This window comes from Moschus berezovskii, chromosome 10 (assembly GCF_049115385.1).
Source record: "Moschus berezovskii isolate FMDL1 chromosome 10, NW_MosBer_1.0, whole genome shotgun sequence".
NCBI classification, from domain to species: Eukaryota; Metazoa; Chordata; class Mammalia; order Artiodactyla; family Moschidae; genus Moschus; species Moschus berezovskii.
In genome coordinates this window covers 56,150,636-56,276,099 of record NC_142469.1, presented here as the reverse complement: position 1 = coordinate 56,276,099, position 125,464 = coordinate 56,150,636, and the positions used below count along the sequence as shown (strand labels likewise).

Below are 125,464 nucleotides of genomic sequence, written 5' to 3'. Positions count from 1 at the left end.
CGCGCCCCCTTCCGGGGGACACCTGCTTAGCTCTGCCTCACTCGGTTAGTCCCGATGTTTCCTTCCTTACCCCGGACCATTAGGGAAAAGCGGCAGCGAAGTCCAGTTTCCGTCCCGCTGCTCCTTTATTTCAACCACAAGATGGCCTCCCGAAAGGACTTATGCAATGCGATTCTTCGAATGGAATACTTTGATTCCATGATGTTTTTAATAGGAATTACGTTCAGGTATCAAAAATATCCATTTCTAGACTAGGAACTAGAAAGAAAACAAAAATGTTCCGAAGATAAGATACAGTATTTCTCAACTAAACGTTGGAAAGTGTCTTTCTAGAGAGTAACATTAAACTTTTGCGTGACTGAACAGAGTGCACCAAGTATCTAAGTTGTTTCATTGGGAATTGTGCAAAAGAAATAGCAATTAACAGTAAAATACAATGTTAAGAATACACCTACAAGGTTAAAAAAAATGATAAAGATCAGACAGATGAATAGATGCCGTTAGCATGAAATCAACCTTCTTGTGAAAATACTTGACACACAGATGTTTCTCAATCAGTGTTAGAACAAAGTCCTCAATAAGGAAAGATCTGCTTGGTCCTCAAATCAAAACCACCCACAAAATACAACTTCATCCTGGGAAAAACATTCACTAAGTACACCTACCAAAACCATGAAGTGAGTACATAATATTACTGGAGGCAAAAGGAAAATTTGGTTCCTTTGATCCTTGCCCTAATTTCACAGAAAAAAGACTACACAACAGCCTAGTGTGATTTTTATATTTTATGATGTTTTGGTTGTGTCCTGTGGGATCTTAGTTCCCTCACCAGGGCTTGAACTCCGGCCCTGGGCTGGGAAAGCACAGAATCCTAGTCACTGGACTGCCCTGAAGTCTCCCTGGTGTGATTTTTTAAGAGAATTAAAAAATACATATTTTATTTTAAAAAATATTATTTTTGCCTGTGCTGGGTCTTCTTTGTGGTGAACAGCTTGTCATTGCAGTGGCTTCTCCTCTTGAGGGGAGCACAGGCTTTAGGTGCATGGGCTTCAGTAGTTGCCGCACTGAAGGTTCACTAATCGCAGTGCACAGACTGTTGTTCCACAGGCATGTGGAATCTTCTTGGACCAAGGATCCAACGCATGGTCCCTGTGTTGGCAGGCGAATTCTTATCCACTGAACCACAGGGCAAGTCCTCTTAGTGTGATTTTTTAAAACCACTTTATGAAATAAAAACTAGAAGCACATTTACCACATATTATCAGTGGTTGTCTCTGATTTTGCTCTCTGATCGTTTTCCAAGTTTTTTGCCTAGGCCCTGATTTTCAAGTTTATTTCTCTGAGAAATATTCTAATCAGAGAAACTTTCATAAGTTCCTACTTTCTGTAATTATATTTGTTTGGTTGTTTCCTGTAATGTTGAAACAGTTTTCTGGTAGGTTTTTGTTGTTTCCTTTGACTTCTGTTTGCCAATTGGCCAACATACTGCTTAGCATACAGAAAGTTTTCCACTTGTCCAATGAGAGAATTATTAAATACCTCATGTTTGTGCCTTCTGCCAGTTTAATGAATCACCCTCTACAACCAGTTTGCCACACCAGGAAATGAGTTTTACATTTCCCTCATCACTTTCATCGAGGATTTCTCTGTCTCTTTATGATCTGAAGAAGACATCAGTTCAGTTCAGTCGCTCAGTCGTGTCCGACTCTTTGCGACCCCATGAATCACAGTACGCCAGGCCTCCCTGTCCATCACCAACTCCCAGAGTTCACTCAAACTCACGTCCATCGAGTCGGTGATGCCATCCAGCCATCTCATTCTCTGTCGTCCCCTTCTCCTCCCGCCCCCAATCCCCAGCATCAGAGTCTTTTCCAATGAGTCAACTCTTCCCATGAGGTGGCCAAAGTATTGCAGTTTCAGCTTTAGCATCAGTCCTTCCAACGAACACCCAGGACTGATCTCCTTTAGAATGGACTGGTTGGATCTCCTTGCAGTCCAAGGGACTCTCAAGAGTCTTCTCCAACACCACAGTTCAAAATCATCAATTCTTCAGTGATCAGCTTTCTTCACAGTCCAACTCTCACATCCATACGTGACCACTGGAAAAACCATAGCCTTGACTAGACGGACCTTTGTTGGCAAAGTAATGTCTCTGCTTTTTAATATACTATCTAGGTTGGTCATAACTTTCCTTCCAAGGAGTAAGCGTCTTTTAATTTCATGGCTGCAATCAGCATCTGGAGTGATTTTGGAGCCCCAAAAAATAAAGTCTGACACTGTTTCCACTGTTTCCCCATCTATTTCCCATGAAGTGATGGGACCAGATGCCATGATCTTTGTTTTCTGAATGTTGAGCTTCAAGCCAACCTTTTCACTCTCCTCTTTCACTTTCATCAAGAGGCTTTTGAGTTCCTCTTCACTTTCTGCCATAAGGGTGGTGTCATCTGCATATCTGAGGTGATTGATATTTCTCCTGGAAATCTTGATTCCAGCTTGTGCTTCTTCCAGCCCAGCATTCCTCATGATGTACTTTGCATATAAGTTAAATAAGCAGGGTGACAATATACAACCTTGACGTACTCCTTTTCCTATTTGGAACCAGTCTGTTGTTCCATGTACAGTTCTGACTATTGCTTCCTGACCTGCATACAGGTTTCTCAAGAGGCAGGTCAGGTGGTCTGGGATTCCCATCTCTTTCAGAATTTTCCACAGTTTATTGTGATCCACACAGTCAAAGGCTTTGGCATAGTCAATGAAGCAGAAATGGATGGTTTTCTGGAACTCTCTTGATTTCTCCATAATCCAGCGGATGTTGGCAATTTGATCTCTGGTGCCCCTGCCTTTTCTAAAACCTACTTGAACATCTGGGAGTTCATGGTTTACATACTGCTGAAGCCTGGCTTGGAGAATTTTGAGCATGACTTTACTAGCGTGTGAGATGAGTGCAATTGTGCGGTAGTTTGAGCATTCTTTGGCATTGCCTTTCTTTGGGATTGGAATGAAGACTGACCTTTTCCAGTCCTGTGGCCACTGCTGAGGTTTCCAAATTTGCTGGCATATTGAGTGCAGCACTTTCACAGCATCATCTTTCAGGATTTGAAATAGCTCAATTGGAATTCCATCACCTCCACTAGCTTTGTTCGTAGTGATGCTTTCTAAGGCCCACTTGACTTCACATTCCAAGATGTCTGGCTCTAGGTCAGTGATCACATTATCATGATTATGTTGGTCATGAAGATCTTTTTTATACAGTTTTCTGTGTATTCTTGCTACCTCTTCTTAATATCTTCTGCTTCTGTTAGGTCCATACAATTTCTGTCCTTTATCGAGCCCATCTTTGCATGAAATGTTCCCTTGGCATCTCTAATTTTCTTGAAGAGATCTCTTGTTTTTCCTATTCTGTTGTTTTCCTCTATTTCTTTGCATTGACCACTGAGGAAGACTTTCTTATCTCTCCTTGCTATTCTTTGGAATTTTGCATTCAGATGCTTATATCTTTCCTTTTCTCCTTTGCTTTTCGCTTCTCTTCTTTTCACAGCTATTTGTAAGGCCTCCTCAGACAGCCATTTTGCTTTTTTGCATTTCTTTCCCATGGGGATGGTCTTGGTCCCTGTCTCCTGTACAATGTCATGAACCTCCATCCAGAATTCATCAGGGACTCTATCAGATCTAGTCCCTTAAATCTATTTCTCACTTCTCACTTCCCTTAATCATAAGGGATTTGATTTAGGTCATATCTGAATGGTCTAGTGGTTTTCCCTACTTTCTTCGATTTAAGGCTGAATTTGGCAATAAGGAGCTCATGATCTGAGCCACAGTCAGCTCCTGGTCTTGTTTTTGCTAACTCTATAGAGCTTCTCCATCTTTGGCTGCAAAGAATATAGTCAATCTGATTTCGGTGTTGACCATCTGGTGATGTCCATGTGTAGAGTCTTCTCTTGTGTTGAGGGTGTTTGCTATGACCAGTGCATACTCTTGGCAAAACTCTATTAGCCTTTGCCCTGCTTCATTCCATGCTCCAAGGCCAAATTTGTCTGTTACTCCAGGGGTTTCTTGACTTCCTACTTTTGCATCCCCTATAATGAAAAGGACATCTTTTTTGGGTGTTAGTTCCAAAAGGTCTTGTAGGTCTTCATAGAACCATTCAACTTCGGCTTCTTCAGCATTACTGGTTGGGGCATAGGCTTGGATTACTGTAATATTGAATGATTTGCCTTGGAAACAAACAGAGATAATTCTGTCGTTTTTAAGATTGCATCCAAGTACTGCATTTTGGACTCTTTTGTTGACCATGATGGCTACTTCATTTCTTCTAAGGGATTCCTGCCCACAGTAGTAGATATAATGGTCATCTGAGTTAAATTCCCCCATTCCAGTCCATTTTAGTTCACTGATTCCTAGAATGTCGACGTTCACTCTTACCATCTCCTGTTTGACCACTTCTAATTTGCCTTGATTCATGGACCTAACATTCCAGGTTCCTATGCAATATTGCTCTTTACAGCATCGGACCTTGCTTCTATCACCAGTCACATCCACAACTGGGGTTGGTTTTGCTTTGGCTCCATCCCTTTATTCCTTCTAGAGTTATTTCTCCACTGAGCTCCAGTAGCATATTGGGCACCTACCGACCTGGGGAATTCCTCATTCAGTATCCTATCATTTTGCCTTTTGATACTGTTCATGGGGTTCTCAAGGCAAGTACACTGAAGTGGTTTGCCATTCCCTTCTCCAGTGGACCACATTCGGCTGTGGTCCATATGATCAGATCGACTAGTTTTCTGTGATTATGATTTCAGTGTGTCTGCCCCCTGATGCCTCCTCGTAATACCTACTGTCTTATTTGGGTTTCTCTTACATAGGAAACTAATATTGGAGACTAGAAACATGGAATTTTTATGCAATGGTAAAACGTTTAATGTAATTATCACACACAATAACCTGGGTGTTAGAAAATATACTTACTGAAATTTGAGCAGGATAAGAAGCTGAAAAATAAGTGTGTGTTGGGTACTACTGGATGCATTTGGCAAGCTGTTATTAAAAACGAGTGGAGTTCAGAGAGCAATGCTTAATTTGTAAAGCTGAAATGAGGGAATAGAGGCAACCAGAATTTGAGCCTCATATGTTTGTGATTTTCAGCTCCAAGCAGTAGGAGATAAAACTTTAGAAAGCCTGTTAAATGACAAAGGATCATTAAAACTCAGCCTTGCAGCAAAGATCATACCTAAGGGTGTAAACATCATAGTTATTTTGGAAATTTTCAATGGGTTAATTAGGGTAATCTAATTTTTTTTCTCACTTGGGAAAAAAAAATAAGGATCAAAATGTGGTTAAGAGGATGGCTCCCCCATCAAAGCTTATAGACAGAAGGTACCTGCCATTACGTCAGGAGATGTATGGAGGTAGGAAATCAAAGAAATACACCCAATCCAAGAACTACTTGTCTAAAAAAATAAAAAATAAAAAAGTGGTATTGGCATATTAATCTGACCAGGAACGAAGAGGTTTACTAAGCTTTTAAGAGTTGTAGTGAAAAAAGAAACCAAAGCCTTAGCTAACAGAACTTGTGACTATTCCAAACTTTAAAACAAAACTTCAGCTCCCAATTATCTAGGAAAAGACTAGGAAAAATAGCTGTGCAACTTCCAGGGATGTCATATTCAATAGCCATTCAAATGTAGCCAAACAGTGACGTCTGAGTCACAGAGAACAATGGAGAAGGGAATTCTTAAGAGGATAGAGCAAAGGGCTGATAATGAACATTTCCCATGCCCAGGGTAATGACAAGGTCTCCATTCTTCTTCCCCTTTCTGAACGAGGATGTAATAGTTATTGTAATAGTTCCACTGGTTTCACCACTGTACAGTAAGTGTGTGGAAAACAGAACATACTCGTTTCCTGGATCTCCAGCCTGACCAGTGGGAACAGCATTCAGACCTGACACAGCACTTCCAAAGAGCCTGGTTTTGGAAAGGTAGATGGTACTCTGGGGCTTATCTCTTGAAAAGACAGTCACTGTGCTCCACATGCAGAAAGAAGAGCTGAGTATTTGGTGACCAGAGGGCGGATTCTGAGAGACTTTTAGTGCACTCACAATCCCATTCTCCTTTTCTTCAGAGCCCTGGAGACTTAACTCTTTTCTACCCATTCTTCCTTGCAATCAGACAGGGCTATGTGACTATTTCTGGTCACCGGGATGTGCAAAACACATCTAAAGTGAAGAATTTAATTGCTGGTGCAAGAGCTTTGGTGTTCTCTTTCCCTGCCACAGTGAAGAGGCCAGGTGTTCAAATGACAGAGCCAGAACACAGTGAGTGAGGATGACAGTCACCAGTTGGCAAACAGTTGCTTCTGCAGATGGTCCAGACTCTCAGAGAACTTTGGATGAGAAAGAAATAAACTATTTTTTTTTCCTCAGTGCACCTGGATTTATTAAGTTAGAAATAAACTTTTATTGTGGTAAGTCATTGTTACTACAGCATAACCCAGCCTATTCTAATACATATGGGGATGCAGACGTTTTAGATATTTCTGCTTGAGTACTACTTCAAAAATGTATGAAAATGGCTTCAGGGAATTCCCTGGTGGTGCCATGGTGAGGACTCTACACTTTCACTGCTGAGGATGTGGGTTCAATCCCTGGGGACTAAGATCCCACAAGCCGTGTGGCACAGCCAATGTTTAATTAAATATCTCATATAAAATAATGGTTTTAAAATGGCCTCATGGGGTCCATGAATCTCTGAAATTATGTACAAAAATCTGGGGCATATATTTTTCTAAGAAAATATAAATGTCAATATTTCCCTTCCTAGCCCCTCTATTGCCATCAGCAGGAGTGCAGAAACGGCCCCAGAATTAAAGCCTTCCACTTCCTCCAACACTCACAGCTTCTCTTTGGGACTATCAGGACTAATATCATCCATCTTTTATCCCTAGAACATCCTTCATCCCATGGAACTTAATTCTCATATGGCTCTGTGGGTGATGGTGCTTGATTTTTCTCTGTATCACTTAACATTTGAAATATCTTTTCCTTAATTTTCACTCCTTAGAATGTCTATTTCCTCACTTTTTGGAGAGACTTCTATCTCCTGTGGTCAGTACTGTATCCCCAATGCCTACCACACAGCAGATATTTAATACTTATGAAGGATGGTCTATAACATTCAATATAATCTCAGAGAGCTTCATGTCCTAAAAACAGTTAAATGAAAAAAGGTAGACAAAATATTTCCTAATGAATTATTCTGCCTAAATAAACAGTTTGAGAAACACTTGAAAGGATGAAGACTTACCCTTGTTACATACTGCAGTCAAAATCAAAGAGGCCCATGAGATGTTTTATTTTGAAATAATAAATTTCTGAAATATGAAGGATATTTTAAATATAGCTAAGTAAGCTGATGCTGGGAGGGATTGGGGGCAAGAGGAGAAGGGGACGACAGAGAATGAGATGGCTGGATGGCATCACCGACTCGATGGACATGAGTTTGAGTGAACTGCAGGAGTTGGTGATGGACAGGGAGGCCTGGCGTGCTGTGATTCATGGGGTTGCAAAGAGTGGGATACGACTGAACGACTGAACTGAACTGCAGTAAGCTGATACAGTGTTGATACACAAAATATTCTGTCAATAATGTGCACTGAAAAGACACCAGGACCAGTCTTGAAACATAAATATGAATTTAATATTTATTTTGCATGTTCATATAGTAACATCAAAATAATGTTCCATAAAGTTACACAGCTATTTTCCAAAAACACTGTGGAAAAAGATAAAATAGTAAGAATGATATATAATCATTATTACTCAAAAATATAGTTATCTATCTTTTAAATAGATTTGAATTGATGCATTTCTACATGAACCAGAACATTTTAAATATCTAAAAATAATCTTTCTTAATGCAATAGATAATAAAGAATCACATTTATTGTACACATCTGGCTTAGCCTTATTTCTTCAGGTAACATGCAGACAAATTATGAGGATAAATTTAATAAAAGTAGGCAAAATACAATTTTATACCTCAAAAATAAGATGAAGTTGATACATTTCACAGCTTAATCCTCAGGAAATTTTATTCAGATGCCATATAAAATCATTGACTAAAGTCACACATGCGAACTAAGAGCTCTTAAATATATCATAGTAAATAGCTTTGTTGGCATATTTACAGTAAGAAAACAGGTATCACCTACTCTTAGAACTGACACCACTCTCCATGGCCATTCAAAACGGTGGCCTTTACATCAGTTTTAAAAACATTACATGACAAAATCTTAAATATAAACATACTTTGGTTATGTCAAAAATATTCACATAATTTATATACAGTCAAAAATTTATCATTTTAAATATGGACTAACGAGGGAAAACCGAGGTTATATATACACTGTAAGCCAGTTTCTAAATAAAGCTGAACTCTTGTCTTACTTCTTAAATTCATCTGGCCAAACACTACGGTAGTTGTTTTGAGGATTTGTAAACATTCTCACTGATTTGTACTATTTCCTGAGGTCATCTGGAAGCTACTGGTACTAAATTAGCTTCACAATTTAATACCCCTGCAAATGTGCTTTGGAAATACTCAAAATAAAAGCAAAAATTAAATAAAAAAAAATTTAAATGTAGATCCATGTGTAACTTAACATAATTTCTCTATTACAAAAGCTATTTTTAGTCAATTCTTAGATCTCAAAATTAAATTTATTCCATTACTAGCAGACCTGGAAAAGCAAAGCATTCATAAACTTCAGGCCATTAAAAAGAAAAAAAAAATCAGAATTAACTCATTTAACACTGTGGAAATGAAAATAAAAGTATATTATTACTTCTGGAATAATGTCTAAAATTTACACAGGCCTCATTTTAAAACATGTTATAATAGTGCCAGTCCAGTGCCTGACTCCTGGATGATGTTAAATAAAATATATACTTAATGAATAAACATAAAGTTAAGCATAAAAACTACTGTAGTACTTGAGTACTGAGTTAATATTCTAAAGGTACAATTTATCACTCAATGAAAAGTCACTCTTAACTGGTATTCAGAATAAAGTTTAATAGATCTCCTAATTAACAAATATAGCCACAGTTCATGAAAAATGAACTAGGCACTATCAATGAAAAAAGGAACTAGGCACTTTCCTTGATGCTTGTCCTCAGGGATTATTCACCATCTCTACTTAACTGTGTAATGGATAAGCCAAGAGGAAACAGAAAAGAATGCTCGTTTCTTCCCCTTCTTTCTTCTTTTCTTTCCTTTCTCTGTTTCTTTCCTTCTCTTTTTCATCTATCCATTTACCTATCAATGAAATAAGAAGCAGGTGACATCCAGTGAAATGTGCGTGCCTCTTAATGGTATCTTTTCTAGGAGAAAAATGGGGCAACTTAACATTTACATTTGGGCGAGTGACAATTACATCTTGGTAATTCTCATTACCAAGATGGCTGACTTGAATAAAGAGGTTTAACTAATAGTTTTCAAAAAAATTTCACTGCTCTGGTGCTGAACTCTTCAATGTTAATGGATTAAAGCTAAAGAGAAAACCTTTAAACACTGTTTACCTTTTACAGGATACAACCTGAGTTTACAGGTTAACTTATATAAAAATACATTTTTCCATCATTTCACTGTTAAAAATCAAGGAAGTCAATACTACCGAAATTTTGACAGCTTAAAAATAGAGTTTATGCAATGACTTTTTAAAGCTCTGAATTTCATATATTATCATCTTTAACACTAATCACAATTCCATTCATCCATATAGCAAAAGGCAGCACTAATAACCTTGATAATATTATATATACTTAAATATTAAGAAGGGTCAGCATCTTGGTTAAATATTTCCACACATTATCTATAGCCACTTCCTTAACAAGAGGAGAATGAGCTAGGACCAGGCACTTATCCAGCACCTGCCTGTACTATCATTTGTGAGCATGAATGATGAGGACGCTTAAACCATGCAGTTATGTGTTTTGATTTAATAACGTAACACCAAAGTAGTCATTTTTTAAACATTTAAGCCTAAGGAATAGTAACATTTTCATGGCAAGTTTTGAAAGCTTAATAATTTATTTTCTAGGAGTAAGGGGAAATACCATCCTTTTGCTATTAATTATTTTAAAAGAAAATCAGAGATGCCAACTTAATGGTCCATAAAATAAAACTGAAGACAAAAAGTGATCTCAAAACCTCAAAATCATGATTAATATTTATTGCTCTACAGAACTAGAAAATGCATTATATTTTCCTGTTAAGTATAAGAATATAATTCTCTATTATTTACAAATATGATTTGGTAATTTACATTTCAAAAGTATCCTATGGTTCCATATGAATTAACAACTTCTATTTACCAATTCTGCATGTAACAGTTATCTATAAATACATTTTGATCTTGGTTAATCACCTGTAAATTATTCTCAACTCCATCATGAATAGGCTGAAAACAATATGTTGATAAAATATTTTAGTATTTTTCTAGTTCTCAAAACCTCAAAGCAATAAGCTAATCAATGTTATTTGTAAATCCATATTACTGAAGTTACAGTGATACTTTTTTATATGGTTGAGTCATATAAAAAATGATAAAGTCACTATGCCAATTGTGTAAGTATTATATTACAAAAAGGGCTTCTTTCCCTGATAGCTCAGCTGGTAAAGAATCCCTTGCAATGCAGGAGACCCTGGTTCAATTCCTGGGTCAGGGAGATCCCCTAGAGAAGGGTTAGGCTACCCACTCTGGTATTCTTGGGCTTCCCTGGTGGCTCAGACAGTAAATAAATCTACCTGCAATGCGAGAGACCTGGGTCCGATCCCTGGGTTGGGAAGATCCTCTGGAGAAGGGTATGGCAACCCACTCTAGTATTCTTGCCTGGAGAATACCTATGGACCGAGGGGCCTGGTGGGCTACAGTTCATGGGGTTCACAGAGAGTTAGACTCAACTGAGTGACTAAGCACAGCACAGCACATGTTATAGCAATGTTTCCCACACAGCTGGGTAAAATACCACTGAATAACCCTGAGATGATTTTAAGCGGAGTGCTACATGAGTGAACAATCTTTCTTTAATAGTTATACATTTATTTTAATACTTATTAGAAAAAACATAACTAGCTCATAAAATGTGGAATATGATCAAAATAAGACTATGGTTTAAAAAGGCTAAAAAATAAGGTTAAGGATAATAAACAATGGCATAGGAGATATATATACATACACACACATATATGTGTATATATATACATACATATATAGACACACACACACACACACACATGAAAACAGAAAAGTGGTATGTGACTCACATTTAGGAAACACTGTCTAAGGAATGATTTGACTTAGCCAGCATCATTTCTGAATGCCTGCAATAAGTCACATTATAAAGGAGTTGACTATTGTGAATTCTGTTATTTTTATCCAGAACAAATAAGTTTTTAAAAACATGTGTTTATGTTTATTTTAAGGATGTAAGTTTGAAAGCATTTAGTTTTTTTTACTTTGTTTCATTTTTGGCTGCACCCCACAAGGTATGCAGAATCTTAAGTTCCTTTACCCAGGGACCCAACCCTGCAGTGGAAGCTGAGTCTTAACCACTGAACCACTGGGGAAGTCCCTGAAACCATTTAGTAAATTTACTTTAAAAGGATTCACCAAAATGGTAACAATGTTCAGGAACATTTGCTGCTGCTGCTGCTAAGTCGCTTCAGTCGTGTCCGACTCTGTGCGACCCCATAGACGGCAGCCCACCAGGCTCCCCTGTCCCTGGGATTCTCCAGGCAAGAATACTGGAGTGGGTTGCCATTTCCTTCTCCAATGCATGCAAGTGAAAAGTGAAAGTGAAGTCGCTCAGTCGTGTCCTACTCTTCGCGACCCCATGGACTGCAGCCTACCAGACTCCTCCGTCCATGGGATTTTCCAGGCAACATTTGAGGGACATGCTATTCCTACAGAAAAGACTACAAAGGCACATTGCATATTGTGGTTAACACTGCAGCATTTAAATAAAAGTGACCTAAATAATCATCATCACTGCTAATTAACAAAGAGTTATAATATTCTTTCATAAAAAAGAAGGTATGCTTGTGCACTAAGTGCTCTTGATTCTGGAACCACCTGCACATAAGTGTCACTAACATGGACCCATTGGCTTGCTGCTTCGCTGTCAGGTTCTTTCAAACCTAACAAAACAAAAAGAAGTATAATTTTACAATAAGTATGTTCTGACTTTACATGAAAGTTATCGTTAACTATATGTATCTAACGTTAGACTTTATTGCGTAAGGCTGTTTGGGGTTAAACATCTTCTAAAATGAACTCTTTCAAAGCATTAATATTAAGAGCATTTAAATATCTAATAAAATACTAGATAGCCTTATTTAAGGAAAAGTGCATTTACACTAAGAGAGAAAGAAAGAAATACACAGATGACTGAAGCAAATTTTTAACTCCAGCTCTACTCTGAGGACCTGGTATATCTTCAAAAACTACTGATACTGTTAAATAAAATGCTATTCCACTGCAATACACGATGACTTAACACCTTGAAAAACTGGGTGCCATTTCACATGATGTGAAGGATACAGTTTTATGATATTTAAGATTATCTAGGTACTCTTTAAGGTATTTCTCACTTAAAGTGAATCCACATGAAGTATCCATTAAAAAACTTACTTCTTCCAGAAAAAGAATAAATTAATTTGTTTTTAAGATTAAAATAAACTTAGGGTGGCATACCAGGGACATTTTTCTTTCCAGTGATGTGTTCCAATAATTTCCTGGAGGGTGTTCTCACTTTCACATAAGCAGTGTAGTGACCTCCTCTCATTGAGCCGCTATGTTCCACTACGCCATAGAGACCATAGAGAACTTTACTTCCCACACTTACATTCTTTTAGACAAAGAAAAAAAAAAACACCTCAAATTAATTAGTAATATTTAGTAAAATCTTATTATAAGGAAAATTAAATCAAATGCACATACTACTTAAAATAAAAGCAATTAATACTACACTGGGGTACTAGACCATCTGTACTAGACTAGCAAAATGCAAAAACTTGACCTTTTCTGTTGCCTGAGCTGTCGGGAAAAAAGTGCTCACATGTGGGAATGCAAAAGGGTAGCTCTATTCAGACAAATTTCATGTTATTTAGCTAAGCTACACATGCATTACTCTTGGATTTATCAATCCCTTTTCTAGGACTCTATCTCATAGGTACCATGAGCAATATGTAAAAACACATGCACCAGACAAGTGATGGCAGGATTATTTGTAATACCAGAAAACTGTAGACTCAAAAGTGCATAAACTGAGGATGGCTTGAATAAACTATAATGCATCCATAGCATAAAGTATTATGCTGCCTGAAAAACGGAGTGCAGATTATCTCTAAACACTGCTATGAAATACTCTCTGGAATACAATGTTAATATGGTAAGAAAAAAAGGATACATCTTGTAAGCTATAATTATTAAAGAGGTGAGATATTATTTATATATAATAGATATATACTTGTTTATATTTTTTAAAATTATAGATGAATAAATAATAATTTGAAAACATGGTTATCTCTAAAAGAAGGAAAGAAACAGGTAGAACAGACATGGAGAAAACCTACACTTGTTTGAATTTACCTTGATTTATACATTTGACTCTAGAACTACATAAATACTTTATGTAATTATTAAACAACAACAACAACAAAATTTAAGTAACAATCCCTAAAAAAGAAAATTTAAAAATAAGCAAAGAACATCCAGTTGGTGGCATAATCACTCTGTGAGCAACCACAGGGGTCATGTCAAAAGAACCCAGGAGCCAACCTGAAGAGGCTCTCAGTGACCAACAATGGACCCACTAGACGTACTAGACTATGAATTAAAAGAAGACTGCAGTAAATTCAAACATATTCACTGTGTTAAAATCCATGAATTCATAATGATAAATTTACTGATCACAGTTTGAGAATGATAGTAAATTCATTATTCTGAAAACTGGCTTAAAAGGGGAATGGGGAAAGAACTGAGCATTTATCCTGCCTTTTCTAAAAGAACTATAATGTAAAATAACTAAAGAGATGAAAGGAATTTCCCTTTATATAAAATTATTCCAGTAATTAAATGAAGAAAGAGTAACAGGATACCCTATTCTGTAACTGTTCATGAACTCATTGAGCAACACTGGTTGCTAACATCACAGAAAAGCAACTGGCATTATGTGCCACCTGATGAAAGAACAGAACGCTCCCTATGAAACAGCCTTATCAGGGGTTGGGGTGGGAGTGGGGGCGTGGGGTGAGGATCTATTCAAGCTTCTCTTGATCCAACTACCTATGTAGGAAATCAAGAGGATAAAGGAATAATCATCAAAATCTAAACTCTACGTAACTACCAGAAAGATGATCCAGTTTCTTCAACAAATAAATTGCAAGGAGCAGAGATGGGAGAGGGAAACCATATATTGAGAGGTATTTTTCAATCATGACATGTAGTCCTTACTTGGATATTAATTCATTTCAAGAATTTATTAGACAATTGGAAATATGTATGCTAGAAGATAGAAAGTGGAAGTGAAGTCCCTCAGTCATATCCGACTCTTTGCAACCCCATGGACTGTAGGCTGCCTCTGTCTATGGGATTTTCCAGGCAAGCATACTGGAGTGGATTGCCATTTCGTTCTCCAGGAGTCTTCCAGACCCAGGGATTGAACCTGGGTCTCCTGCACTGCAGGCAGACACTTTACCATCTGAGCCACTAGGGAAGCCCAGAAGATATAAAAAGTAATGTTAATTCTTTTAGCGTGAAAGTGGTATTGTGGTTATGTTTAAAAGGGGGGGCGGTAATTCTTATCTTTTAGAGACACACAGAGGCAAAGATTTATGAATGAAAGGATACCTGATACTTGCTTCAAAATAATGTGAGAAAAAAATTAATATAAAAGGAAGAGGTAGGTGAGTATGTGGATGGGGCGGGACTGGTCATATATGTAGGGTCTGGGGGCGAGAGGTTCATTTGTACTGTTCTCTTTGGTGTTGGAAATTCTCCAAAATAGGTACTTTTAAAAAATATGTTTTTGTAGGGTTAATACACTGCTTGCTAGACATTTTGTTTGCGCCATTATCAAATTCTATGAATATATCAGACTCTATGAATACTGAATGTAAACAACTGGCAGAAAGTGATGGTATTCCACAGCAGATGAACTGGATTCACTGAAAAACTGCATTTAAGATATTTTTGTCTTGATTGATCAATGTATTGAAATTATTAAGTTCAATAAGTTTATGTACCACAAAACCTAGACTGCTAACCAGAAATGGCGAGCAGGACAATATGTGAGTTACCCCAAAACTGTGAGGTTTCCACACGGAAAGCAAAGTCATCAATTTCACCTACAGTTAGTTCTCATATATAAGCACAAGCAATTATAAACCAGCTTGCTTTCTATGTCTGATTATTAAAGTATTAGTAATTTTAAGTTTGTACTCAGTTGACAAGTATACTAGTCTCAGTTACGTACATGAAATGGCATGAAAGACAATGCACTAGTACATTGGTTTACAAAAGAAAACTCTTCAAATGCTAAAACTACTGCCAATTAAGGGCTTCCCTGGTGGCTCAGAGGTTAAAGCGTCTGCCTCCAATGCGGGAGACCCAGGTTCAATCTCTTGGTCGGGAAGATCCCCTGGAGAAGGAAACGGTAACCCACTCCAGTATTCTTGCCTGGAGAATCCCATGGACGGAGAAGCCTGGTAGGCTACAGTCCACGGGGTCGCATAGAGTTGGACACGACTGAGTGACGGAACGGAACAGAACTGCCAATTAAGCACATCATTCACAAGGAACAGGAGAGGGCACAAAATCTGCTTATTTCTCTCAGCAACTATCTGACTCTAGCAGCATTTATAAGCAGCTTTGATTATGAACATCATGCCTCACTTATGCTTTATGCATCTTTTCAACTTATTCTGTTTCCCAAAGGACAAAAGTCATATTCAGTGTGTTAAATGTTGGATGGAAGAAGAAAGGGAGGAAGGGGACAAGAAAGACAGAGGGTAGGAGGAAGGGAGAAAGACATGGTCTAATAAACAATACATAGGACATTCTAAAGCATATTATTTGTAAGACAATTAAATATCTTAATAATATACTATACCTTACAAGTAGCAGAACAGAATGGTGCTAAGTCAAGCATAAGTGGAAAATCTACATGTCTGTTTACTTTGCGAAGACTCAAACCAGCCTCAAAAAAAAAAAAAAATTTATAACAAACTTAACTTATAGATCATTGGGTTTGTTAATTTTAATTAAAACCAAAAGAGAAATCCAAAAAGTTTGTTTCTTCATAGTTATTAAAACATCAACAATTCAAAACTGATATATAACTAAGTTCTCAATTAGGTTTCATAAACTTATTGCAAAGATCATTCATTTACATGAGTATTTTTACCCCAGACAACATGAAAATAATTACTTTCACTGTGCATTTCAACACTGAAAAATAAACTCAATGTGATTAAAGCTAAGCTATTGACACATATGCTACCTAAAAATGTACTCAACTGAAGAGTCAGGAGCCTGGTGTTACAGGCCTGACTCAATAACTGGTTAACAGTTAACTTGACTCTAGACAACCTTATCTAGATCAAGGCAGAAAATGGGTATAAATGGGTTAGATTAGGTCATTTTCAGTTCTAAAATTCAGTGATATTCATTCATTAAAAAGAAAGAAGCCTAAACACTCAAATCATTTTATCAATAAAAGTAAACATTACATACTATATAAATCAAAATGAATCTTCATGTTGATTAAGAAACTCTACTTCTTTCTCTATTTTTAGTATCCAAAGGCAGGCCTTGAAAAATAGATATTTGCATTAAGTAATAATAAAAATTTCCTGACAGACCATCAAATACGTTGGCTAGGAAACTAAAATATAAAAATAGACTCTTTTTAGAATAAGAAGATACTTGAATCTGAGATGTTTGGGTAGACAAAATAAATACAGATGCAACCTTTCATGAAAAGCTTTCATGACTTACTTCAATAACTGGTCTTTTTATTTGCATAATCACATAACACTATTTGTTAATCACATAACACTTACTACAGATCTTTGCCTATTTCTTGTCTTTCTTTAAAGAAAAAAAACCAACTTATTTTTTGACCAAAATATTGCCAGTGATTTGTATTTTCAAGTAGTCTTTAGGAGTCTTAACCTGATATCAGACATGAAATTATGAAGTCATATATCAGTAAAAATTAATCTGTATTCAATTTGTTTGCCTCCTTTTTTTCTTATCAGGTGACATCTATAAAGCAGCTGATAGCAGCAATGTCTGAGATCATGTCAGGCTTATGTGTCCTCCCCAAACAGTACTTTGCTCTTGAAAAATTACCCCTTAACAAGAAGAGACTTTTAGCAACACTGTTATAATCTTTGCCATTTTGGACAGGCTAAAAGAGGAATCTCACTGTCATTGTATTTTACATTTGTTTTGCTAGAAAGAATGGAACTTCCTTTCACATTTTCTTGGAATTTTTTACTTCTTCTATGAACTGTCAATTCATGTTCCTTACCATTTTACTATTGGAGTCTTGATCTTTTTCTTATTGATCTTTAAGAGCTCTTTATTTATTTTCAATATTAATCACTTACAATATTTATGACAAAGAGCTCTATCTTGTTGACAGATCTCAGGTACTGTGGATTTATCTAATAGAACTCTAAAATTAGTATGGGGAAATAGGTTTTCAGGGACACAGGAAAGCTAGAAGCAGAGACACTGCTTAGAGATTCTGATCCCTCTATTTCACAGTTCCAGGGAATGAGAATGTGGCTTTGCAGACATTACATCTAGCCTGAGATCAAGAAGGGACCTAGATGTCTATAAAAATTTCCCTGTAAGGGCATGAATTCTTTCTGTAGGTTGTTCCTTAAAGGGATGCAAGTACCAAATATAAAATAACCGTGGTATATCATTCTCAAATCCGGCATGACCCTAGCAAGTTCACACCAAGTCCCTGCAGATATACACCTTCCATTTAGCATTCTGATGTACTCTAATGAGACACAATACATCTGCTTCTGCTTTCCATAGCCATTTCCACAGAGTTTCTGTAATGTTGGCTATAGAAAATCAAGAACTTCATCTAATTTACATGGGTAGGGGTGGAGATACAAAGAAAAATCTCTTCCAGTCCATCTGTGGCCCACCTGAAATGTTGCAGATATATCATCAAAGCTTTCCATCTCTTGAGATTTATTTCAAAGGTTTTATATTTAGAAAATTGTTCACGCAAGGATCAGGTTAGTAATTTTCCTGAAGTTTTCTTCTAGTCTTTCAATAATGTTTCATACAATTTAAAAAATCTGTCTGAAAATAGTACTGATATCAACATAAATGGTCTAGAAGGAAGCTCTACATTTTTATTTCAAATACCTTTCTTAAGTCCTTTAGAGAATAACCTAGCCTCCTTCCCAACTGATTTGAGATTCATCCTGTATATAACAACAGACTTTAAATTGTACTCAAATTTACTGACAATTCTGACCACAGTATTTAATTACTAAAGTTTCTTCTGGAGAAACTTTAAAATCATTTTATCAAATGCAAAAAAAAAAAAAATAGAGCTAGGACATTAAAGTATAACCAACTGGAGAAAAACTTTTAAAAATAGGTTCTCTCCCACTAGAGTCTCAGAAAAATGAGGCCTGCCTTGTAGCCCTTTTTGTAATTAGTCCCAGCCAACCACACTCAGCCCAAGCACTCCTCTCCATTGGGATAAGACCTCAGAAAGCTATGTGTACCTAGTTATTTCCCTGCTTCTAAGGGTTCCTTAAAAATTCTATTTTCCACTGACACAAACCTACACACACATTCTCTCTCACAGACATACACCACTGAGGTTCCTACCATATCAGCTAAATCTTCAAATACTGTGAATTAGACAATCTTATTTAGAAAAGTCTTATAAGCTATCATGGCTGAAAGAGCAGTAAATCTCACAAGAAAATTTTTAAATTCAATAAATTATTGTCTAGTCCTTGACAGTACAAGACTTGTGTGTGTATGCTTAGTTCTCAGTTGTGTCCAGCTCTTTGCAACCCATGAACTGTAAACCTGCCAGACTCCTCTGTCTATGGAATTTTCTAGGCAAGAATACTGGAGGGGGCTGCCATTTCTTCCTCCAGGGATCTTCTTGACCCAAGGATCAAACCTGTGTCTCTTGCATCTCCTGCATTAGCAGGTGGATACCTTACCACTGCACCACCTGGGAAGCCTTACAAGACTACGGGCTCTGCAAAACATATGATGAAAATATGTAGAGTGCTACTAAAGAGAATTTACCTGATGAAATCTTTTAAGATGGAGAATCAGGATAGCTGGAACAGCAGAAATGAGCAATTGCTTCCTGGCATTAGTATAAACCCCTTCTGCTTTCTTTTCTGCATAAGATACAATATAATAAATTTATTGATAAATTACATCTTATACATTATTGCCCATATAGTATAGTAAACATTTAAATAGAAGCATTATACCACATTTTAAAATGTTAGAGAAGAAATTAGACTTCTGATTACTGGGAGCCTCAACTCAATCCTAAAACTCCAATAATATGAAAGGGATTTTTTTTTAAGGCACACACTTATAAGGACAAAGAATAGGGGAGGTAACACTTGCAACACAACTCTGGAAGCTAGAAAGCTGATAGACCAGAAGTGACTTACGTCAATGCCTTCCAAACACCACCAGAAACATACCTGTAGTTGAAAAAACTGGGTCATTACTCACTGCAGTGAGAGGAGATCACGTATCATGGGAACGATGGGATATTTCCATACAAGGTTGTTACATATGTAAAATAGATAGCCAATGGGAATTTGCTCTATGAAGCAGGGAATTCAACTTGGGGTTCTGTGACAATGTAGAGGGGTGGGATGGGGTGGGAGGGAGGTTTAAGAGGGAAGGGACATATGTATATCTATGTCTGATTCATGCTGATGTATGGCAGAAACCAATACAACATTATAAAGCAATTATCTTCTGATTAAAAATAAATTAATATAAAAATAAGAGGTTATTAGAAAAGACTTGTGATAGGATTTGAATATGGCCAATTGCATATTTAACTTGGATTAGTATAAGCTGGCATTTCTTCCTCTCCCATCTAGACATTCATTTTAATGTATTAATCATATTTTCATTCTGATACTTTGACATCTGGGACCTTGCAGACACTGGAATTAGCTTTTCCAGAGCTAGCTAATTCCTAGATGGTAAACAAATTAAGTGTGCCTTTCATATGTATTTCCAAAGCCCTTACCCAACCACCTCCTTTACTGGGCTCTGATACTCTAGGTCACTATTCACCTGCCCTACTCACACCAGAGACAGGTACCAGACCACTAGAGACAGCCCCTACAACTCAGAGCCCACAGCAATTATTCACTTCTAAACCTTCCTGCCTTGCTTCATCTATTCCTTCCCTCGGCAACCACAATAAAGGCGCTTGACTGCACTTTCCCTCTTGCTCCCTCTGTCTCCTGCCCAACCCTGGTGCTTCCCCTGGTGGTCCTGGGTGGCATGTCTTTGTGTGTCCCCTCCTCTTGGGAACTACACTTAAGTAATAAACTACCTTTTCAGTGGCAATCATCTCATCTGTTAGGCTCATTATACCTGAATAATAAAACCTACATTTTAAAACAGTCATTAAGAATCAGAATTTTTTCTTCATTTAATCAAGGCTAGAGGTACACCAAAAATTTCCTACTTGACAAATCAACCTTTTCTACTTTTCTCTTGTCAATAAAACATAGTATATAGCTAGCTTTATAATATACAATTACTTAAAATCTTCAAATTTTTATCTCATGATATGACTTTTGTGAAGGATATTAACCTCACTGGTGTTACAATTAAGTTTTACAGAAATTATTTCTGGAAAGACTTCAGATAGCCACTTCCCTGAAATAAGGTTATGTGGATTTGCATTTTCAAGGCAGAGATGGATACTTCCTGTTCTTCAATTTATTTGGACAAAATTCTATTGAAAATTTCCCCTGCCCAGTCAGTATCTTCAGGGCTAAGGTACAAACATGAATAAGACAATCCCTGACTCCAAGCAGCTAATGTATACTGACAGGTTCTTAGGTTGCTCCATGTGGGATCTATAACCCACTAGTCACTGATTATCAGATAATCCATGAATACTTAAAAAAAAAATTAAGCTAAATATTTACCTGCAGAAGTGGTTTCCTTTTGGTACTTCCGTTTCTTCTCAGTACAGTTCTCACACAGAAGCTTGTTATTCCCCATAAGCAATTCCATAGATGTAAACTGATAGAGACAAGACTGAACTGAACATTCTTTAGAAGTGGTTACATAGCTCTGAGAAAGGGTTTGAAAAGCATTTTGGGGACTCTGAGACATCATATGCTTGTCCTCTGAAAAACATAAATTGTTTGAAACACTTAGTGGCTGATTTTCTCTGTCAAAATCTCTAGCTCGAATTATAGTACTGCTCAAATGAAGTTCAGAAATAGCTCCAGCCACTCCCTCATCACCATGGTCGCCCTCCCTAGTGAGTGGTTCACTCTTGGACGGGTAGTGAGGGTGTCCATTTGTGTGCGTGTAGTGTCCGCTTCTGGATCTCAACAACAAAGTCTGTTTCGGAGCACTCTCAGACTCTGAAGCCTCGCTGTCAGCATCGACGCTACTTTCAGAAAGGCTGTCTTCTTTCTCACTGCCATCGGTGGGGCTTTCAGTCAGAGTCGACTCAGTGTTCATGATGCTTGCAAACAATGAAGCGTCTCTATTCACCTCAAGGCTTTCATTTTTCTGGTATATGACAGCAGCTTTATCTTCTCCAGACGATGATTTTCTTATACATTTTCTGCCATGAATTAGTTGATTCTGTAAGTTGATAGTGTTTTCAGAGAAAAGAATCTTGTGACCTTACTGAAAATAAATGCTAATAAGTCTTATTTAAACATTTCATAATTATTAAAATACTATTTCTAGTACCTCTGAAATGCATTTCCTAAATCTACCCAAACTACAATGAACAGTATGCTAACAAAAAGCTCTAATTTAAAAATAAACTTTTACACAAGGAACCAACTTAATGATAAAGGGGGAACAGGACTTTTGTGGAACAGTGCTATGTTGGAGGCTTTTAAAGTGTAAACCTCAGCACAATCTCTGTAGTTTTGCCCCTTAAAGGACTTTTGAACATAGTAAGTTAAATCTGGTAATACATCAATTTGCCAAGTTAGTATAAGTCATATCATGTAAAAAAGTTTTTTTTTTTTAACAAGGTGCAAATTCGAATGGATGTCTTTAAATTTATATGGCTTTATTCATCAATCACGTATGTCCCTGGTGAAACAGTGGGTCAGATAATGGTCATCAATTACTGATAACATCACAGGAAAAGAAATATCAAACATGATATGCACCTCCTCATGGAAATACATACCATCACTTGAAAAAGTTTTCTTGCAAAAATTAAACAATCAAACTTAAACCTATTTAGGCCTTTAGTTCTAACTGCCTTAGAGAGGAAACAAAGGGAACAGAGGCATCTCTTAAGAACATGTAGATGAATTACTGCATGCAAAACGAACTACCACAATATGCAAAATGAATTACTATTGACGTAGGAAGGTGAGACTGCTGAAAAAAAATGATCTCATGTCTTCAACAAATAAATTGCAAAGAAAAAAAAAAGGTGGAATCTGTGGATTAAAAGACATTTAAGAGATGTGGGAATCTATAGATCTTTTTAAGATCCTAAATTCAAATATGCTTGAAAAAGCAAAAACAAATACTTTATGAGACAATTACAGAAATTAAAATTATGACTAGACGTTTGTCCTATTAAGTTTTAAATATTTTTAGGTACAATAATGATACAATGGTTATTTCTTTAAAAAGCATCTTTTAGAGAAATACATTTAGATATATGTTGGGATTTATTTCAAAATAATCTAGGATGAGGAGGAGGAAAATGCGGGACACACAGATAAAACATGACTAGCTGTGAGATGACGACTGAGAAATGGGTACATGGGGGTTATTATACCTTTTTCTCTATTTTTGTATACTTTAAAAAATTTTTCTTACTAAAATGTTTCAAAAAGCAGGATGTTCCACAAATGCACATATCTTACCATATCTTTAGGTGAAGAATGCTTCCTGATGGCTCTGGGTTGATGAGTATTTTCTACAATAACAGTGCCACTGTATTGACCATTATCTGTCTCTTGTAAACTTCCATATTTACTTATTCGTCCCAAAAGTACAGGTTTTGAAACCTATATAGATAGCACGTACATAATACAAAATTTCTTTAGGAAATAAATTCTGAATATCATCTACTTTTTAATATTTGTAACACTTGAAATATAATTTCCTAAATGTTAATTCTCAAAATATAAAGCATAAGGGCTTAAATTCCTTGAGATTAGGAACTATATCATTCTTCACTCATACATATATAAACTCCAATATCAAATACACTGCATAAACTCAATTACTCTATATAAAGAGTAATGAATCTCAGATACCTGATAATATACTCAAAAATCTCTATGTTATGAATTTATAAATGTCCTTCACAAAAAGACTTTAAGGTTTTTCTCCTTACCCTTTCTTCTATTATAGGAAGTGAAATATCAATAAAAGGATCTTTCACTGTGGAGATCTTAAAAAGAAAACACATTGAGAACTTCAGTTAGAATTCTAATGCAGACAATGTAGTTTTGTAAAGTCTTAAAGAAATCAAACTTCCCAGGAAACTTAAAATCTTACGTTAAAAAGCATTCCTGGCAGAAATAGTAATTTAATTGGGTATAGCAACACATTTGTTGTTCAGTCACTCAGTCATATCCAACTCTTTGTGACCCCATGGCAACAAATATATGGTTAATCAAAATAAGATATTCCAAAGTTTCGTAAATGCAACACAGTTGAATTTTATAATACTGTTAATATGACTAATGTGGAATATTTAAAGTAACTTTTAAAATAAACTGTGTTTAATAAAACTGATTAACTGAGGATATAAGCATATTTTTGGTGAAATTGGGGCTATAACATAAATATGAAATGTTAAGAAAAAGCCAAGAGAAAAGCCAGAGAACTTGACTGTGTTTTGAAGACTCCTCAGGATAATTCTATTTTAAAAGATACTCTATAGTTTTGTGAAAAAATAAATCAACTTCTATGTTGAATACATTAGAAACCTAAGTGGAATTCACTATTGAACAATGTGGGGGTTAAGAATGCTGACCCCCATCCCACTGAACAGTCAAAAATTAGAGCATAACTTCACAGTTGGCGCTTTGTATCTGGGATTCTGCTACCTCAGATTCAACCAAATGTAGTCTGTGTAGGACTTTAGCAGTACTTATTGAAAAAATGTGTGTATAAGCGCGCCCTTGCAGTTCAAACCCATGCCATTCAAACCCATGCTGTTCAAGGTCAACCATAATATCATGATGACACATTCTGTGCTTCACTATGACAAGATTGAAGGAGAGATGATATATAATCCTGATTTTATAAGATTAGAGAGGAAAGGTACTCTACAATTTGGGATAGGAAGACAGATATAAAGACTCTCTCTTTCATGATAAAAATCTGACAGAAGTTTAAACCTATTATATGCCATACAGTTCCAGAAATGTTCCTTACCAAGCAATTGAAAAACTTGTAAAAATTTATACAGTCCTTAAGAAGCTGTTACAGTACAGATGACATTCAAAATGAAATTATCACTAAATTCAAAGATGAGTCAAGTCTGCTTTTTAAAAAAAAAATTCAACAAGTCATATAAACTTTTAAAGATCAGACTAAATTATGTTACTACACTGAATTATTTCTATTGGGATTACAATTTAGAGCAATGCATAATGATATTAATGGAGTTACTCTCTTCACAGAAGTTTCTTTTATTTTCAATCTAAATGAGTAGCTAGCACATAGGATCATACTAAAATAGGCTAAATGAACTTCACAGGTGTGTCAAGAGGAAAATTTAGATAACATTTACCTTAAAAAATTATACATTATGTTTATTTTCTAGCAGTGAAGGATATATTTTTAAAAGACTTTCAAAAACTACTATGTAGTCATCTGTCACAAATAAAAATGACTGCTGATGATTACATGTGAAAGAAAACAATAAAAACAATGTGACTATAATCTAGTCCGTGTTCAAGTAAATTCCAAAGTACCTACATTTGCACATTCTTCACACATGACCGTGCTAGTTAATTCACCAATAAAGATACGATCTATGAAGTTCATTTTCACACCTTCTCTTCCATATGCTGTAAAAATAATACTTTTAATGCAAACAACATATCAACCGTCAACCTAACAATGTAGAAGACATTTTTTTCTGTTGAATCAAAAGAAATCTGAATAATCTGGGACCATATATAATAATATATTTTACTATATGATGTTATAATTTTCTTTACAATTCTATAGAGAAAATGTGACTATCAACTACTGTAGTCTCAAATAAATAACAAACTGATTGTTCTTAAACTTTAAGAAGTAAAATAAGTAATCACCACTATTCATACCACACTCAACTGCTCCCACTAAACCCTTTAAAAAGCCTCTGTGCCTAACCTAGAGGTAGACACAGGGATGGGAAAAGAGATTATGATTTAGGGCTATAAATGCCAGGACCATAACTATGGAAACAACAGAGTAGTAAAAGACAAGTAAACACTGCAAAGCATAAAGAACTAACATGGAAATTAATAACTTAGCTATATATTTAACTCCTGTTACATAAAAATGTTAAAATTATTCTATTTATATTTATATATTACATATTTATATATTTATAAATAAAAGAAAATGATGCCTATGCTTTGATTAAAAATAATATGGAGTTGGCAGAGAACAGATGAAACATGAATCAAGTGTAATTTAAGCATGATTATGGGCACACAGGCACATGGGCTTCACACTATTCTAATGAAAGTTTGAAATTTCTCACAGTAAACCACGGGGGGAAATATATTTTAAAAAAATTTTAAAAACCTATTCACTCCCCTTTCAAATTTCTCTTCCATCCTTTTTGGATCTCCTGCCTCAAATTTCATGCAAACAATTGAAATCATTTTAAAACATTACTTGAAGCACTGACTGACAGAGCAGATTTTTATCTGGACATATGAAGAAATACCTATTAATTATAATGGTAACTATTTAGAAGTTATGTTTAACTAAATGTACAAGGGATTGAAAATAAGTAAGATTACAAAACTGAAAAGGAGTGAAAGAAAAAATGAACAGTTGTTCTAAACATGCACTAGATGGCACTATCTCAAAACAAAAGAACAGAGCATACTTATTGTTTAAAATCTTGAACCTTCAACTGCACATAAAGTTTTGTTATATACAAGCTTAATGTATTCATATTTGTTTATATAGACATGCTTTATATATAATGCTATAAAAAGTAGAATTATAAAAGAGAATAAATAAAATAATAAATAATACTTTTAAACATTTTCTAAAAATGAGTTACTACCTCAAGGAAGAATATATGTATAGGACACAGTAAATTGTTAATAACGTGGGATATAAACCTACATTTAAATACTGATCATTATAAACGATCAGCTTTGATCAGTTAGTTAATCATTGTTTCTGCCTCATATTTTGGCTGATGAAGAGTCAACACTAGGAGTAGACATGTATGCTTAACAGTATCCTCTTAAATAATGATTTTCTTGAAGGAATCTCTGGAACACTGAAGCATTTTATCTAGCTAAGACTAGACAATATCCATAAATCCACTATCTAATAAGCACACTTCAAATGAAAAATGACACAGTATGATAAAAGTGAACTTCCAAGTGAGGCTGCTACTTTCAACAACCTTTCAAATCTCCCACAGGATACTTCTCTTAAGTGCATCAGTCAAACTATATTGATATTAGTTTTTTTTTTAATTCACATGGATTCTAACATTTTCTTTCTATGACCCATTAGACTATCTTGCCACCACAGGAATAAGTAAACTCTCATTACTTCAGAGAATTAGTTCACATAATGTTCAGTTCCTCTCCCACTTCCCCGCTAAAAAGAAACATAATATTTTCTTCTAGAAAAAACTTTTAACAGTGAAACTGTCAACATACCTTTGACTTTTTTTCTAGTTTCATCATCAGCAGTTTTAGTAGTTGGGTTGTTGAATGCTTTTAGAATGCCAGCTTGTATTCGCTATAAAACAAAAAAATAAGAATTTCTTAAGAATCTATACTAGAATGTATTCTTTCAAAGCATTATTCTGTGTTCTGTGACTAGAATCTGGTTTCAGTGACAATCGACTCAAGCTTCATCCTCTTAACAAGAGGATTTTCAAACAGCAACATACACTGGATCTCAGTTCCCTAGTCTATAGATTAAAATGACTGAATTTTTAGAAAGTTAAATGTGTCCTTTACTCCAGTTCTAAAATTCCATGCATGAATAATTCTCTGTTGCCAGAGTCTCCCCCAAATAAGTCAAGGTTCCTACATACAGGTTCTCTTGTGTTTATTTTTCTCAGTCAACAAAAAGCAAGCAGCCTCGTCCCATTTTTTTTTACAGGTTTAGAATAAGTTTTCCTTTTTTCTTCTATCCCCCATCTCTCCCCATCTCTTGCTTCCTCCCTCCCTCTCCCCCACTCTGTCCCTAAGATGATTTACTCCTTAATCAGGACAAAAAGTAACAAGTAGACCATATGAAATTTCTTATCTAAGAAGAAAGTCGTAACACATAAGAAGCTATTAAACTGGTCACTATGACCTCCATATAGATTATTTTACATATATATATAGACACACACATGTATAAACACATATATATACATGACTCAAGTCCAGAATATTGTCCACAACAAGAAGACAACTCCAGAACTTAATTATTTTATTTGAATTTAGTTGTCAATGAAAATCATGTGTTCAAGTCATTAGCAGCTCTTAGTAAATGATAAGACTTAAGGTTCTACACCTCTTACATATGGTTTAGAAAAGACCTAAACTCACGAAAAACTCTCAGACTAAAATTACATATATTCCAAAAATAAAAATTTATTTAAGCTAATAAATTATCATCTTTTACACTAATTGTGGCCCTCTTAGTGGATAAATTTAATCTTCTCTAATTCACATTTTAACAGTGGGGTGAGGGGAAAGGTAGTAAGCAAAGTCATAATTACAGGTTTTCATATATGTGAAACCACTGTTTGACTTAGATTTCTTGATATGAAAATGATACATAAATCTTTTGTTAAAAAATTATCATGTCAAAGAGAAATTAAACCGAATTGGAATCTTCTCAGAGAGTAAGAAAACTATACGTCAGAATCCAAGATACTTTCCACTCTTCAGAAGAGCTTTATATATGTAAATCAATTGAAAAGAATTAAAAACAAATTAAGCAGCTAACATATATTTAGAAAAGGACATCAAACTGAACACAAGTATAAGGAAAGAGTTAAGAGGATAAAAGTAGAAATTGAAGAGAATAAATAAATGAATCAAAAGCTGATTTTCTGGGCAGCAGGGATAAATAAACCCACCAACTAATCTAAATCAAGACAAGCATGAAAAAAAAAGATAAGCATGAAAAGCATAACATCACATATAACAAAGATGGAGAATCACTACCTAAATGAAACATACTGCAAATAATCATGAGAGACCACTTTGTTCAACTCTTAGATAATTATATTTGAAACTTCAGGAAAAAAAAAACCAGATAATTTTCCAAAAAATTAGAAAAATTTCCAGATTTCAAGGAAGAAAAGAAATATCATTAAAGTCACTGAATTACATATTCCCTACACAAACCTCCAGGACCAAATAATTTCACAGAAGACTCCAGTAAACCTATGTCCCAGGGCACAGAAAAAGGTAAGCTATCAAATTATCTTCATGAAGCATAATACTGGTACCAAAAGCTGACAAGAGTGTACACACAGATATAATATCACCTAAAAAAATTCTCAATAAAACATCATCAACATAATAAAGCTGCACAATAAAAAAAACCAACAAAGACCAAGAGGCTTTTATTCTAGTAATACAGGGATATTAGGGAAATCTAATAACATTAATTAATATAAGCCATCATATACACTGAGAAAAAAATAAGATCAAATCCCTCGATATCCCATTCACTACTACTATTTACCACTGTATTAAAGTATATTTACTGATGTATTTGACAAAAAATAAATCTCAGAGACATAAAAGTATAAAAGAGAGAAAATTATTTGCAGATGACATGACTTTTTACTTCGAAAAGCCAGAGGAACTAAATGAAATAAAAAACTACTATAATAATGAGAATTTAATAGGGAGTATATAAACATAATGAAGTCAATCGCCTTCACACAAACAGAACTGTTATAAGATATAAAAGAAAATAAACTATAATAGCAACTGAAAATATAAAATAACTAGGAATAAACTAAACAAATGTGTAATATCTAAATGAGGAACACTACTGAAAGATACAAAAGAAAATTTGATCAAATGGAAAAGACACAGCATGTTCTTGGATAAGTCCTATCATTATGAACATTTCAATTCACCTTCCACCCAATTTATTTATTTAACGTAATTCCAGTGAAAATGGCAATAGTATATAGATTTTAGAGTATTCCTTTTCTTTTTTTTAATGTGAGAGGTTGAAGGGAGACAGGTTCTACCCAGATATGGATAAATAAATAAGAATAGCAATGAAAACTTGGGGGCAAGAGAGGAAAGTGTAGTAAGAGATGACTGACTAAATGCATTAAAATCTTCGTAACTGAAAGGTTAAATCTAGTACTTAAACATATAAGAAAACACAAACAAGGGCAAGTTGAGAAAAAACCCAAATAATATGAAAAATTAATATAATTAGAGTGCTACCAATTTAGTGGGGAAAACATACTATATAGTCTGGGTAACTATAGGATAGCCAAATGGGAAAAATGAAATATCACGGAACAGGGTAAATTTCAATAGATCAAGATTTAGATAAAAGTCAATCATAAAAGTACCAGAAGAAAACATGGGGAAATTCTTTTATAACCTTGAAGTAAAAAAGCCTTTTCAACTAAGACTCAATATGCAGAAGCCATAAAAAAATTAAAATTTTAAGATTTTTAAATTAAAAAACAAAAAATGTTTAACATTACATTAAAAAAATCTATTGCCACATTATAGGCAAAATCGTATCACAAATGATAAACTTGGTAACATATTTCCTCTCTAGTACACAAAAAGCTTTTAGAAATCAGCAAAGGATCAAAACCCAGTAGAAAAATGGGCAAAAAATTAAGAACAAATGAAAAGATATTGGGCTTTATTCAAAAAGAGAAAAACACACACTAAAATTACCCTGAGATACCATTTTATACCTATCAGATTGGCAAAAATTTGAAAGTTTGGTACAACAGTCTTTTGGTGAGGCTATGGAAAAACACTCTCCACATATGCTATGCTGCTGACAGAGTCAAAACTGTACGCCTGTGGAGGACCATTTGGTAACAGCTATCAAAATTACACATGCATGTATCATTTGACCCAGAAAGCGCACTTCTGTATTTATACAGACACACTTATAGACATGTGAAATAACACACATACATTATTCATCAGAGCACTGTTCATGAAGCCAAAAACACTGGAAACAACATATAAGAGACAATCAATAAGGAAATGGTTAGAATTGGTTATAAAGGAACAGGTTTTTTTTTTTTTAAAAAGGAAACTTTTTATCTTCTGATATGGAAAGTTGCTACAATATGTTACCTCAAAAAGACAGGGTCATGTATTAGCATATGCCACTTTTTGAAAAATCTAGAGGAAAAATATACATATGTATACACACACACCACCAAATGAGAACATAAAGAAAGATAACAAAGTGGTTTACGGGTAACAGCAGGGGCATCATGTAAGAGAGTCAAAGGGAATTCCCAGGAGGACAGTTAGGAAGAATTTCAGAATGATGCTTACACATCTAATGTGGGAGGCAACCAATCTACACTGGGGCAGTGAGACTTACAGGTTGGACATATTGTTGACACCAAGATCCCTTCTGCCATTCTACCATGTTTTTCTCTGAGAACAGAGTGTACAGGGAATGAGCTGCTAATGTTACATCTCCCCTCCTTGCTCTGCTAGCTTGATCAGGACAGGATACAAGTTCAGTTCAGTTCAGTTCAAGAATTGTTCTGCTTGGGCCTATTCCTGAGAATCATGAAGTGGGCCATGATGAACTCAGAAGCAGAAAACACGGAGCAGTCTCCAACCTTTTGGAATGAGAACTAGTACCTGGTCTCTTCTAATCTCTGTCAATTGATCTTGACTTTGACAGGTGTGACTCAGAACACATTCAGGACCTTGCCTACCGACTTCCCCAGAAAGAGGCCTTGTAAATTGGGAAGCCAAAGCCAGACCATGTTCCAGAGATTCTCTCAACTCATCTTTTGGGAACCATCCAATAAAGGCAGTTAAGTTTGTGCTTGCTACCTAGTTTTATAAAACTAAACAATATATTGTTTAAGCATACAAAAGTAGCTCTCAAAACTATGGAATGGTTTCTGTAAAAGTAAAAATAGTGGTTACCTGTGCTGAGGAAGAAGTATTTGAAAAAAAGAAACAGGTAGCTTTTATGGTACTAATAATCTATTTTTTAACTCTGGGGGTAGTGGTAGGGTGGAGTACTAATAGTATTTATAGTATGCTTTAAACTATAGTTTTTAAACTATATTTGTACATGTTCTTTTACATGTACGATATGTTTTATAATTAGTTTTTAATATTCCTCCCCCAGTAATTATGAAAGTAAGTTCTATTTAACTAGCCTATGATCAGCACATTATATTTCCTAGAACTGCTCACTATTTTCTTTAAGTGTAGTTTGAAAGTTAATGCAAGATTCAAAAATTTAAATATATACAAAGTAGGATATAAAAGTAAACATACAACAATCCACACCATGTTACTCACTCCTAAAATATACTTACATGTGAAGGAAATTGAAATATGTGTCCCAGAAACTATTAAATTTTGAAATAATCTCCAATTCAGACCCAATGAACTTGAAAATTGATATAATTTTGATACTGTCTGAGGTAAACTTGATTTTTATACCTTGAAAAGAGAACACTGAACTAAAAGAAGCAAATTAGAATGGTGCAAATTCCATGCAAGAGAAATATTCAATGGACATAAATGAAAGATGCCAATAAATACCCATGTTCACCTATAAATATCATCTATAAATATACCTGTAAAAGTCTCTCCAGCAACTAAAGACCTCTAATTCAACTTACAAGTCTATAAATTTATTCTACAATTTGAACATTTTACTAATTCAGACATGACTTTTAATGAGCCTTTACCATACTCTGAAACATAAACTGTAATACCACTCTTTTTTAAAAGAGTAAAAAACTGTTAAAATTAGTTAAAAGGTAGTTCATCAAGTTGAATAAAATAAATGGGTTTAGATCTATCTACAACCTTCATTGTTTGTGCTTTGAACCATTTAGATTTAAAAAAAAAGACTGGTCAGAGAGCTACTAACAACTGCAGCACATTAATCAATTCACAGTATCAAGGTTCAACCAGTTCAAACCTCCTTGTTAAACTCTTTTTAAAAATAAGAATGCAAAACACATAATTTAAGTTAGCAGAGCTATTCTACCTTTAAAATCATATCATCTAATAATGGATTAAAGTGATAAATGTTTGATAATAAAAATGTAATAATACCATTAATTTAGTGATAGCTCAAACTAAAAGGAAAAAAAAGTCAAGCAGCATATATTTCTAAGCTGAAAAGACTGCCTATAAAAGAAGCCCTTATTGTGAATGGCTTTTTTTCACATATAAAAATTTACAATTTTTCCACAAATGGTTCCTTTTATCTCTCTACTCAGCAAGAGCAAGTTATATTCCTTAACTTCATAGTCATAAGAAAAAGACCTTAGTGAAACAATACGAAAGGAGGTCAGCCGTTTTTTAATCATCACTGGAAGAGTCTGGTGGCAGACATACCACTGTAGCCTTCCTTCAATCAAAAAACACATGGCGGTGACAAACTACAACAGCAGTCCGGTTAACAGCTGTTGAGTTCCCAGGCCAGACAATGCAGCTCCTGCCTGGGTACTCACTGTACCCAACCAGCATGACTGTCCTTTCTTACGAGACAGAATAGATCCAAGATTTGACATTTTAATTCTGCCAGTCCATCTAAAAGCTTCAAGAAGAGGAAGAAAGATAAGAGCTTTCAAAAATCAATGTTTCCTGCTGTACTGCCTGAGTTTTCAAGATACTGTGAATCCCAACACACCATTACGACAAAAGAATAATTATAACAAAGAATGTCATCAATGAAAGTAAAATAGAAAAAAGAAATTACAAGGATAGATTTTATTGTTTTATTTGTAATATCAACAGAGAAAAACATTGTAAAAAGGTGACTTTTATTCCATTTATGATTATACATGACCACCATGTAGTAAACATAGTCCTGTAAATCCCAGGGGAAAAGAAAAAAAATCATTCTAGCAACTGATGGCTTGAATTAATCATCAGTAACTACTGTGTCATCTGTAGGCTCAGAAGGTCAAAATGCATTCACTGTTTCTAACACAGAGCATCTCTTTCTACTTTGCTACCTTGTATCAACCCCTTCAATAATAATATCAATTACTAAATCAGATTCAATACTTTTTCAAATAGTGAAATAATTATGGTTATATTTTAAATAGCAAGCTTAAATATGTATATTTATACTAGTCACTGATGATAAAGCATTAACATTAAACTTTTTTGGGGGGCCACACTGTGCAGCCTGTGGGATCTTAGTCCCCCAACTAGGGATCAAACTCTTATCCCTTGCAATGGAACCGCAGGGGAAGTCCCTAAAATTAAAGCTTAATCAGCAGTATTGTATAGAATTAGATCATTAGTTTGGTAGTCTGAAACACTTAAGTTTGTATCTTCATTCTTGGTATCAGTTTCTAGATCTAAGAAAATGTAATGAATTATTAGCTCAGGGGGACTGTGCTAATGTTCCCAAAAGTTACTCTCAACTGATTTCTTCAAAACAAATTACAGATAAAACATAATGCAGAACTACCCTTCCATTTAACAGTTTATTCAAATTATAACATATTCAAAATAAGTGCAAATGCCCCCCAAAACTAGCTAGTATAATTCATTTAAGAAGCTGTTTTCTTCCCAATTCAATACATAAATGAAATTGCCCCTTTAAAGAGTAAACACAGACAACATTTTGAACAAACATTAAATGAGCACCTACTAAGAGAAAGACACATAGAATACCATTCCTTGAGGAGATCACAATCTAACAGAGATGACAGACCTGACTTTAAACAATAGGTGAGTAAAAAGTAAAGTCGCTCAGTCGTATCCGACTCTGAGACCCCATGGACTGTAGCCTACCAGACTCCTCTGTTCATGGGATTCTCCAGGCACGAATATTGGAGTAGGTTGCCATTTCCTTCTCCAGGGGATCTTCCCGACCCAGGGATTGAACCCAGGTCTCCAGCATCGCAGACAGACGTTTTACCATCTGAGTCACCAGGGAAGCCCCATTAAAATGAAGTGGAAATTCAATTCATTTACTATGATAGCCTATAAACAGCCAATTAAGGATAGAACTACAATATACACTGTTTGGTAACTAACTCATTCTTTAAGATAATTTATGAGAAATTATTAGAACCATTATTGTCTCTTCACTGAAAACTGGCCATTCAGAATGAAGAAACACTACAATGTCATGTACAATTCAAACAAAGCAGAATTAAACAAGAAGAGATACCACCCTTCCTCGTAACAAAAGAAACACCTACCACAAGCACATCAGCACTTTACTTGCACCTGGTTGTTCTACTGCATATTAACATATAAATTAAGAAATATATTCACCTTGAACAGGAAACAGGGTTTTCACCTGTTTCGACAATGAGGATTGGCAGGGGCTGTCCAGAGTGCTATGTCGAGAACGATTCTGAGACTGAATCCTGACTCAGCCCAATGGCAATGAATGATTAGCAGGGTCTGCTCCAAGTGAGAAATGAGGAAGTGGGGGATATGTGCTGCATACTGGACATCTTTAGTGTCTGACATTTTCTCTGAAAAACTGTATCCCATTTGCATAGGACCCCACCAAAAAGGTGAAAATAACTAATTTAATATTACAGTCAACCAACAGCCACTAAATTAAGGGACAGGATTACAGTAAATACTGTTTGGGAAATCTATCTAGATCTTCTTTACTCAACAGACCCTGACTCAGGTGGCTGGGACCCCAATCCTCTAGTCCCTGAGTGAATTCTAATACAACATGGGACAATGAGGTTTCTTTCTTTTGGGAATTTAAAATTAGAATTCACAAGCAGCCAGTTCATCTTTATACATGTGGAACTGCACCATGCAAGCCATGGCAGTTAGGAGCTACCATTCAGACAGGGAAGCAAAGAAGCTACTCAGACTGAAGAGACATGCATAAAGAAAATCTACAGAGCCAGAGAAACCAGGGGGAAAAGGAGACTACTTTCTGGATTTCTGAAAACCTTCCTGTCCTATATCCCCATTTATCTGGAATATTAGATTCCCTTTTCTTTATTTAAGCTAGTTTTAATTTCTGTTATTTATAGTCAAAGTATATAAACTAATAAAGGATAATAGAGCGGTAAAATGATAAAAAAAATAATCTTGTGGTAGGCAGGGCAAAAACGGGGAGGAGGATAAACAGCATAGTTTAAAAAAAGTCAAATTACTTTCAATTGTACATTAAAATTTTGGTAAAATTCCTTCAATTTTGTACCTTCTTCTTAAAGAGTATATGTGATAAACATTGAGAAATCTGACCTTTGTTTCTTCTGTCCTCACTGCATCCAGCAAATAATGAAGAAGTTCCTGACTGTCCTGTTGTTGAAAACTTTTAAATGCAGGGGCCCTATGATTTAAAAACAAAACAGCAAAGAAAAATAAATAAATAAAGTCATTTTATCAATAATATATTACTATTATTTAAAATTACCTTGAAATAACATATATTCAATATTCATATATTCAAAGGTTCAATTTACTCCTTTTTCTATAAGTAGAAGCACAAAATACGGTCACTGTTCCCATGAGGATGAGATCTTCAGGACACTGAAAACAATATAGCTAACATTTATTAAGCAATGACTACACATCAAGTACCGTACATGTGTCAAGCTTCCCAGTACAGTATACTGAACTTTTATCTTGAGAATTTGGGGACACCCTTAAGATACATGACACACCACAGAATATCATAAAACTAGGAATATATATATACACACACACACACATTTTTTTCTCAAATTTCTATGAAAGAATAAATGAATGCTTTAAAGTTAAGCCAGGTCCTTCAGGAAATGTTTATTTCTAGGTACACAAGGGTTTTGTTTTTAACCATACTGGCAATATCTTGGAAAATTTACTTGAACACTGCATGCCTCAAAACTCATCTTAAAAAATAAGAAAACTAAGCTAGATGATCTATAACAGCACTTTTAGATTTTATAATTCTATAATTTTCTTACTTTATTGTATTACATCATGGGCTTCTGAGTCAGGACAGACGTCTATTTAAACCCTGCCTTGTTCTCATGAAAGAAGGGAAGCTACTCAACTTCTGGCAGTCTCAGTTTTCTTATACATAAAATGGGGGAAAACAATCACGTCTTCAGAGCATTCAGTTCAGTTCAGTTCAGTCGCTCAGTCGTAAGCACACAGCTGCAACTAAACAAATGTTAGTTCCTTCTCGGCATGTGTGCTAAGTAGCTTTCAGTTGTGTCCAACTCTTCACTGACCCTATGGACTGTAGCCCACCAGGCTCCTCTTGTCCATGGGATTCTCCAGGCAAGAATACTGGCGAGGGTTGCCATTCCCTTCTCCAGGGGATCTTCCCAACCCAGGGATCAAACCTGCGTCTCTTATGTCTCCTGCATTGGCAGGTGGATTCTTTACCACTAGTGCCACCTGGAAAGTCCCTTTCTCTTTGTAGTCCAAGACATAATGGCAATGTCACAGTACGTGTCAAACTACTCATATTAATCTCTAGGAGATCTTCCCTACCCAGGGATCGAACCAGGTCTCCTGCATCACAGGCAGACTCTTAACTGTCGGAGTCACCAGGGAAGCCCAGATAAGCATATTAGTGCTTCGTAATTCATGATCATTCAAATTAAGACGGTAGATATACCCACTTCTGACAAAGCTGATTAAAAAGAACTTTGGGAGAAAGTGGTCCTCTTTCAGTCTCCTTCATGCTGTGAAGAAACAGGAACAAGGCTGAGGTCAATGGTCCAGGGCTTGAAAGTTCCACCACTAACGGGTCCTTTAAAAATAGGATCAATTCTTTGTCAGAAATAAACAATTTTATTTTATTTTATTTTTTTATAGGACTGCTTTATTTTTTTTAATTATTTATATATTTGCATTACAATAGTTTAATATGAACAATCAGAACTAATGAACACTATAACAATATTTTACAACTGAAATAATTAAAATAAACTATAAAATTACTACATAAAACAGGTCTGATCTAGCTTATTTACTTTCTATAATCTCTTCAGTGCTGCAAAACCATTTAAAAAATAAACAATTTTAAAATAAAATGTCATTAAAAAATCTAAGAGAGAGCTATACAGTTTAAATGATGACTAAACCACCTCAAGTGTATTGAAAAGCTTTATTCCCTCATATACAAGATAACTATATAAAAAATGAAATTAAATGCCTTACCTTGAAAAATGTAGGTATTCTCATATCCCCTGCCCTTTACTTTATATAACTATTAGCTTAAGAGTGAAAAACCAATCATTCATTGCTTTTAACTGTCCCTTCATGTGCTCTCCTAAAATTACTCATTGACTTGCTATTTGTACATATTCACAAATAATCATCAACATTTATTAGCAAAACCCCATACTCTTTTTCCCAAATATTTTACTAACAAAATAAGGAATGGGAATTATGTCACAAAATACATAACCTTGTACTTATTTTATGCCTACTCTTAATAATAATGAAGTACTGAGTGTTTTCTCCCTAATTCAGGGACCAAGACATTTATCACTTCTGTTCAACATATTACTGGTCATTTGAGCCACAATAAGGTACGGAAAAGAAAGAAAAAGCATACAGATAACAAAGGCCCAAAGAAAACAGGTGGTGAAAGAGCACTGATCTATACTGATAGTCCCACAACTCAGGTCAACTATTATGACCTAAAACTAAAACCTAAGTTTGAAAATTTCCCTCTTCAGTTCAGTTCAGTTCAGTCGCTCAGTCGTGTCCGACTCTTTGCGACGCCATGAATCACAGCACGCCAGGCCTCCCTGTCCATCACCAACTCCCGGAGTTCACTCAAACTCATGTCCATCGAGTCGGTGATGCCATCCAGCCATCTCATTCTCTGTCGTCCCTGTCTCCTCCCGCCCCCAATCCCCCCAGCATTAGACTCTTTTCCAGTGAGTCAACTCGTCGCATGAGGTGGCCAAAGTATTGGAGTTTCAGCTTTAGCAGCAGTCCTTCCAATGAACACCCAGGATTGATCTCCTTTAGAATGGACTGGTTGGATCTCCTTGCAGTCCAAGGGACTCTCAAGAGTCTTCTCCAGCACCACAATTCAAAAGCATCAATTCTTCGGTGATCAGCTTTCTTCACAGTGAAAATGTCCCTCTTAGAATGACACAAACCTACAGTGATCAGCTATAATATCTGATTGCCATATAATAATTTCACAGCTTCAAGTGTGAAATACTTAAATCTAACATCAGATCACAGTTAGTCAGAAATCTTTTCAAACACCTATCATTATTTAGTAAAGCAGTCTTCACTAGCTCCCAAGATGGCAACTGGGCTCCACCATAAAAATCTCAAGAGAATGAAAGGGCAGTGAGTTTACAGACTGACTTTTCAACAAAAAAATACAACCATAGTGTCTTTCAAAACTGCTTCCTTGGAAGAAAAATCTAAGGTTAATACATTGGGCTAAGAAGTTTCAGAATTCCTCTTTTTTTTTAAAGAATTTCAACAGCCAGATTATGAGCTATACCTTCACTCTTTGTTCCTCTAAAACACACATAGACAAATCAATTTCTAACTGGAATCCTAATTATTAGTATAATACCCTCCAAGACCACCAGGAACACACTTGGAGCAGAAGAAGATGGGTTCATTACTTGTTGTTTTGAGGGGGAACACACACAACGGGGAACCATGGAGTGTCTCAATCAGAGGTATTCAAAAGAACCAGTGGAGGATTTGGGTTTCAGTTGGGTGGTTTAGGGAAGAAATTAATCTAAGGAAAATAATTTAAGAAAAGGTCTGCTCTCAGTTGGATGCTGTAAGAAAGTGGGGGTATTTCTAGGATGAAATACCTCAATAAAAGGAGACTAGAAAGAAGATAAAGCTGTAACAAGTGAAAAAAAAAAGTCACAGTGACTCATTTTGGCCAAGAGAAGGTGACTGGGATTTTCTCAGTGGAAGAGTAATCTTGGTTTAGACAAAAGTATTAAGTGGACTTGTTTTGTCTCATTTTAACAGTCTTGGAGTAACCTTGCTTGAGGCTGGTATTGTGTGAGGTTCACGTGAACAACATGGCCTAACTGTGGCTATCAGGCTAGCTTACGAGTGTCAGAGGCTGCCTTTTTCCCTTTCCCACTAGTTTAAAAACCCAATATCAAACTAGGCTCCAAAAAACCTTTAGATGATCACTATTAAAATTAAATCTACCTTTAAAGGATAAAAATGCTGTATTTAAGCAAATGTCACCGATAACTATAAATTTTATAATATAAAACAAGAATCCTAGACGTTTCATTCAACAAAAATCAAACGCTTTAGTCTTTTCTAGTATGTCTACTCAAAAGCTGCCTCAGTATTTTTTGTGTTGTTTGACTTATGAGATGTTTGAAGCATAACATATCTTAAAGCTCTGATTTTAGAAGTTTTAAGTCTTATTATTTATTTTCACAGAATGCTTTTGAATTATTTTTTTAAATTCTCTGACTACCATCTCAATGGATAGCTTTGAGAAGTAAGAAAAATAGATTTTGGCAACATCACCGGCTTATCTAAAAAGATCTATTATCCAGATAATTATACTTCTTACCAGTTGAGAGTCAGAGGAAGGAACAATCTTGAGTTTTGTACCATGTTCTTTGATTTCATTCATCAATTCAGTAAGAATGTAAGACTGTGCCAAATTCTGAAAGAAAATAAAACTATTATCTTCTGATTCAGTTATAATATGCCTCCAATTTCACAGAATAAATACTCTGTCCAAGTTTCAAATATCATCTGATATAGCAAAAATGTCTTTAGGTTTTAAGAAAATTTAACTAAATACATTTTACATTTAATAAATATCACTATTACTGACAGAGCCATGGTAAAATACAGAGGTCTTTCAGAATCACTGTGGAAAAAGAAGGCATATGTACTGTACGACAATGGCTAAAGTGAAAATGAAAGTCACTCAGTCACGTCTGACTCTTTGTGACCCCATGGCCTATACAGTCCACGGAATTCTCCAGGCCAGAATACTGGAGTGGGTAGCCTTTCCCTTCTCCAGGGGATCTTCCCAACCCAGGGATCGAACCCAGGTCTCCCACATGGCAGGTAGATTCTTTACCAGCTGAGCCCCAGGGGAAGCCCAATGGCTAAAGACAGCCTAAAACAATCAAAAAGAAAACAGACAAACTTCTAGACAAACATTTAGCAGTCCAAGGTGTGCCAAAAAACACAAATTAATTAAAACAAACTTTTACATTTTACAAAGCTTTCTCATGGCTCTTACCTGCATGACTGCATTAAAGAAGCAAGTATTTCCTAAATTTGTAATTCCCTTTACAGATGTTACACTGCCACCTTTTCTTCCCTTATTTTTTTCACCTGTTTCACATTTTTCTTCATAAACTTTTATGATTCTAGAAAATACACCTAAGTTAGAGAAAACACAATGGATATGAGATTTTAAATATATACCATTTGATACAATTTAAATATATTATTTAAAATTAAATAAGATTTTCCTCTGAATCAGTGTTTCTGAGGGGTAAGAACACAAATGGAAATAAGTAGCTCTTGTTTTGTATCTTACTGCTAAAGCAATACATTTTAATTCATCTTAATATATACACATCCATTCTTCAAACCTCCCTGTAGAATTCCAGATGAATTTAAAAATAAAGTAGTTTAAAATGAATTTTAAATAAGCAAGTAGAAAAGATCTTGGTTTCTAAATACCATTGTCCATTAAAACAAATGAACAGTCTTTGAGGAAAAGGCTGATTCTAAACCTGGGGCAGCAAAAGAGGCAAAATGAGCCTATACCATTTTTGTTATGCCAGAAAATAAGTGCTACAAAGAAGAAAAAGAGATGAGTATGTCAAAATACACAGGCATCATTTTGAACAGGTTTCCAGTGGTCCAATTTGGAACAATTTGAATATCAAAATAAAGAAGAATGCTGATAAGGGTATTACTCACTGAACAAAACGAGAATGAGTCGAATAGACTTTTTAAATGAGGATAAAAGATAAAAAGTTTCCTTACAAAAGAATGCCAATTAATAAACAGAAGAAATGTAACAGAATTTAAAAAGCACCATACAGTAGTAATTTGGGGATGGTATAGTTCTTACTTTCTATCAACTAGAAACTGTCAAAATAAAATCCATGGATGCTCAAGTCTTTTATATAAAATGGCACAGTATTTGCATGTAACATACACACATCCACCCATGTACTTGAAATCATCTCTAGATCACTTATAATACCTAATACAATAAAAATGCTATGTAAAGAAACAGTTGCCAGTGAACAGCAAATTCAGGTTTTGCTTTTAGGAACTATCTGGAATTTTGAGGGGAATATTTCTGATCTGTGGTTGGCTGAATCCAAGGATGCAGAACCTGGGGCTGGGGAGTGGGGAACCCCACAGTATAATATAAAAAGTAAAATACCTAATACTTAAGGGTATGGTAAAGTGCATGTTTTGGGCTTACTGACTTGCATAATTAACACTGATTTGCAAATTATATCAATTCATCATGTTTAATAACTATGAAAATGAAGAAAATTTTCTAACATTTATGAACTGACATTATTATTATCTATTTAACAGATTTCCAAACCATTATAATTTGAAGTTTGACAGAAAACTGCCAAGTTCTCAAATCTTCTGATTTTAAAGGGATTTATATTCCTTTCAACTCTCAGATTTTAGAGTATTTACAATTATATTTTTATTTACCTAATACTGACATCGGAGAAGGAAATGGCAACCAACCCCTTCCAGTATTCTTGCCTGGAGAATCCCATGGACAGAGGAGCCTGGCAGGCTGCGGTCCATTGGGTTTCAAAGAGTTGGATACAGCTGAAATGACTTAGCATGCACACACACAATACTGACATGCTGTCCTGCATTGCTAATTAACTTTTAAGTGGCTGTCTGCTTCTCCAACCAGATTCATGGAGGTGAGAGAATGTCTCTTATGACTGCTCTATCCTCCACAGGGGTGTGATGTTGAAGAGAACATATATATTTTAAAAGCATATTTTATAAATGAAAACCGACAACATTAAACAGCAAATACAGTCAAATTTTAGCTTTATATGCTTCCAATGACTTCTTAAGAGGAAATAAATTAAGACATCTCCTCCCTGGCCTTCTGTACAAAAGCATTATGGGAGATATAAAGGAGCTGAGGCGGCCCTTTTCTCAGGGACAGGAGCGGGAAACAAACACCACCAAGAGAAACTTCAGTCTCAGGCACTGGCAGACTGACATCATGCACACTTTGTCGGTCAAATTAGGCTTGACTTGGAACCTGTGACTTCTGCCAAAGAAAAGGCTTCCAGCTATAGGGCTCCAGTATCAATCAAATGGGATGATTTACATATTTTCTTATATGGTTTTTATAAGGATTAAATGAGCTAAACTTGCTTTGCAAAGTATCCGGCATGCTAAGCACTATGCAAGTATGTGAAAAACAGCCCAGAGAGCCCCCCGAAAGGGCTATTCATGCCAACATCCACATCTTCATGAGCTATTTGTCATGTTCATTGTTTGCTCTCACTTTCTTCTCTTTAATCATTTCCTGTATTTTCCGGGGATTTTCTCCTCAAGTTTATCTCATTTCTAATTGGATTTCCTAAATTGCTAATATGAGTTTTGCCTTTTACACTGACTTCGTGGTTTTTGTGATCCTGCTTTTATTCCTAATGTGGAAACATCTTAGTGAGAAAAATAGATCTGTGGGTTCTCAGATGTTTCTTTCACTGACTAAATCTATTACAAAGAAAAGATTTTTCTTTCAACTCAACTTTTACCCTGTGACACAACATTTTATCATAAACTCTATTACCTGTTTTTCCCCCTTTATTCCTGTTTTCCCTTATATTCCTATGTTAAACACTATTGGTTGTTACTGGATATTTGTTATCCAGATAACGAAGAGTCGTTTTTAAATCCTAACCTTAGAATTCTGAATTAACACAAAAAAGAACTAGTAAAATAGATCTCTCCTCCTGTCCTCCAGATATTAAAATAAATGATAAGAATTATACCCCATACTAGAGCCTGGGGACAAAGCTTGGTACAATCAATGGAGAGGGTCACTGAAGTACAGAGGCTAGGCGCAGAGAAAAGGAAAAGTGGGAAAAGGCCAGACAGTTTTCAAACTTGCAAGGAAATGTAAAAGCAAATGAAACAAGCCAGTCAGTGCTTAAGAAGCACTGCACAAACAAGAGGAAGCCCCATGCCGATCCTGGCTTGCAAACGGGAGCAGTCCATCTCTTAATTACATCTGATATTCTAACTAAAGTCCAGAATTGGCAGATTTCAGGCTCTCATTGTAGCTGTTGCCACTGGATGGCTTCACAGTTATTTTTAAGAGATTTAGGATGAAAGGATAGTTAAATCCAAGCAGTGTCCCGTCTTTTGGGGCAAGGCTGTTGCTGTGATTTTACAAAACTCATTCTCCAACTGGTTAAGTGATTTGCCCTGAATTAAAAATGATAATCTTTTGATTATAAATCCATTGTCATTTTGCCAGGTAATTTTTCTTCAGTGATTTATGCACAATGAGAAGAATTACAAAAAAATAGCAGGCAAGATTCATACAGATTTGACTGTTCTCAATCCCTAACAAATATGACTTCTCACAAATATTCCCTTTAGTTAACGTTCTTAATAAATGTTGCCACGTTTTAGCTTATTATGAAAACAGAGTGGCTGAGGGAAATAAACTATATAGTTATTAACTCTATATAAATATATACTATATACCTATAAATTATATTTATTATTCACTCAGGAAAATACTTCCAGAACTAAATTATATTTTAATCTTATAAGGCCAAATAATATTTGTTAAACCATAAAGTGCAAATGATTTATGTATCTGTATACCACATTTACCCATCAGTTTTCAAAACATCTGGGATAGCATCTTAAAGTAAACAATGTTCATAAGACCATCTGGTCAAAACTGCAGGCAAAAAAAAGCATAAGCATATGGAAAACCAGATTTTACCCTTCCCTTCAGCAGTAAGGGATGACAAATGTCAAACCTAGATATATCCACGCTTCACTGTGCGATGCTTTTCAGCACCACCTGGCTCTCCATGCAGAGCCACCAAATATGGACAGCACTGCCAGGAAGAACATATCCACGGGGCAATGGCAATAAAAACAGTTTATTTCATGGTTAAATAGCTACTTCGCACAAGTGGCAAGAGTCTGTTTTGTTGACTTTTACATGTAACTCTGTGAGAACATGTTCAAAATTAATTATGTTATTTGGCTTGAATATTAAACAGATCCAATAATAGGACTAGAAAACGGACTGACATTTTCTAAGAACTATTTATATGTATCTTATTTTTTTTTTCAACTGCAAAAAGAAAAAAAAACCCGATGCCATACCTAAGTTATCCCTCTCTCAAAATAATGCCATTTATGTTATAAACCATGAGCACCCCATCAAAAGACGGGAACAGCTTTTGTTAATTCATATATATATATATATAACTGTATCACTTTGCTATACACCTGAAACAAACACAACACTGTTAAATAAAATATAGTACAATATAAAATAAAAATAAGTAACAGACCTTTGGGGCTTTACACAGAGTTAGAGTTCCTATCAGAGGGATAACAGCACCACAGCTGTACTGAATCCTCATGAAGGAGGCACACGAATGACTGGATTATAAGAGTTACAAGAATGAGAGCTGCTCAATTCCAGAAACTACAGCTCACAGAAAACCAACAAAGGCACGAGATACAGACCATTTACTTATGAATGTGTAAAACTCAAGAAAGTCCACATTATTCCTACAACATGTTGAAAGTGCTTCAGAATTCACAAAATACTAATTTTCTTATGGTTCTGGTTAAATTATATATACCGGTTTATAACAAATGAGAAATCAAACAAAATGAGACACCAGAACTAGAAAGGTGGCATAGAAATACAAGAAACTATTCTTAAGTAATCTTTTAAAACTTTGAACAGAGTTACAGATTTTACCATTTGTTATATGTATCTTATTTAAAGTGCATGTTTTTCATTTTACTAAGCAGCATGCTTACAATGAAACAGTTATATATGAAAGGTTATATAAATGTATGTAAACTATAAATGTAAAATGTAACAGTTCAAATAAAATTGCTTTATTAAAGGTCCACTGTGCACCAGGTACTGTATGTACCACTATCTGAAATTATTTATAATTAATTGCCTATGATTTATGACTAGAGTATAAGGAATTGACACACAGTGAATAGCATAGAGAAATTTAGCCTGAAATTCATGATTCCGTTCCATTCTGTCGCTCAGTCGTGTCCGACTCTTTGTTACCCCGTGGACTGTAGCCTACCAGGCTTCTCCGTCCATGGGATTCTCCAGGCAAGAATACTGGAGTGGGTTACCATTTCCTTCTCTGATTACATCATGGTAAAACTTTTAGAAACTAAGTATTCATGTACATTTGCTTACTGAAACTGTCAGCTGCCAGTTTAAGGTTCCAGTTGAAAACAAGGGTGTTTGAATCAGTCTCACAATTATCTGACATACAGACAGGTATGCATTTTAATAAAGTGCAATTTGTTACTTCCAACGTAGAATAATTACTGATCATTTTGCTTTTAGAGACAACAAAGGTTTCTCAATCTGGCAGCAATTTTAGATCATATTCACTTTAAGAACTCTTCCTTTATGAACACAGAATGAATGCACCAAGGGCTGAACTTCAAGACGTTTTGAAGGATGGTATAATTAAAAGAACAAAGCTGCTACAACAATAACAAAAAAATAAACTAGACAAAGTCTTCATCATTTTCTGGCTGAAGCACCAACAGAGCTAAAAGAAAGAGAAAAAAAAAAGTTTTCAAAATTTTGCTGCTGCTGCTGCTAAGTCACTTCAGTCGTGTCCGACTCTGTGTGACCCCATAGACAGAAGCCCACCAGGCTCCCCTGTCCCTGGGATTCTCCAGGCAAGAACACTGGAGTGGGTTTCCATTTCCTTCTCCAATGTGTGAAAGTGAAAAGTGAAAGTGAAGTTGCTCAGTCGTGTCCTACTCTTAGCGACCCCACGGACTGCAGCCTACCAGACTCCTCTATCCATGGGATTTTCTAGGCAAGAGTACTGGAGTGGCTTGCCATTGCCTTACCTCAAATTTTGCTACCATAAAAATGAGTCCAACACAAAGATTCCCTACCTTTTAAACCAACTCTAGATATTAAATTATAAACTTTAAAAAATCCTTAATGTACCAGAAAATTGTAAGTGAATATCTTTATAATCTTATAATACAAAAGACTTTCAAAGCACGACCTCAAAGGGTAAAAAACCGTTACAGAAAAGACTGGTGGACTTAGTAACAAGACTCTAAAAACTTCCATTACTGCTCCCTCCAAGCCCCCAAAAACAAAACCAAAAAAATCACTAAAAACTATAAAGAAAGTTAGATACAGAAAAATGCTTTGCATAGTCTTTCCAGAGGGCAACTTAACAACAGTAATCAAAATTCAAGATGTGCTTATAAACTGGCCAGAAATTCCAAAAAATTTAACCTACAGAAATAAAGAAGCAAATACACAGAGATGCAGTTTTGCTTATCATAGGAGAAAATTGAAAACAACCAACAGTGGATTTGTTGCCAAATAATATCAAATGTCACTCTTCTCGCAAAGGCATAAATATTTGTGAACTGTCTTGGTTAAACCAGAGCTGGAACACTAGCGCATCCTGAGTGTCCCAAAGGCATGAGGAAAGCAAACTTATTTTGCAGTTTGCTTATTTAAAGAAAGAATCTGAAAGCATCATCTCCTCTGATAACTTTCCTCATTGTAAAGATCATGATCAAACAAAGGCACACAGCTAACTGTACAGAGTAGATTCAAACCTGGGAAATCTGGGTCAGAATCCACACATCCAATATGATCTGCTATCTGTCTGTCTAACAACGGATGATAAGGTTACTAAGTGTAACAACTTAAGACACTGATAAAATGCTAGTGGCGATAGAAAAGACTACTGCTTTCAAGCAAAAGTTGGATATAATCAATTGCTGGATGTCTTTGGTGTATGAATTTATAGCTTTATTAAAGTTTACAGCAGCCCTTCTCAAAGGGTTCATCAGAAAATATTAAGCCCTAATGCTCTACATACCCACTGTATGCAATTTAACATCTTACTCTATACCCAGAAGGGTACAAGTTAGCACCATTTTGGGGAGAACTGAGTAAATTCATTCAAGTGGTTTTCTGTGTTCTATAGTTCGGAAGAGGAACTCAAGATTTAAATCCCTACAGGTAACAAGTTGTTTTTTTAAATGTTCAACTTTTTTTATTGTCCCTAACCCCTTTCATATATGGTAATAACTATTTTTAGTACTTATTTATTTATTTTTTTTTGAGACAGGGTCTCGCTATGTTGCCCAGGCTGGAGTACAGTGGCTATTCACAGGCGCGATCCCACTACTGATCAGCACGGGAGTTTTGACCTGCTCCGTTTCCGACCTGGGCCGGTTCACCCCTCCTTAGGCAACCCGGTGGTCCCCCGCTCCTGGGAGGTCACCATATTGATGCCGAACTTAGTGCGGACAACCGACTGGCATAGTGCACTGCAGCCCAGAACTCCTGGGCTCAAGCGATCCTCCAGCCTCAGCCTCCCAAGTAGCTGGGATTACAGGCACGCACCACCGCGCCCGGCAGTACTTATTTTTTGAAAAAGGAAATTTTAGGCATACAACTGTCACTTTATAGCAGAACTGTATTATTTATTTTAAAAAGTTAAAGTATTACATTACACATTGTTACTGTAAAAGGGTACAATATTATTTATACTCATATATTATTTCAGATTCCAAATGTATATACTTTCTTATTTCAAAAAAAGGTACAACAAACTTAATAAAACCAAAGACCCAACATGTCTTTTTACATCAGGAGCATAAGCTTGATGAATTGAACAGAATATAATATTTTATGCTCTCTTTAAGCTCTTTGACAGAGAAGGCAATGGCAACCCACTCCAGTACTCTTGTCTGGAAAATCCCATGGGCAGAGGAGCCTGGTGGGCTGCAGTCCATGGGGTTGCTAAGAGTCAGACACGACTGAGCAACTTCACTTTCACTTTTCACTTTCATGCATTGGAGAAGGAAATGGCAGCCCACTCCAGTGTTCTTGCCTGGAGAATCTCAGGGACGGGGGAGCCTGGTGGGCTGCCGTCTATAGGGTCGCACAGAGTCGGACACGACTGAAGTGACTTAGCATGCATGCATGCATGCATAAGTTAAAATGGCATCCCATCAGTATTACTCAAATTTGCTGGTTTAGAAAACAATGTGGGATTCTCTATCATCTGCCTAGTTCACATATATGCAATGACACAATTTCGACAGGAATTCCTATGTTTGTAGAATACTTCTGTGACATTTAAAAGACTATTAAAATGAGCAATAAGCCCTCTGAGAAATTTGACTCACTTTTAACAATCATATTTCTGGTTTTCTGGGTGGGTCTCACAAGAAAGTTTTCTTGCTCTTTTTCCAATCTTGTGTTATATATGATCTTTTCATTATAAGGAGATTTTATTTGTTGTTTTTAGTTTTCTGACATGTGTTTGAGATAGAGATTGTGGAGAGTTTTTTTTTTTTTTTTTAAAGCAAATCCTAGCATCAGATGTGAGATCTACACAGCTGTAAGCATTCTTCTGGGAACCAGCACTGGGGTTCCCTCAACTGCTTAATGCAATTACCTAAACCAGTCATGTAGTATTAATGTAATTTGCCCATTTCTACAGCTGAAAAGAAGTTTAATCTTTAAAGAGTAAAAAGGAAAAACTTGCTATCCCACTATTCCAATACCTTGGAATCAAATAACAATGACTTCACCTGGTTGTTCTCCAAATTCCTCTACCTCCTGGTTAACCATTGTCCTTAGAAGTCTGGATTGAGTAATATAATAAAATGACCCTGCCGTAGGGCAGGGATACATACAAGGGCATTCTTAATCTATCTCCACTGCACAGTAAGTGGTCTTTCTAAAATACATAACTGATCATCCACGTCCCTGCTTAAAACCTATAAGTGGCTCAATACTGCCTGCAAGATAAACTCTAAACTTATAAGGCCCTTCAATAGGTATTTCCACATACCTCCAGATTCTCACCTCTCACCACGGCCATCATCACAAAACTCAATCTTGCAGCTATACAATCCCCTGAACAGATCCTTCATCAATAAGCAATCTCCCCTTCCCTTTCTGCTTAGCTAATATTTAGCTGTCCTTCAGCTCCCTGCTTAGCTAATATTTAGCTGTCCTTCAGCTTCCAGCTTAGAAATCTCTTACTCTAAATAAAAATTTCCTGGATCCTCTATCGAGGTTAGATACCACTTCAAAGTGTTCTCATAGTCCACTGTACGTGCTCCATCACAGCACTATTTAAGCAGCAATTATAATTATGACTTGTCAATATCCCTCACTGACTAAAAGATCAATAATGGCAGGAACTGAGAAAGAGATCTGTCTCATGCACTACTGTATCTCCAACATCCAGCAGTTTCTGGCACAAGGCAGAACCTAAGCTGCATTAAAAGACTGAATGAACAAATAATTTGATAATATTCAGGGGTGTTTTGGTGAAAATGCAAGAATTCAATTCAACAGTATTTACTGCCTACTTCTATGAGGATCAGAAAGAACGTAAGCCAGGGTACATTCCTCAAGACATGTACAGTTGTACAAATCAGACACAGATACACACAAAAGCTGAACACCACAAAACCGAATGTTAAGATTATAATGTAGGCTACACAGAAGAGATAAAACAAAGAATTGGGAAAGTGTCACTGAAGTAGGATCTGAGCCGAGAATTCAGGCAAGAAAGATGGAAGACAGAAACTACAAGGACAGAAATGTGCTAGTTCAGCAGTTCTCAAAGTGGGTCTGAAGATGACCTCCATCTCGTGAGCGTCCTTAAGCTCAACAGCTTAAGCTTATTTTTGTAATAAACCCAAGATGTTATCTGACTTTTTAACTTTCATTCATTCTCAATTATACAGTTTTCTAGCAGCTACATGCCATGTGATATCAGAACAGATTGGATGCATAAGTATGAGAGTATATAGAGAATCCAGCTGTTTCTATTAAGCTAGACAATTCAAGAGATTTGTAAAAATGTAAAACAATGCCACTGATTAGGTTTGTGTAGCTCTGGAAACAGTTCTTTGTCCTAAAAATACGATATTTGTGTTAACATGTCATGGAATTACTGTTATTTTTCAGCAAAATTAAAAAAAATACTAATTTTTTAATTTTAATTTCTAATTTGAGAAATGTTGATAGACAGAGTCTAAAGAGCTACTGGGAACAAAACTTGAGATTCACTGAGCAGAGACTGAACTAGATGTATCAGATGTGAAACGAGCCCAGGCATCATGTAACTTAAAAACATGTTTAACGTACAGGTACAGGCTTTCCTCTCAGTAGTTATCTTTACTTAACATATAAAAAGGCTCCTTTTAAGTCACTCTTATCCTTTCACTGCAATACTTTGGCCACCTCATGCGACGAGTTGACTCACTGGAAAAGACTCTGATGCTGGGAAAGGTTGGGGGCGGGAGGAGAAGGGGACGACGGAGAATGAGATGGCTGGATGGCATCACCGACTCTGTGGACATGAGTTTGAGTGAACTCCGGGAGTTGGTGATGGACAGGGAGGCCTGGCGTGCTGTGACTCATGGGGTCGCGGAGAGTCGGACACGACTGAGCGACTGAACTGAACTGACTGAAGCTGCTAAAGCTGAAACTCCAATACTTTGGACACCTTATGCGACGAGCTGACTCAGTGGAAAAGAGTCTGATGATGGGAGGGATTGGGGGCGGGAGGAGAAGGGGACGACAGAGAATGAGATGGCTGGATGGCATCACCGACTCTGTGGACATGAGTTTGAGTGAACTCCGGGAGTTGGTGATGGACAGGGAGGCCTGGCGTGCTGTGATTCATGGGGTCGCAAAGAGTCAGACACGACTGAGCGACTGAACTGAACTGATCCTTTCACTTGAACACAATGTATACGGTTTAATAGTCTTTTTGAGTTCCCATATACAAACATTTTTATATTTCCACAATCTTCATGATTATCATTTAAAATAGCTATATAATCATATCCAGCATTCTTATAAACCTAACTACCAACTTCCATATTTGATCTCTAAAGTATTTTATAATAATATTACTATCCCAAAAAATTTACTTCTAGAATACCATGGGATCTTATTTTAAATCAAACTTGCCCAAGAGCTACTGAAACTTGGAACACAGAGATAATAACATTTTGACCTAGAACTTCTGGAAACCCTGAAATCAGAACTCTGTCTCTCCCTGACTTTAAAGGTTCCACACTCTCAACTCCTTCAAGAACCTGTTTCCGCTATTCCAAGTGCTACCCTGGTTCCATAAACACAGTTAAAGCTTACATTAGCATTTCCTTCTCACCAGCTGAAATGATGTCTTCTACCTATCAAAGTTTATCCTTTAAGGACCAACTTGGAAGCTAGATCATCCACTCATGCGTGATTCCTACTGAGTTCAGTTGAACACTGTATTCCTCTTTGAATTTCTGAAGGACTCTATGTGAATATCACTCAAAATAGAAATTATATTCGAATTACATCATTATGCTTTTAATTTCACACCTTAAACCTTAACAAAGGTCTTGTCAAGCTCTCTTCTATGGGAAAGATGGATAAAGTGCTAAGGAAAATGAGGTTCAGACAAGACTTCCCTGGTGGTCCAGTAGTTAAGACCCAACACTCCCAATGCAGGGGGCCTGGGTTTGATCCTTGGTCAGGAAACTAGACTTCACAAGATGCAACTAAAGATCCTACATGTCGCAACCAAGACCTGGCGCAGCCAAATAAATAAATATATTTAATATTTTTAAAAAAGAAAAGAAATAAAAGAATGTGAAACTCAGATAAACAATAATCTGCTCCAGGTCACAGAGCTAGTGATTGAAGAGAGTCAGATTTGAATGCCAAATCCCCCCATGATTTTTCTCCCATACCAATCCACACTCCCTACCTTCAGTTCAGTTCAGTCGCTCAGTAGTGTCTGACTCTTTGCGACCCCATGAATCACAGCATGCTAGGCCTCCCTGTCCATCACCAACTCCCGGAGTTCACTCAAACTCATGTCCATCGAGTCGGGGATGCCATCCAGCCATCTCATTCTCTGTCGTCCCCTTCTCCTCCTGCCCCCAATCCTTCCCAGCATCAGAGTCTTTTCCACTGAGTCAGCTCGTCGCATGAGGTGGCCAAAGTATTGGAGTTTCAGCTTTAGCATCAGTCCTTCCAATGAACACCCAGGATTGATCTCCTTTAGAATGGACTGGTTGGATCTCCTTGCAGTCCAAGGGACTCTCAAGAGTCTTCTCCAACACCACAGTTCAAAAGCATCAATTCTTTGGCGCTCAGCTTTCTTCACAGTCCAACTCTCACATCCATACATGACCACTGGAAAAACCATAGCCTTGACTAGACGGACCTTTGTTGGCAAAGTAATGTCTCTGTTTTTTAATATACTATCTAGGTTGGTCATAACTTTCCTTCCAAGGAGTAAGCGTCTTTTAATTTCATGGCTGCAATTAGCATCCACAGTGTTTTTGAAGCCCAAAAAAGTCTGACACTGTTTCCACTGTTTCTCCATCTATTTCCCATGAAGTGATGGGACCAGATGCCATGATCTTTGTTTTCTGAATGTTGAGCTTCAAGCCAACCTTTTCACTCTCCTCTTTCACTTTCATCAAGAGGCTTTTTAGTTCCTCTTCACTTTCTGCCATAAGGGTGGTGTCATCTGCATATCTGAGGTTATTGATATTTCTCCCAGAAATCTTGATTCCAGTTCATGCTTCTTCCAGCCCAGCGTTCCTCATGATGTACTCTGCATATAAGTTAAACAAGCAGGGTGACAATATACAACCTTGACGTACTCCTTTTCCTATTTGGAACCAGTCTGTTGTTCCATGTACAGTTCTGACTGTTGCTTCCTGACCTGCATACAGGTTTCTCAAGAGGCAGGTCAGGTGGTCTGGGATTCCCATCTCTTTCAGAATGTTCCACAGTTTATTGTGATCCACACAGTCAAAGGCTTTGGCATAGTCAATGAAGCAGAAATAGATGTTTTTCTGAAACTCTCTTGCTTTCTCCATGATCCAGATGATGTTGGCAATTTGATCTCTGGTGCCTCTGCCTTTTCTAAAACCTGCTTGAACATCTGGAAGTTCACGGTTCACATATTGCTGAAGCCTGGCTTGGAGAATTTTGAGCATGACTTTACTAGCATGTGAGATGAGTGCAATTGTGCGGTAGTTTGAGCATTCTTTGGCATTGCCTTTCTTTGGGATTGGAATGAAGACTGACCTTTTCCAGTCCTGTGGCCTCTGCTGAGTTTTCCAAATTTGCTGGCATATTGAGTGCAGCACTTTCACAGCATCATCTTTCAAGATTTGAAATAGCTCAACTGGAATTCCATCACCTCCACTAGCTTTGTTTGTAGTGATGCTTTTTAAGGCCCATTGACTTCACATTCCAAGATGTCTGGCTCTAGGTCAGTGATCACATTATCGTGATTATCTTGGTTGTGAAGATCTTTTTTATACAGTTCTTCTGTGTATTCTTGCCACCTCTTCTTAATATTTTCTGCTTCTGTTAGGTCCATACCATTTCTGTCCTTTATCGAGCCCATCTTTGCATGAAATGTTCCCTTGGAATCTCTAATTTTCTTGAAGAGATCTCTTGTTTTTCCTATTCTGTTGTTTTCCTCTATTTCTTTGCATTGATCGCTGAGTAAGGCTTTCTTATCTCTCCTTGTTATTCTTTGGAACTCTGCATTCAGATGCTTATATCTTTCCTTTTCTCCTTTGCTTTTCGCTTCTCTTCTTTTCACAGCTATTTGTAAGGCCTCCTCAGACAGCCATTTTGCTTTTTTGCATTTATTTTCCATGGGGATGGTCTTGGTCCCTGTCTCCTGTACAGTGTCATGAACCTCCATCCAGAGTTCATCAGGCACTCTATCTATCAGATCTAGTCCCTTAAATCTATTCCTCACTTCCACTGTATAATCATAAGGGATTTGATTTAGGTCATATCTGATTGGTCTAGTGGTTTTCCCTACTTTCTTCAATTTAAGTCTGAATTTGGCAATAAGGAGCTCATGATCTGAGCCACAGTCAGCTCCTGGTCTTGTTTTTGCTAACCGTATAGAGCTTCTCCATCTTTGGCTGCAAAGAATATAATCAATCTGATTTCGGTGTTGACCATCTGGTGATGTCCATGTGTAGAGTCTTCTCTTGTGTTGCTGGAAGAAGGTGTTTGCTATGACCAGAGCGTTCTCTTGGCAAAACTCTATTAGCCTTTGCCCTGCTTCATTCCATGCTCCAAGGCCAAATTTGCCTGTTACTCCAGGGGTTTCTTGACTTCCTACTTTTGCATTCCAGTCCCCTATAATGAAAAGGACATCTTTTTTGGGTGTTAGTTCCAAAAGGTCTTGTAGGTCTTCATAGAACCATTCAACTTCAGCTTCTTCAGCTTTACTGGTTGGGGCATAGGCTTGCTGCTACTGCTAAGTCGCTTCAGTCGTGTCCGACTCTGTGCGACCCCACAGACGGCAGCCCACCAGGCTCTGCTGTCCCTGGGATTCTCTAGGCAAGAACACTGGAGTGGGTTGCCGTTTCCTTCTCCAATATTGAGTGGTTTGCCTTGGAAACAAACAGAAATCATTCTGTCGTTTTTAAGATTGCATCCAAGTACTGTATTTCGGACTCTTTTGTTGACCATGATGGCTACTCCATTTCTTCTAAGGGATTTCTGCCCACAGTAGTAGATATAATGGTCTGCTGCTGCTGCTAAGTCACTTCAGTCGTTTCCGACTCTGTGTGACCCCATAGACGGAAGCCCACCAGGCTCCCCTGTCCCTGGGATTCTCCAGGCAAGAACACTGGAGTGGGTTGCCATTTCCTTCTCCAATGTGTGAAAGTGGAAAGTGAAAAGTGAAAGTGAAGTCGTGTCCGACCCTTAGCGACCCCACGGACTGCAGCCTACCAGGCTCCTCCATCCGTGGGATTTTCTAGGCAAGAGTACTGGAGTGGTCATCTGAGTTAAATTCACCCATTCCAGTCCATTTTAGTTCACTGATTCCTAGAATGTCTACGTTCACTCTTACCATCTCCTGTTTGACCACTTCCAATTTGCCTTGATTCATGGACCTAACATTCCAGGTTCCTATGCAATATTGCTCTTTACAGCGTCGGACCTTGCTTCTATCACCAGTCACATCCACAACTGGGTATTGGTTTTGCTTTGGCTCCATCCCTTTATTCCATCTGGAGTTATTTCTCCACTGATCACCAGTAGCATACTGGGCACCTACCGACCTGGGGAATTCCTCATTCAGTATCCTATCACTTTGCCTTTTGATACTGTTCATGGGGTTCTCAAGGAAAGTATACTGAAGTGGTTTGCCATTCCCTTCTCCAGTGGACCACATTCGGCTGTGGTCCATGTGATCAGATCGACTAGTTTTCTGTGATTATGATTTCAGTGTGTCTGCCCTCTGATGCCCCCTCACAATACCTACCGTCTTATTTGGGTTTCTCTTACCTTGGTCATGGGATATCCTTTGTGATAATAAATACACAAGAAATCTATAAAATTCAATGGAATCAGACTGTCTTTATTCTTAACCTCAAGGAAGCTCTAATGTAAAAAATCCAGAGAAAATTATTTCTCCAGCTGTATTTTTGGCACCGATGCCATCCTGTCCCTACATTTCTTCTTATGGCCAACAAAAGTAATGTGCAGCTTTCAGGAGACAGCCATCAAGACCAACATCTGCTCTCTAAGTATTAAATATCTACAACCACCATATTTTCCAATGAGTGAGTGATAAAATTAATCATTTCTTCTGCTGTCCAAGAACCGGTATTTACCTCCTCTAGATCCTCCTCCAGTGTTTTCCACCATTACTGTCTCAGGGCAAATAGCTTATAAAAATCATTCTCTACTGGGCTACAGAAAACACAGCTGAAAACTATACTTTAATATAATTTTTTAGTTTCTGATGCCACATGCTAAGCAGTTCAATTCCTGCTCCAAAGGCATTTCAAAAGTTTCATGGCCATTTATCCCCATTCACCTTGTTAACCAAAATCCTGAGATCTGTACTTGATGCCTCCTACTCTTCCTCACTCATACACCTAGTCCACCACTCTCCACCAGAACCCGGCCTCATCTCTTACCTGCCCTACCCCAATAACCTCCTTAAGGATCTCCCCACCTCCACTCTTCACGCACAACAGTCTATTCTCCATTTGGCAGAGTAATCTTTATTTTTAAAAAAGACGGAATGACTACTACAGTTCTACTTAAAACGCTTTAACAGTTTCCATGACTTTTCCAATAAAATAAAAATTCTTTACCATGGAATTCCCTACGGATAAGTATTCTTCATGACCTGACAACCGTATCTTGACTTCATCACATTCTGCTCTCTCCCAGCAAACCACACTCCAGCCATGTAAGCCTTTCTTGATCACTATGACCGTGAGATCCCCTATCACTGCAATCTGTTTCTTTGTAGCACTTATCAGAAATTACATGTGTGTTATGTTTGGTTCTCTCCCTCTGCTCTAAACTTCATGAGAACAAGTTAAAACTGTTTTTGTTTTATCACTTCATATCAAATAAAGTATTAAGTGCTATGCACTTAACATTTTTGACTGAAGAAACTGCTTCCCTATATATTCTTAATATGTATTAACATGTGTTACATACTGCTTATATGTTAGATAAGAAAATACAATATATATATATATAATACATCACTTCCATAATAAAGAACTTGGCTGCTCTTTGTTCCAAGTTCCTGAGAAGACCTTTCTAAATCTTGGATTTCCAGAGTGACTGGAGAATCTATTCTGCTTATGGTGGGCCCCTCACACCACTCTTGATAGTTTATGTTAGCAAAATGTCTTTTTTATTCATGTGGGACTCTAGAGGGTGTGCACTAATGAGATGACTCGGGATGGGGGCCAGCCATACCAAAAAGACCCAACATGTGATTAGAGGGTTGGGATACTGGAAAGTGAAAGTGAAGTCGCTCAGTCGTGTCCGACTCTGTGAGACTCCACGGACTATAGCCTACCAGGCTCCTCCGTCTATAGGATTTCCCAGGCAAGAGTACTGGAGTGGGTTGCCATTGCCTTCTCCAGGGGATTTTCCCAACCCAGGGATCGAACCCTGGTCTCCCGCAGTGCGGGCAGACGCTTTAACCTCTGAGCTACTGGAGGCTCAGTTAAATCATGTGGCCAGTGATTCAATCAACCACGCGTATACAATGAAACCCTACTAAAAACTCCAGACACCAAAGCTCCAGTGAGCTTCCCTGGTTAACAATACCCTGGGGGTACTGACAGATCACTGTGATGGGAAGGTGATGTATCCTGACCCCACAGGAAGAAGATACAAAAGCTTCATGTCTCGTACCTTCCCACATCTCAGCTTATGTCTTTTCTTTTGGCAGGTCCTGATTTGTGTCTTTTTTTGTTGTTGCTGCTATATTGAAACTGTAATTTTAAGTATAGCACTTTCCTATGTTCTGGTTCATTCCAATAAATTATTGAACTAAGAAGATAGTGGGCACCTGGATAGCCAGTTGGTCAGAAATGCAGGGGGCCTGAGAACTCCTAGCCTGAGAATAGGGTCTGATGTGAGGGCAATCTTTTGGGACCTGAGCCCTTAATCTTCCAAGTTAGCCCAAATCCAGGTAGTGAATGTCAGGATGGCATTATAATGATAACAAATAACAGACATCATTTCATAAATATGTGTCGAGGTTTATGTAAGTATTTTTATACACATTACTTCCTAATCTTTAGAGAACATGTCTAAGCGTTACAACAATCCCACTTGATAGAATTATCATACAAATAAGAAGTTAATGTCACATAGACAATTAAATTATTTAGGTGGAATCAAAATTCAAATTCAGCACCATCTGACTCCAAAGCCCACAATCCAGTAACCATCCTCTCCATCTTCTCATTATTAGTTACTTAAGTACAACACAAGATAACGTCACAAAATTGCTACCTAAGAATTCACAGCACTCATACTGAGAGGTCACACTAAAATTCAAAGTACTCTTTATAAATGTATTATTTCTTTATAAGAATTATAAAATATTATACTTTAATATAAATTTCTTTAGCAACTGCTGTTAACTTACTTGTCTGTGTTTTAGAAACATGTTTCTGGAGGAAATCAACTATCTGAGCCAAAACCTTCTTATTACAATGTGTTGATAATTTTTCATCACACTCATAACACCTGAAAAAAAATAAATTTAAGCAAATATTATGAAAACATGTTCAGTAGTTTTGAACATCAAGTAATAAAGTTAGTATTTATCTACTTTCGTCTTTAAATTAAGGGATAAGGGAAATATATAGGGTAAGACAAGAGAAATGAGATACGTCTACAGACATAACCGGGGACAGTTACAGAGCCTTAGTATTCAAATTAAGAGTCTGGGTCACCTATCCTAAGTGTAATGGAGTGCCATGAGAGGTTTTTAAGCAAGGGTTGCCAGGATCCAATTTACATTTTAAAAACATCACTCTGTCTAATGTCAGATTGGATGGCATCAGGAATAGCAGGAGATCAGGGTAGATGCAATGGCTCGAGAGAGAAATGAACAGATTTATATACTTTCAGGTATAGGCAGGAACAAACTGGACATGAAAAGAAAGAGGAAAGGGAGAAGCTGATGTGGGTATGTCAAGTGACTTGAACAGGAGCAATTCTGTCCCACCCACACCCCCTGGGACATTTGGCAAAGTTGTGAGATAGTTTTGATTATCACAACTGGCAAAGCTACTCTTGGCACCCAGTGGTTAGAAGCCAGGGCTAACTCTGTTCTCTCATGAGACAGTCCCCTTCACAATGAAGAATTATCAACCCAAATGACAACAGTACTGAAATTGAGAGATCCTTAAGTTTTCACAAACTGTATATGCTTAGGCTTAACCCTGTCAGAATCACCAAACTAGCTGACTATTGAAGAAGTGACACTTTCCTTCTCTGGAATTCTAATTTAGCAAAATCAACTAGCAAGAATTTTTCTTTAATGTATGGAGAAAACGTTAAAGAAAACTAGAGGTATGACTAAATTTCTTTCTTACTTAAATTTTATATTCATGGATAATGTTAATTTTCTTATTTTACAGATTGTGTTCAGGCTTAAAAGCACAAGCTGATATAATAGCCTTAGATATCTTACCTTATAAAACTCAGATATTTTTTATAGTGGACACAAGTACTAACCAAATCTAACTTACCATATGATCCATGTGCTCAGATTAATTATAATACAGTGAAGCTCTGATCTCCAACTCTTGAAATGCTTCAGTGAATGCTGGCATTCTGAGTTTTTACCACATCCCTAAAGATAAACAGAACATATTTGTATGACTTCCATACAAGTTCATTTCAAATTAATCAAAACCTAAATTATCCTTAAACGGCAACCCACTCCAGTATTCTCGCCTGGGAACTCTCACAGACAAAGGAGCATGGCAGGCTACAGTCCGTGGGGTCACAAACAGTTGGGCAGGACTGAGCATGCAGCAGCACGCAGCACACCCTTGATATGTTAGATATAACTATAGGTAATGTAAATTGGTCTTTGTAAATGAGAATGTTAACTGATAAAAGAACTAATGAACCCCACAGGAATTAAAAGATTTAAAAAAAAACAAATGGCTGAAATTTGGGGGGGAAAAGTTTTGTTTTAAACTTTTTTAAAAAGTTTCAGAAAGCAATTTAGATTCTCATTAAACTCAACTTCTTTCAAAGAGGCTAATTTACTTCTTGTCATACAGTAAAAACAGGCATGAGCCAAGTTAATTTCCATACCATTTCTCGATGCACAGTGGAACACTGAGCACCTTTGCAGGCCAGCAGTGCCCCTCCCCTGTACACACACTTCTAATACCCTACACATCTCACTCAACTCCACTGAAAACTACTGAGACTCAGACTAATCACAGTAACCCCCATCACCAGGTAAGTAAAGAAATGAGATTCAATTTCTGTCAATGTGCCATGAGGGGCAGTCTAATGTATATTTCTGGAAAAGTTTTACGTATGGGAAGGGGTGTACTTTTTGCCCTCCTTCTGACCTTGGGGATTGCTATATGATACATAATGCATGAAACATCTTCAACCATCCTGAAACCATGGAATAGGATAGCACAGCAGAAAAATGGAAGACATCTCAGTTTTTAATGTTCTTTCCACTGAAGTAACTAACTCAGGAGTGACCCTACTTCTGGCTTTCTATATGAGACAATAAAGATAACTCTTATTGAGAAATATACATAATTACTTTTAATTTCATTTAAAAATTCCCTTGTTAAAGACATCAGTTGCTTCTAAGCTCTTAAGAGAAGTTACTCTGCAAAAACAAGAACAATCACTTCTTGTAGAGAAGAAAATGAATCCCAAAAGATTTTTTAAAAAGGCTTGGATCCATTTCCTAAGTAAATACAAATACGTAAAGGAGGGTCCACATATGAGAACTACTGCAAGTAGGTTGGATTCCCTTTCAAAATACTTATAAACCATACACAATAACTTTCTGAACACAATGTACATTTCACTTTACCCTAAACATTTCGAAGCTTGGCCTTGGAGAGTTCTATCTAAACACAGAATAAATTTATCTTAAATTCTAAGCACTACCAACAGTCCAACTCAGAGCGAGCAATTAAGGAAAATATTTAAGACAAACTCTCACAGAAAAGAGACTTTTCTCACCTGAAAACCACACTTGAGGCACAACCAGGTATCAGAAGGAAGTACTGGCTGTCCATCACAGAATCTTCTTTCTTTTAAACATTCTAAGCAAACTGACCACAGGTTCTCAGCTATTGCTTTTTTTACATGATGCACACTGACAGCATGACTTATATGTTGGCAAGTGAAACCCACTGAAAGAGGCAAAACAAGATTTGAATATCAGCAAGCAAAAGTCAACAATATTAAAATACTATTAACTAAAAAGCACAAAGATTCAAAAGACAAAATAACTTAAAAGAATACATACTGTATGATTCCGTTTATAAAACATTTGTGAAATAACATAATTATAGAGTTGAAGAACACATTAGCAGTTGCCAGGGGCTTTCGATGGAGAGCAGTGGTGTGGCTATAAATAAGCAGCACTCAGGGTGGCCAGAGTGTAGTCAAGTATCTTGAGAGTGCTGGTTATAGAAAGCTACACATGTTATTAAGCAGTAAGTTAATAAGTGTAAGTTGTACCTACACACACATGCATGTACAACTGGTGAAACCTGAACTGTACCCATTTCAGATTCCCAGTTTTGATGCTGTGTGATAGAAATACAAGATATTAAATCAGAAGAGATTGGATGAAGGGTGAATGGGGCCTCCTTGCATATGTTTTGTACCTCCCTGTGAATCTAAAATTAGTTCAAAAATTAAAGTTTAATAAATAAATTAAGAAGATTATTTATTGAGTAGCTACTATGCCTCAAGCATTTTGAACATATTTTCTTTCCACTAAGATACACAAGTAAAAACTTTTCCCATGGGCTAGCTCTGCTGTGATACTATTTTCACCACTGCTGAAAGAAAGAAAAGAGAGGAACAAATAATGGCATAATTCGCAGGAACAAGAATTATCTGAATTCTTCTTAATGAATATTCCCAAATAACAAATATATTTTGAATGGCCATTAATTATCCTTTATAACAGATTCCAACTATGTGCACTGTGTGGAGACAAAAGGCCAAAATGAGCAAACATGTTCTTAATTCTTCAAATAACCTTATTCATCTCCCAAGGGTTCAGTACACTTCCATTTCTCCTAAATACCTGAACTCTTCAATTTCTCCACCTCAAATGTCCCAAATACCAAACCTACGGCTATCTGCCAAAATCAAACAACAAAGGCAGAGACTGAATACCTTGAAGAGGGAAACAGGAGTATGTACATTTCAACTTTCTCTACTTTCCTTTCTGAACATAAAGCATTCCTTTTTATCTACTGGTTAATGAGACTAAATATTATTTCCATTTCATTCTGAAGACAAAGAATGTGACAAATTAAAATAAATAATTTCAACAAAAGTAAAATGTAAATCCGATAAAAGATTAAAACTTCTAATTTTACACCAATAGCAAGTTATAAGAATTGGAATAAAAGAAGTAATTCTGAAGTCCTTTGGTTGAACAGCAAAGATGCATGCCATTGAAAAAAGGTCTGTTTAGAGAAAGACTGATAAAAATGACCACACAAGAACTAGAAATGATTTACCAAAAGTCACCACTTTGTTTTTGAGTTTTTATATTCTTTAAAATTCTAAGGGAAAAATCATTCCACACACCTTTTGTATCATCTCTAGCATAAGACGTAGCCAAGGGACAACTTAACCAGTCTCTGACTCTACAATTCAGACTTACAAAACTGAAATTGTTAATGAATTCAGAGATAAGTGAATGCAAGATAAAAAGGTTCCAGGTTCCTAAATTAAACTTACTAACTTTTAAATATCTCAACTGTATATACTTTTTATAAGTGTAAACAAATTTAAAAGTCTGAGGTTTTCCTATAAGTGTTTAAACAGTATTTACTATCTTCTGTGAGGAGGGGAAATGTGAAAAATATCCTTCTACATTAATAAGTAAATTTCCTCAGTTTCCTGAAATTTGTTTAATCCTATAATTGTCAAATTTTCATTTGACAAACAGGTCCTCTAGAGATTCCTGAATAAAAATATAAAAATGTATTAAAAGAAAATAGTTGTTTCACATTCATAAATCAAAAGCAATAATCAAAATCTTCACATTTTTAAAATATTAAGAAAAATTTTACAAGGAGGGCTTCCAGTGTGTGAATGATGACATAAAATCAACACTTCCCCTTTCTCCTCCCCAAAACTAATGAAGGGCAAAAAGAACAGAAAAGGAAAATACAAAGCTCATTCTCAGAGCAACCAGGAGACAGCTGAAGCCCAAAGTCACAAATTAAATGGGAAGACTTCCACCTCAAAGCAGTGGAGATCAAACAGGAGTACGCACAGAAGGACGTGGAGAGAACACAGCAGCAGTGGATTCAGAGAACCACGCATGCTTTGCGCATACACAACAAAACCTACATCTCTGTGCTGCAACAACAGTGGCAGGAGCTCCCTTTTATCCAATTTTGTTTTCAGAAGAAATGAAAGAAGGGGATTTCTCATTCACTAAGTGAAAGTAAAAAAGCAAGCCATAATGGCAGAGAACAGCCTTATTCCTACAGCAGTTGGAAAGAAGAGAGAATTTGGATTCTGAAAAAGCCCAGGACTGAATAATCCTGGCAGTTGGAAAGAAGTAAAGGTTAACTGAGCTCAAACTCAACAGTTAGGTCTCAACAGTGCTCTGGCTCTCCTTCTTACACAAATATTCTAAACTGAACTGGCCCAAGAAAATTAACTCTACCTGAAAGAATAGGTAATGAAAGAAAATCAAAGCCCCAAATTCCATGCTAAGACAGTAAGAAAATGGAAGGAAGGAAAAGCAAAAATGGCAGAGCAATCACTGCCATGAGAGGAAAACACACACAAAAAAAGTGAACACTTGAGGCTCAAGTAGCAACACAAAGGGAAGTGACCAGCCAAGTTCAGGAAAAATACATAAAACGAAGGTAAAACCAAAAAGAAGATGAAAGTGACACTGCTGAACACACTAATAAAAATAAACAGCAGACAGAAAAGGAAAACAGGAATTTTAGAGACTTTAATAAAAAATGGTAACTATGGTAGATAGGCAAAAGAGAGTTATAAGAATAATCAAACCCCTGAAAAACACCATTTTAACAGAACAAATATTTAAAGACATAATTCAGACCTCCCTCAATACAGCAATCTATCCTGAAACACTTTCCAAGTTAAAAACACTCAAAATGGAAATAAGAGATTAAAAACATCTTTTTTAAATGGAGAACTGAACTGGTAAAGCCAGTGAGGAAAATCCTCAGAGGCTAAAATTCAAGGCATGAGGCTAAAGAGAAAGACAAACCAGGAAGCCCCCCAAGGGGAGGGCTCAGTTCTAACAGTCATGAGAAACAAACAGAGAAGATACCAGTTCTAAGTTACTTTATAAAATAAACAAAATCTCAGCAAAAATGCCAACAGGGTATTTTGTAAATAGACAAGCTGATTTTGAAGTAATGCAGAAAATGGCTAAAATAAAGAGCAAAGGATTTATCCATTAAAAGCACGTATGATTTGTCCTCTGCAACACTGTTCAGGATGAAAGACATCATAATTTACCAGCAACGTCATCGGAGGAGTCTTCATCGTGAGGTATAGGAGGCCTTTTACTTCTCTTAGCTTTCTCAGGTGAAACTTTGGATGGCTCTTTCACCCGCATCTGTTATTTACTGAAAAGACTGGGGTTGGGGGAAAATACACATTAATCCTCAAAATTAAAAATTGTATGTATTTTACTTAATGCATATTAAAATGGAAATGACTTCAAGTTTAATGAACCTCATAAATTAACAGAGGAGAAAGAGGGGAACATCAGCTGAAACTAAAGAAATCTTTATGACACCAACATACAAATGCCACAATACATCTGACTTTAACCAACAGTTCCCTACATGTATGATGTCTAGGTGAATTTAAAAAATTAAACTTTATGCCGCTTCTGACTCCTGTGCTTGCTTTGCTCTTTCTCGTTTCACCAGCTAGGAAACAGTGGGAGCTGGAAAAGCCACAACAAGCCAGGGATGGATGCCAAGTGCCAAGCACAGTACAGCCACCCTTCTTGTACTGTACGACCCAGTAGACTACAGAGAAAGAAATACATTTCCAACTTTTTAAGCTCTTGTCTTTTTTGTGTGTTTTTTTTCCCATTTTTTAATTATGAAAAATTTAAAACTGTCACATAAGTTGAAACAACAGTATAAGGAACACCATAGACTATGTAGAGTCCACATCTGGAACATTTTGCCACATCTGTTTTATCTAAATATCAATGTGTATATAGACATATTTACACATGTATATGAGTACATCTGTTTTTGCTGAACTATTTAGAAGTTGCAGACAACATATATTTCTTAAGGAGATTCTCCTATACAGTCACATCATTATCATTTCTAAGAAAATTAAGAGTAATTCCCTAATATCATATCTTATCATATTCTAATTTCTTCAGCTAACCCAAAACATCTGCTTTTTTGAATAAGGATTCAATTGGTTATGTCAGTATCTTCTAATCAACAGCTGTTCTTCACGCAAGAAATGGAGAACAGTGTTTCACCTCCCCTAAGACCCTGGCTTTTTTAAAAGATCAGTTCAGTTCAGTTCAGTTCAGTCGCTCAGTCGTGTCCGATTCTCTGCGACCCCATGAATCACAGCACGCCAGGCCTCCCTGTCCATCACCAACTCCCGGAGTTCACTCAAACTCATGTCCACAGAGTCGGTGATCCTCTAAATATATTTTTAAGAAATCTCTTATATTTCATAAAAATTCAAAGTTAATTCTAAAGATTTTAGATAGAAGTTAATGCATTTTTTAAAAACCACTATATCCCTGGTAGCTCAGCTGATAAAGAAACTGTCTGCTAGTGCAAGAGACCCCAGTCTGATTCCTGGGTGGGGAAGTTCCCCTGGAGGAGGGAGAGGCTACCCAGTCCAGTATTCATGGGCTTTCCTGATGGCTCAGACCAAAGAATTCACTTGCAATGCTAGAGACCTGGGTTCAGTCCCTGGATTGGGAAGCTCCCCTGCAGGAGGGCATAGCAACCCACTCCAGTATTCTTGCCTGGAGAATCCCCAAGGACAGAGGGAGTCTGGAGAGCTACAGTCCATGAAGGTTGCAAAGAGTCGGACACAACTGAGCAACTAAACACACACATATCCTAAATCCTACCTAATATTACGCTGCTACCTGGCTAAGCTATACTGTAATTTTTGTGGTTGTTTATATGCTTTTATTGATCAAGGTGGAACAATCACTCAATTCAATAATAAATTCTGAATCCTGATTTAGTTGTACAAAGTTCCACATAAGGAAGCTTTTGAGTTTACCATTTTAAAAGCTATTTCCTTAGGCCCAAGGGTCATCACTATTGAACAACTGCAATAAATTAACGCCTTCAAGGTTACAGAGATGCAGAAGGTCTCCAAGTTTCTGACCACTTCATTTCTTCCTGCCTTCACCCTCCAGACTACTTCATTCACTTATGGCTACATTTCAACCTCACAAAATCACTAACTCAAGTATTCCATTCTCTGACCACAACTTCAAATTCTGCCAGCTTGCTTGATCAGCCACTCCTATTCTTTTTTAGTGCCCAGGGTGAGAAGAGGCTGCATCTCAACAAGCCCTTCCATGATCACTGTAGCAGGGAAGGGAGAAAGAGAAGCAGAAAATCTAGTGCTGGTTCTTCAAGCTTTACGTGAAAATGGTGCAAGTCTGCTTGTGTTTTACAGGCCAAAGCAAGTCACATGGCCACATTTATGGTGGGGGAAAGGGAGGGGTGAGGGTAAGAGGAGGTATACAAAGAGTACAAACTTATCATGTACCCAGCAAGAACAGAATATGTGTACACAGCCTAATGGCTACTATGTCACCCCCCCTAACAATCTCAATCCTAGATAAGCCAATTAACCACATTCTCCATGACAGTATCCAAAGAGGCTAGAGAAAAAGTCTTGCAAGAAAGGCGACTGGGTCCACTAAATTAACAACCACAACTGCAAACAGATCAAGACATCCCATTATCTACTACAACTTCTGGTCAACTTATTACACAGCAATCTGAAATTGTTTTCACTCTCCCAATCTCCAACTCCTCCTCTCCCTACTCTTTCAAATATCATCTGGTCTTCTACTTTATTGAGAGAAAGGACACAAAAGAGATTGCAAATCAGGTATTTCCACCCTTAAACTTACACACTTACCATTGTAACTATTGTTACAACTATTGTAACTTGATGTCCTGAAAAAGAGATGGGGATGACTAAGAGAATCCAAGAAATACGGTCCATAAGAAGCTGGTCATATTTTTACACTCCCCGCACAGCTAAACTTGAAACTTACATGGTGGCTCAGATGGTAAAGAATCTGCCTGCAATTTAAGAGACCCAGGTTCAATCCCTGGGTGGGGAAGATCTCCTGGAGAAGGAAATGGCAACCCACTCCAGTATTTTTGCCTGGAGAATCCCACGGACAGTGGAGTCTGGCAGACTCATGTCCTTGGGATTGCAGAGTCAGACATGACTGAGCAACTAACACGCGCACACAAAAGTAAACTCTCGATAAAGATGAGCATTAATACAAAGCTAATCCTGGCAGAAGAACCAAAAAAACCAGATACTTAGAATTTATAAAAGACCTATGCCTTTTCTCAAAAATACTGACTCAAATGTGGCAATGTAGTCAATTTCCAGTGATTTTTCTGACACATGCAATATGTCTAAACATAGAGTCATTCTGGACAGTAACCTACTATTAAGCAGTCACTCATCTGTATAGCCTTCTTTTTCAATTCCCTGTTCAGGTAAAAAGAGATGAAATTAAAGTCCAATTATTACAAAAAAATTCCAATTATTAGAGCTTCACATATTGCATATCATCAATGTGTCTGGGGAGTTCTGAGATCACTCTCAAACATGGAGATTTACTTCTAGGACTCACAAGACCTAGCATATAGGTGTACTCATGGCTAACATTTATTGCAGCAGTATAGTGTGAACACACAGCCTATCATAATGAAAAAAACACAGGTGAAGTCTGATGCTGCTGCTGCTAAGTCACTTCAGTCGTGTCCGACTCTGTGTGACCCCATAGACGGCAGCCCACCAGGCTCCCCCGTCCCTGGGATTCTCCAGGCAAGAACACTGGAGTGGGTTGCCATTTCCTTCTCCAATGTGTGAAAAGTGAAAGTGAAGTCGCTCAGTCGTGTCCGACCCTTAGCGACCCCACGGACTGCAACCTACCAGGCTCCTCCATCCATGGGATTTTCTAGGCAAGAGTACTGGAGTGACTTGCCATTGCCTTCTCCACAGGTGAAGTCTAGAGCAATCCAAATGCAGGCTTCCTTACCATTCTCTCCCTCCCAGGAATAGTCAAACACCCTGCATCGTCCCTCAATAAGTAATGTCTGTGCAATGTTTCTGCTCACAGAAGCCCACTACACACTCACAGGTGTAGGATTTTTATGGGGGCTAGTAACTTCTGGATAAACCATGTCCTACAGAATAAACCATATTGTTCCCAGGCAAGCCAAGCAAGGGCTAACCTTGAAAGCAGACCTTTTTAAGGACAGCAGTCTCAGGCCTGCTATGTTAAGTCTTTTCAGCACAAATAAATTATGGCCATTTTTCTCACGTGGTTTCCTAATAAAACTTTCCAAGTTCCAACTTCTGCATTACCCTAGTATCTGACCATAATGTAGGATGTGCAACGAAACTGTTTATAAGGTTTTTTTAAGGCCATGCATGTAGAAGCCCATATTCTCAAGAAAGAAAAAAAAATCTTTTCCTACTCTTGGGCCATTACTTTCTGCGAGGGTGCGGGGGTAGGGAGGAAAGGGACAAAAATTCCCCTTTCAGAGGTTCAAAAGGATACCAGGCTCAAAAAGATGACCAGGACTTACTTTTTCGTGCATCACACTCGGTTCTAAGGACTTCAGTGATATTAACCCACTTCATCCTCCCAACCACCAACCACTTTATGAGGTAGGTTACTATTATTTCCCCCATTTTACACTTGAAGAAAGACACCCAGGAGTTAGATGACTTGCAGAAGCCAGGAGCCAGTAAGTGGTGGATGGCGATCTGGACCCAGGCAGTCCAGGGTTCCTAATACTACACGATGCTGCCAGAAGACCTTGGTAAAACACGCTTTCTCTGGTATCTAACAGAAACATCCCAAATTCCCGAAGAGAAAACGCGCCGCGAGGCTGAACACGGAAGGGCGGCCGGAAGGTGGCTGGGTCGCCGCGCCCCTATGTCAAGGTGAAGCGGCCCCTCTCCCGTCCCGCCTCCCCGGCTGCTCCCGCTGCCGCCCCGACACCCTGCCGGCTCCGCCACTCTCACATGGCCCTCGGTGACCGCCTGGAGCCCCCAAGGACCGAGAAAGGGGGTGCGGGTAGGGCTCTCTCCCAAGCCCGTCAAGCCGCAAGGGGCCAGGGTTGCGTAAACGAAGATGGAGAAACTGAGGCCACCCAGCACCGGACCCGCCACTCACCCTGACAGGCCGAGCGGCCGCGTCCACAACCCCACGAGACTGCGCCTGCGCCTGCGCAGCCGCCCCTCCCGCCGGCAGGGGCGGGGCCTCGCGTGCCCGCCCCCATGTCTGGACGAGCAGGGACCGCCCTTTGCGTGGCCGCTCTCCTGGAGTCGGGCGTGGACGGCGGGCTCTGCGGGCTGCAGTCGCACCTGCTTCCCGTACTTATGCAGGAGTAGGTAGACCCCAGCTAATCGTCTTCAGTTCAGTTCAGTTCAGTCGCTCAGTCGTGTCCGACTCTTTGCAACCCCATGAATCACAGCACGCCAGGTCTCCCTCCCTGTCCATCACCAACTCCCGGAGTTCACTCAAACTCATGTCCACAGAGTCGGTGATGCCATCCAGCCATCTCATTCTCTGTCGTCCCCTTCTCCTCCCGCCCCCAATCCTTCCCAGCATCAGAGTCTTTTCCAGTGAGTCAACTCGTCGCATGAGGTGGCCAAAGTATTGCAGTTTCAGCTTTAGCATCAGTCCTTCCAATGAACACCCAGGATTGATCTCCTTTAGAATGGACTGGTTGGATCTCCTTACAGTCCAAGGGACTCTCAAGAGTCTTCTCCAGCACCACACTTCAAAAGCATCAATTCTTCGGCGATCAGCTTTCTTCTCAGTCCAACTCTCACATCCTTACGGCTATGGTTTTTCCCGTGGTCATGTATGGATGTGAGAGTGGGCTTCCCTGGTGGCTCAGAGGTTAAAGTGTCTGCCTCCAATGCAGGAGACCCGGGTTCGATCCCTGGGTCAGGAAGATCCCCTGGAGAAGGAAATGGTAACCCACTCCAGTATTCTTGCCTGGAGAATCCCATGGACTGAGAAGCCTGGTAGGCTTCAGTCCACGGGGTCGCAAAGAGTCGGACACGACTGAACGACATTACTTACTTAGGGTAACGTAAATAGACTCCTAATTGGATCCCGATAGGGCTTGGAGTTTGCCCACCTCCAGCCTGGTGGGCTGCAGTCCATGGCGTCGCTAGTCCATGAAGTCACACGATTGGGTGACTTCACTTTCACTTTTATGCATTGGAGAAGGAAATGGCAACCCACTCCAGTATTCTTGCCTGGAGAATCCCCAGGGACAGGGAAGCCTAATGGGTTGCCGTCTATGGGTCGCAGAGTCGGACCCGACTGAAGCGACTTTGCAGCAGCAGCAGCGTGTTCTCGGAGTAGGGTTTAAGTCCCACTTGTTGCTGGACACCCTGCCCAGACTCACACTCTTACGTGCTGTTAAGTCACATCTGACATCATATATTTTCTTGCTTTTTTTCATTATTGTTGCCTTACCTGCCATTCTCTCTCCTTTATTTGAAAATTTCCTGACCTACACCTAAACCTGTTTAATGCTCGATTATTCAAAGTGTTTTGCATATGTTTAGTAAAAGTAGTTGGTTGAAAAATATTTTGTTTGAATGATATAGCAAACATCCACCCTAGTTATGGATAAATGCTACGAGACAAAATTCGTAATCTTTAGCAGTTCTTCAGCCAAGGGACAGATGTGGCCTTACGGAGAGAGTCTTGGATTACGAGTCAAAAGTTGCTAGAATTAAACCCTGCAAAACTCTGATTTTCTCTTAAAAACTTTGGTTCATTTCTTAAGAAACAGTTTAAATTATTTACAATTATTTACACGTAGAACTTGGCAAAGGAAGTTACTAGATGTCGGTGTTCTGTGTATGGAAACCATTCATTCAACAAATATAACTGAATACAAATATGTGAGTCATTGGGCTAAGTATTGGGGTACATAATCATGTTTTAGGGTAGGGAATTTTTTTTCCCCTAGGGAAAAAGAAAATACTCCACAAATAAGCCCAGGTTGTGTTGTAATTTTAAAGTAAAAAAAGTCTGCTTCATAAATGATTTAACATTGGATTGGAAACAACATGGAGGAAAAAATGACATGAAAACAGGCAAATTAAATAATTTAAATACTAAATTGCATTATAGGGGCTTCCCTGGTGGCTCAGTGGTAAAGAATCTGCCTGCCAATAAAGGAGATACTGTTTCTATCCCTGATCAGAGATGATCCAACGTGCCACAGAGCAACTAAGCTCTTTGGCCACAACTATTGAACCTGTGCTAGTGAACCGGGAGCAGCTTGAACCAGAAGCCCAAAGAACCAGTGCCCTAGAACCCCTGCTTGGCAGCAAGAGAAGACACCTCAATGAGAAACCCACTAACTCCAACTAAAGAGTAGCCCTGACTCGCTGCAACTAGAGAAAAGCCCACAGCAACAAAGACTCGGCACAGCCAAAATTAAAAATAAATAAAGTGCACTATAATCAAAGGAGTTTTTAAAATATAACATATGCTGCTGCTGCTGCTGCTAAGTCGCTTCAGTCGTGTCCGACTCTGTGTGACCCCATAGACGGAAGCCGACCAGGCTCCCCTGTCCCTGGGATTCTCCAGGCAAGAACACTGGAGTGGGTTGCCATTTCCTGCTCCAATGTATGAAAGTGAAAAGTGAAAGTGAAGTGGCTCAGTCGTGTCCGACTCTTAGCAACCCCATGGACCGCAGCCCACCAGGCTTCTCCGTTCATGGGATTTTCCAGGCAAGAGTACTGGAGTGGGTTGCCATTGCCTTCTCCAAAATATATCATATACTGGAATCCAATTTACCAGGAAAAAAAGGAGGGGACTGAATCAGAGTATGAATTTTAAGTTCTCTGTCATAAAAAGAAACTTAAGAATTATGCAAATCATGATACAATACTTAAATTTTTCTTGAAAATGATGAATTTCCAAAGTTATCTTGATTTCCAGCAGATGTGTACCCAAATCTCCAGAGATTGCAATCTCTACTTCAAAATTTACATGAGTTAAGGGAAATTGTCTAACACTGTCTTAGTTTCTGATGCTCTTCAAATTATTTATCTTTTCAGTTGAAGTAAAATTTACTATCTGATGGATGCTTCAAAGGAAGGAAATTATTTTAAAATAATACCTATTAAGTATATTTTTATTGCTATTGTCAAGACATTATGACAAAACATCAAACAGAAATATAAATGTGCTTAAGGTCAGCTGTGTATACATTTCAAAAACATTGTTCTGTCTGGAAATGTATGGAGTACTTTGCTAAGCTATAGACTATACATATATTAAGCTTTTATCATGTGTTTTAAAAGGTACATTCTTTATTATAAAAGTAATACATGAGAGTTTGGTATAGCGTTCCTCATCTTTTCCGCCGTTCTGCATTCCCATTCTCTCCCTCAGAAGTAACATTTCCTCTCCTCTATTTGCTGTTTCTTGTGTATAGTTTCAGGAATTGTCTTTGCACATGATATGCATTTGTACTACATTTTTATATGATTCCGTCCATCCGTCCCGTCGCTCAGTCGTGTCTGACTCTATGCGACCCCGTGGACTGTAGCCTACCAGGCTTCTCCGTCCATGGGATTCTCCAGGCAAGAATACTGGAGTGGGTTACCGTTTCCTTCTCCAGGGGATCTTCCCGACCCAGGGATCGAACCAGGTCTCCCGCATTGGAGGCAGACGCTTTAACCTCTGAGCCACCAGGGAAGCCCTTGTTAAAAGAGATCATGGTGAGGTTAGATTACGGTCTACCTTCTATTCTACACCTTGATTTTTCTTTTTCACTTGATTATATATTTTGGACTTATCACCATACTAACCTCATTCTGTTTACTGGTTGTTTAAAATTCCAGTGAATGGATGTATCATTTTTTCCCAATCAGCCCCCTCTTGGTGTACATCTATCTGTGAGTACTTATGCAAGTATTTTCAATAAATGATTAGCAGTGAAAATGCTGCGTCAAAACAAGTTTTGATAGAAATTCTTGAAAAAAATGTTTCATTAAAGGCAATAAATTTCATAATTCTTCACTGAATTATCTAAAATGTGGGAGCTTGATGTGCATTTAGAAAGAAATGGAAAAAGTGCTAAGTCTCTTAACCCCCTCCTTTCCGATTGTCTTTCACCTGCATTGTGGCAAAAAATAGAGTTGTTTGAGAATGAATGATTGATATCAACTCAGCACTAGTAGACCTTTCCCAGGAAAGTTACATGATTTCTCTCCCTCGCATCCCACTTTAAGCCTAACTTCCTTCCCTCACACTAACTCTGAAGGAAGAACTTGGGACATTTATTCAAGGAGCAATGATCAGTACTTCTGTTTGACAAGATCTTTTTGCTCTAAGCCTCTTAAATAAACTAAGTTTGGCACTGTGCTGGTTACAGAAGGACAAATTCATCTCTTCAGGAAAAAAAAAACCTACAGAAAAATATTTCTCAAATAAGTAGTCATGAACACTTGAAAAAGAATTGTTTAGTAATATATGCTCTTGCAAAAGTATAAATTAGATTAAATGTGACTCATTGAAGTCAAGTATATCGTTTTCATATCTGTGTCCATTCCACTTGTGGTTTACAATGGGGATGCGACAGAGAGTACTTGAATCTACAGTATTTAATGATATCTTAGTTAAAAGTCAATCTACAAAGTAGATTACACAGAGACTACGGTCAAACTCCAAATGACTTGGAAAAAACATAATTGTAAGTGATGTCATTGGTATAGAAATCTGAAGTGGTTTTATTAATTATTAAAATATTGAAACTGAATAATTTAAAAGTACACCCTTCATGAAATTACTCATTGGACTCATACTTTAATAATGCCAGTTGGAAACTTATTTTTAAAATTTTCACTGTGAACCAATTTGCAGTTAATATGGCTTTCATTATCCTTGGGAAACAAAATTGAATAAATTGAAAATTAGGTAATAAACCAAGTTGAAAATAAATTAAAAACAAGGTAATAAGAAACTTTATCCAACAGGCTTAATATGCTCTCCCCACAACCACATACAATGTGTTCTAATTCCAAGAACCTATTAATATGTTAGCTTACATGGCAAAAATATTTTGCACATATGATTAAGATTATCCCAATGGTCTCACTGTAATCAAAGTTCCTTATAAAAGAGAGGCAAAAAAGTTAGAAGAGAAGTGGATGTGACAACACAAGCAGAGATCAGAGTCAGAGAGAGATCTGAAGATGACAAACTGCTGGCTTTGAAGATGGAGAAAGGGAAAAATAGCCAAGGAGTTCAGGCAACCTTGAGAAGATGTAAAAGTTTAAGTACAGAAATTCTCCCCTGTAGCCTTCAGAAGGACCACAGACTTGCTGACACCTTAATTTTCACCAAGTCACTTCTGACCTACAAAACTGTACATAATAAAATTGTGTTTAGTCAATAAATTTGTGATAATTGTTACATTAGCAATTGCAAACTAACACACTTAGTTCAGTTCAGTCGCTCAGTCTTGTCCTACTCTTTGCGATCCCAGGGACTGCAGCACACCAGGCTTCCCTGGCCATCACCAACTCCCAAAGTTTGCTCAAACTCATGTCCATCAAGTCGATAATGCCATCCAACCATCCAACACATTCATGTTATCATCAAATATGCTGCTGCTGCTGCTAAGTCACTTCAGTCGTGTCCGACTCTGTGTGACCCCATAGACGGCAGCCCACCAGGCTCCCCCGTCCCTGGGATTCTCCAGGCAAGAACACTGGAGTGGGTTGCCATTTCCTTCTCCAATGTGTGAAAGTTAAAAGTGAAAGTGAAGTCGCTCAGTCGTGTCTGACTCGTAGCGAACCCATGGACTGCAGCCTACCAGGCTCCTCCATCCATGGGATTTTCTAGGCAAGAGTACTGGAGTGTTATCATCAAATATAGTCAACTACTATCATCAGTGAGGAAAAGATGAGATTATCTTAATAATGACATCAGTTGAATCACCGATGGGAGTTAAGAGCGATTCTTAGCAAAGTGTCCATGTATTAAAGTTTGCTTTAATCCGATACATACGAATCCAGTTTTGAAGTAAACCGGAGGAATTTCTTACTTTATACCTTTAAATATTGCCTTCTTTATATTTTCTTTTCACTTTTAAACCTTGCCTCTCCTTAAAAAAATAATTAAAAAATAAAAAAAGCCTATACCTCAGTTTTTTCCCAACCCTGTTTATTTCCCATTAAGTTTTTTTTTTTATGCATTCAGAATTTTATTTATTTATTTTTTTTTATTTCTAAAAAATAATTTTATTAAAAAAGCACAAATGCAAAGAAATGAACAGAGGAAAATTTATGCGTCGAACCTGGACTGGTCACTTATGATAATATACATGCTACAATTCCGTTCTCTCCAATCATTCCACCTTCACCCTCTCCCACAGAGTCCCAAAGACTGTTCTAAATGCCTATGTCTCAAATGGCAACCCACTCCGGTGTTCTTGCCTGGAGAATCCCAGGGACGGGAGAGCCTGGTGGGCTGCCGTCCATGGGGTCGCACAGAGTCGGACACGACTGAAGCGACTTAGCAGTAGCAGCAGCATACAGGGTTTAGGTTACCATTTTTCTAAATTCCATATATATGCATTAATATACGGTATTGATGTTCTTCTTTCTGGCTTACTTCACTCTGTATAATTGGCTCCAATTTCATCCACCTCATTAAAACTGATTCAAATGCATTCTTTTTGATGGCTGAGAAATACTCCATTGTGTATATGTACCAAAGCTTTCTTATCCATTCATCTGCAGATGGACATCTAGGTTGCTTCCATGTCCTGGCTATTATAAACAGTGCTGCAATGAACATTGGAGTACATGTGTCTCTTTCAATTCTGGTTTCCTCGGTGTGTATGCCCAGGAGTGCGATTGCTGGATCATATGGCAGTTCTATTTCCAGTTTTCTGAGGAATCTCCACACTGTTCTCCATAGTGGCTGTACTAGTTTGCATTCCCACCAACAGTGTAAGAGGGTTCCCTTCTCTCCACACCCTCTCCAGCACTTATTGCATGTAGACTTTTGGATAGCAGCCATTCTGACTGGTGTGAAATGGTATCTCATTGTGGTTTTGATTTGCATTTCTCTGATGATGAGGGATGTTGAGCATTTTTTCATGTGTTTATTAGCCATCTTTATGTCTTCTTTGGAGAAATGTCTGTTTAGTTCTTTGGCCCATTTTTTGATTGGGTCACTTAGTTTTCTGGAATTAAGCTGCAGGAGCTGCTTGTATAATTTGGAGATTAATCCTTTATCAGTTGCTTCATTTGCTATTATTGTCTCCCATTCTGAAGGTTGTCTTCTCACCTTGCTTAGAGTTTCCTTTGCTGTGCAGAAGCTTTTGATTTTGATTAGGTCCCATTTGTTTATTTTTGCTTTTATTTCCAATATTCTGGGAGGTGGGTCTTGGAGGATCCTGCTGTGATTTATGTCGGAGAGTGTTTTGCCTACATTCTCCTCTAGGAGTTTTATAGTTTCTGGTCTTACATTTAGATCTTTAATCCATTTTGAGTTTATTTTGGTGTATGGTGTTAGGAAGTGTTCTAGTTTCATTCTTTTACAAGTGGCTGACCAGTTTTCCCAGCACCACTTGTTAAAGAGACTGTCTTTTCTCCATTTTATATTCTTGCCTCCTTTGTCGAAGATAAGGTGTCCATAGGAGCGTGGGTTTATCTCTGGGCTTTCTATTTTGTTCCATTGATCTATATTTCTGTCTTTATGCCAGTACCATACTGTCTTGATGACTGTGGCTTTGTAATAGAGCCTGAAGTCCGGCAGGTTAATTCCCCCAGTTCCATTCTTCTTCCTCAAGATTGCTTTGGCTATTCGAGGTTTTTTGTATTTCCATACAAATTGTGAGATTATTTGTTCTAGTTCTGTGAAAAATATTGTTGGTAGCTTGATAGGGATTGCATTGAATGTATAAATTACTTTGGGTAGTATACTCATTTTTACAATATTTATTCTTCCAATCCACGAACACGGTATATTTCTCCATCTATTCATGTCCTCTTTGATTACTTTCACTAGTGTTTTATAGTTTTCTATGTACAAGTCTTTTGTTTCCTTAGGTAGATATATTCCTAAGTATTTAATTGTTTTCATTGCAACAGTGAATGGAATAGTTTCCTTAATTTCTCTTTCTATTTTCTCATTATTAGTGTATAGGAATGCAAGGGATTTCTGTGTGTTGATTTTATATCCTGCAACTTTGCTGTAATCATTGATTAGCTCTAGTAGTTTATTTCCCATTAAGTTTTAAAGCAGGGCACGTTTCTGTTCGCCGATTACTCCTAGTGGCACTACCAGGTTCGGCCAGCGCCTAGCTGGAGGGCGCTCGAGAGCCCGGCGCCGCTCGCCGCGCGGCCGGAAGTAAAGAAACAGGAGAACTAAGTGGTTAATAGCTATGGTGATGCAGCGCCTGCTGCCCTGGAGTACTGGCAGGACGATCTTCGGGTCTGCGGAAGCTGCGCTCTGGGGTGAGCTCAGTGGTCCCCGGGGAAAGGAAGGACGCCTAACCTCGAGCCCCTGGGAAAGGGTGGCGTTCGTGACAGTGTTTGCTTCTTTAAGGCTTCCAGTTAGAAGTCAGACCCAGTACACTTGAGCCCTGGGAATATAACACCCACTTACAGTCCTTGTTTCTTCAGATTCCGGGCTACTGGGGACTAGGGTTGCTCTCGGCAGACGCAGAGAGAGGGGTAAACATGATTTCAGGGGGCTCTCGTGGGTATGGTGCTTGACTGAGCAATGAAGGTCAATTCGCGACTCAGGGAAATGAGCCGAGGGGAGAGTCGCAATGAGAAGCCCAGGCTTGCGAGTTTTGCTTGAGACCCACTAGAGAGCAGCACTCACAGGTTGATGAAACCTAGTTACCACGTTCGACCTGTAATAGTACAACTGGCCGAACAGAAGCCAGAGAAGCGAAGGTGGTTAGCGGAGGAGATGGTCTAGAACTCAGAGCAGACCTCCTGTCCTCCTGTCCCTTCTCTCTGCTTAATATGCTGCCTCTCCTTTAGCAACAACTTTTGTGGATAAAGATACAGGGGCTCCAGTGTAACACTTTCCCGCCCCAGTTATTCCCTTGTAACTCTTGGTACAGCCTGTGTAGTTGAAGATGTGTCATTCATACAAATACTGTTATTTGGTTTTACCTTTAGTCCGCAATCATTTATTGAGCTCCTAATCTGACAGACATCCTGCTGGGATACAGTTTACTTCACCAGTTGAGGGTGAAAGTGAAAGTAGCTTAGTCGTGTCTGACTCTGTGACCCCATGGGTCCATGGAATTCTCCAGGCCAGAATACTGCAGTAGGCGCTTTTCCCTTCTCCAGGGGATCTTCCCAACCCAGGGATTAAACCTAGGTCTCTGGCATCGCAGGAAAATTCTTTACCATCTTAGCCACCAGGTAAGCCCATTTGGGGGTAAGATAGACACAAATAAACCATCACCACACACAGCCCAGTGGAGTGAGGCTGCACTGGAAAGGATGGAGTTGGAGGTGTTAGAGAAAAGGTGCCTGTTTCATTTTTTTAAAAATACTTGTAATACATGATTATATTCATTAAACAATAAAGCAAAAATTATTTTAAAACAAACACTAAAGCACACCCCTTTATATACTCTCCCCAGATATGAGTATACATAAATAAATGTACGTGCTTCCCAGGTGGCTCAGCAGTAAAAAATCTGCCTGCCAAGCAAGAGATGAGGGTTACATCCCTGGGTCTGGAAGAGCCCCCGAAGTAGGAAATATTAATCTGGGTATTCTTGCCTGGGAAATCCCACGGACAGAGGAGCCTGGTGGGCTACAGTCCATGGGGTCACAAGAGTAGGATATGACTAAGCAACAAACAAATCTATGTGTGTGTGCACACTCAGTTATGCTTTGTGACACCATGGACTGTAACTCACTGGGCTCCTCTGTCCATGGAATTTTCCACACAAGAATACTGGAGTGGGTGGCCATTTCCTTCTCCAGGGATCTTCCCAACCCAGGGATCATGTGTCTCTTGCATGTCCTGCATTGGCAGGCAGGTTCTTTACCAGCTGAGCCACTGGGGAATATTTAATAGATAATATGATCTTCTGTGCTTACTTTTTTGTAATTTTTTTTCTCACTTAGGTATTCAGAAGCTTAGGTATTCATGGAAGTAGATAAAACTTTTAACCACTGCATATATCCCATAACTATGAATTACCATAAAGCTAGTCCCTTATTGATGGATATTTTAGTTTCCAATTTCTTTGCTATTATTAAAAGTTCTTCAGTAATTATCATTGTACACGCTTCTTTGTGTATATGTACACCCTTCTTTGTGTATATGTACTGAGCGACTGAACTGAACACCCTTCTTTGTGTATAAGTATTTTACAGGAATAGATACCTAGAAGTGTTTGATCAAAGGGGAAGTGGTGACATTTAACAGAGTTGTAAAGGAGGCTTAAAGAGAGCCAGGTAGAGACGAGAGAAAGGTGTTCCCTTCAGAAGGAACAATGTGCATAAATCATGAAGGAAAGGTGAAAAGAGATTGTGTACCATATAGATTATTTAAACCTCACAGCAACTCTAAAAGTTAAATAATATTATTTGATTTTACTCCCCCAGAGAGTTTAAGTAATCTGCCCAGGGTCACAGAGCTAAGTGGGCAGACCAGGATTTGAACCTAGATTTATCTGACTCTATCCCTGCTCTTTCCACTATAAAAATGAGACTTTACATAAGAAGTAAAGTCAAAAGATTGACATGGTGAGTTGACTTGAACAATGGGGAAAACTCCTTTGACTTACTCTTTCCAGATATTAATAACGGTGTCATTTTGAAGGTATCTATTTTATTCTTTCCAGGTTTGAAGTCAATAAAAAGAAGCTGCCTCAATTTTTGTACTGCTATTTGTAAAGCTGTCACTTATATGGAACTTAAAAACCTCCTGAAGTCCAAAAAAATTATGTTAATTGATGTTAGAGAGCCATGGGAAATTCATGAGTATGGAAAAATCCCCGGGTCTGTCAATATACCATGTAAGTGATGTGTTTTAACCTGATTTGTTAGGAAAACATATATCCAGTAATTTACTGTATCTAAAATTTAACTGAAATTCTTAACATTTTCTTTCAGTGGATGATGTAGGTGAAGCTCTACAGATGAACCCAAAAGACTTCAAAGAGAAGTACAAAGAAATAAAGCCATCCAGATCTGACAGTCTAGTGTTTTCTTGTTTAGCTGGAGTGAGAAGCAAGAAGGCTGTGGTCACAGCAATATCTCTGGGCTTTAACAGGTAAATAGCTTAAAGATAAAAATGGGTTTAAGATATGTATTGCAGTGTTTCATAGGCATATTTTTATTGGTCTACTGAAGAATTTTATATTTACTATATTAACATAAGTATACAGATTATTATAGACTGACTGTACTTTTCATTCTATGATCCTTTAAATATGCTGTAAGTGTAAATATTATGGTGAAAAGTCATTGCACTGTTAAATCTCTAAAGTCATCTTATCTCTAAAGTCCCTGTGAACCTTGTGCTGTAAACAGGAAAAATGGTTACAGCACTAATTATTTGATGTATGTTTTTAGTGCTCAACACTATGCTGGAGGATGGAAGGAATGGGCAACCTATGAACTTTCAGAGAAGAAACAAGGAAACTGAATTTTGGAATACAAGCTGACCCTTTCCTTGTGTACATGCAGCCCAGAATAGTGGAATAGACAAAAGAATAAAAATGTAGCCCTGGAACCACTGGTTAATGGGAAAGGGAGTTTGTATATGTCAACTATTTTTTGTTGAATCTTTTTCTTACCTATAAATTGGGAATACCACACCCCCCAGCCTATTTCCAAAGGCTAATGATGATTAAGGTAATGTATGTGACTCACCATGGAAACATGGTTTCTAAAATAAAGGGATTCTAAAATTAATTTTTAAATATTTTAGTATTATTTGATAGTATATTCCAAAATACCCAGTTACTTGTATTACTTAACCATAATGTGTGACCAGGTGTTCAGCATAGCTTCTATACTCTTCATCAAAGAGGCTATGAGCTAGACCAGTAGATTACCAAACAGACTTAACCTTAAAATACCAAGAATCTGGGATGCAGAAAAGTAGGTGAAATATGAACAATGAAAATATATTAACAGTATGCAAAGACTTATGGCACTGTGACCAACATGGTAGTGATATAATTTGGAATTTAAAAAAGTAATATGATTTATAGGGATAGTAATCAGAACAGTGGTTGCCTCCTTTGAGGAAAAGAGATTAACTAGAAAAACAAGGGGGAAAATTTCTAGGGTGACGGAAGCTCTCTATATCTTGACTGAGGTACTGGGACACAGGTATAATCATTTACCAAAACTCACTGAAGTGAACATTTTTAAACTGTACACTATCTGTAATTATATCTCAACTAAAAATAATGAAAATATTATTAGAAGAAAGTTTAAATGCAAATGATTCCCACTAGCATGAGTATTGGAGAAGGAAATGGCAACCCACTCCAGTGTTCTTGCCTGGAGAATCCCAGGGACGGGGGAGCCTGCTGGGCTTCCGTCTATGGGGTCACACAGAGTCGGACACGACTGAAGTGACTTAGCAGCTTAGCAGCATGAGTATATTCCTTTAGAATGTTAAGTCCTATACTTGTTCATATACTGATGAGTGGTAAAACAAATTTGTGCTTGCTTCCGTCTCTTCAGACCCATCTGTTTTTAGTCTCACTTATATAGTCACTCAGAACATGTAAGGCCTGGCAAGTAAACTGTTAAGGACCTGGTTTTTGTCCTAAATGATTTATTAAGCTATTGGAGAATTTGGGGTAGAGATGTGATGTTATCACCTTGAACTTCTATTTCTGACATATCAGTCTGGTTTCTAGCAGAGCAAACTCCCTAGGAGAACTAGAAAAGATGGAAAATACATATAATACACACACACACACACACAGATACTTTTCAATACACTTTTCAGTGTTGGCTTTCCTTCTCCCCAGATCGTGACTCTTCAAATCCTCGCTGCCTTTAAGCAAATTATATTTATGTAAACAAATATTACTAGGGCATATATATTAACAAAGTGAGGATATTAAGAGTCACATGCTCACAGAGAAGAAAAGCTAAAGAGATTGAACTGCTGTTGAAGTACTTGACCCAACAAGGAATAGGCAACTACACCAGGGTAAAGAGTCTGCATAAACACACCAGGCTTTTAGTTAAAACCCCTACTTCAAAAATATTCAAATAGGAAATACTAAAGAACACAAAATTATCTGTGTGTACTTAATATATACTGAATATAAGTTTAACAACCATTATGCAGTTAACCTGGGAGGATGAAGGCAGTAGAAGTCCCAGGGCAGAATGAGTGTGGGGGCAGGGTGCTGGGGGGGGCGGGCGGATGGGAGTTGGAATGGAGAGTAAGAGGTATGCAGGAAAGCTAAATCTTCAATAGTAGAAGTTGCGATGATATTTACATCTGAAAAAAATTAAAAGAAACTGGAGGGTAAGCAGAGGAGGCAGTAAAGTGAAGTGTTTAAGAGCCCGGGCCTTGGAGTCCACTGCCCAGATTTATAATTCAAGCTCACCGGGAGAAATATCAATAACCTCAGATAGGCAGATGATACCACCCTTATGGCAGAAAGCGAAAAACTAAAGAGCCTCTTGATGAAAGTGAAAGAGGAGAGTCAAAAAGTTGGGCTTAAAACTCAGCATTCACAAAAATGGCATCTGGTCCCATCACTTCATCGCAAATAGATGGGAAAACAGTAAAAACAGTACACACTTTATGACCAACCTAGACAGCATATTAAAACGCAGAGACATTACTTTGCCAAAAATGTCTGTCTAGTCAAAGCTATGGGTTTTCCAGTAGTCATGTATGGATGTGAGAGTTGGACCATAAAGAAAGCTGAGCACCGAAGAACTGATGCTTTTGAACTGTGGTGTTGGAGAAGACTCTTGAATGTACCTTGGATTGCAAGGAGATCCAACCAGTCCATCCTAATGGAAATCAGTCCTGAATATTCATTGGGAGGACTGATGCTGAAGCTGAAACTCCAGTACTTTGGATACCTGATTCGAAGAACTGACTCACTGGAAAAGACCCTGATGCTGGGAAAGATTGAGGGCAGGAGGAGAAGGGGACAATAGAGGATGAAATGGTTGGATGGCATCACCAACTCAATGGACATGAGTTTGAGTAAACTCTGGGAGTGGCGATGGACAGGGAGGCCTGGAGTGCTGCAGTCCATGGGATCGCAAAGAGTTGGACACAAGTGAGCAACTGAACTGAACTAAATCCAAGCTCTTGACTTGTGATTGGGTAAATTACTTAACTTTCTGTTCCTGAGGACAAGAACATCTCTGAAATGACTGCCTGAGAATTAAATGACTTCATAAGGTAGAGAGCTTAGAATCTACTTGTTACATAGTAAGTGCTCAATAAATGCAATAAGCATGTTACTTGAAAATGTGGAAATAACACAACAGCAAAGAAATGACTAAAAGTTGCTCTGAGAGCAGGAATAAAAAGCAGAGAAAATGGAACTGGATCTGACATTTTCCTTATGTCTTATAGCAACACTGTCCGAAAGAATTATGATGCAAGCCATTATGTGATTTTTAATTTGCTTACATTTAAAAAGGTATGAGGTGGAATTAATTTTAATAATTTTTATTTACCCCTAGGTATCTAAAAAATCATTAAAAACATATAATCATTATAAACAAATTTTATATCTTACATTCTTTTGTACCAAGTATTAAAATTCAATATATATAGCACATTTCAATTCAGACTAGCCACATTTTATGTGTTCAGTAGCCACACGTGGCTAGTGGCTGTCTTACTAAATAATGCAGCCTATGGTAATATTAAATTTTTAAAAACAATACACATCCTCAATGGCTGCTAAATAAAGGAAGAGACAACCAGCCATTATATGCCTGCTGAGGGAAAATATCGATACTTTATACAGTAGTTTATAAAGGAAAAAGAAAAATTGAGCCTGAACCTGATCAAGCTTTTGCATTCCATTACCAATATACAGAAATACAGAGAAAAGAACATGTTAGGTAGGAACTCAGATACAAGATAAAATCAGCAAAGTACATATGGTGGAAAATTCTCAGTGAACAAGGAAACCAAAATGGGGAACTTCTGAAATGAAATAAAGGAGGAATCCAAGAATTTTAAAAGATCTATCAATGAATTACACATGTGGTCTATATTTAGATCCTAAGTAGAATTATTTAATAATTTTTATGATATTAAGGAGATAACAAAATATAAACACTAGATATTTGATTATTATAAAATTATTTTGACAAATTGCTTTCTAGGTATTTTACTCTTAGGATTACATACTAAGATAATTATGGACAAAATATCTTGGATTTGCTTCAAAATAATATGCATATTGGAGGAAGTGGTGGGAGTTTAAAATGAAATTGGCCATGAGTTGACAGGTATTAAGGAGGCTCATTGTAACATTTTATCTACTCTTGTATATGTTGTTTACATTTTCTACTTAAGAGGTTGAAAATAAAAGTACCAGGCATATATATTTTCAAAATAAAGAATTTTTAGAAATATAGCTTAAAGAAAAAACTAGGGTTAAGTCAATGATTGTGATATATATAATCACTCTGCCCTTCCAACCCAAGCCCAATCTTAATTCCTTCAGACCTGAGGAGAGCTGTTTTTTCTTATTTCATAATCCTAGGAGACCAATGTTTGTCAATGGTACTGACTTTATAATCTCTTTCCAGATTATCTGATACTCTCCACAAGGAAGCAGAACTCTAAAAGTCTGTTTATAAACCATATAAAATTACTACTTGATAAATGATAGAAGGCTTTAATACTTATCCAAAGGAAGAAAGATTCCGAAAACAACAGAAGATTCAAAAAAGATAAATTCAAGACACTAGTCAATATAGCTGGAGAATGTATTTTTATTCTTGTAGTTTTATACTAGGAAGTCAACATTTAGTAATCCATTATTCACAACTGAATTATAAAAATTTTTAATCCTTAAATTGTACATCAATATCCTATGACTCCAAATTTTATCACTCTCCTTCAAGTCTGAAGAAAACGATCATGTAATTGAGTAACTTCTACAGACAGCAAAGTCCCACTGACATAACATTTAGTCTGAAGTCCTACACTCAGATGAGAATTAAGACAGCCAGTATCTAACTGGCCTGAAACCTGACTGTGTTCCTGGCTCAGGATTCCTGTAGTAAATCTGTAAGTCCACACTAAGACACAAAAATAAACTAGGGTGTGTACGTCATATAAAAACTTCACAGTAAAAATAACAAAAATGTTACCAAATTTCAACCATATTACAGTTTTCATCCAATTAGCTTTCAAAATGCCTGATTAACTGAATTAAATGCAATTTTTTAAAATGTTTGCCCAGCATTTCAAAATGGTTATGGAATATAACTTTTAAAATGTCAAAGTATGCTGTACATATTGCACTTTTCTGCTAGGCTGGGCTAGTATCCTCCATGGCAAGATACCAAAACTACTGAATAAAATACACTTTAAAATCATAGGTAATTGATTTATTTCCCTGAAATCATCATCATCATCACCAAAACCTTCCAGGATTTTGTTAAGATTTGATTCCTTAAATACAATTTTAAAGTTTACCTTAAGGAGGGAAAAAAAAGACCCTCATATTTGACTTATTTCCTTTTTTGGTCATTCAGTGACCAAAGAGAATTTTAAACAAATTATGCTTCATGTTGTCTGGCTTAATAAAAAGCTAAAATTTCTATTATCCAAATTAAGAAAAATTTTACTAATCAGAAGCTATTAATTTTCAAAAGTCTATGTCTGTCTGTCTGTAGGTCCTCTTAGAACCTTTCCAAACTTTCATAAACAGTAGATTTTAATCAATTATGTGTTAGAATCAAATTAGGTAAGGAAAACATTTTGCAAAAATAAAATCACTTCCCAATATGCTTGACAGAAACAAGCTATTCATTTTCATGTGTGTTCCACTGAAGACATTACTGAAATCTGTCCAATGGTTTATTTCCAACTGGTCCACTATGAAATTCTTCGGAATGTTTTAAGATTGGCTGTAGCTAGAGTTCTGACTTCCATTTGGACCTTGCTCTCCTTCACTGTTCAAGTGGGGAAGAAAGAGATTTTACACCAATTAAAAGACTCATTTTCAACACCCGAGTAAGCCTACTAATTTTTAAAGTTATTCTTTGTTATAGCTCTACAAAACAAAGACATTTCCAATCATAAGATACAGATGTGGAAAAATTTAAATCCAGAAGACTACATTGGGTTTTATGTTTTTATTCTTCTGTAACTTGGTGCCCTCACAACATATAGTAAGCATTCTGGAAGTTAGTGTCCATATACACTCAAAAATTTAAATTAGGGTATTTTGTTGTCATTACAGGTATCACTCAACATAGAGATTCTTCTAGACAAATTTCCTATTAAATTATACATGGAAAATCTTATTCCTACTAATAATGAAAATCAAGAAGTGTTCTTCCAAAAAATTATTGTCCAAAGGCATAATAAAACCATATGTGAATACAGCAAATCTTTAAAAGTCAGAAAGAAATATGGTAATTTCCTGGAAAGCACTGAATATTTATCACTGAAACTGAAAATACCAGTAACTGTGGCAATAGGATTATTGCCTTATCTTGTCCATCAGCATCTTGCAGCTTCAGGCCCTGCAACTAGTGAAGAATCACTCAGGGAATTTCTGCAAAAAATGCATCCAAAGGCAGCTGTTTGAATGACTGCCTTAAATAGCTCCTTGTAAAAGTATTAATTTTTCCAAATGGTAACCTTAACATACCAGATCTACAAATCAATCTTAATGTTATATATCTTATTTTTCTTGATAAATGATTAAGATGGGTAATTTCCCTTCTGACCTTTTTCCCCTAAACAAAATGATCTGATGTACATTGACAGCTGAGAACCACTGAACTTAAATGAATAGATCCCATTAAAAAACAAAAAAACACATAAAAAAACCCAACCACAACAAAAAAACCCTTTTAGCACAATTAACTCATACTTAGCAAAATTATGTTATTATATGCAATGGATGTCTGAGTCACTGGAAAGTCAAAATTGTTTACAGTATCAGATCAATCATCTAAGTTTTTGAAAAATGATACAGAACTTTATCAACAGGGTAACAGCCAGTACTGTGGAAAAAAAGACGGCACAGAGTGAAACTGACATGGAATTACTACAAAATTCTTTATCCCTGAATTTTAGATGGACTTGCCTATCTCTGTTCTGTTTAAACTTACGTATAGTATATAGCCATATGTTGAGGGATACCTGTAATAGACCTGCCGTTTTATCAGGAAAAGTTACTTAACAGATGATCAGATTAATGCAGTTTTTAAAATCAGATGTCTTCAAAATATCAAGTCACAAAAAAACATGTATCATGAAGTTTTAGAAGACATTTTATAAAAACAAAATAGCATAATCTATTAAAAATATGATAATGCCTATGAAATATATAATTAAATAAAATCAATAATTAAAGTCTACAAAGTACCTGTTTGGAGGAGGTTTTGGTTTCGGCATCTTACTAAGAATAGTTGCCATCTCTTTTCTCTCATCAAAGTTTTTCCACTGCTCATACAATTTTAAAATAACCCTGATTATTTCCAAAATCTAGAAGAAAATATTTCAAAAGTTCTCAGTGGCAATATCAAGCAACATTTGGTATATAAAGAACACACATCACATCCTAGACAACATATAGGAAACAGTGAAAAGGTAGTCTCTATCCTTCAGATTAGGTTAGTCAATCCCAGTAAATGTGAAAGCACACGTATGCTAGGTCTTATCCTTATCCATCTCTGCAGTTGGTTTCCTTCTATCTACTGATATCTTAAACCAAAACAAAACAGTGAGGTACTAGGAACAAAAGTCTAAATCATGAAAGAGAATACCACTACAGAGCGTGTGTATTCTCAGTCATATCCAACTCTTTGCCACCCAATGGACTGTAACCTGCCAGGCTCCTCTGTCCATGGGATTCTCCAGGCAAGAATACTAGAGTGGGTTGCCATTTCCTCCTCCAGGGGATCTTCCTGACCCAGGGACTGAACCGGTGTCTCCTGCATTGGCCGGCATATTCCTTACCACTGAGCCACTTGGGAAGCCCTACCACTACAGAGTACACTCCTCTAAAACCATTCTTTCAAAAAACTTAATGAGAGGTAGTACTCTTGCCTGGAAAATCCCATGGGCGGAGGAGCCTGGTGGGCTGCAGTCCATGGGGTCCCTAAGAGTCGGACACGACTGAGTGACTTCACTTTCACTTTTCACTTTCATGCAGTGGAGAAGGAAATGGCAACCCACCCCAGTGTTCTTGCCTGGAGAATCCCAGGGACGGGGGAGCCTGGTGGGCTGCCATCTATGGGGTTGCACAGAGTCGGACACGACTGAAGTGACTTAGCAGCAGCAGCAGTGCACAAAAGACTTTGTTTTGATTCTCTATTAACTACTCTACATATGAGTTAAGGTGCTCAAAAACCAGCAGCTACAAATCTAATCAAGTCCAATTTCCAAATTAGATCTTTTTCCCCTGAGTAAATCTATCCTTGGACTGATTCTAGAACATTTCAGCAAAAAAAGGTAGAAAAAAGGGCAACAATCCAATGTCAGGAGATAGGCTGTGTTACTGGAGTTTACAGTAGTATTACAGTAGTCACTAGGTAGCTTTTAAAATAATTTTGGCAATTAGAGACTGCTTTGCAACCAGTCAAACTCTAAGTTTACCATTCTATGTAATCCTAAACTGAAGAGAAATATAACCTAAATGGTCAAAATCAATTCTTCTAGCCAACATATTTCTTAACGTATTTTTTTTTTTTTACCAAAAACTACTCATTGCCTGGCTGACATCATGATTAGGCACATGGTAAATAAATATGACATTAACTTCAAAATGTTCAAGTTTATATTCAGTTAAGGGAATTCTAAAGATTACCTTCTCCATATCCACAGAAAGCTCAGCAAACCACTGTCTGGCATCTTTCTGCTGTACAACACAGGCTACATGCAGGCAAGCTGGAGAGAAAATGAGACACAAATTCCATGTTTAACTGTACATGCAATGTATGGAGTGAGAAAGATATTCAGTCACTTATGTGTATTATATTCTTTTTTAAAATTATACAGATTCATATAATTTAAGAATTATATGAACATCCCATCAATTTAACCTAACAGGGAGGAAAAATTACTTGGTGATATATATATATAATTTTTTTTTAAAGGTTTTTGACATCTGCTCCTCGTGGTGTGCCCGAGGTAAGCTAGTCATGGTGCAGTTGCCTTGAGAGTTAGGGCATGTCAGAGAGGAAAAAGTCCACTGAGAAAATTAGCACAGGGGAAGAATCCCTGAACAGTAGTACAAAGTAGTGGTCAAAATGCACCCACAAGTCAGAGTGACAAAAAAACAAACCAGAAAAACCAGCCAATCTATGCAATGATAAATTTCAACACTACTCTGATTTGGTATTTCAATTAAAAGCAGTGTTGCTTCTGCTTTTTCAAGTTATTAGCATATGATCAAGTTAGGTGAAAACTGGGCACCCTATACAGAATTCAGTGCTGTAATCCAACAGAGCTGAGGGAAAAAAAAGTAATGAACTATATACAATGTATTTATATACATTACTTACAATACAGATTAACAAAGATAATGAAAGAGCCCAAAGATGATAATCTACATCATAACTTTGCCTACTATAATTTTTCCCAAGCAGCCTGCCTACCCTGATCCCACACAGGCTTATTAAATATTATATTCCCTGGTCAAGTTAACCATATGACTTTGTTTCTAGGCAAAGAGCAACTCAAAATGTGAAACAACATACTGGTTGCCCCAAGTTAAACAAAGTTGTAAAGTAGGGCTTCATCCAAGATGAACTGAAAGGCCAAAGGTGAGAATTATAAAAATAGGTAATAAAAATACAGTGGAAAATGCCATTTCACGGCATACACAGAGTAAACTAGGGACAGAGACATCTTAAACAAAGACTCAGGTGATGCAGGGAGTACAAAGTTGGGGAGCATGTCACTAAAGAGATGATATCTAAGCTGACTTTTTACAAAAGGTGGGAGTGGAACAGAGAATGACAGGTATATAAATGCTAAAACAAAGCTATGGATTTTATCCAAAAGTTGGGATCAAACTGCCAACATCCACTGGATCAACGAAAAAGCAAGAGAGTTCCAGAAAAACATCTATTTATGCTTTACTGACTATGCCAAAGCCTTTGACTGTGTGGATCACAACAAACTGTGGAAAATATTCAAGAAATGGGAATACCAGACCACCTGACCTCTTGAGAAATCTATATGCAAGTCAGGAAGCAACAGTAGAACTGGACATGGAACAACAGACTAGTTCTGAATAGGGAAAGGAGTACATCAAGGCTGTATATTGTCACCCTGCTTATTTAACTTATATGCAGAGTACATCATGAGAAACACTGGGCTGGATGAAGCACAAGCTGGAATCAAGATTGTCAGGAGAAATATCAATAACCTCAGATATTCAGATGATACCACCCTTATGGCAGAAAGCGAAGAAGAACTAAAGAGCCTCTTGATAAGAGTGGAAGAGGACAGTGAAAAAGTTGGCTTAAAACTCAACATTCAGAAAACTAAGATCATGGCATCCGGTCCCATTACTTCATGGCAAATAGATGGGCAAACAGTAGAAACAATAACAGACTTTATATTTTGGGCTCCAAAATCACTGCAAATGGTGACTGCAGCCATGAAATTAAAAGATGCTTGCTCCTTGGAAGAAAAGTTATAACCAACCTAGACAGCATATTAATAAGTAGAGACATTACTTTGACAACAAAGGTCTGTCTAGTCAAAGCTATGGTTTTTCCAGTAGTCAGGTATGGATGTGAGAGTTGGACTACAAAGAAAGCTGAGCACCGACGAATTGATGTTTTTGAACTGTGGTGTTGGAGAAGACTCTTGAGGACTGCAAGGAGATCCAACCAGTCCATCCTAAAGGAGATCAGTCCTGAATATTCACTGGAAGGACTGATGTTGAAGCTGAAACTCCAATACTTTGGCCACATGATTCGAAGAGCTGAATCATTGGAAAAAACCTTGATGCTGGGAAAGATTGAAGGTGGGAGGAGAAGGGGTTGACAGAGGATGAGATGGCTGGATGGCATCACTGACTCAATGGACATTAGTTTGAGTAAACTCTGGGAGTCGGGCAATGGACAGGGAGGCCTGGCGTGCTACAGTCCACGGGGTCACAAAGAGTTGGACACAACTGAGCAACTGGACTTAATTGAACTGCAAGGAGCATTGAAAGATTTAATTGGGGCATAAATTCTGCATTTTAAAAAGTTCTTTCCAGCTCAGATTCTAAATCTCAGCACTACTGACATTATGAACTGGACAATTCTTTAAGACTGCCCTATGCAGTGCAGGATGCTTAGCAGCATCCCTGGCTTCTACTCACTAGAAGCCAGGAGCATCCCACCCCAGCTGTCATGACCAAAACCATCTCCAGACACAGACACACATCCTGTGGGGAGCAACATTATCCCTGGTTGAGAACCTCTAGCCCTGCTCAAGTGTGGAGGACAGACTGGCTCTCTGAGAACAGGGATGCTGGAGGCCAATTAGTCAGGAAGGAGATTGCTGTAATAATCTGGATAAAAATGAGAAGATAGCTATAAGATTACTAAAGAGAGACAAAACAGGTGTTGGTTACCAGCTAGAAGTAGGTATCGAGGGAGATAAAAGAACCTAACTATTGGGTTTCCAACTAACTAGTCCTATTCATCAACATAACAAAGACATTTAAAAGTATATTTTGGAGCAAACTGTTGAGTTCAGCCCTAATCAAGAGTCTGAGGACCAGTGAGATGCCAAAGGAAGCTATCCAAAAGGCACAGATTGATATAAAGACCAGTTCAGGAGCAAATCTTGGTTGAATAAAGAAATTTAAATGTTTCAACACATAAGAGACAGCAGAATCGATAAGCCTGCCTGGGGAAGAACAAAAACAGCATGGATGACAAGAGATATGGCACACAGCCTTCCTACCCATGCAGATCTCAGCATTCCTCTGCACCGAACCCAGATGCCACTTCAGAATCCTTCCAAACACAGGACTTCCAGCGAGCCTCCAGTACTATAAAAGTATAACCTATTTGCCATCCCTCATTAAGAAGGCTGAGAAACACAAACATTAAAGAGGTAATTGAATATAGAGAAACCAAAGAAAATAAGTCTGAACTGGCAAAAGAATAAGGAGGAAGTCAAGAAGACAAGAGTTATGGAAATGAAGACAGAAAGGAAACAGAAACTAACAAGTGCCTAATATATAGCAGGCATTATTTAAAAGAAAGCTTGTTTAATCCTTGTAACAAATTTATACAGAGTTTTTAGTACCGCCCACATTTTATAATTAAGGAAACAAACTCAGAAAGGGTTAGGTAATTTTCCCACAAATATAAATTAAAGGAAGTTTAAACCTAAGACCACCTGTTTTATTTGTAATTCATGACAGTACTGCCTTTCACAGATAAAACTGACAGAATGGTGGTGAACTTTCCCTCCAGTAAGGCACAAAGGACCACAAAAGGTTCCTTTACTTGACCTCTGAGGACTTAACTAGGCTCAGGAAATGAAAGACTTAACTTTATATAAATATCAACTAATGTTAGAAGCCTTAATTCCAAACTTCTCTCCCGAAAAACTCAGATACTGGTTAAAATTATTTTAAGCTATTAAAAAAAAAAAACTTACCAAAAAAGGGGGGTGGGGGGAAATAATCCTGATTTGTGACAGTTGCAGTTCATATTATTGAAAGTTCATATGCAAGGAATAGTCTATTACTTCAAGGAACATAAAAACATAAAGCACAATATGATGAAGTTTCTTTTAGGATGACCTAAATAGGTTTATAATAATTTAGCTAATAAAGGTACACGTTTACATACCTAAAGCTATCATGAAAGGAGGATACAGTAGGCAAAGATCCGTTCTGTAGGTATCATTCACTATCCTCCTATAGAAATGTAAATCACAATATTACTGAGAGCAGAACTACTTCACATGATTGTACATTTCCCTCCAGAGAGGGCCAGATTTTCCCTATCTGTATGTATTTATATCTCTTTTATATTACTTTAACAGACATAAAGGTGAAAACATCAAAGGAAAAAGATGGATACATGAATGTGACAATAAGCCGATTTATTGAATAAAATTACAGCTAAATATATTTAAAATTTTAAAACTTCATAATAAATTTTAATATAAGATAAAGTTTTTTCTTAAATTAGAAAATCAGTTAGGAAACTAGAAATTATACAATATATTAATATGTATGTTGAATACCACCCAAAATATTCTGATTAAAGATAACATTTTAAAATTTATTTTACTGAAGTATAGTTGAAATCAGTGTTCATTTCTGCTGTACAGCACAGTGATTCAGTTATTATTTAAAGATAAAATCTTAATTTTCATGTAAACAGTCTGCATAAGAATCAAATTTTAATGGAAATATCCATCAAATAAATAATTTAACGATCTTTATCATTTTAGCATTTATTCCAATATAGTTATTAAAATTCAATAAGCAGATATTTCACTCAACATAAAATATCTTGGGGCACTGTTTACTTACTTTAAAAATGCTAAACTTCATATTTAATTGTCAACCTTCCTAGCTAATAACATGTTACACTATGAATAACTTCTGTTCTAATTACCATGCAAGGGGAAGCAACATGTCTTCTTGGCCCATGTCCTGCACATACTGGAGCAAAGGTCTATAAGGATGATACACTATCAAGCAACAATCCTAGAAACAGTTTAAAAAATGTGTATGTATAAAAACAGATTTATTATAGCACAAAAATCTTATCATTACCCAACTGATTTTTAATTGTGTATTCCAAAATGCATTTTTTTCTATTTTTAATAGTGTATTTCAAAATGTATTTTTTTCTAACTCATGCTTGCTTCCCTCTTATTCTCTTAAGCAAGCAGCACGGCAGCCCTAAACTCTACTGTAACAGTGAAGGCAGTGCTCTCTCTGGAATATACCTTGGTAAATCGGTTGGCAGTCAGTCAGCATCCATTCCCTTAGAGACTCAAAGTGTCACATCTGCAACACACTGAAACCTCTTATTAGCCTATAAATCCGTAATTCCCAACTGGTGGAGCAGAATTCTGCCAAAGACATAATCTATCTTTAAATAATCCCACACATATACACAAATTGTGCAAATAATTTACAGTGGTTTACTGTCCTGACTGGTTTGATTGTAATCCTATTATAGTTACTATAGAACAGAAAACTCCTCCCATCCTAAGTAAGATATACAATTTTACAGGCTTCCAAGAGCATACAGGTGATGATGCCACTAGGAACTATGGTTTACCATCACATATTACTTGGATGGTTTTAAAATGCACCTCCCTACAATTATTTAAATTTATGACTTCACTAAATTTGAAAGTAAGTTTTACTCTATTAATAATAAGGAAGAAATATACTTACCATTAATTCTAAAAGATAGAATTCACATTCTAATACCTGTTTTAAAAAGAAGATTGTAAATGACAACATGAAAGCAAATTAAATTGAGTCTACTTAGTCTAACACAAGAATGCACAGCTATTTATCAAAAGTTCTAAAATGTTTTTAAATCAAGAAAACAACAGCTTATGTCAGAATGAACATGTTATATAAAAATTACTTTTTAAACAATGCATGCAACTGTGATTATTATGAGACATTTTAATTCTTGTAAGGAAAAGCCAGTCTCATAAGCATTCTTGTTACTTGTTTTTATTTAAAATATCCTGTATAAACTTCAGATTTTACAATAGACTTTCCACTCAACAAATGCAAAAATGCAATTATCTCCACTTAAATATCATTCTTGTTACAAATCAATAATAGAAGAGTACTAAAAACGAAACAAAAATACAAATTAAAGAGGAAAAAAAAAAACCCTTGCAAGGTGGAAAAAGAATATGTCTATTAAAATGGCAACAGAAATTCATCTTTTCCAGAGAGCCCCTGACATCAGTGTTATTAAAAAAGCTCCCAATGTGATTTAATGGGCACCCAAGGTTAATAACCACAGCTATAAATTATTTTTTTTATGGTAGAAGCAGGTTAGCTTTAATTTAGAAATAAAGTCCACATTCTCATCAATTTTAAATAGCCATTTCTAGCAGACTATTCATTTTAATATAAAATGGAGGTATAGTTTATATACACAGCTTTGACAAATAGTTTTATTTTATGCAATATACTTACATGGTTCATCTTATAAGGAAATTCCTTTGGAAAAGCATATGAAAATCTAGTTTTCACTGAGAAAACAAACAAAAAAAACTTAAACTGAGAAAATGGGAAGTTCATTAACACAAAACTTCTTTACAGTGTAAAATATTGATGGTAGAGCTAAATCATTTTTAGTAAGAACTCCTGAGGATGCTTAAACATGCAGATTTTTCTTCCTTTCTCAGGCAATGGGAAAGACTGAGTGGCAGAAAGCTCTAGGACCCCATCCAAATTATAATTAGAGAGTTTCAATGATATATTGAATATATTAAGACAGGATTCTGCTGCTTAAAAAATAAAGGAAATGGGAAAAAAATCAATGGCTTTTATCTTTTCTAAAATCTTTTCAGCTCCAGAATGGTATTGCTCTATTCTTTAGTAATTTAGCTTAAAAGGAACACAGGTTGTATATGTGTTCACAAGTATCTATATATTTGTAAATATATACAGTTGACCCTGGGCTTCCCTGGTGGTTCAGACAGTAAAGAATCTGCCTGCAATGTGGGAGATGTGGGTTTAATCCCTGAGTTGGGACGATCCCCTGGAAGAGGGCCCTGGAGAATCCCCATGGTCAGAGGAGCCTGGTGGGCTACAGTCCATGGGGTCACAAGGAGTTGGACACAACTGAGCAACTAAGCACAGCACAGCTGTTCCTTGAACAACACAGATATGAACTGTGTCTACACATACATGGATTTTTCCAATAAGTAAGTACTATATGAGCCAAGGTTCTATATGCACATTTCTCAACTTAGCAGAGTTGGTGTCCAGATCCCCTGTGTTATTCAAGGTAAACTGTATATATAACTATTAGAAGGATAATACAACCAAAAAATGTTAACAGTGGTTATCTCTGAGATTTAAGGAGTTTTACTGATCTGAACATTCTAAACATGTATTTTTTTAATCAAACAATGCATTTTAATAAAATCATGAATATACATGCAAAGGTCTCTAGGATTTTCTTCAAAACTACACGTACATGTACACACACAGTTACTACATAGTCACCAAAAAAGTACAAATGAAAACACTGTTAATCAATCCTTTATCTCCTCAAAAATGGTAGGAATTGAGTATTCTAACAGCTAATTTAGATAGGTAACATCTGTCAAGATTTGAAATCTTAAGTCATTTAAACTTGACATTAGGAATTGTCTACTTAACCTTTCCTTTCCTCCTTTTAGTTAATGATAATTTAAAAATTATTACCTCTTAAAGTTTCTAGGATTTATAAATCCCTCTCTGGTTTTTTGTTTTTAAATAAATTTTTTAGCCAGGCTGCATGCCATGTGGAATCTTACTTCCCTGTCCAGGGATTGAACCTGGGCCCTAGCAGTGAAAGCTCCAAGTCCTAACCACTGGTCCTCCAGGAAACTCCTGGTTGCTTCTGAATTGTGATAAAATATACATTACATATAAGTTACCATCTGTAACTCTTTTTAAGTATACAGTTCAGTAGTATTAATTACATTTGCAATGTTGTATGTGCTTCCCCAGTGACGCTAGTAGTAAAGAACCTGCCTCCCAGGACCAGAGACATAAAAGACAAGGGTTCGATCCCTGGGTTGGGAAGATCCCCTGGTGAAGGACATGGCAACCCATTCCAGTATTCTTGCCTAGAGAATCCCACAGACAGAGGAGCCTGGCAGGCTACGGTCAACAGAGTGACAAAGAGCTGGTCATGACTGAAGTGACTGAGCATGCACGCAGGTACATTTCATCTCCAAAACTCTCCTGCAAAACTGAAACCCCATATTCATTAGACAATAATGCCCCCTTTCTCTCCCTCCCTCCAGTCCCTGGCACCCCCTAATCTACTTTCCATCTCTATTAATTTGATTACTATAATTACTTCATGTAAGTGGAATCACACAGATTTACCTTTTTGTGACTGGCTTATTTCACCTATCACAGTATCCTCAAGGTTCATCCATGCCGTATCACATGAAAAACTTCAAAATTTGTCCATCGACTTACACTCAAGCTCTCCTCCAATTCATCTTACATAATTCTGCCAGAATCACTTCCCAACACCAATTCTGGAATCACCCTCATGTTGAAAAAAATGCTATGAAAGGTACCACCACTGACAACAGAGCAAGCTACATATTCCTCACTGAAGGCCATCTATTATCTGGCCTTAGTCAGGTAGTGCTATTTTCCCACTATTTCTTTACTCACCATTCGCCAAATGTAACTCATTAGCTTTTCCATATATTTATTAACTGAACTGTTCAATGTTCCTAGATTGTCTTTCCCCTGCATTTCCTTGGGTACAAATTCTTTATCAAATTCTATTTAAGACTTTTTGGATTCATCTAACAAATCATCTTTTCCCATGTAAAACATTCACTGCATCCCCTGTTACTCTTTTATGCCACTTATTTTCTTCTGTATTAGTATTTCTATATTGATGTCTTATTTTCTTGTCCTTAAATTCTATGCACTTAAGTTTTCTATCCACCACTGCATCCAGTATGGTGTTTTCCAGTGATAACTGATACTGCTGTTGATGACCATGATGACAGTCACAAGTTTACTGAGTATTATGGGGTGAATAATGTCCCTCCCCCAAAATTTACATTTTTAAGCCCTAACCCTCAATCTGACTGTATTTTGAGACAGGGCATTTAAAGAGGCAATTAAGGTTAAATGAGATCATAAGCATGGGGCCTTAATTCCATAAAAGCGGTATCCTTACAAAGGAAGAAACATTAGGGATGTACACACACAGAGAAAGGGGCATGTGAGGACACTGCAATAACGTAGGCATCTGCTCGCCAGGAAGAGGCCTCAACAGAAACTAACTTGTTGACACCCTCATCTTGGATTTCCAGCTTCCAAACTCCTGAGCAAATAAATTTCTGTTGTTTAAACCATGCAGGCTTTGGCATTTTGTCATGGCTGCCCTAGCAAACTACTAATAACACATTGAGCAAAGCATGGTTCTAAGAGCTTTATTAATATTCACTTATTTGATCCTCTCAACAACCCTATGATATAGATGCTATTAATATACTCATATAACAGAGAGGTTATATTTTGCTTAATTTGCATGTCAAAAGCACTGGAGCTGAAATCTGAAACCTAAGCTGTCTGGGCCATATAGAAAGTGAAGTCACTGAGTCGTGTCCAACTCTTTGCGACCCCATGGACTGTAGCCTACCAGGCTTCTCTGTCCATGGGATTTTCCAGGCAAGGATACTGGGGTAGGTTGCCATTTCCTTCTCCAGGGGTATCTTCCCGACCTAGGGATTGAACCCGGGTCTCCCGCTTTGCAGGCAGATGCTTTACCCTCTGAGCCACCAGGGAAGCCTTAATAATACACTATAGAAAAAACTTGGAAATAGGTATTTTACATTTTTAAAAATATACCCCTTCTAAAAAATCTGGATAACAGAGACTAATTAAAGTAAGAAGAAAATAAGGCACCTATAATCTACTCAGAGATGATCACTGCTAATATTCTGGTAGATTTCCTTGCAGTCATTTTTCAATTTTTTAATAATACTGATTTTCCAGATGACAATTTAATACTTCATCACTGGGATACATTTGGTATATTAAATTCTATGGCAACACTGATTATTACTCTTCTATCCTCAAAATAAGACACGACATGAAAAAGATTCAATTATATTAATACACTCTTTTCAGAAAGGGGAATGACCCCAAAATATGAAACCTTGGCTCAGAAACTTAAGACCTTCTGCCTCTTCTGTGTAAGATCACAGGAGGGAAAAAAAATTATCTTTTGTTAGGCGATATCTTTTGGCTTAACCTAGGAAGATGGAGCATAAGATAATATTGTTATTACCTTGTATACAGTACTTTACAGTGTTATTTCCTTTAATTCCATCACTCACAGGTAGATAAACCCCATCTTTTTAGATAAAAAACTAAGTCCAAAAGGTAGAGCAACTTGCTCAAAGTTACATAGCTGCTTCTTAGACCCAAACTGGTGCTTAGAATCAGCTGTAGGACTAAAGAGTCAGCATATTTTCCTGCACCATATTTTTCCATATGGAGGAAAATACATAGTCTCCATCAAAGAAGTAATTATAATCGCTAAAGAAATAGTTTATTTAACCCACAAGAGTAACACAATAAATAGTCATTATGGAGCAATAAAGTATAATAAAATTGAAAAATAAAAATTTTCTTTACCCTAATTATATAAAATTAAGAGCCACAGAACTGATGTTTTTAGATCAATAGTAACTATCCACTTTTAGTATTCAAAGTAATAACCTCACCTCAAGAGATTTAACAGACACAACTAATCTCTCATAGATCTCATAAACTGCAAAACACCTATGTCCTATGGAGCCTTCTTCAGAATTACAATTTTAAAGCAGGATATAATTTTTGCACTTACATACAGAAGTAGCAGCAGCAATCAATCTTGTATTTGAGACTACTCCAAATTCCTAGACAAAGAAAAGTAAATGAGACTAAATAAGTACACAGTAACTCAATGAACTTAAGTATATCTGAAGTCTATTAAAACAGAGTATTTCCTGCGTTTCTCTGATGTTTGCAGAGGAATGATGTACTTAAATATCTAAATTTATGACCTTTCCTTAAAATTACTTTAAACACAAATGCTTAAATAATTTTATAATTTATTATTATTGGAAGATACCAAAGTAGATCGCTCAGTTGGTAAATCATCTACCTGCAATGCAGGAGACCCGGGTTTGATTCCTGGGTCGGGAAGATCCCCTGGAGAAGGAAATGGAAACCTACTCCAGTATTCTTGCCTGGAGAATCCCACGGACAGAGGAGCCTGACAGGCTACAGTCCACAGGATCACAAGACGCAGACATGACTTAGAGACTAAACCACCACCACCACCAAAGTAGAAACCAATCCCTAAAGTGATAGTGCCAGTTTTCTGTACTCAAATTCATTTCCATGGTATGGTGTTAAGACTTTGGACGTCAGTTCCTATTTCTTCTTTGAACTTAATATACCACTGCTGTAAAAATAACTAAAATCTATGAGGTGATCCACCTTACATAGTCTTAATTAATTTGTAGCTAACCTTATAAAGTTAAAAGGTTGTTTTCTTTGTTTTTCTGGCTGCACAGTACAGCCTGCGGGATCTTAGTTCCCTGACCAGGGATCCAACCCAGGCCCTCGGCAGTGACAGAACGGAGTCCAAACCACTGGACCACAAGGGATTTCCCCAAAGCTTCATTTTAAAACTGAAAAATCAAGAATTGGTTCCTTAGTCAATAAAAGACACTAACTACTAGAGCCTGTCCAAAAACCTTCAACCTACATCCTTATCTAACTGTGTGTTTGAACCCATGTATGCCTGTAGCATATATTTATATTTCATATAAACTTCAAGCCATAATAAATGAAACGGAAATTTAAATGCCTGAGACATTTTCTTAAATGACATTTCAATATAGTTCTCACACAAATGGACAGAAAACAGAAAGATCTGGTCAAAGTTAAAAGATTTTTTTTTAAATGCTATAACCAAATATGAAAGAATACATCATCTTCCAGAATAATTCTACCCAAAATTCTTCAAGCAAAAACTTTCACTTAGTAAATTATAAGAGTTCTATGCAGTAATCATGTAACAAAAGATATCTAACAAAGAAGACAAATTAAAACTCTAAGTTAATCTACAAGAAGTTTATAAAGATTTTTGTCTTGGTTTCCCATACTGGTTGTCCTTCAGATACATACAATTACATGGTAATATTTGGAAAAGCCACCCCATAACACAGGCCTTTTATAAACACCTTCTTTTCCATTAAAGAACTTAAAAACAGAGTTGGTTCTACCTCCTTAAATTACCACTTACAATTAAATTCCATTCAGTATTCAGAAATACAATTACTATTCTAAACAGAGCATCTAAAAATAGAAACATAATATAAAGGATTCATATTACTAAAGATTACAATGGATTATTATAAAGACCAGTTAATTATATCTGCTTTATTATCTGGATTTTAGCTGAGCTCTCTCAAAAATACTGTAAAGGTTAAGTAAGGTGAACAAAGATTTGGTCTTAGCTGAAATTTCCCATCTCTCTTCTCTTTACCTCACCCAAACCATTCTTTGTTAGAAAGCATATAACAGCTATAACCACCCCAATGCTTGCTTTCCCACTAGCCCACTAGGCAGCCAATCCGGAGGCAAGAAGGGAAGACAGCAAAACAGAGGAAGCATACAGAGGAAAAGGAAGAACACTCTCAGGTTATAGTAGACAAGCTGTGGCATTTATGGAATACTCCTTAGTGCAAACAATAAATGTCTTAGAGGCAGAAGATATCTCTTTGATCCTGGACAAATTTCAATATTTTATATAAATCACCATCTGTTATTATTTTTACACAGGTAATGTGAAAACTGGAACAGATTAACTAATATACATTGACTGTACTGTACTTTGATGAAGAACAGAAAAGTATTTCATACCTCTACTTTGGATGCCAAAAACACACATGTAGGAGCCATTAATACAGGATCTATACTTTTCAGAGAATACCTAAAATATGATTAAATGAAGTTAAATGTCATCCATACAGAAAACATATACGAAAACATTTCATATAGAAAATATTTATATGGGAAAAAAGAACAACTCTGGCAAACACATGATTCACTTATATAAGGTCATCAACATTAGATAAGGGTTTAAAATACACCTAAAATATTTCCAAAATAACACATCCCTACCTTGCATAGAATCTCTTGAAATAGACCGTAGCAGTGGCAATAACTTGTTGTCTTAATTTAAGATGTTCACCCAATGCTTGGATAACTAAAAGAGAAATAAAGTTAAATGTATTTCTGATATAATTAACATTTAACAATAATTTCTATGTGGTTAAATGATGGCTATATTCATTTTAACAAAGAAAAAACCTATACATGCTGTACAGCTCTACTTGGATCACAGTGGTCTAGTACTAGGGCTGCAAATTTGTTTAAAAATATATAGCTACACATAATAACAAGAAAAACAGAAACTGTCTCAAAGTAAAAACCATTCTTGAATCAAGGAGACTGAATGATTATTTCCCTTCTACCTAAGTGTTTTCTATGGTTTTCATATTATTAGACACCTATCAGCATTATAACAACTACTTAAGTTTATAAAAATCCCAAAATGAATCCTCAAAACAACAGAGAGGTAGTTTTGCAATAAAAGTGGACAGAGAGTAATAAAGATTCTGTGACAAAGCTATCATGTGGCAGAACAAGGATCTTCTAACTCTAAATCCTAAAGCAAACTTGTAAGATAGGAATGACCAATACAGGATGCCAATCCAAATAATCATTTATCCTCAAAGTACTTTGCTTTAGCCAATCTTAAGTTTAAGGATACATTATAGAAGCTTTGGGAAATTAATACTTTTGGACTGTCTTGAGTGTCTCTGACATGTAAGATCCACAAAAGGCTTTAAATCACTTTTAAAATGATATATAAATTGTAAAAAAGAACATACATGCAAATAAAAATGTAAAATAAGGACTAAAACAGTACATCACAAATTACTACAGAAAAACATTTAATTCAGAGGTAACCAACTGCACTATTTCAACCAATTAAAAGAAAAGTTTACCATTTGTAAAAAATATCTGTAATTTCCAATACTCTTCTTCCGAAAGAAACTTTAAATCCTTTTGGCGTTCCTTCAACAGATCTTGTTTATCCAAAATCCATTGTAAACTAAAAAAGGCAAAGAATCACACATTCTATAGAAAATTCATTGACAAAGTTATATAAAATATTCTAAGATTGAACAGGCTGCTAATATTGTGAGAAGTACAGAATACAAGTAACCTTTAAAAACAGTATTTTTCACATTTCTTTGAACAGTGACACTGAGAATGATCTCACTAATAAATGTAAATATGCCCTAAAAAAAAAATCTGCTCTTTTATCCCTTCCTTCTCAGGCTATTGACCTGTCTCTCCCCAACCCCACCTCGTCACTATTTTGGTGTGTTTCATTGATTCTAAGACTGAGATCAAGATGCATCTTCAGTGATGCCTAGCATTTTAATAGGCAGTAATATTTACACTTTCTTAGTGACAAAGAAATTATTTGATACCAATTGATAGTTCCTTCCCTGGTGGCTCAGAGGTTAAAGCGTCTACCTTCAATGCAGGAGACCGGGTTCGATCCCTGGGTCGGGAAGATCCCCTGGAGAAGGAAATGGTAACCCACTCCAGTATTCTTGCCTGGAGAATCCCATGGACGGAGAAGCCTGGTAGGCTACAGTCCACGGGGTCGCAAAGAGTCGGACACGACTGAGCGGCTGAACGGAACGGAAGAATTGAAGTATATCTTTTCTCAGTTGTTCATGAGTAACTAGAGTATCCTACTTCACAAATTCTATTCATGTTAAAAGCTGCTTCAGAATCTATTTTACCAATAGTCTCCTCCTCCTGCCTAGTCTATTTTTAAATAGGCAATTGAAATGATCCCACAAAATACTCTACAACATGCTTTTGTCACTCAGTATGTCTTGAAAGTTTTATGTCAGTGAATTTGTTATTGAACATCCCTTTAAACTGCTGCATGCCATTATGATGGATCATTATTTAGTTAATCCTTGATAGGCATGTAAGTTATTTTGTTCACTATTACAAGTAATGCTTTAATGAACATCTTGTAATTCAACCTTGTAATGTAATTCACCCTTGCATATTTGTTTAATATATGGAATAATTTCTTAAAAGTAGAACTGACGGAGAAGCCTGGTAGGCTGCAGTCCATGGGGTCACTACGAGTCAGACATGACTGAGCGACTTCACTTTCACTTTTCACTTTCACACATTGGAGAAGGAAATGGCAACCCACTCCAGTGTTCTTGCCTGGAGAATCCCGGGGACGGGGGAGCCTGGTCGGCTTCCGTCTATGGGGTCACACAGAGTCGGACACGACTGAAGTGACTTGGCATCAGCAGCAGCAGCAATGGATCAGTTTTGCTGGTAATTCTGATATGCATTGTCAGCTTGCCTCCCACAGCAGTTTCCATTCACACGAGTGACATGAGTGTGTCATAAAATACTTGACCCAACAGGTTACTACCTATCTTTTAAATAATTTACAATTTTAAGGAAAATTAGCATTTCACTATTTTATTTAAATTTACTTCTAAGGTAAAACCTTTATTGATCTAATAAAGTTCTTTGGTACACTATAATTCTAACATTGAGCGACTGAACGGAACTGAATTCTAACATGACCATTTTTCTAATAGGATGGTCATCTTTTTTAATGATTCAGATAGTCTTATGATCTAAAATTTGTATATTATGGATTAAAAAATCATTTCTTTGTCAAATATGCTCTAGACATTCCCCAAATTTAGCATAATTTCTCAATATTTAATGATTTGTGATACAAAAATCTGAATAATATATTTATTCAAATTTATTTACATTTTACTTTGATTTTATGTTTGTCACACATGGGAAGGCCTTCCCTGACACAAAATGACTTACAAAAAAACTTCCAGTTCAGTTCAGTTGCTCAGTTGTGTCCAATGACCCCATGAACCACAGAACGCCAAGCCTCCCTGTCCATCACCAACTCCCAGAGTTTACCCAAACTAATGTCCATCGAGTCAGTGATGCCATCTAACCATCTCATTCTCTGTCGTCCCCTTCTCCTCCCGCCCTCGATCTTTCCCAGGATCAGGGTCTTTTCAAATGAGTCAGCTCTTCGCATCAGGTGGCCAAAGTAATGGAGTTTCAGCTTCAACATCATTTTCACATATATTCTAATACCCCTAAGGCTTTTTTCTTTCGGTTTTTGTGATCCATCTGGAAACTGATACAGGTATAAAGTAAGGATCCAGCTAAATGTTTTGTTAAATGGTTATTCAAATGTCATCAGAATTTCACGGTGTATAATTCTATCATTATATTTGGATCTTCTTTATAATTTCTTATTTTTAATTTGTTTTTCTTGTTCTTATGCCATGCTATTTTAAAATATATTGTGCTTAGTCATTCAGTCATTTCTGACTCTTTGCAATCCATGGACTTAAGCCTGCTAGGCTCCTCTGTCCATGGGATTTTTCAGGCGAGAATACTGGAGTGGGATGCCATTTCCTCCTCCAGAGGATCTTCCCAAGTAAGGGTCTGAACCTGCATCTCCTGTCTCCTGCATTGCTGGTGGATTCTTTACCCTCTGAGCCACAGGGCAAGCCATGTTATTTTAAAACATATATGCTTCGTTGCTCAGTCACGTCTGACTCTTTGCAACCCCTTGGACTGTGTAGCCCACCAGACTCCTGTCCATGGGGCTCTCCAGGCAAGAATACTGGAATGCGTTGTCAGTCCCTTCTCCAAATTTAAAACATACAAAATTAAGTAATTAAAATCTGGTATGGAAAAAACCTCTTGTTACTATTCTTCAGAAGATTTCTGGTAGTTCTATTATAATTATATATTATTCTAAAACACAAGCTTTAGAATCATTATATCACGTCCCCAAAATGGAAATTCATACAAAATTTTGTTTGGGATTGCATTATATTTAAAGGTCAATCAGAGAGAAATTATACCCTTACAATGCTAGCATTCAAACTTTAAAATCTTTATGTTCTGCCTCTATAGGTCTTACACACTTAAACTTATTCTTGAGTAGTTTATATTTTGTTACACTGTAAATTATTTTCTCCTTGTATTTATAATTTTGTCATGTTTCATTATCCTACTAATTGGGCTTCCCCAGTGGCTCAGGTGTAAAGAATCTACCTGCAATGCGGAACACGTAAGAGACCCGGGTTCCATTCCTGAGTGGTGGAAGATCCCTTGGAGAAGGGTATGGCAACCCACTCCAGTACTCTTGGAGAATGAATGAATTGCCCATGGATAATCCCATGGACAGAGGAACTTGGAAGGCTACAGTCCACGGGGTCGCAAAGAGTCGGACACAACTGAAGTCACTAAGCACAAGCATGAGCATCCTACTAATTACATTAACAGTAGCATATTCAGAACAACCTTAAAGAGGCATCCTAATTTTCCTAATGTTTCACCATTAAATATCTCCTAATGTTTCACTATTAATGCTCTGATATGTATTCATGACGTTACCATCTTATTTCTGTTTTACTAAGAGCTTTAGTCAAGAATGAAAGTTGAAAAAAAAAAAAGAATGAATTTTATTAGGTGTCTTTTTAATGCCTTCACTGTTTACTAACAGATTTCCTAATATTGACTAATTTCTACAATAAAATCAGTGTCTTTTTTTATACTTCTAATGTAACATGAGACTCTGTTTGATAGTAATTTACATTTACATCAATATTCGAAAGTGACCATTGTTGGTACTACATTTGCTAGATTTTTATCTCTGTTACCATGGCCTCAAGAGAACTGGAAAACTTTTCATGTGAATTGGAACAACTTTAATGGCAGATCCTCTAGAATTCGGGTAAAAATTTACCTATGAAATAATGTGGGCCTGGAGCAATCTGTAAAGAAGCAGCTCTCTGATAACTTTGTTTTGGCTTTAAAATTTACTTTGAAAATGGAGATGACCCAAAGGTACATCTGTGGTTACTTATTTTTCTCATTCCTAATTTCGTATTTCTGCATCACCGACAGGATGGACATGAGTTTGAGCAAGCTCCAGGAGTTGGTGATGGACAGGGAAGTAGCAGTGCTACAGTCCATGGGGTCACAGAGTCAGACACAACTGAGGGACTGAACTGATCATTTCCTAGATAACATGTAACTGTATTTTAAATTTTCTCTTTGAAATAGTAAAGTATCCAGAGTTGGTTTTGTAGTTTTATTTTTTGTTACCTGTTCATTATTTCAGTCAACCAGCAAATGTCTAGTGTCCTTCTAGTTTTACTGCACCATAGTCAAAGAATGTATTGTGTTCTACTTAACTTCCTGAAAAATACTACGAGTGTCTCTGTTTCAAAATCATCAATTTCTTCTCCACAGTCATTTCAAATATATAAAAAGATAAATTCGACAACTATTTTAAAGTTTTTCTTCACAGCACAGAGCATGGAAGACAAACCAGTTAACACCACATATTCTCAAATTTAAAATTACACATGATTGTTAAGATTCACCATTATTTCCTATGTTACTGAGGAAAAAAAAACTGTCATGCTGATGGTAGCAATGTTATCCATTTTTTAACTGCTGATAGCAGCAGTTAATGTTAAAGGGCAATTTAAAGCCATGAAAAATCATATCAATTTTCCTCTTTCACCAAAATCACCTAAAACAATGGCTTTCATAATCTTTTTGTTTTTCCTGAATTGATTGTCTTGTCTTTCATATTTGTTACCTTTTGCAGATCAGGGACTCCATGATTCCCAAGGGATCTGAGTAAGATTAAACTGGCCCCTTCCTCCAGGACTATTTGAATAGGGAGGCAAGGATAGTTTTCAAAACAGCACATTTAACGTTATACTAATTTTATATTTGAAAAGTGAAAAAATAATTGATTTTATAAAATAGATCCTGGCCGCCTTTTAATAAGCCAACAGTAAATGAAAGCATAACGAGAAGGCTTATCAAAGGGTCGAACTTCTTTTTTTTAAGTTGAAAAAGGGCTGTAACTTCTGATAATCAACAGCTGGCTATCTGTCAATTTTCTCAGCTTCTTTCAAAGTTTACCAGAATACTACTTCTTCACTACCGAAATTTTCCGTATTTTAATTTTGCCCAAGCAAATATTTCAGTGAGGGAACACAGTGCAAATTAAATATGATCGGAAGTAAAGCTTCTATAGCCTTTCATCTCCACAGAACTACTTATAGCACGAAAACCTGCTTTTCTGAAAACAGGTTTTATTTTTTTATTTTTTTTTTATTATTTTAAAAAAGAATTTTATTAAAAAAGCACAAATGCAAAGAAATGAACAGAGGAAAATTTATGCGTCGAACCTGGACTGGTCACTTATGAAAACAGGTGCAGACGTGAAAACAGGTTTTAAAGCCCATTGTTTCTTTTTTCTAGTGCAAACGGCTAAAACACCAAGTGAATAATACAGGAATCCATCCTCACGCTCCCTTGGCATGAAAAATTATTTACACTAAGATACCATCAGGTTCTGTTCGTCTTTCAACTATACACTGAACAGCCTACCCAAAGTTCAATTAGTCCCACCACTATCTTCCTATCTGCTTACACAAATATATTTAGGGAGAAATGTCTTCCACGGTACAGACATCAACAAAAACTTATTCATGAAAACATGTTAAAGATGTTGGTAAAGTCTCTAGAAAATACACTTTTAAAACAAAACATGAAACATAGACTAACGAAATGGACAAATGTTCAGAGCACTTGATTTATACCTTACAAACATAGAAACCAAATAGGCTTAAAGACAGTGGCAGAACGCGGCTCATGAGCAGAAACAAGCCTGACTCCCTCCTTTCCTTGGAGTAATATTGACTCACGCAACACAGAAGAATGACAAAAGACTACTGACGCCAACCCACTTTACAAATATCAGGCGAGAGAGAACCACAACTGTCCTGAGAAGCCAGCCTCACAGTTCTGAACTGTCACATTTCCCATACCTGTGCCCATCGCATATCCCAACCCTCGCCAGTCCCGCCTCTCCCCTGCCCCTAACCTCGGCCGAGCTAAACCAAAAATCAGAAGCTAAAACTCTCGAACCTTCCTTCTCCAGAGACTCAACCCCTCTTACCCACCCCCGCCAAGAAATTTTCTTCCCCTCCGAAACCCCGCCAAGGGGGTGCGGAGAGGGGAGTCGCCGAAGAAAAGGCACATTCCGCCTCCGGCCGCCGCCGCCGCCTCCCGGGAGCCTCCGCGGCGGTCGGGACAGGGACGGGATCCAGGCCAAAAGGAGTCGCAGGCCCCGTACACCCAGCACCTCCAAGAGCCAGACCCGGAGAAAACGGAAGATCACTTACTAGTGGGAGCTCTGCCAAAAGTTCCCTGCCATGGAACACAGCCTGCCCTGATAAAAAAGCACCAGCCGGCGGAGCGGCCCGCGGAGCGACCATAGACCCAACCCTCCCGGTCACCGCGCTCCTTGATCTGATGGCCTCAGCTCCGCTCCGCGGCGGGGACGGTGAGAGGAAGAAGATAGCACCCTATTCTCCTTGACGCCGGCCGGCAACACTGCTGTTTAAACCGGTTCCTACGGATAAAAGTTCCGGTCCGCCCCGCGGTAGCGGAGGAAGGAGACGGGGGGGCGATAACCCTTGCGCACACTGAGGAAGGAGACGGGAACTGACTCTTACGAAGTGTCGCGGCAGTTTGGAGAGTCTCGCGAGAGTTTTCGTCATTTCCGGCCTAGAGCCCGCGCGGCTGCTCGGGCGTTTGTGGTAGCTCCGACTTACGGAAAAACATTAGGATGGGGAAGCCGGCCCTTGTTAGTGTTAACATTACTCCATCTTACAGGTTTCCAAAGAAGCACAGTGGCTTTGTATTAAAGTATACAACTTCCTGACTTCTGTTCTTTGTCTTGTGTTTAGAAAGAGAAATAAAGGTAGTTTGGGCCTCAAAGGGTTTCCCTTGTAGCTCAGCTGGTAACGGATCCAGCCGCAATGCGGGAGACCTGGGTTCGATCCCTGTGTTTGGAAGATCTCCTGGAGAAGGGAAAGGCTACCCAGTCCAATATTCTGGCCTGGAGAATTCTATGGACTGTATAGTCCATGGGATCGCACACGACTGAGCGACTTTCACACTTTTACTTGGCCTCAACCTACCAAGCCAAATAGGTTCTTAAGAATGAATGACTGCAAAACAATGCAAAAAGAGATTAGGACAAATTACTAGTGGCTAGGCGATTCAGGTCCCTTCCTTCTGTTAACCTTTAGGCAGTTTACCAGAATGCCACATATAAGTACTTCCTATGTGCAACCTCGTTTCTGCTTCCTACCCAGAACTCCAGCGTCTAAGTGTCCAGCATCTCTCCGTTTTCTCAGTGGCCGTGCAAGTCAGGGGCATACAGCTTAGGCTTCCTTAGTTCAAAGGTAAATCATCTTTGAGGGACCCCATAAATGTAGGTTGAATTGAATTGGCTTGAACCAAAAACTAGTTTAGGATATCTCTGGTGGAATGCAGCAATTTACAAAAGCTGTTAAAATGTCTGAATACCTCAGCTTATCTGGATGCAAAAGGTGATGAGCCATGTAAGTTTGCTGGGTTTTTTTTTTTTTTCCTCTGATACTTTAAAAAGAAACTTCCTTTATAAGTTTAGGAATATTTTTTCTCTGTCCTTATTACACATATAATTTGAACTCACTGCTAGTAAATCAATCTGAAGATTCCCAGTGAAGGCAAGTTACACAGCTCAAAACTCCCCTCCGGGTCCTCCCCACCATTCTATGCAAAACAGCATTCTATGCAGCAGAAGAAAAAAAAATTACAGTAAGGTTGATTACGCCCAGTTCCCAGCTGGTCCCAGTCTCTGGCCTATCTCCAGAATTCCTTGCCCCAACCATTTAAGAGATAACTGCTCTCAATCACCTTGGAGAAGAACAGGCCCCCTTATATGTAGATTTCCACATATATGCTTGTATATTGGAGAAGGAAATGGCAACCCACTCCAGTGTTCTTGCCTGGAAAATCCCACGGATGGAGGAGCCTGGTAGGCTGCAGTCTATGGGGTCGCAAAGAGTCGGACACGACTGAGCGACTTCACATTCACTTTTCACTTTCATGCATTGGAGAAGGAAATGGCAACCCACTCCAGTGTTCTTGCCTGGAGAATCCCAGGGATGGGGGATACTGGTGGGCTTCCGTCTATGGGGTCGCACAGAGTCAGACACGACTGAAGTGACTTAGCAGCAGTAGCAGCAGAGCGACTTAGCAGCAGCAGCAGCCTGTATATACTTACTCTTTTCTTGGGTTAGTGCAGTAGCTCACTAATCTGACTGCTGCCCCTTCTCGCTTCATTAAAGGTGATCTGTTCCTGTAAAGTGCCGGTCTCCTTCTTTTTCCGAACCTCGCCTTCTCTAACTCCCTTACCCTACACCCAGGACCAAGAAAGGGAACATTCCGAAGAAGATCCTCCTGAACAAAAAAATGTCTAAATAATAAACATCCTAAGCCTAGCCAGCGTGAACCAACTACAGAAGCCTGTCTGAACTGTGATTTTAACTAAAAGTTTACACCAAGTTACTGTATTATTTTGCTTAAGAAAGAAGGTATCTAAGGAAGGGAAATTTGTGAAATATATAAATGGAGGTCAGAAACATCAAATTTGGCAAAGTGTGTGAGTTTACTATTGCTGCTATAACAAATGACCATAAACTTGGTGATGTGATACAGCACACATTTATTATTTTACAGTTCCGGTGGTCAGAAGTCCTAAATTCATGAGACTAAAGTCACAGTCACCAGGACTGTGTTCCTGCCTAAAAGCTCTAGAGGAGAATTTTTTCTTGTCTTTTCCAACTTCTAAAGGTTGCCCACATCCCTTGGCTCATAGCCTCCTTTCATTTTCAAAGCCAGCAATGGCCAATTGACTCACATAGTATCACTCTGACAGCGACTCTTCTGCCTCCTTTTTCTGCATTTAAAATACTCTGTGATTACTATGTTGGGTGCACCTGAATAAGCTGGATTCTTTATTTTAAATTCAACCGATTAGCAACCTCAACTCCATCTTCAGACTCAATTTTCCTTTGCCCTGTAACTCAAGATTTGATCACTGGCCCACGCACTCACCTCCTCTTGTGTGTCTGGTTCATAATGGGTTGAGGACCCTAGACGTAACTTATTCACAGGTGTTTGAGGATTAAGATGTGGACGTCTTTGGATGGGGTGTGCTATTCTGACTTCTGTAATACCTTCCAATTATTCATGGCACTGGCTCACAGACTTAAGTATCTAGGCTCTTCAACAGGTATGGTCTTAGAATGGAAGTGATGCCTCAGAGTAATATAGCTTAATATTTCTGGCTCCTACTGACTTTTAACTGTGTACTTACTAAGTAATCCTCCAGTAATAATTTGGCTTTTCACATGGATTTGCCTATAGAAACATAATGCTCTGAGTAGTGAACAAAAGTATTTGGTCAATTTGGCGATTATTATTATCCTCATAGATTAACAAATTTATACTGGCTTTTTAACGTGAATTTCTGTGTGTTTGATTAATGTGTGTCCACACCTAAGAAATAGTCTAGATTTGGTAGACTGGCAGCTCAGTTTTCTGAATCTGTGAGAACAAAAGCCAGATTGTAAGACTCTGAAGAAATCCATCTGTCTCAGTAATCTTCCCAAATGATTGAAATCTGACTTTAATCTATTTTTCAAACTCATACTCAGAATGGATCTCACAGTCTGGCTGTGGACAGAAAGGCTCTCCTAATTGCTCCTATCACATCCTTTACTCCTGGAACACTGGCTAATTTCCTTCAATGAATGAATCTTCATTCATTCTTTTTTCAAATTTGTGTTTTAATTAGACTCTTTTGATTGCTAATGTTCCTTTCAGAAATGTACAGTTCACAATACAAAGAAACGTGAATTGATAATAGAACTGTAACTAGAAAACTATGTAAGATTGAGGCATATTTCTTTTTTTAATTATCTTTTTGAACTAGGTTTCATTTTAGACTTGCTTAAAAAGTTGAAATATAGGTGATTTACAATGTTATGTTAATTTCTGCTGTACAGCAGAGTGATTTAGTTATGCATACCTTCTTTTTTAAAAAATACTTTTCCATTATGGTTTATTATAGGATATTGAATGTATTTCCCTCTGCTATACAGTAGGACCATGTTGTTTATCCACTCTGTATGTAATAGCTTACATCTGCTAACCCCAACCTCCCACTACATCCTCCTCCCATGCTCCATCCCCCTTGGCAACAAGTCTGTCTCTATGTCTGTGAATCTGTTTCATAGATAGGTTTATTTGTGTTATATTTTAGATTCCACATATAAGTGATATCATATGGTATTTGTCTTTCTCTGACTTACTTCACTTAACATGATAATCTCTAGTTGCAACCATGTTGCTGCAGATATTTTATTCTTTTTATGGCTGAGTAGTACTCCATTGTAACTATGGACCACATCTTTGTCCATTCATCTGTTGATGAACATTTAGGCTGTTTCTGCGTCTTGGCTATTGTGAATAGTGCTGCTATGAACATAGGAGTGCCTATATCTTTTTGAATTATAGTTTTGTCTGGATATATGCCAAAGAGTGGGATTGCTGGGTCATATGGTAATTCTATTTACAGTTTTCTGAGGAACCTCTATACTGTTGTCCATCGTGGCTTCACCAACTTACATTCCAACAGTGTAGGAGGGTTCCCTTTTCTTCACACCCTCTCCAGCATATTTTATTTGCAGACATTTTAGTGATGGCCATTCTGACTGGTGTGAGGTGGTACTTCATTGCAGTAGTTTCTCTAATAATTAGCAAACTTGAGCATCTTTTCATGGAGGCATACTTCTTTCTGTATGTTTTCTTGTTTCCAGCTAGCCTGTATAGTTCCCCCATTCTGTGTCTACTTCATAGTCTTTGCTCACTGTAACTAATTTTTTGCTCTTCAGCTTTTCTTTACATCGTGAACTTTGAACTTCGCTTCCACTCTATTTCATTCACCATTTCTATTCTGGTTTATTCATATAGGTAGAGGGCACACACACAAAATATTTTTCAGGGATTCCACACCATACAGCTAGGGGCAATCCTGATAAGAGTTACCATGACTGGCTAAGAGGATGATCCTTAACCTTGACTGTTTCAGAGTTTACTTGTGGTGGGGATGGGGATCGGGAGGGTTCCTAAAACATTGTATTTCTCAAGCTTTACTTCCAGACCAAAATCTTCTGTACAACTAATGTACATATACATGTATTTATATGACTGTATATGTATTTAAGTTTGAACAAGGAAAAACTGGAAGAATATGCACACAAAGTTATAATGGGATTAGTGAGATAGATAGAACAAGGCCACTGCTAAGATATGGGTTCTTGGGCAAAAATTTTTGTGGGCTCTCGTTCTGTATTAACATTCTGACTGAAAAATGTACTCCACTGGAGACTGTAAAGTTAAAAAGAAAAAGAACTGTAGAAATATTGTACTCTGGTTTGTACATTCGTTTTTCATAAGAATTTAGGCTAACAATTCTGAATATGCTTTGCATGTATGCTGAGGTTGAACAAATAAGTAAATGGATAGTAGCTAATGGGAGCCAGATTTCTTACTATGAGATAAAGAACTTACAGATAATCAACAGAGAAAGGATAGATTGAACTCTATGGTAATGAATTAAAGATCAGAGAATTAACTTTGTTTAGCTCATTATATACACAAACAGATATAAAATAATCATAGATATGTTTGTACACAGGTATTAGTATACATATATATATTTCCTAGTTCTACCTGCTGAGAGAAGCTAGGAGCAGTGACACCCCAATTGCAAGCAGCACACTCACACCAGATCTTGGTTTCCAAATACTATTCTCCAATAAAAGGAACCCAGGATCCTTGGAGAAATAGCCAATTATAAAGTTGGGCAGGGAAAATGCAAGATGATCCTAATTCATACTACCAGTAAGGAAGGAAGTGAGCAAAAATGAAAAGGAAGGAAATGTATCAAAAGGACACAGGAGTCAACCTGAAAAAGACCCCAGTAGCCTAAGGTGGAAAGGCTTGAGCAATAACAACAACAAAATAGTGTACTATTATAGCCCAAAGAATAAATATACCCAAATACATATTGATACAAATATATGTTTGAATAAATAAATGGGTAAAAAGAGATAAATGCTCCTTAGTGAAGAATTCCAAACAATACATGCACATACTTCCCACTATTCATAAGATGAAACTTTTGGGGTGATTTTGACCTCCATGAAATATTTGGCAATATCTGCAGATGTTTGTGCTTGTCACAGCTATGAGGTAGGTGCTAAGGGCATTATCAGGTAGAGGCCAGGGATGTTGTTAAATATCCTGCAATGCTGTATGTGCAACAACACTGAATTATCCATCCCAAAGTGCCAATAGTGCCAAGTCTGAGAAACTGCTGTCTATGATATATGTGGTGAGACAGGTGTGTTATGATTATGATGACAAGGCAGTCAGGCTGAGGATGACAAACTAACAGCCAGCGGGAAAAACTGCTTCATTGTGGAATTAACCCACCCTCAAAAATCTGCCTACAGACTTCCTGTTTTGTGGACATAATGTCCCTTTATTGTTTAAACAACTTTCAGTTGCCATTTCTAATACCCACAGACACCTAACTGACAAGGAGAGAGAAGAAGGATTAGGACGAAATATGGTAAGCACATTCTATAAGCTCAGGGTGTCCCAGGGCAAGAGGAAATGGCCAATGTGGTACTGACTCTCTGAAGTGTTATTTACTCTGGGAAGCTCTCCAAAATAAGTTCTGTTGTTGAAATTCTCAGCTAGACACTTCCATCACATTAAACCACACTGATTTTGTTTGTTCTTCTCAGAAAATTAAATAAAAGCTATTTGTGAGTTGAAATCAGGAAGCATATATTCTTTGAGGAAACATCCTCAAAACTTTTCCTTTCAAAGACTTAAAAATGCTGAAAAGGGGGGAAATAGCATGATCTCTTTAAATCTGCAACTTAGAAAAATGGTTGGAACTGAACTTTGTTGTTATTCAGTTGCTAAGTCGTATCTGACTTTTTGCGACCTCATGGACTTTAGCATGCCAGGCTTCCCAGTCCTTCACTGTCTCTCGGAGTTTGCTCAAACTTATGTCCATTGAGTTGCTGATGCCATCCAATCATCTCATCCTCTGGAACTGAACTTGAAAAATAATTTTTACGTTAATTATAAAACAATGGATAAATGGGGATAGGAAAAAATGGAGAAAGAAAAATATTACTGTATTTTACTTTTTCCTCTCTAATGTGATACAAGGGAGGAAATAATGGAATACAGAGCATAGTGAAAAACCTTAAATGATCTTATGGGAGCTATTTATTTAATAAGAGATGATTAAGGCCACACTGGGAGCAAGAGATTCAGGGATCCATGGCCATTTAGAGAAATGCCTTGTACAATCTGATTTAAAAGTTTTTCTTGTGATAAATCATAGTGGGAAAGAATATAAAATATAAATAAAATATAAACAAATATTTTAAAAGAATATATAGGTGTATGTATATAGGGCTTTGTTGGTGGCTCAGATAGTAAATAATCTGCCTGCAATGCAGGAGACCCAGGTTCAATACCTGGGTCAGAAAGATCCCCTGGAGATGGGAATGGCTATGAACTCCAGTATTCTTCTCTGGAGAATGCCATGGACAGAGGAGCCTGGTGGGCTATAGTCCATGGGGTCGCAAAAAGTCAGACACAGCTGGGCGACTAACACACACATATATATACATGTGTTGTTGTTGTTCAGTAGAAATTAACACAATATTGTAAAATACTTGAATTTGGTGAGTTCATACTCTAATGCTATCTCTCATTACACATTGTACATTTAATAATGATTAGAAACATTTTTAATATGAGAAGTCTTCTAAATGCACATTTTTGATTACAGAAATCCTTATTTAATGCTTGCTTCAGCAGCACATATACTAAAATTGTAATGATATAGAGATTAGCATGGCCCCTGTGCAAGGATAACATGAAAATTTGTGAATATTCACATTAAAAAACAAATCCCATTCAACTGCTGGGTAATCAATTCTCGATCTTCTACCTCGTGAAATCAAATTCAGCTACCTGAAACTATAGTTAATAATAATTACATGTATATATTTTACCTAATCCTATCGACATGCTTATTAAGTGGTATTATTAGGCTCTTTTTATGGATAAGCAAATAGGCTGAAAAGTTAAGCAACCAGCTCAGGTCTACAAATGTAGTATGGTGGAGCCAGAATGCAACACCAAGAAGGGACAAACCAAGTACTTGTCAACACTGAACATATTAAGGACCAGTAAATATCACACTCCCACAAGCCCTCACACAGTACTGAACACTTTACTAATGATTCCTCAATAAATACTTATAATTAATTTTTTAAATGTCCTTGTTGAAACGGAACTATACTGTTCATGAATAGTGGGGCAGAGCACCGAATAGAGCAATAGACCCAGATGCTAACGGGCTCTTCTATTAATTACCTACGTGACCTTGGACAAATTACTTGTCTGAGGCTCAGCTTTAAAGTCAGAATAATGGTTCTTGGTGGTCAGTTGTCACGGTTGGTGAGCAGTAGCTGAGCCAAGATGCTACAGAATCATCTGTCTCTCCTTCAGATTAGTAAGAGGACCATAAGTACTGCTTTACGTAGGCAGTTTGAAAATCAGTTTCCAGCAAAACAAAAGCTGTTTCAGGAGGATAATGGGATTCCCGTTGCTCTGAAGGGTAGGATAGCTGATGTCCTCCTGTATAGAGCCACCATGGTTCTTACAGTTGGTGGAACAGCATATGCCATATATCAGCTGGCTGTGGTTTCATTTCCCAATAAGCAGGACTGACTTCAGTTTATCTTCCCAGCAATCAGTTGGTTCAATTCCATTTAGCTCTCTGTGGACCAGTAAATCTGATACACAACTGAGTCCTTTGGGGATCAGTATTTATGGACTTGTACTAACTGCCATCAATAAAGCAGTCTTTACCATGAAAAAAACAAGTCAATTCAGAATAACAATAGTGGCTGGGCCTGCTTTCCAATGTCGGACAACATATGGAGGTGATCTTTGGAAAACATGATTTGTTGAACAAATGAAAGGCTTTACAGTCTCAAATTCTAAGCTCAAGAAGTCCATTTAACCTCTGCTGTACTGACTGAATTGATTATGGTGTAGGCCTAACGCAACAGCCCACCATAAGTCTGGCTAATAACTTCACCCTTTCATTGGATTCTACTTCTCTGAACCTATTCTTTGGCATTTATCATTTGATTCCATCTCTCCACCCAAACCAATCAGTTTCCAAAGTAATTTTCTGGCACCAAAGAGAAGAAAGTATGCTGCCCAGATCACAGGGGCAAACTGTTCAAAAGACCACAGGAAACTTCTGCCCCTTCTTCTTACCCCAGTTGCATTAATCATATTTAAAATTTTTCTGTATGACATTTTGACTTATTAAATAATCTTTGTGTCTGGGGAGAGACTGCTCCATCAGGGCTAGCTAATTCTTAGGGAGTGCAAAGGATCCAACAAGATGCATGCCCTTGATATGTAAACCACAGGGTTAAGTGCCAGGCAATAGGGACTACCCCATCATAGGAACAGAATAAAGGGACAAAGTACAGCAATTCAATAAGTAATCCCACTAGGGAAACATAAGTAAAGGAAAAAGTATGGGATGGGACTTCCCTGGTGGTCCAGTGGCTAAGACTCTGAACTCCGAAAGCAGAGAGCCTGCCTAGGTCTGATCCCTGTTCAGGGAAGTAGATCTTACATGCCATCACTAAGAGTTTGCATGCTGCAACTAAAGATTCCACATGCTGCAACTGAAGATCTATAATGCATGCTGGAACTAAGACCCGGCACAGCCAAATAGGTAAACAAGTAAATATTATTTTTGAAAAAGAAAAAATGTATGATAGACCCCCGTAAGTTAAGGATCACTCAAGAAAGGACGTTTGCTTAACAAAACCATGCCAGGGAACCATAAGTCATGGCCCAAAGCAATAAAACAATGGTGGAATGAGACCCATATCCTGCCCAGCAAGGGCAGTAAGTTAATGATTCCTAGGACATGCTCCTCTGCATACACTGAAAACAAAAATAGAAGGAAAAGGTGACATAATATTGAAACCTGAGATGATTTACCATATTTTAATATATGTAACCACTTTTTTGTTCATTTTGATTGTGCCATGACAATCCCATTTTGACCATGTAGGGACAATAAAACTTCCTCGCCTGATGTGGAGGGGCAACTAATGACGGAGCTTGACATCTACTTAAGAATGAGCAAACTGGTCTTCTCTACCTCCTCACTTTTCCTTTGACTATAAAACTGTAGCCCACTAAGTTCTTGGGCAGCACTCCCTCACCTGCCTGCTTGTAAATCTCACATGCTTCCCTACACTACTAAACTTTTTCCTTAGCTGTCACTGCCTCTTGCTGTGCCAACACAGAAAATCCTATGCTCAGCTGTGTCCTGAAGTGCTTTCTCCCATTTTAGCTATAGCCTAGAACTCAAGGACACTAGCCATTCTTAAATTGTTCATTCTGCCTGGTCTTACCTTTCCCATCCGTTCGTTCGTCCCGTTCTGTCGCTCAGTCGTGTCTGACTCTTTGCGACCCCGTGGACTGTAGCCTACCAGGCTTCTCCATCCATGGGATTCTTCAGGCAAGAATACTGGAGTGGGTTACCATTTCCTTCTCCAGGGGATCTTCCCGACCCAGGGATCGAACCCAGGTCTCCCGCATTGGAGGCAGACACTTTAACCTCTGAGCCACCAGGGAAGCCCACCTTTCCCATAGGAACCATCATAAAATATCTGGCCTAAACATATTGCACACTCCTGCCTTTGCTTCATGATCAAAATCTGGTGTTCTGTGGCTGTGTGATGAGCTGTCCTTTTTGTTTCTAGGGGAATTGTGAGTAACGTTAAACTTTTCTTGCAGTGGCACTGACCTCTCTGTGTTGTCACTCAGTCCCATGAATAAATAAGACTTAGGCACAGAACACAGACCAGCAGGTCTTTTCAAAGCTAAAGTAGCTTAAGAGGGAGAAGAGTACTGAGTATTATCAAATAATGACTTGCCCTTCGGGGCAAGGTTATCAGGATGTACTTATTTTATGATTCTAATTCCTTTACTTGGCAGATCTTGATCTATGTTTAAAAAACAAACAAACAGTGGATAGTTCACATGTGTGTGTTAGTTGCTCAGTTGTGTCCGACTCTGCGACCACATGGATTGTAGCCTGCCAGGCTTCTCTGTCCATGGAATTCTCCAAGAAAGAATACTGGAGTGGGTAGCCATTCCCTTCTCCAGGAGATCTTCCAGACCCAGGGATTGAACCCTGGTTTCCTGTATTGCAGGCAGATTTTTTACTGTCTGAACCACTAGGGAAGCCCCTAGTTCACATGACTTAAATTCAAAATATTTCTTTGTGAGAAGGGAAAATGAGACTTCGTGTAAATTAACCCCACCATTCTTTTTGTTTGTTTCTAATCACTGGACTGCTTTAACACACATCTCCCTTTTTATTCACCTTGTTTATTCTTTGTCTTCTTTGAGTTTTCTTCCTCAAAACAAAATGATAGGTTTTGTTTAAAACTTAAAGACAGAGTTCTGTCTTCAGTATGGAAAATACAGTGAACATCTTAGTCCATTTGGGCTGCTGTAATAAAATACCATAAACTGGGTGGCCTAAAAACAACAAACATTTATTTCTTGCAGTTCTAGAATCTGAGAAGTTCATGATCAAGACCACAGACAGAATTATGTCTGTTGAGAACCCTTTTCTTGGGTCATAGGCAGTTTTTCTCTGTGTCTTCACATGGCAGAAGGGAAAGATGGTCTCTGGAGTGTCTTTTGTAAGAGCACCGATCTCATTCAGGAGAGCTCCACCCTCATGACCGACCACTTTACTAAGGCTCCACCCATCACGTTAGACACTAGGTTTCAATATACAAGCTCTGGAGGAGGCAAAGATACAGACCTTTAGCACTAAATACAAGAAAGTAGGTTAATTTGCCCACAGAATACATTAAAGAAGATCTCTTCAATCATCCCTAGAGACCCTAAGAGGGAGGGGATGGTTCTAGTTTTATCTCCTTTGTCCTGTTTTCCTTTCCTGTCCTTTTTGAGGTGATCAATGGAAAGGTTGTTCAGAGGCGGAATCTTTATTGCAGCTGCTCTTGATCCTTTTTTCATTAATTCAACCAACTGGAAATAAGCTTGCTGAGGTCAGATGCCTTGTCAGTGTTGTTCACTTCGGTATCCTTACTTGGCACATCGACACATAGTGGGCGCTCAACAAATACTTGTTAAATGAATGAACCATTATTTTACTGAACTTCTGTGTGCCGGCTACCTCTCCAGGAGCTAAGAAAAGGGAGCTAAGGACCGCCTTGCGGCTCCTGTGGAGGCCCACACTAGAGAACAAAAACAGACGCGCCAAGTGTTCTGCCTAATGGAGGGAAGGAACGCCGGGCTGAGACCTGCGCCAGGCGGCGCTGGGTGGCGTGCGCGTCTGCCGGGTCTGGCCTGGCTCTCCTCTGGCTCCCGCGGCGCGGACCGATCTGCAGCAACAGACCCAGGAGCTGTTTGAATGCCAGATGATTCCTCCCGACGGACTAGCCCCCGGGCGTCCCTTTCTCGTTCCCAGACGCTTCCCGGTGCTCCGGGGTTGGGCAGCACACACCTGTCCTCCCAGCGTCGGCCCAGCTGCGGCTCAGGCCTGCTGGGACTCCAGGGAGCGATGCGCCCCCATCCGCCGGCTGCTGGCCAGAACAGCAGCGGGGCCGCAACAATCTCCAAATTCTTCACTGAGAATTCACCTGCCCCAGCCGGGGGAAGTGCGTGGGGGCGCAGCCTATAGGGCAGCTCCTGCGCTGTTCGGGCTCCTGCATCTTCCCCCAATGGGAACCGGGTGTGTGTGTGTGTGCCGGGTGCGGTGGGGGGGGGGGGGCGGTTGCAAGAGGTGCTTTCACTTCGGTTCGGGCAGGGTCAAATTGCGGCTGTGTTGTTTCCTCTCCCAGCCAGGTTTAGCTGGAGCCAGGAAAACTCTCAGTGCTCAGGGACTTGAAATTCCTCCTGTGTCTTAAACCCTGAAACAGCTGCAAGAGCTCTGGAGATGGGAGCGCGGATGCCGCGTTGGAGCTGGCAGGGCGACGGTAACGGCAGTAGAAGCAGCGGAAAGATGGGCAGTGTGCGAGTCTCCCTCTCCTCCCAGCTTTTTGCCAACGTGCCCATCCTCGGACACTCGGGAATCTACTAATCAACTTTTATTTAAGCAAAGAGCTCTGAAGCTCGATTACCTCTGCCTGACAACCCCAAACACTGTCAGCTGCCACTGTAGTAAATTTGGGGGTGGGGGTGGGAGGCAGGATTACTAGAGGAAGAGTTAAATTTATACGGGAAATACTATTGCATCTGTATCCTCCTGCTCCGTGTCTTCCTTGAGGATAATGCTAGACCTCATCTGACAATTTCAACATGTTCACCTACAATCATTTCCAAAAGTAAAGTCTTCCTTCTTGTTAAGCATACTTTCTTGTGTTACGCAGACTCATGCTGACTACCGACTACGGGCACAGGAAACCACTCACTACCTTTCACAATCACTGTTTCACCGATATTCTGTATTTTTCCTTAGGATATGAATACATATATTGACTACGGGTTTATTCAGCTGTAGTTGTAATTCTTTGACTAAATGCAAATAATTTTACACATTCAAACTTTTTTTTTTAGTGCACAATAACCATGATAGAAATGGCCTTTACAGTCTTCCTGGTCTTCCCACAGGCAGCACCAAGCCTTTGATTTTGGTCCATTTTTCCCCTAAGTTTCAAAACCTAGATCTGACTCCAGACATGCAGGTGAAATTGTACAACCTTTTTCTGTGAGAGATCATGCCTCTGTAATGGTCATGAAGCTCTCCAGACTTTTGGAAAACCATCTATGTAACAGTTACCTTGCAGTGTTCCTGAAAACGTAGGGAAAGATCACATTTGAAGGGCCTGCGTGGGCTTAGCATGATGCGTGTCAAGCATCAGTAGAGCTGCTGCACAGTAAGTGCCATTACCTGTCATGGACAGTGATGCAAGACTTAACCTAGGATGCTCAGACCAAAAGACAGGTTACTCTAACTTTGGCTGACAAATGTGAGCTCCTCCTTCTCTTTTATTATCATTTATGTCTTTATCAGTAATAAGCATTTAAAGGAATTATTATAAAAGGCTTCCTGCCTTGGGAGTCCCAAACCAGCCCAGTACAGTCATGGCTGCATCGGCCTCGCCCCGATTTTGGTACCCAGGTCCCCTCCCCAGCCCCAGCCCCCAATCTCCTTCAGCTTTCCTTGAGCTGCACTGGCCGCGGGGCCCCGAGGCCCGGCTTGCTTTGCCCTGCGTTCTGCAGGTTAGCGGCGCTCGAGGCTGGGAAGAAGGTGGGGCCCGGGCGCGGAGCAGGACGCGGGTCGCGAGCATACGGCGAAGTTCACGTAGGGAGCGGACGGGGCCAGCAAGACGAGCCGCCCTGCTCCGCCCGCCCTCTGCCCGCAGCTCCAGGAATCCGCCACTTTGGGGTCACGCGCCCTGCTTTCCAGGAGCTCGTAGTTCCCGGGCCACCACGACGCAAGCCCATCACTAAGAAGGTGTGAGGGCGGCATAAGACATCCACGGCAAGAGAGAGGCATAGGTCGCACGAGGTCTAGGGGGAGCCTTTTTTCTCCTTCTGCACAGGAAAACAGCCTGGCTCGCCAGTGTGTCCAATCCCAGGAGGAGAGACAAAGGAATCCAGGGGCCCGATGTTTCCAAGCCCCGGAGGAGACCTGGGCCCTCCTTCTCCCCGGGGCGCCGGCCGAGGGGCAGAGGGCAGACCTCGCGCTCTTCTGCGCCTGAGTCTCTTCGGGTCCCCAGCGCTTGGGACGTCCTTCCTCGGCGGCAGGGGGCAGGCCTCGGCCGAACCCTCAAAGATCCCCAACGTTGCTGTCTCTGCCTGGGCTTCCTCCCTCCGTTTTCTGCGACGCCGGAGGTCAGTTTTTCCAGGGGGCTGAAGGACTACATGGGGAAACTGATAGTGTCTCACGTTTCATTTCTTTCTCACTTCTGTGTTTGGAGCTTTCTGCACCCGATAGAATAAAGTAAAATCTCATGCCCCAAGCAATCATTTCTTGTTGGAGATAACCCATTTAGTCACCGGAAATCCGGCTAAATGCATCGCTCCAGAAAGAAAAATCTTTTTAAGATTCCAGCATTCACTGCAACATTCACTGCAACATATTGCCAGAATGTATAACTGATTGAATGTATTAATATTTTCTAAGAGCTGCAGTTTTGTCACAAGTTTGTAACCAGTTTTTAAAAGACCAACCAATGCTTAAAGGTAAATTAGTTGCAAGCACAGGAGGGGAAATATTAGTTAGAAAAATTAGTTAAAACAGCAAATGAAAACTGGTCCTCCTCTAGAAATCTTCTCTCAGCAATTTTCTTTCTTCTATTTCAAATTTCTTGCCCAAATTGCAAGAAGAAGCAGCAAAGCAAAATACCCACATCTCACATTTAGATTACAGATATTGTCAACTTATTCAAACACCCCACATTTCTTTATCCTTTGATATGGAATCTAATTGCCTATGCTTAAAA

General features: G+C 37.7%; 4 protein-coding genes, 2 non-coding genes and 1 pseudogene across 12 annotated transcripts; 4 read left to right on the top strand and 3 right to left on the bottom strand.

Annotated features, from left to right (window-relative positions):
- Positions 1 to 7,691: 7,691 nt before the first annotated feature.
- USP45 (ubiquitin specific peptidase 45) lies at positions 7,692 to 70,029 on the bottom strand. 5 transcript variants are annotated; one of them, XM_055433725.2, is made up of 18 exons: positions 69,968 to 70,029; positions 65,035 to 65,153; positions 61,516 to 61,688; positions 60,036 to 60,139; positions 58,925 to 59,025; positions 40,918 to 41,060; positions 40,231 to 40,326; positions 37,316 to 37,446; positions 35,946 to 36,033; positions 27,195 to 27,276; positions 25,267 to 25,358; positions 23,672 to 23,728; positions 23,196 to 23,339; positions 21,264 to 21,936; positions 19,369 to 19,466; positions 16,172 to 16,258; positions 12,754 to 12,907; positions 7,692 to 9,314 (listed from the first exon to the last, which is right to left on the bottom strand). In XM_055433725.2, the coding sequence occupies exons 2-18, from the start codon at positions 65,132 to 65,134 to the stop codon at positions 9,196 to 9,198; spliced, it is 2,442 nt and encodes an 813-aa protein (XP_055289700.2). In that variant the 5' UTR covers positions 65,135 to 65,153; positions 69,968 to 70,029; the 3' UTR covers positions 7,692 to 9,195. The 5 variants fall into 5 exon arrangements, with proteins under 5 accessions (XP_055289700.2, XP_088696820.1, XP_055289703.2 ...); XM_055433724.2 differs by having other exon boundaries at positions 9,177 to 12,197; XM_088840694.1 differs by lacking the exon at positions 12,754 to 12,907.
- LOC148776323 (signal recognition particle RNA) lies at positions 48,047 to 48,346 on the bottom strand. The gene has a single exon (XR_016038509.1).
- An 8,142-nt stretch (positions 70,030 to 78,171) lies between the features above and the next one.
- LOC129560906 (thiosulfate sulfurtransferase/rhodanese-like domain-containing protein 3) lies at positions 78,172 to 81,747 on the top strand. The gene is made up of 4 exons (XM_055433172.2): positions 78,172 to 78,306; positions 80,673 to 80,846; positions 80,944 to 81,103; positions 81,406 to 81,747. The coding sequence occupies exons 1-4, from the start codon at positions 78,234 to 78,236 to the stop codon at positions 81,476 to 81,478; spliced, it is 480 nt and encodes a 159-aa protein (XP_055289147.1). The 5' UTR covers positions 78,172 to 78,233; the 3' UTR covers positions 81,479 to 81,747.
- Positions 81,748 to 85,767: 4,020 nt separating this feature from the next.
- On the bottom strand, positions 85,768 to 110,411 carry CCNC (cyclin C). 3 transcript variants are annotated; one of them, XM_088840696.1, is made up of 12 exons: positions 109,983 to 110,411; positions 103,814 to 103,923; positions 102,924 to 103,008; positions 102,663 to 102,732; positions 100,594 to 100,645; positions 96,186 to 96,241; positions 95,418 to 95,453; positions 94,624 to 94,715; positions 93,847 to 93,914; positions 89,844 to 89,923; positions 88,401 to 88,519; positions 85,768 to 86,973 (listed from the first exon to the last, which is right to left on the bottom strand). In XM_088840696.1, exons 1-12 carry the CDS (start codon positions 110,213 to 110,215, stop codon positions 86,919 to 86,921), a joined length of 1,056 nt encoding a protein of 351 aa, XP_088696822.1. In that variant the 5' UTR covers positions 110,216 to 110,411; the 3' UTR covers positions 85,768 to 86,918. The 3 variants fall into 3 exon arrangements, with proteins under 3 accessions (XP_088696822.1, XP_055289146.2, XP_088696821.1); XM_055433171.2 differs by having other exon boundaries at positions 103,814 to 103,920; positions 110,123 to 110,403; XM_088840695.1 differs by lacking the exon at positions 85,768 to 86,973 and adding an exon at positions 86,984 to 87,581 and having other exon boundaries at positions 103,814 to 103,920; positions 110,123 to 110,179.
- A 7,322-nt stretch (positions 110,412 to 117,733) lies between these two features.
- LOC129561370 (U6 spliceosomal RNA) lies at positions 117,734 to 117,837 on the top strand. Its single transcript, XR_016038507.1, has one exon. It is a non-coding gene; the product is annotated as a U6 spliceosomal RNA (small nuclear RNA).
- Positions 117,838 to 118,415: 578 nt separating this feature from the next.
- Positions 118,416 to 118,667, top strand: LOC148776322 (cytochrome c oxidase subunit 7A2, mitochondrial pseudogene; annotated as a pseudogene).
- A 3,623-nt stretch (positions 118,668 to 122,290) lies between these two features.
- On the top strand, positions 122,291 to 123,259 carry LOC148776321 (uncharacterized). The gene is made up of 2 exons (XM_088840934.1): positions 122,291 to 122,748; positions 122,858 to 123,259. The coding sequence occupies exons 1-2, from the start codon at positions 122,435 to 122,437 to the stop codon at positions 122,865 to 122,867; spliced, it is 324 nt and encodes a 107-aa protein (XP_088697060.1). The 5' UTR covers positions 122,291 to 122,434; the 3' UTR covers positions 122,868 to 123,259.
- Positions 123,260 to 125,464: the final 2,205 nt, after the last annotated feature.

Bases quoted from the DNA above. Each gene is read 5' to 3' on its own strand.
- CCNC (XM_088840696.1), bottom strand. From the start codon at position 110,215: ATGGTCGCTCCGCGGGCCGCTCCGCCGGCTGGTGCTTTTTTATCAGGG. The intron at 102,733-102,923 runs GTAGGGATGTGT...ATCATATTTTAG, and splicing joins TTCAAGAGATTCTATGCAAG to GTATTCTCTGAAAAGTATAG. The intron at 89,924-93,846 runs GTATGTAAACGT...TTTTCTCTCCAG, and splicing joins TCCTTTCATGATAGCTTTAG to CTTGCCTGCATGTAGCCTGT.
- LOC148776321 (XM_088840934.1), top strand. From the start codon at position 122,435: ATGATTCCTCCCGACGGACTAGCCCCCGGGCGTCCCTTTCTCGTTCCC.
- LOC129560906 (XM_055433172.2), top strand. From the start codon at position 78,234: ATGGTGATGCAGCGCCTGCTGCCCTGGAGTACTGGCAGGACGATCTTC. The intron at 78,307-80,672 runs GTGAGCTCAGTG...TATTCTTTCCAG, and splicing joins TGCGGAAGCTGCGCTCTGGG to GTTTGAAGTCAATAAAAAGA. The intron at 81,104-81,405 runs GTAAATAGCTTA...GTATGTTTTTAG, and splicing joins ATATCTCTGGGCTTTAACAG to TGCTCAACACTATGCTGGAG.
- USP45 (XM_055433724.2), bottom strand. From the start codon at position 65,134: ATGCGGGTGAAAGAGCCATCCAAAGTTTCACCTGAGAAAGCTAAGAGA. The intron at 61,689-65,034 runs GTAAATTATGAT...TGCCTCTTTCAG, and splicing joins CTCCTCCGATGACGTTGCTG to TGGGTTTCACTTGCCAACAT. The intron at 12,198-12,753 runs GTATGCCACCCT...TTGTTTTGTTAG, and splicing joins TGGAAAGAAAAATGTCCCTG to GTTTGAAAGAACCTGACAGC.